Source organism: Temnothorax americanus, unplaced genomic scaffold (genome assembly GCF_048541705.1).
Source record: "Temnothorax americanus isolate GAGA-0224 unplaced genomic scaffold, ASM4854170v1 Scaffold143, whole genome shotgun sequence".
Lineage (NCBI taxonomy): Eukaryota > Metazoa > Arthropoda > Insecta > Hymenoptera > Formicidae > Temnothorax > Temnothorax americanus.
The window spans coordinates 96872-219965 of NW_027509279.1; the positions used below are offsets into that span (position 1 = coordinate 96872).

The 123094-nt window shown below is 40.0% G+C and overlaps 7 protein-coding genes, 2 long non-coding RNA genes, 1 other non-coding gene and 2 pseudogenes across 22 annotated transcripts; 5 read left to right on the forward strand and 7 right to left on the reverse strand.

Annotated features, from left to right (window-relative positions):
* Positions 1-27643: 27643 nt before the first annotated feature.
* LOC143894834 (uncharacterized) lies at positions 27644-28711 on the reverse strand. The gene has a single exon (XM_077401475.1). It carries the CDS (start codon positions 28709-28711, stop codon positions 27644-27646), a length of 1068 nt encoding a protein of 355 aa, XP_077257601.1.
* Positions 28712-39409: 10698 nt separating this feature from the next.
* LOC143894835 (uncharacterized) lies at positions 39410-40544 on the forward strand (annotated as a pseudogene).
* Positions 40545-47915: 7371 nt separating this feature from the next.
* Positions 47916-50773, forward strand: LOC143894836 (uncharacterized; annotated as a pseudogene).
* A 180-nt stretch (positions 50774-50953) lies between these two features.
* On the reverse strand, positions 50954-53423 carry LOC143894826 (uncharacterized). Its single transcript, XM_077401464.1, has 2 exons — positions 51465-53423; positions 50954-51097 (listed from the first exon to the last, which is right to left on the reverse strand). The coding sequence occupies exons 1-2, from the start codon at positions 53210-53212 to the stop codon at positions 51094-51096; spliced, it is 1752 nt and encodes a 583-aa protein (XP_077257590.1). The 5' UTR covers positions 53213-53423; the 3' UTR covers positions 50954-51093.
* Positions 53424-59808: 6385 nt separating this feature from the next.
* Positions 59809-111823, forward strand: LOC143894824 (uncharacterized). Of its 7 annotated transcripts, none has more exons than XR_013256175.1 (8): positions 108342-108659; positions 108829-108969; positions 109358-109956; positions 110033-110702; positions 110824-111049; positions 111160-111416; positions 111517-111727; positions 111808-111823. It is a non-coding gene; the product is annotated as an uncharacterized LOC143894824 (long non-coding RNA). The 7 variants fall into 7 exon arrangements; XR_013256176.1 differs by having other exon boundaries at positions 108342-108566; XR_013256177.1 differs by lacking the exons at positions 108342-108659; positions 108829-108969 and adding an exon at positions 59809-59933.
* Positions 62943-66357, reverse strand: LOC143894832 (uncharacterized). 3 transcript variants are annotated; one of them, XM_077401470.1, is made up of 2 exons: positions 65051-66357; positions 62943-64778 (listed from the first exon to the last, which is right to left on the reverse strand). In XM_077401470.1, exon 2 carries the CDS (start codon positions 64201-64203, stop codon positions 63079-63081), a length of 1125 nt encoding a protein of 374 aa, XP_077257596.1. In that variant the 5' UTR covers positions 64204-64778; positions 65051-66357; the 3' UTR covers positions 62943-63078. The 3 variants fall into 3 exon arrangements, with proteins under 3 accessions (XP_077257596.1, XP_077257598.1, XP_077257597.1); XM_077401472.1 differs by having other exon boundaries at positions 65051-66356; XM_077401471.1 differs by having other exon boundaries at positions 62943-63988; positions 64074-66355.
* Positions 66089-66162, reverse strand: Trnap-cgg (transfer RNA proline (anticodon CGG)). Its single transcript has one exon. It is a non-coding gene; the product is annotated as a tRNA-Pro (tRNA).
* Positions 78081-83011, forward strand: LOC143894830 (uncharacterized). Its single transcript, XM_077401468.1, has 2 exons — positions 78081-79301; positions 82714-83011. Exons 1-2 carry the CDS (start codon positions 78550-78552, stop codon positions 82715-82717), a joined length of 756 nt encoding a protein of 251 aa, XP_077257594.1. The 5' UTR covers positions 78081-78549; the 3' UTR covers positions 82718-83011.
* LOC143894819 (uncharacterized) lies at positions 86005-92498 on the reverse strand. Of its 2 annotated transcripts, none has more exons than XM_077401457.1 (4): positions 87248-92498; positions 86918-87123; positions 86552-86788; positions 86005-86032 (listed from the first exon to the last, which is right to left on the reverse strand). In XM_077401457.1, the coding sequence occupies exons 1-4, from the start codon at positions 87293-87295 to the stop codon at positions 86008-86010; spliced, it is 516 nt and encodes a 171-aa protein (XP_077257583.1). In that variant the 5' UTR covers positions 87296-92498; the 3' UTR covers positions 86005-86007. The 2 variants fall into 2 exon arrangements, with proteins under 2 accessions (XP_077257583.1, XP_077257582.1); XM_077401456.1 differs by having other exon boundaries at positions 86005-86472.
* Jarid2 (Jumonji, AT rich interactive domain 2) lies at positions 92697-107283 on the reverse strand. Of its 2 annotated transcripts, XM_077401454.1 has the most exons (13): positions 107172-107281; positions 106760-107074; positions 106420-106589; positions 102371-105884; positions 102046-102268; positions 101790-101942; positions 101496-101694; positions 101271-101419; positions 98856-99162; positions 97023-97429; positions 96203-96301; positions 95780-96082; positions 92697-93116 (listed from the first exon to the last, which is right to left on the reverse strand). In XM_077401454.1, the coding sequence occupies exons 2-13, from the start codon at positions 106843-106845 to the stop codon at positions 93021-93023; spliced, it is 5706 nt and encodes a 1901-aa protein (XP_077257580.1). In that variant the 5' UTR covers positions 106846-107074; positions 107172-107281; the 3' UTR covers positions 92697-93020. The 2 variants fall into 2 exon arrangements, with proteins under 2 accessions (XP_077257580.1, XP_077257581.1); XM_077401455.1 differs by having other exon boundaries at positions 97188-97429; positions 106760-107283.
* A 3738-nt stretch (positions 111824-115561) lies between the features above and the next one.
* LOC143894823 (uncharacterized) lies at positions 115562-117370 on the forward strand. Of its 3 annotated transcripts, none has more exons than XM_077401459.1 (5): positions 115562-115717; positions 115781-116108; positions 116218-116570; positions 116654-117084; positions 117172-117370. In XM_077401459.1, the coding sequence occupies exons 2-5, from the start codon at positions 115795-115797 to the stop codon at positions 117331-117333; spliced, it is 1260 nt and encodes a 419-aa protein (XP_077257585.1). In that variant the 5' UTR covers positions 115562-115717; positions 115781-115794; the 3' UTR covers positions 117334-117370. The 3 variants fall into 3 exon arrangements, with proteins under 3 accessions (XP_077257585.1, XP_077257588.1, XP_077257587.1); XM_077401462.1 differs by having other exon boundaries at positions 115564-115717; positions 115826-116108; XM_077401461.1 differs by lacking the exon at positions 115562-115717 and having other exon boundaries at positions 115753-116108.
* Positions 117371-119413: 2043 nt separating this feature from the next.
* Positions 119414-120997, reverse strand: LOC143894820 (uncharacterized). Its single transcript, XR_013256171.1, has 2 exons — positions 120944-120997; positions 119414-120699 (listed from the first exon to the last, which is right to left on the reverse strand). It is a non-coding gene; the product is annotated as an uncharacterized LOC143894820 (long non-coding RNA).
* Between the last annotated feature and the right edge of the window lie 2097 nt (positions 120998-123094).

Sequence of the window (123094 nt, forward strand, 5' to 3'; positions counted from 1 at the left end):
CAAAAACTAAACCCCAAACAATTTTTGCGTAATTTTAATCGATTTTAAGGGAATCCGACCCAAAAATTTGAAAAATTTTCATTGAAAATCAAAAAAAAACCAAAACCAAAAAATCAACGACAAACAAAATCATTAAAAAATCGATGGGGGAAAACGGTGGATCGGAACGTCACAAAAGGGCCAAAAAAATTAAAAAAAGAGTAAAGGGGGCTGGTCCGAATCAAAAATTTTAAAGACACTCTTTCATCCCCTCCCCCCTTTGCGATAATGTTGCAAAAATTTTTTGGGGTTCCGGATACCGAGGGCAAACGGTCTGCCTGATGTGATAGTTCAAAATTTTTTTTGATGCCCTCTATTCCCTTTTATTACATTCCCATTCTTGATTTCGAACTGTTAAAAGGAACCCCCTCTGGGGCCGGCGGAGAGTCCCTCGATCTCTCACAAAAAAACCCCCGCTTATTGTTTCCTTAACTTCTAGAGCTTTTTCCCCCGCGGGTCCCCGCAAAAGCGAGAAAAAAAGTTACTTAGACAGAAGCGGGTTGCGGGGGCATTCCCCTTATCAAAAATATCTGTAAATGATTCTTTAAAAGGGCCCCTCATATTTTTTTCCCCTGCAGCAAAGCGAAAAGGGGGTTTCAAAAAAAATTTTAAAAAATTCCCCGGGGAAAAAATTTTGGTCCGCTTTTTTTTTCAGGCTTTGAAAATGGCGATCCTTTAAAATCTTTATTTGACAAGTTTCGATCTCTTAAAAACTTTTTTACCAACGACCTAAATTTTTATCCCCACGTTAAAAGGGGGGGGTTTTAAAAACTTTATGTAGCGAATTTTTTTTTTTAATGCAAATTCCCTTTTTTTGGACCCATAAATTTTTATTCGTTTAAATTTTTAATCCGGGGTTTTCCATCACATTATTTCTGTATCAGAAAGGGGGCTAATTTTAAATTTATCCGATCAACTTGAAGCCCGGGATTTTTTTTTTTTTTTGGGGCATGACAGTTTTTGGTCTTTTTGGGAGGAGGGGGCATGCTATGCCCAAAATCACTTAAAAAAATCTTATCGCTAACCCCTCCCCCAATTACCTGTAACAATGCGGGGGAAAATTTCTTTTTTTTGGGTACTTTTCCCCGCATGAAAATCATTAAAAGCGCGTCTATTTATAAACCCCAAAAGGCCTGCTTTGGGGTTTTATTTGGGGTTGGGGTCCCTCTATCTTCCATCTTTATAAAAAAATTAATTAGGGGGTTTTTTAATTAAAATTTTTTGGTCGTAAAATTTGAATCGAATTATTTGCGTGAACTTATGTTAGCTTGTCGTTGCATATTGTGTTCAAAAACCTACTTAGCATACTGCGACTTCAGACTCAGGCTTGATTTTTTGGGTTTGGGGGATGATGCTGACAAATTTTTTATTTTTAAAACAAAACCCCTCAGACCCTTTTATTGCGGGCCATGACCTAATCGAATTGCCTTTTGTCACTGGGCTCGGGCCCCGATATCTAACCCTAAATAACTCACTAACTCCGGGGGCTTGATCATACGGAGTTCTTGGATTACCTCAGGTCCATTGCGGTTGGGGGGGCAGACTGCTATTGTGAGGTCTGGGGTTTTTAAGTCGAGGGGGTTCTGTGATTTTCCCCGCCCCGGAAAAGGTTCCCCTTGGGACTCGACAAATTTGCTCCAAATCGTTTTTTCCTTAAAAGGCCCCAGAAGGTTTTTTCTATTTAAAAAATTAAATCGTATCCATACTCGAATCAGCATTTAAAAAGGCAAAAAAAACAAATATTTTTTTCTAGGGGAAAATTTCAGCTTTTTCTATCAGCTGAACGTAAAAACAAAAACCAAAAAACAATTTCCCCTTTTTACATTCTTAAAACAAAAGCAGGGGCCCCCCAAACTTTGGGAGAAACTTGTTTTTTGGTCTTGTCAAATCTACTTTGGGTTTTTCCCCGTCCAAATTTTTTTCTCCGGGGCAATTAAAAAATTTTTTTAAAATATCATTTTCTGGGGAATCTCCACCCAGCTCATATGATACTTTTCTTTTTCATTTTAACGGTTTTTTCGTCCCCCAAATTTTTTCCCGGTTTGGGGTTCTCGCTATAACAAAACCGACATTGTCCTTCGGCTTATTTCTGGCACCTTTTTCATTCTTATTTTTTCAGGTTTTTAGGCATTTTCCCCTTTATATTCTTTTTATGGCTTGGCCATTTTTAAAAAATCGTGGCTACAGCTTTTTCAAAAGCTCATTTTAGACCCTTTCCCTTTTTTTTCCTCCCAGTGGAAGCGAGCCTTATCCGGGGCCCCTGGGGTAAGATCCCCATCCCCCCTTTTCCCCGTCTATACCAAAAACCATTCCAAAATCCAGAACTACTAAAAATTTTTTGAAAAAAATTTGCTTTTCCCCCATTTCAGAAATTTAAAAAAATTTAAAAAAAAAAAATAATCTTTGAAAACCAACAGTCTGCGTATCGCTCGGGGGCCCAAACCCCAGTCTGCCTTCTGCGTATTTGTGATGATATTAAAAGGCAACGACAATGGCCTTTTTTGTGATCATTAAAATTTCTTTGATTTTTGTAAGGGGTTTTTTTACGGGGCCCCCCCTTTCGACTTCTTATTAAACTCAAAAACTTTTGGTTCCCCCAAATCCGTTCTTTTTTGGTTATAATTCCAAAATTCAGGCCGTTTCTCAGTCTGTAATTTTGGAAAAATGCCCCGGGTGTCTTTCGGCTTGGTTGTTGAAAACTTTTTCGGGTGCCCCCGGGTTTTGGACTTGGTTTTCCCCATTGGTTTTTCCCCCTAAAATCAACGATATTGGGGAAAGGGTTTTTTAAAAATCGGGGCATTATCTTTGCTGATATCCAGATATTCGCCCCCTTTACTCTCCCCTCTCTTCACAATCTTAAGCTAAAACCCCTGAGCTAATCCTCTTTTTTAAATTTGCAAAGGAGAATGGTCTTAAAATTTTAAACCCGGAAGGTAAGGGGGGTTTATTTTGGGGGCAGGGGGCCAATTTTTTGGAATATGAACTCAAAATTCTTCCCCGATAAAATTTTAACAATACCCTTACCTATTGAGTGAGGTAAGGGGAATTTTTGGGGCTTTTTTTTTTTAAAATATCTTGGGAAAACATCTTTTTTGTCTCGCAGAAAAGGCCCTGGTGCTTTTTACAATTAAGATTTAACCCGAATTCCCCCCTCCACTGAGTTGAGGAAAAAAACTTGGTTTGAAAACTGGGGTTTTTTTCCCCCCTTTTTTACTATTGCTGTTTTTTCATGGCCTGATTGGGGTTTAATAGTAAATTGCAAGACTGGGGTTAAAAGGGGTTTTCCAAAATTATCTACAACTTGGCCGGGCGGGTGATGAGCATATAAAAAACCCGGGGTTGACTCGCCTCGGGGGGCTTTCAGTGGAGAACGAAGACTTATTTTATCGGGGGCCAAAAATATCGGGGTTGTTTACAAAAATTTTGCCTGTGTATTTTTTGAACTTTTTTTTCACCCCACTTGTCCACTCTAAAAATCTGACAACTGACCCCCTTTTTCTCAAAATTTTCCCCCATTCCCTACTAGAAACCCTACCTACATGAAATCACTTAAATGTAGAAAATGTAATGACTTAAAATAATTTATTTAATACAATACACATATTTACTTGGAATTAGATATTTTTATTTAAATAAAATGAATATTTACTTCAATCAAAAACAATAATTTTAAGTAAATGTATTTACTTCGTTTAAAAATTTTTTTTTCTCAGTGTGCTTGTTACTCAGCCCAGATAGCACAGAGATTCGAAAAAGAATTTTATATATATATATATATATATATATATTTTTTTTTTTTGTAACTTTGGGATAAACAAACTAATGTAAAACATTAAATTTTTTAAATATTCAACAGTCAGAATTAGTGAATTAGTCTTTTATATATATATATATATATATATATATATATAAAAAATTTAATGTTTTACATTAGTCTGTTTATCCCAAAGTTACCAAAAATTAAACTAATACGGAACTTTTAAAATTACAATTAATTCATAAAAATGACTTTCAATTTTGTAAGTGATAGAGAATGACATATTCAATATATATTATAGACTCAAATAACGATGAGATAAAACTAGGAATTTAACGTATTGTACTCGTTTTTCAATCTTAATTTGGAATAAAATGGAATTTGTTCTGTTGTAAATATCGCCGGAATTCAATGGAATTCGATATATACATATTGATTTCCAAATTTGGGATTCAATGGTATTTATTTTATTGTCGGAATAGTCGGAATTCAATGGAGTTCAACACGGACACTTTTCAATCCCTATCCTGGCATTCAATGGTATTAATTTTATTGTCAGAATAGACGGAATTCAATGGAATTCAATAAATTTTTAATTCCTAGTTTGGCATTCAATGGTATTCATTTCGTTAACAAAATCAATGGTATTCAATGGAATTCATCGCGAAACTTTTCAATCCCTAACCTGGCATTCAGAGGTATTCATTTCGTTAACGGAATCAATGGTATTCAATGGAATTCATGACGAAACTTTTCAATCCCTAACCTGGCATTCAATGGTATAATATTTTTGTGTCGGAATTGGATGGGATTAAGAAAAAAAAACAATTTTTTTTTCTAAAATAAGGAATTTCATGATATTGAAACTATTTCAATCCCTTTTTTAGACACATTGGAATTCGGAAAATCCTTAATTAAATTTCTGGCAATCCCGTTTTAATTCTTTTCAATCTTTTTTCGTTTGCTGGGATGGTTTTCTGCCTAACAAGCTTCCTCAGTTAGCCAGGTTCTGCACAGTCAGATAAAATTTAGATTGTCATCCTTTATTTTCGCCCAATAGTATCTCTCTCGCACACGATAGTAGGTCTTGGTCACGCCCTTATGACCTCCAACGGCCGAACTATGAGCCTCTGCGATGATGTCCTTCTGTAATTCCGCTGGTGGATTTAAATATAAGACCTAAGCTAAGCATATAGTTATTGTTACAGGTCGTTCTGCTAAAGTGTTTTGTAACGCTAGCCGAATTTATGTCAGGGGTGGTCGTCCAAGCTTTCCGTTTCCCGAATGCTAATGGTACGGAGTTGCAACTCGGTAACCACGTCGAGTAGCGAAGCAAGGCACTCGTCTAGGATCAAGCGATCCAGCTTTATACTCTCCCGTTCTTTCGCGGCAAGAACTATGATGTGTTTGTTGGGCGACTCGGCAGGGTATACGCGAGCTCGACCTAGTGTTAGTTCGTTTAGAGGGGGAAACTTCTGTTCCTGATAGAGTTCGTGCGCCCCGGCGTCGAATGGACGGCCGTGGGCCGTTACTATAATAACTGGATTGTCGTCCCGAGAGAGCAGGGGATCGCGCGCAAGATTCCTTTATTCGATACTCTATTCCGTGAGTGGTCGTGAGCTCTTCATCAACCTCGGGTAGGTAGCAATCGTCATTACTCGTGAATGACGCGTTGGATTCAGAGTCATTATTTTCGCCGTTGGTAATCGGTACGCCAGGTACGTAAGCGTAGTCCTCGTAGCTAATTTCTTCCTATCCTTTTTTTTCTTCCGTGGTATGACCCACTTCTACGCCCGTGTGATCAGCCATTGGCCCCGGTTCGTCGACAGAGGTTGCCGGTATCGGAGGAGTGATAATTACGGTAGGGGGTTCCGGAGGCAATAATTTCCTAGGCCTGCCCCGTCTCCGTTTGACGGGTTTATTGCCGGTGGAGACGATTACAAGAGGAGATTCGGGTGGTAATTTCCTAGGCCTGCCCCGTCTCCGTTTGACGGGTTCTGCTGGCGCTTCGGCCATAATTGCGGGTGGTTCTTCGGGGTTATTATCATTCCCGAGTTTCTCGTTGTCTCGTGTGCGGTTGGGGTGGCCTGCGGCGTTATCTGTTCCGATGTCGTTACTTTCGCGAGACTGTTCGTTTACTCCGTCTTCTCCTCTGTTGTCGCTTCCTTTGTCCTCTGGGTCGACGCGACTGGCTGCGTCCTGCTGGCTGTAGAATAGCGAGTGGGTTTCAGGTGAGTCGCGGAACCGCACTCTTCCCTCACGCGGTCTACATGTAAGAACTTCATCAGGCAGGGACATGATCGGGGGTGCCGATTGCGTTTGTCTTTGATCCTGTTCTAGAGCTTGCCCTTGATTGCTCTCGTCGATGCTTCTTTTACAGGGGAACTTGACAGGATGGGACTCGCAGGTACGGTCGCTCCAACTGCAGCTCCTGCAATTGTTATTGGTGTTGTCTGATCGGGAGTTTTTATAACCCCAACCGATCCACGGAGACTCGTTTCCGGAATCGAGACGCATTTTCTTCCTGACAAGACATTGATTTGATGGACGGAAGTAGGTCCATCACTTTTTCTTCTGTGACGTTGATAATTTCAGTAATAATTATTTCTCCTGCCGGCGTAGATTCCCGAGGCCGGTTTCTCGAGAGAGCGTCAGCGTTGTTATTCGCGCTGCCGCGTTTGTAGACTACTTCATAGTCATACTTTTCTAACTTCAGGCGCCAGCGCATGAGCCGAGACGTCGGGTTCTTTACCCTGTGCATCCAGGTAAGCGGCTGGTGGTCGGTGACGAGAGTGAATTTTTGCCCGTAGAGGTAGGGGCGGAAGTGGTTGGTGTAGTAGATGATGGCGAGGAGCTTCTTTTTTATGGTAGAGTAGTTTTTCTCAGCGGAGTTAAGAATCCGCGAGGCGTATGCGATAGGCAGGTCGTCTACCTTGTCGCCGCACTTTTGGCTCAATACACCGCCAACTGCGAAATTCGAGGCGTCAGTCGTGTGAATAAAAGGTAGGGAGAAGTTCGGATATTGCAGGATCGCCTCGTTACAGAGTGCTTTCTTTATAACGCATTGAAGGCGTCTTGCTGTTCCTTTTCCCATGTGAAGGGCGTTTCCTTCTTGGTGAGCTACGACAATGGTTTTGCCACCTGCAAGAACCGTAGTATAAAGCGGCGGTAATACCTTGCCAGGCCGAGAAATTGGCGCACGTTTTTTAGGCTTTTTGAAGGTGAAAAATCTTTGACTGCTAAAATCTTCTGTGGATCGGGCCTGACGCCGTCCTTGCTGATGACGTGTCCAAGGTAAACTACTTTGCGACACAAGAACTCGCACTTGTCGGGCTGCAGCTTGAGGTTGGCCTTCCGCAGCCGTTCCATCAGTTTCTCCATTCTAACGGCGTGTTCTCGCAAAGAGCTGGCATAGACCACGATGTCATCCATATATACAAAGACACCTTCGAGACCGGCCAGGACGTGGTCCATCAAGCGCTGGAAGGTCGCGGCCGGTGCGTTCTTTAGCCCGAACGGCATTCTTTCAAATTGGAAATGCCCTTGAAGTGTAGAGAAAGCAGTCTTATAAGGGCGTCGTTGGGATTCATTGGTATTTGATGGAACGAGCTTGCAAGGTCCAGAACCGAAAAATACTTAGCTCCGTCCAGTTGGTCGAAGATGTCACAAATGTTACGCATGGGATAAGCATCGCCCATCGTCTTCCCATTTAGGTCTCTATAATCGATTACCGTCCTCCAGCGCTTATTGCCGTGGGAATCTGCCGTTTTAGGCACGATCCAGACCGGTGAGTTGTATGGAGATGTGGAAGGCCTTACAATACCTTCCTTCACAAGCTTCACGACCTGCCAAATTATCTCTTGTATGTGAATTGGCGGAAACCGGTACTGCTTGGTGTGGATAGGCGTATCGTCGATCGTCACGATCCTGTGTGTTGTCACGTTTGTTTTTCCCAGATACTCCGTAGATAGGTGGAACCTGTCGTGATATCTCTTTATTAGACTTACGAAACTTCTCCTTTCTTCGTCGTTCAGGTGCTCTAAGCGTAACAGGTTTATGGCTTTCGTTATCCTAGAGCAGCCTTTGCGTTCACGTACTTGCGTCTCGCTATTCTTGTCCAACGCCGGCGCCCGTTCGGTGGATTTCCGCGGCTTCTCAGACTCATCGTTTTCTTTGATGGTAAGGTTATGATTGTCAGCCTCGCAGTTTTCGAGAAAAAGAGCTAGGTCCTCTAAATAATACTTCTCGGCATTTCGTCGTAGCAATTCTTCAGATGCGGACTCTTGGTCGACGCTACAGGAGTTGTAGGGATTTGCGTATGCACGGTCGCTCGCCGGTGTAGAGCTCGTGGCCTCGATTTTCGGGGGACTTTTGGAGATATTGGCGCTTGCCTCGACCTTGGTTCCTTCTTCCTTGACGTGCAGAATTGATGCTTTCACGGAGTCTTTTCGGGGGCTGGCTTCGGCGGTTGCAGACAATATTTCCTTATTATTGAACGATTCTTTAAGACAGTGGTCGAGCGTCGCTTCTAGGTTGCTCGCAGTAAAAACGAACGACGGTTCCTCAGGCTCGTCGGTGAGATTGCTCACCTCTTGGAGGTTTAGGGTAGATATTAGTATTTCCACCTCCTCGTCTAACGTATTTACGACTCAAATGTATGCTTTGTCGTTGATGCAGGTCACGAGAGAGTTTCCCATGAACACTCCGTCGCGAGTATAAAGTCGCGGTAGGTAACCTGTCCCGATCCCGGGATTGGATATTCGTATCATGAAACCCGTATTCGTACGCGGGGGTATAATCATACTTTCGCGTTTTTTGAAGGGGAACGAACTATTACGTCATGTTATGCATTTGATTTCATAATTAATTTGCGCGTTGTTTTTTATAAAGAACAAACTTCCTAGGATCCCTTGTGGTATTATTGGGAAGTTGTCCGGGACTACGTAGAAAGTGACGGGCACCCGGAGAATTCGTGCCCTGATCGAGCCGATAGTTTCGACCGCGTCCGTGGTTATTCCCGTGAGTTGTAGTTTTTCGGTATAATTTACCTTTAGTTTGGGGTTCACTGACCCGACTTTGATTATGTTAGGTTGTGTTCCCGTATCAAGCATAACCGTAGTCAATCTTACGAACGAGGGGAAAGTCTGTTTGACGGTGGAAACGTCCCCTGAGGCAGCTCTGAGAATGTGAATGGAGCAGGAACGGGGACGGCTTCCACGGCAAAAGCAGGGTAGGGCGTCCCAAGGCCCCGTTTCGCCCCCGACGGCGAGGCCTCGCTGGCGTTTCCCGACGGCGCGGACGCGGGCCCGTACCCGCCGCTAGCATTACTATTACCGCTATATCTTGCAGTAGCTGCAGATTTTGCGAGACATGTCATTGGAGACCGTTGGGGCAGGATTCTGGTTGAGATGTCGGCGTTAGGCTCTTTTTGGAGGAGGAAAACTGCTGGGAAAGCGGGGGGGACAAAGGTGCTTTTTTGTGGTTGAGCATTACGAGGCGCGCGAGCGCGAGATTTATCCCTCTCTAACCGCTTATTTATGGCAATTGCTTTAGCAAAGGCGTCCGTTAGGCAGGTATATCCTTCGGCTTTAAGCTCTGTCCTGAATTCTCTCAGAAGGCCTTCGTAAAACGATTCCAACACAAAAGAATTTATTAAGCCAGTTTCCTCGATTACTAATTGCCGTTTGAGCGCGTCTTGATCGCCCTCAATAATCGCGCTTCTTAAATCTTTTACTCTCCCGATGTAATCCAAAATATGCTCATTCGGCTTCTTATAGTTAATGTTTAATTGAGCGCGGTAATAGTTCGAATTTTTTCCGGTTCCGAAAGTTTTCTTAAGCGAATCTAGGAAGTTATCGACGGTATAATGAGTTTTGTCTTCCACGGTCAGATACGCGTGGCTTATTCCGGATCAAATTTACCAGGTGCGTTTTGTCGACGAATGGAATTGAATTGCGCGCACGCTTGCAAGCTCTTGAAAATTGCCAGACCGGTATGTCATGCCCATCATACCTTGGGACGAGCTCAAGGGCGTCGCGGATGTAAGATTTTGGATATACGGGGTACTGTTCTGCGGAAGAGAATAAGCAAAGGCGGTACTGCAATCCGGTGTAGAGAACGACGGCGGTACCGGGACGTGGCCCGGATCTTGTTTGGACGGAGCGGCGCATGTCGCAGGGACGCTCGGCAATGTAGAGCGCTGAGAAAGTTTGAACCATCTGTTCTAACAACTCTGTTTTTCGCGTCAACTTTTGTATTTTCTTTACGGTCGCGTTGTAATCGGTCGGGTTGTCCTTGGAGCGCGGGGCGGCGCGGCCATTGTCGCCGTCCGACACGTCCGCAAACTGTTCACTTGAAACGGCGTGCTGCATTTCCCCGCGCTTTCCCCGAAATATTTTGCTGAGGCTAATTTTGCTTCCTTTACTCGATATTGACGAAGGCAAACACCAGAGGTTCGCAACAACCGAGAGTCGTGCATTTAAACGAAATCGATATCTGAAGGGATCTTCAATAAGCGCGTATAGAAAATGATAGACAGAGAAATAATATAATCACGCCTCACTCACGCTTATAATCAGAACGTCGCGGTTGGTATGCTAATCGTTAATGAAGACGATCCCACCGCTGTCACCAATTTTTTTATCGTATGTTGTTACGTCCGACGAGGGGCGTATTTATATAAAACGTGAACAAGACGATATAGCTCCCAAGATACACAATCGGGTACACAAGGCGATTGAGAGCGAAAACCGGCGGTTTAGTGGTATAAAATTATATATTTAACACAATTTCAAAATTTTCATATGCAACGTTTCCTTAGCGTCGAAATTATTAGCACAGTAGATAAACGGTAAAGAAATTAAAACATAATTGTTGACTAGGCAAGAGTTACTTTCCGTTGTTACAATAAAATCGCAAAGAACAAACGGTGAAGAATTAAGACGGTTGTTACGTTCATGGCGGGCCGCGATTGCGGCGATATTTTGCGACGGTATAATGCCGTTACAAAAAGTTATTAGCTATTGTCCTTTCATATTTTAAGTTGTATCTACGCGGGTCGAGGGCTGCATCCAGCTCACATAACCGATCAGTGTAATTGTTTATTACAACTATCCCTGAGACGGTGCGATAATCGTGTGTGTGTTGTTGAGTGTATGTGGAGTGATCTATTATGCTGTCATACGTATAAAGAGCCATCATTAATGTTACACCGGTTACATCCCTTAAGTAAAATTTGCCAATCCATGCATATGCGATGCGTGTGCCGAAACTTAAACTGCGATAGCGTTGCATACGTGCTCCTTTACTTCATGGCTGTATTGTCGTGAGGTGACTGGCTCAGAGTTACGACCGTTAATCTACGCTAATAAGGATTAATCAATCTACAGCTACGTAGCAAAGGCAGAACATAAAATAGCGAACTGCGAGAGTACGCACGCGCGTGATTAAGCGCGCGGTGCAATAATAAGCAACAATACTAGTAAACGAACGCATTCGGTGGGCTCAAATGGTTTGTTGCTAACAATATTTAAATGTGTTTGAAATGGTATGGCTTTTCAGCCAACTGATGCTAGTTTGCGTAGAGTATCCGAATCCCGGCTTGAGTAATGTTTCGAAAGTGTGTGCAAAATAAAATGAAAAAGTAATTAGCTTCAGACGTAAAGTATTTATTGTACACTAAAGATATCGCCAAAAATCACGCAGCGCAGCAGGATGAAACGCCAGTCATCTCGGATTGTAGACAGGATCGAGTAAATTGTACTTAGATTAATGTTATTCGTTAATAAAAATAATAAACAAACCGCAAATTCAGTTGCACTGGGCGCAATGCATGTAAAGCGATTGTAATCGCTTGATACGTAAAACGATACAGATATAGTAGAGCAAAATATCAGAATGTTATATCACACACATAAATTCAGAATGTGAGATCGTAAATTAATAAACGCTATTATATCGCGTAATCGCAAAGTTGAAAACGCAACGAGATTCGACGGATTTAAGAACTGATTATTATCAACGCGGGATCGTAAATATTCTTGTAAGTGACACAAAACGAGAAGGTATCACGTGGCAAAATAAACGCAAAGTATCTAAACTATTAGTTATTTCACATATGTACCTTCGGTACGTCAAAAGTCCGAAGAAAAAATATTATCATCAAAAATATATAATGAACGCAAAAGGAATATCATAATATGAAAGAATACGTGCCGTTCACACGAACACATTGCGCGATCTATCAACGTAAATGCATGTCTTTAACACTGAAACACCGCGTGGGTTTTTACACGACCGAATAATATAATCCGCACTTATATTTCGGTTACGAAAATTGATTGAATGCAATTCGTATGGCAGCCGTAAGACCGACTTATCCGACGTACGTCGAAAAGGCATTAACGAGAGGCGTGAGACACGCTTATCCGAGTATTTGGACGGAAAGAAACAGAGATACTTAGCGTTGTTGAAAACAGCTAATTATTCCGATTATTCGCAGGGCAGACAATCTGGGATGTGGCCTCGCAATCCTCGCAGAGGCAAGCGTCGTCTCGTCATTTGCTGTGTATGCGTCGTATCGCTTCCTTTGGTAACTCTCCTCGGGAATGTAATTCGCCTTTTTGCCTTGCCGTCGAATAACGCACGCACGCACGGTGTAACGCTCGCGTACAACCGTTCCAGAATATATCTTTTACTCGCGGGGGATTCACGACGATGCGGACCGAGGAATTCAGCGATTCCCGAAACGATGCTTTCTCTACCGATTACCGTGAAGCTCTGACTCGCGCGCTTTCTTTGCTGCAAGCACGGACCGGAATCAACAAAACACGATCGGCCTAACTTTTCTCGCCGCGCTCCCCTCGCTTTCGTCGCTACCCGAGCGCTGTTGCTTACTCCTTGCGATCTGACTGGGTTAATTCGTTTTTGCGGAAAATATAAGGAATGAAGATATAGTGTACGCGCTGAGAGGATGGTGCTGAATAGGCAAGATAGCAGGCAGTCAGATAACGCTTGCCGCGCGGTAGAACCGGCGAACGCTACAGGAATGTTGTGCCCCTTTTTAGGTACACTAAGATTCGATCGTTCCAAGGAGGAGGCAGGATGGGTAACTGATAGAACACTCTTTGATAAACGGCACTTCGAATAAAGAATACTTTAATTGAATCTACTTTACAGTTATTTTCGTACAAGAGAATCCCATTACTGATCTGCTCCCTGACTCCGATTGCCCCTCTCGTCTCCTGTTGTCGCTTCCTTTTGAATCCTCGTCCTGTCCTTCGATATCGCTGAGTAGCTCGATCGTATGTGGGCCGATCGCGCAACTCATCTCTTGCTGATTCGGCGTTGCGTAATTCTTTCGGGCTTTCGCGGTCGCGCTCCCTATTATTATTCTCTTTGTCTTTCTTAGTTTATATTTTATTATTACGTTAATTGGGGCCGCAACATCCCTCCCCCTTTGAGAGAAAGAAACTACGGTCTGTAGTTTTCGCTACAATTTTTTGCTGCTTATCCTATTTCTATTTTTATTAAGGTGGTTTATTTTCTTTATTTGTTTCTGAAGTTACATTCTTCATATTTTCTAGTATAGTATCGCTGAGTCGCCCTGTACGTGCGGTCGGGCGCTTGCTCGTTTCTTATGTCTTTTTATTACATAGATGATTATTCCTACTATGCTTAATATAATTATTAATGTAAGTGTCGATCCTACGGGATATATGACATAGGGATTTTTTATTAGGGTGTCGGGATTTTTCCAATTCTTTATTTATGTCGTTTATTTCTAGACTTAATTCCATTAATTCGTTCGGATTCCTAATTACAGGTTCTAATCTAATTTCTTTTTTCGCTTGTTCGTTAATATTTTTATTTTTGTTTGTTAGCGTTAGGTTAAAATCTGCTAGGTGCATTTCTATTTGTCTCATAGTCGTTTGTCTTTTTGTTTTTATAATAATGTCGGGTGTGGTTAGTTTACAATTTTTAATTATACTTAGTTTCCCTGTTCTTTCTATTTCTATCTTTTGTTTTGCCTGTTCATTACATTGAATCGTCAGCTGTTGTTTTTTCGGCGTTGAGAATAGCCACGTTTGTGGTTCGCTTAATGTTATCCATAAGGTTACGTTTGACATTATTTGACGTTTCTCGCAGGTGTTTACATATCCTGGCGTTTTTACGTAAACTTGTACTTCGCATATGGTGCGTCGGATTTTACAAAATATATCGGGTAGTTTCGGTTACATACATACTTTATTCCGTTTCGTTTACAGTCGTTTAAATTGCGTTCCTCTAGCGTTATGTAATTATGATTCTCTTTATCTATTGCTAATATGTTGTGAGTAATTCTTAGGAATGTGAAAATATTCGCGTGGTTATAGACAGGTAATGGTGTCGTTCTTATTATTTCATACAGGGGGTATGCTACCACGGGAAATTTGATTATCGTGTAAATGTTCGGTTTATCATAATACGCGTTAATTTTTACATAGCTTTGTACCTCGTTCCAATTTTCTAGTCTCGCTTTAAATGAAAAGTGGGATTCACGCGTCAATTGTGACGTTGCCTCTTTTAGTTCGGTTATTATTTTTTCTATTGTAATAGGCGGGTGAGTATGACTCCTTCTCGCGAATATGTGAGGTAGTCTATCGTGTCTTTCACGTCTTCTATTAGATCCTCTGTAATTGTGGTTAGTATTATATATAATAACTGTTCATCTATTTCTTCTCTTCTGGCGTACAGTGCTGTCTCCAGCTGTATCCGTCTCGTGACGTTCGTCATCAGTTGTTCGTTATGGTATAACGATTTTTCTAAGGCCTCCATGTGGCCTATTGTGGCATTTATCACCTTTAATTGACTATTTGCGGTGTGCCGTAGAGTCTGTTGCTGATTTTGTATCAGTTCAAGCTGCTCTTGTATGTGTTTTGCGTCGTCGGCATCCATAGTGCCGAACAGTGTTTTGCTGATCGTGCTGATTGCGTCTATTAAACCTTGTTTATTATTATTTGTTTTATATATAGTCTGTAATTGCGTTAATAATTGCGTTAATTTTTTGTTATTTTTTTCTATCGTATGGAGAATGTTTTTGCACGTCTGCTGCGTGTCTTTTGCGATTATCGTTTTGCATACTTCTTCGGCTTGCTGTAGAAATTCCTGAAGTTGGTGATATATCGGTTTCCTAGGGCTGTTACGTCGATTTTAATCGCTAGTTTCCATGTAGCTTCTACCTGTTGCAATTGTCCGGTTCTCTCAAAGTATATTCCCGGTTCGCTGCTGAATTGTTGTATCTCGTACGATGGTGCTGTCTCGAGTTTTGCTTTTTTCGCAAAATGCTGGACGACGATCAGCGTCCTGCAAGATAAGGACTCATGTTACTTTTTTTCGAATTTTTACTTTGGCTTGATAATGCCTTCTCCTTAATTTTTTTCATCGCGCATTTAGTCGTTCTTGACGCTTAGAGCTGAGCAGTATTTGTTTGCGCTAAATTGTTCAATTGCGAAATGCGGTGCATACTGTGTGACCGTTATTTTGTTCCTTCTACGTGCGATGCGTGCTGGCGCACGTATTGGCTTCGTGCCGCTCGAGCGGGTGCCAGGGCTTGCCTAGTGTCGCGCCTCGTACGCGGGTGGCGGCGAATTTGGGTTCGGGGCCGATGTCGCCCCCTCTCTCCTACGCGGAAGTGCTGTTAACACCCCCGGGCACATGGGTGAACTTGCCTCTGGAGATCACGGTGGATGTGGCCACCGGTCGGCGTGTGGTGCGGATGGACCGCCGTGGTTGATGTTCGGTAAGTACTTATTATCTTATTTTTTTTATCGCCTACTTTCTATTGCCTACTTTCTATTGCCTACTTTTTATTGCTTGTTTTTGTTTTTTTGCGCTGCTTTTATTGCTCTATGAAGGGCTTTATCCTGTTTACGTGCACTCGCGTAGTTTTCCGTCCCTTTTTGATCGTATAATTTACGTCGGAGTGTTTTTCAATTACTTCATACGGTCCTATCAGTAGTTAAACTAGGCGGGTTCCAATCCGGGAGCTCCGAGGGGGGGTGAGGGAGGGGGGTATTGGATTACGCGGGGGTGAGGGGGTGAAGGAGGGGGGTATCGGGATTCCCCGGGGGGTGAGGGGGAGGGGGGGTATCGGATTACGTGGGGGGTGAGGGATGGGGGGGAGGGGGCAGGGTATCGGGTTACACAAGGATATCGGATTACGCGGGGGTGAGGGGTGGGGGGGAGGGGGCGGGGTATCGGGTTACACAAGGATATCGGATTTCGCGGGGGGTGAGGGGTGGGGAAAGGGGGCGGGGGTATCGGGTTACACACGGATATCGGGTTACACAAAAATATCGGATTTTTCGCGGGGTGGGGGGAAAGGGGGATTTGACCTTGACATACCACCGGGATGACTCACCGGGATGACTCATCGGGATGAGTCACCGGGATGACTCACCCGCGCCGCTGGTCCGCGCCGCTGGTCCGCGCCGCTGGTCCGCGCGGGGAGAGGGGGTCCGCGTTCGCGTTCGCGGTTGCGCCGCGGGTCCGCGTGGGGGTTCGCGGGGGTCCGCGGGGGCCGCGTGGAGGTCCGGGGTTGCGCCGCGGGGTCCGTCGGGTCGCGGGGGGGGGCCCTCGTTCGCAACGACACCGATAGGCGGATAACAATGGGTAAGACTAACTCGATAGCGCACTGCGTAAGAGCGTGTATTTTTGTCGATGACGCATCGAACCTGTCGGGACATGTTCGTCGTAAACAACATTTTTCTAGGAAAAAAGGGGGTGTTATCTCGTAGACTAAACAATTTTATCTGCGCAGTATGTAAAAGACAAAGGAAGAAATGATCTTTCAAGATTCAATTGGAGCGAGAGAGAGGGCAAAGGGTATATAACGAGGGATGAAGCGCGTCGAGCCGCATTAGTATGCGATTTGAGAGCGATACATCGGTCAAAGAGTATTTATTGTGTAGTTAAACACGTTATCACATGCAAGTGCTGTGAAGCGATATAATAAAAGAACTGGTGCGAAAGTGATCAAACATTAGCTTTTGCGATGTGAACATGTTTTATAACAGTGAGCAAGAAGAAATGGTATATAATCGCTCATGGTCACCGGACTATAAAATTGACATCGATGAAATCGAAGAAAGCAGTGACTTTATATACTTCGATCATTTATTTTATGATGAAGGTTTATTAGATGATATTGCCAGTGCTTTGCGTGAAGAAGAAGATCGAGGAGAAAAATCGACGGATGTGCAACGAAGTTCACTAGCGCAGTTTGTTCGCGATCGCGAACTCGGGATACGAGGAACCGATAAACACATCGTTCATAGACAAGGAGTTGTTATTAAGGATTTTGGATATAGTAATAACTGGTGGGGTAGCTCAAAATGGAGAATGTACATACAGGCGCGGAACGAGGATAAAGCTCATACAGCTTTATCTGTGACGAAGCCCTTTCCTTTAACAATAAACCTAACTTTAGGTTCGAGTATAAGGAGTGTCACTATTGGGAAGTGGCAATGGAAGTTACGTAAAAGTTATGGTTGGCATGATGGTGATGAACAATATGTGTCTGCAACGCTATTACCGTATGAACCATTGATATCTAATAAAGTATCGCTATTGGGCGACTACAGTTGTCGACTTCGTAGTGATGAACAACCTGAATCTGATGAACAACCTAAATCTGAATAGATAAAATATGGATCAATTTGAGCAAACCGAACGCGATCTATTGGAGCTATCCGACCAAGTAGCTACCGTGGGTTATAAAATATTTTATTTTTTGTAAAAAAATTTGTAATATGTGTGTTTTTTTTTTGTACATGTCTGCACTATGTCTACACGAGCATGAAATTGGAAGCCCCCACCGTGGACTGCCGTTCGTGTAGAATCATGTATACCGACACGGACAGTCTGATTTATCATATCAAGTGCGACGACGCGTATAAGAACATGAAACATGATATAGCCCCGGTTCGACACAAGTGACTATGCGGTAGATAACGCTTATGATATGCCTCTCGTCAATAAAAAAGTGCCAGGCCTGATGAAGGATGAAAACAACGGGGCCATTATGACCGGATTCGTTGGACTTAGGGCGAAAATGTACGCCTTGCGAGTCGATGGCAAAAAAAGACTGTAAAAAAGCAAAAGGTGTAAAAAGCAACGTCATCGCGCGCACCATCACATTCGACGACTACACGCGGTGTTTGAACGATGAGATTGAAATAACTCGACCGCAGTCGTGTATAAGATCGAAAATGCACGAAGTGTACACTATTAGCGAGACGAAAATCGCTCTGAGTCCATACGACGATAAGCGATATATCGTGCCGGATTCGACCGATACGTTGCCGTGGGGACATTATCGCATACCTTTATCATAGTAGTTATCATAATAAGAAACAGTGAAGATTCATATATGTAATATAATGTATGTATGCATGTATGCATGTATGTAATGTATGCAATACATGTAATAAAATGTATGTACATGAATGTATGTATATATAAATATATATGTATGTAATGTATGTATGTATGAATGTATGTATATATGTATGTATATGTATAATGGAAGGAATATTAATCAACCATATACTTTTATATTTTATATTATAAACATTTATTCAATAAAAAATTTTTATACAATATTTCCATTTATTATTTCCCTAAACATTTTGTTCCTAAAGTACGGCATGTCGTTCTGAGTAAACGTAATTTTTTTATTTGCACAGACATACTCGGCGAACATGCAAGAGAATACACCACAATTGCTGCCGTTCGTCTGTTGCGGAATGTTCATGGCGGAATAAAATTCCCAATCACTCATATCATAAGATTGTTTCTTTTTATCAAGACTCTCATCTTGTAAATATAGTTTTAGCGTAGCCAGACATTGCGAATTATCACCGCCCATACTGTCGTAATAAACAATCGTTTTATCGCGGAAATCTACTATTGACATACACCAGTGAACGTTCAGATGTATAGGGATAATAATAAGATCCTGCGCAAATATGTCCACCTTCCTGGTCCATCGCTTCAGAGATGAGTGACCGCTCGACAGAAGTTTCGGGTAAAAGAACGTGTTCATCGCGTGAACTTTCGGATACTTGTTCGAAGTTGTACCTCTGGCGATCAGCAAATTCATATAAAAATTAATAACTTCGTCGTTGAGCCAATTTAAACCGACCATCGTGTGAAGATCTTTTTGCGTGAGCTTCAGCCCGAAACCTTCCACAACCACTGCCATGCTGTGGAAACCCTTGGCAAAAAAAGTATGGTGTTATAAAATTATGGTGTCACAAAAAGTATGTCACATCACATTTCAATAATTTCAAATAATAATAATTTGCACATTTACCAGATGAATTGCTGCACAGATGTATCACCGAGGTGTTTAAGCTCTCAAATCATACTACTGTGGCTTGATGCATCCCTCATTATATACCCTTTGCTTTCTCTCTCGCTCCAATTGAATCTTGATCATTATTTTTTTATCTGTTTTGCATTTCTTCCTTTGTCTCACGTACTGCGTCGTAAAAAAAATAGTATGAAATAGATACGTCTACGCAATAACACCCCCCTTCTTCAAGAAAAAAATGTGTTTATGGCACCACGATGAACACGAAACTCACAATAGTAGATAACGTATTATATTAGAAAGGATATTAATAAAGATATCGTATATATTTTAAACATTTTATGTGTTGCATACGTCTTACATATTTTTATACATTGGATATTTTGTATTTAATATTTTTTTACATAGTTTATTTTTTTATATGTTTTAAAAATACAATCTGCACGAATTAAATAACATTGTTCTTGTGTATCCAAGAGTTGTGCGATCCATCGAATCCCAGCCATTTAACGTAAACCTCGTCGCCCCTCCTGCGCAGTACTTTCTCCACGAGATACACGTCTGGATAAGTCGCGCGATGCAACTCGTACTCGTAGAACGCTCCAGCGACGGATTTTCCACGATAGTCCTCGAGTAGATAGGTTACGGGATTGGTACGCTGCACTTTAACGATCTTAAACACCTCGGTGGTCCAATTCGGCGTGTAACCCTTCTCAAAAATTGTCTTGTATTTGCTGACGCGTACCGAGTCGCCCACTTTGAATTTTGCCGGGCCCGCGATCTTTATCGCGCTGTACACCGTAGCCAAGAGTCTTTCGGCGATCGCGGGGGTAACGTCGACGGGTCGCATGCCGATCGTTCGATGCTTGCGCGCGTTGTAACACGACACGAGTCGCGATAACGCGTCAAACCACTTGTAAGATCCATTGAGCGTAAACATTTTCCACATATTGTTTTTTAACGTGCGATTGAATCGCTTGACAACCGACGCCTTCATCACCGAGTACGTGGAATAATGATTTATGTCGTGTTTTCTCACGAGACGTTGCACGTCGGTGTTGTAAAATTCCTTCCCCATGTCGGTTTGTAGATTACTAGGGCACCTCTCGCTATCTCGAATTATCTCAGCGATAGCGTCAGCTGTCTCGCTGCCACCTTTACCCTTGAGCGGCACGGTCCACGCATACTTGCTCAACACATCGATGACGGTGAGTATGTAGTGGTAGCCTCCGTTGAAACGCGAGTACGGACGCATCTCGACGATGTCAGCCTGCCACAGGTCGTCGTACCCTCGCACTATGACGTGTCTGCGGGGAAAATTTCTTCTCGCCGGTGCGTACAATTCGTCCACCAACCGTAGCTTTTCGATATTTTTATCCACATCGGTCGATTTTAACGGTCTTATGTTTCGCTGTCACCGTTTCTGCTTCTAATGCATCGTTCGTAGCAGTTTCTGAACAGTTTGTAACCGCTTCTGAACCATTCGTGAATCGTTCGACAGTCGGTCGACAATCGTTCCTGAATCGTTCGTAGCTTTAATAAAAAACTATATCTTTGACAGTCTTTGCAGTCTTGAAATTTAGCAAAACATACATGAGAAAGCACCCAGATAGCCAAGCGTGTCTGAGTAAAATTGCGCAAACCTGTGATTGTTTATGATGCTGGCAACTTGCCGTATATTTACTTCAATTGGTTTCGAGTAATTTAATATTTGAAGCAACACGCAGCCAACAATATATGTATTGCCAGCAATTTATCGGCAAGAGAGCAGCATATCAAATTTACTTAATATAACAGCATTGTGTGATTCTATGAATTATTACAGCAACATGACAGCAACAGCTCGAATTTTGAATCAAACGTTTTTAGACTGCAGCATAAGTTACCGACAAGTTGCTGGCAAGTTGCTATACAAAATTGTTATATCGTGAAGGCATCAACTTGCCGACAAATGCGGACTCAGTTGCCACAATTCTGATAGCAACACATACTATGTTGCCGGGTATCATTTTTTATATTAAGAATAAAATACAGTTTGCACGAATTAAATAACATTGTTCTTGTGTATCCAAGAGTTGTGCGATCCATCGAAAAGACAAAGTCAGCTGAGCGGAAAAAATCAATATCAGATAGCTAGAAAATCAATAACAGCATGGTTGTCGAGTAATTAATTATTGAAGTTATATTCTTGTCTCTCTCTGTTATACACGGTGATGTGACATACTTTTTGTGACACCATAATTTTATAACACCATACTTTTTTTGCCAAGGGTTTCCACAGCATGGCAGTGGTTGTGGAAGGTTTCGGGCTGAAGCTCACGCAAAAAGATCTTCACACGATGGTCGGTTTAAATTGGCTCAACGACGAAGTAATTAATTTTTATATGAATTTGCTGATCGCCAGAGGTACATCTTCGAACAAGTATCCGAAAGTTCACGCGATGAACACGTTCTTTTTACCCGAAACTTCTGTCGAGCGGTCACTCGTCTCTGAAGCGATGGACCAGGAAGGTGGACATATTTGCGCAGGATCTTATTATTATCCCTATACATCTGAACGTTCACTGGTGTATGTCAATAGTAGATTTCCGCGATAAAACGATTGTTTATTACGACAGTATGGGCGGTGATAATTCGCAATGTCTGGCTACGCTAAAACTATATTTACAAGATGAGAGTCTTGATAAAAAGAAACAATCTTATGATATGAGTGATTGGGAATTTTATTCCGCCATGAACATTCCGCAACAGACGAACGGCAGCAATTGTGGTGTATTCTCTTGCATGTTCGCCGAGTATGTCTGTGCAAATAAAAAAATTACGTTTACTCAGAACGACATGCCGTACTTTAGGAACAAAATGTTTAGGGAAATAATAAATGGAAATATTGTATAAAAATTTTTTATTGAATAAATGTTTATAATATAAAATATAAAAGTATATGGTTGATTAATATTCCTTCCATTATACATATACATACATATATACATACATTCATACATACATACATTACATACATATATATTTATATATACATACATTCATATGTACATACGTACATACATTTTATTACATGTATTGCATACATTACATACATGCATACATGCATACATACATTATATTACATACATACATACATAAATCTTCACTGTTCCTTATTATGATAACTACTATGATAAAAGTATGCGATAATGTCCCCACGGCAACGTATCGGTCGAATCCGGCACGATATATCGCTTATCGTCGTACGGACTCAGAGCGATTTTCGTCTCGCTAATAGTGTACACTTCGTGCATTTTCGATCTTATACACGACTGCGGTCGAGTCATTTCAATCTCATCGTTCAAACACCGCGTGTAGTCGTCGAATGTGATGGTGCGCGCGATGACGTTGCTTTTTACACCTTTTGCTTTTTTACAGTCTTTTTTGCCATCGACTCGCAAGGCGTACATTTTCGCCCTAAGTCCAACGAATTCAGTCATAATAGCCCCGTTGTTTTTTTCGTCCTTCATTAGGCCCGGCACTTTTTTATTGACGAGAGGCATATCATAAGCGTTATCTACCGCGTAGTCACTTGTGTCGAACCGGGGCTATATCATGTTTCATGTTCTTATACGCGTCGTCGCACTTGATATGATAAATCAGACTGTCCGTGTCGGTATACATGATTCTACACGAACGGCAGTCCACGGTGGGGGCTTCCAATTTCATGCTCGTGTAGACATAGTGCAGACATCTACAAAAAAAAAACACACATATTATAAATTTTTTTACAAAAAATAAAATATTTTATAACCCACGGTAGCTACTTGGTCGGACAGCTCCAATAAATCGCGTTCGGTTTGCTCGAATTGATCCCGGTTTTATCTATTCAGATTTAGGTTGTTCATCAGATTCAGGTTGTTCATCACTACGAAGTCGACAACTGTAGTCGCCCAATAGCGATACTTTATTAGATATCAATGGTTCATACTGTAATAGCGTTGCAGACACATATTGTTCATCAACATCATGCCAACCAGAACTTTTACGTAACTTCCATTGCCACTTCCCAATAGTGACACTCCTTATACTCGAACCTAAAGTTAGGTTTATTGTTAAAGGAAAGGGCTTCGTCACAGATAAAGCTGTATGAGCTTTATCCTCGTTCCGCGCCTGTATGTACATTCTCCATTTTGAGCTACCCCACCAGTTATTACTATATCCAAAATCTTTGATAACAACTCCTTGTCTATGAACGATGTGTTTATCGGTTCCTCGTATCCCAAGTTCGCGATTGCGAACAAACTGCGCTAGTGAATTTCGTTGCACCTCCGTCGATTTTTCTCCTCGATCTTCTTCTTCTTCACGCAAAGCTCTGGCGATATCATTTAATAAACCTTCATCATAAAATAATTGATCGAAGTATATAAAGTCACTACTTTCTTCGATTTCATCGATGTCAATTTTATAGTCCGGTGTCCATGGGCGATTACATGTCATTTCTTCTTGCTCAATGTTATAAAAATGTTCACGTCGCAAAAGTTAATGTTTGATTACTTTCGCACCAGTTCTTTTATTATATCGCTTCACAGCACTTGCATGTGATAACGTGTTTAACCACACAGTAAATCTCGATACACTTTGACCGATGTATCGCTTTCAAATCGTATACTAATGCGGCTCGACGCGCTTAATCCCTCGCTATATACCCTTTGCCTTCCCTCTCGCTCCGATTGAATCCTGAAAGATCATTTCTTCCTTTGTCTTTTACATACTGCGCAGATAAATTGTTTAGTCTACGAGATAACACCCCCTTTTTTCCTAGAAAAATGTTATTTACGGCGAACATGTCCCGACAGTTTCGATGCGTCATCGACAAAACACGCTCCCTACGCAGTGCGCTATCAACTTAGTCTTACCCATTGTACGCCGCCTAGCGGCGTCGTTGCGAACGAGGCCCCCGCGACCCGACGGACCCCGCGGCGCAACCGTGAACCTCCACGCGGTCTCCGCGGACCCGCGGCGCAACCGCGAACGCGAACGCGGACCCCCTCCCCCCGCGCGGACCAGCGGTGCGGACCAGGTGAGTCATCCAGGTGAGTCATCCAGGTGAGTCATCCCGGTGAGTCATCCCGGTGGTATGTCAAGGTCAACTCTTCCCTTCCCCTCACCCCGCGAAAAATCCGATATTTTTGTGTAACCCGATAGCCTTGTGTATCCCGATACCCCGCCCCCTCTCCCCACCCCTCACCCCACGCGAAATCCGATATCCTTGTGTAACCCGATACCCCGCCCCCTCCCCCCACCCCTCACCCTCGCGTAATCCGATATCCTTGTGTAACCCGATACCCCGCCCCCTCCTCCCCTACTTCTCACCCCCCCGCGTAATCCGATACCCCCCCTCCCCTTCACCCCCCGGGGAATCCCGATACCCCCCTCCCTCACCCCCTCACCCCCCCCGCATAATCCAATACCCCCCCCCCTCCCTCACCCCCCCTCGGAGCTCCGGATTGGAACCCGCCTAGTTTAACTACTCCTATTCACGGGGATTCTAATTTTTTTGATTTCCCTCTACGCACCATTTCGTCGTGCAAGAGAATTTTGTCTCCTACTCGGAAATTGATTTCTTTTGTCTTCTTATCATACGTCGCCTTGGCTTTAGATCTTTCGTTTCGCAAATGTTCCTTTGGAATTCGTTGTGTCGCTCTTAATTTTTCTTTTAGCTCTTGCGCGTAATCGTCATAAGTATACGTTGGTTTCGGTGGTTGCGACAGTGCCGTCGGTAGTGTCGCTCGGTGCCCGTATACTAATTCAAAGGGTGTAAACCCGGTCGCCGTGTGTGGCGTCGTGTTATACGCGAACATTGCGTATGGCGTCCATTCGTCCCAGTCTGTCTGGTCCGCGTTAATATAATGTCGCAAGTATTCGACCAATGTTCTATGAGAACGTTCCAATGCTCCATTACTCTTGGGATGGTAGGCCGTTGTTTGAATTTTTTCTATCTTCAAAATAATTTACACGTGTTTTTAAATATCTCGCTAAAGAAATTCGTTCCTTTATCCGTCAGTATTTTGTCGGGGATACCGTATTCAAAGATAATCTTGGTGATAAATTCTTTTGCGATCGTATTCGCTTCTTGATTAGGTACGGGTATCGCCTTACTGAATTTTGATAAATTATCCTGAAACGTGAGGATATTTTTCATTCCGTTTTCGGTCACCGTCAGTGGTCCTACTATATCTAGAGCACATTTTTCGAACGGTTGTCCGCGGTGTCTGTGATTACTAAGGGTGCTTTATTTTTTCGAGATAACTTGTTCTTCTGACATAGTTCGCATTTATTAATGTAATCTTTGACGGCTCGAGTTAATCTTCTCCAATTATGCGTCAACCTTATTCGGTTTATGGTGCGTTCCACACCCTGATGTCCTCCTACAGGTGCATCATAGTATTCGTATAATATACGCGTTGCTTTTCTTCTTCTATGTATTTTCTTTCGGTCTCCTCTTCGTTATTCTCTTCCTTCTTTATCTTGTTGATATCTGTCGGCACATGTCGACTCAGCGCATCCGCGTTTCTATTCTCTTGACCGGCCTTGTGTACGATAGTGTAATCGTATTCTTCTAATTTCAATCTCCATCGGATAAGTCGTGATCCGGGGTCCTTTACGTTAAATAGCCAAACCAATGATTTATGGTTTGTCACTATGGTAAATTTTGTTCCATAAACGTATGGTCGGAAGTGTTTCACCGCCCATACTATCGCTAGTAGTTCTTTCTCGGTAGTATTATAATTTTGCTCGGCTTTAGATAGTACTCTGCTCGCATACGCCACGGGTTGATCTTGACCTATTTTTTCCTGTGACAATATGGCTCCTATTGCGTAATCTGACGCGTCGGTCGTTACTATAAATTCTTGGGAGAAGTCCGGGTATTTTAATACCGGTGCTGTGGTTAGTTTTTCTTTAAGTATTTTAAATGCGTTTTGTTGTTCTGCGTTCCACTCGAATTTTATATCTTTTCTGGTTATTTTTGTGAGTGGCTCGGCGATTGCTGAAAAATCTTTAATAAATCTTTGATAATATCCGGCTAATCCTACGAAAGCCTGGATGTCCTTTATTTTTGTTGGTTTCGGGAAGCTTTTTACTGCTTCTAATTTTAAAGGGTCTGGCGAGATTCCGTTTTCTGTTATTACATGTCCGAGATACGTCACTTCTTTCCGAAGACATTCGCATTTATCGGGCTGTAATTTCAAATTGTAGTTTCTCAGTCTTTTTAGCACTTTAATTAATCTCTTATTGTGCTCTTGTAAACTTGCTCCGTATACTATTATATCGTCTAGATAGACTAAACATTGTAATCTTACTAGTCTTGCTAAAACGGCTATTATTGCTCGTTGAAATGTCGCTGGGGCATTTTTCAGTCCAAAAGGCATTCGATTATATTCGTAATGTCCGTATTTTGTCGAGAACGCTGTTTTTTCTTTATCTTCTTCTTCTAAAATATTTTGCTTTTCCCAGTTGGTCTAGAATATTGGTTATGTTTGGCAATGGGAAAGAATCTCCCTCCGTTAGGTCGTTCACAAACCGAAAATCTATTACCACTCCCAGTTTTAATTTTCCTGATGCGTCTCTTTTCTTCGGTATACTACTAGCAACGGCGCATTCCAAGGGCTTGTGCTAGGTCTAATAATTCTGTTTTTCAACATCTCTTTCACTTGTCTATTCACTTCTTCCTTGTGCTTTTCTAGCAAACGGTACGGTCGGACGTTGACCGGTACGCTGCTCGCCTTCGTGGTAATCTTATGCACGACGATATCAGTGCATGTCAGTGGTTCTCCTTCCACATGCAATACATCGCTGTAATCTCTGCAAATTTCCATAATGGTTTTCTTTTCTTCTTCGTTTAAGTGTTGTGTGTGTATCAATTTTTCGACTTTCTCGCTACGCGGCAATTTTTCTTCTGCTTTGTTTACTTGGTTTATTTCTATCTTTTCTGCTACTTCTTGCTCTAACTTTTCTAATGTTACTTGCGGCATTAGCATTTCGACTGTCTTCTCAGTCGTATTTAATATGCTTGCCGGACATAGAAAGTTTTCTGGCATCACTAGGCAATTTCCTATAAACACTCCTGGCATTGTCTCTTCTGCCTGTATTATTCCTAGTGAATTTTTATCGGTCGCGACTTGTACTATTGTCTCGCTTCGCGGTTTCAAAACCATTTTCTTATACGGGTATAATTTTAATGTGCTATTCCCTATGCGTATTGAGCTCGACTCGTAACTATATGACGCTCGATGTTTTTTTATAAAATCTACGTCTAGTATTCCGTCGTATTCAATCGGAAAATCATCCTTGACGACATATATCGTGTGCTTGATCTTTCTATCTTTCAAGTCAATAGTTGCTGTAAATTTTCTAATCGTATGGGCTTTATGATCTGTTACTCCTGTAAGGGCCATTTTATCCTCTTCTATCATTGCTTCGCCTATCAAATGTATTACTTTTATTATTTATACGGCCGCTCTGGTATCGAACAGTAAATTTATTTTTTCGCGCTTCGCTTCTCGCATGGGCAGAGTGATTAAGTCCAGCCCTGCATGCTTTCGCGGCTTGTTCGTCATGTGTGACACCTGATACTCTAACGCCGGTCGGCGCTGCTTTGTGTCCTCTTTGTCTTCCTCATCGCTATTTGCAACAGAATTGCTGTCTTTTTTCCTCAGGCCATTCGTTTTTGGGTAAAAATTTTTATTTTGTCCTCGCGGATTATTAGGTTTGTTGTGATTCGTCTTTTCTTTATTTGGTCGACCATTTAACAGCCAACATTCTTCGCGCATGTGTCCTGCCTTCTTACAATAATTGCAGACTTTATCTATCGCGTTTACGCGGAGTGTCCTATCGGGTTTCGGTAATGAGAATCGGTTCGCATATTTGTTGGTACGACATTCTCTTCCGAAGTGCCCGTATTTTTTGCATTTTTGGCATTGTAATATCGATAGGTTATCGCGCGGTTGCGACGAGTACGTATAATTATTTTTGGGACGCGGCGGAATTCCACTCGGCCCATTTATTTTTTCTTCGGCGCTCGCTCCGGCAATCGCTTCTTGCAATGTTGCTAAATGCTGAGCTCGGACAAGTACCTTGATCTCGTCTCTCAATCCTAATTTGAAATTCTGTAATGCCTGTTGTTGAATCGTTTCTAATATAGTTCGCTTGCTTTCTATGGTGTGATTTCTTCCCTCTATCATGGAGTCGTATAGCTCCATCGCTAGCTTATCGGCTTTTAATCCGAATGCTCTTGCATTTTCTCCGGGTTTTTGCTTGAGTGTATTAAACTCTAGTTGTAAGTGTGTTGTGCTTTTGCGGCTCAAATAGCAAACTTCTAATTCCTTCTTTAGTTGTGCGAAATCTCTTATCTCTCGCGTTTGAAAGTCTATCATCGCTCTTCCTTTTAGCTTTGTGCATAGTACTGCTTCTAATAGCGTTACTTCTTCCATAGGATTTATATTTTTTATTGCGTATGACGCGGCGCTTAAGAATTCTTGTAATTTACTTGAGGCTCCGTCAAACTCGGGTATCATGTCTCGTCTCTTTTAAACGTAGATATCCGATTGCGCGCTCCGCTTAGTTCCGAATATCGTATGACGTTCTTCCGTACGTTACTTCGAACGGGAGGTTACTTGGTTCGCGTCTCGCGTGAAATTCGCGGCGTTCAGGATTTGCCGTTTCTAGTTGATTTACGCGATCTTGTAAGTTGCGGATTCCATTTAATATCTCGTCGAGAATGGAATCTCTATCGTCCCGCGGCAGTCCGGCCGTGCGGGTATCCGGTTACGGTGATTCGCCGGGGTGCCTCTTTGTGATAGCACTCGATTAAGACGGCTTATATCTTCGTCTATTTCCTCTGGGGTTATCGGCGCGTTGTCATTTGCGTTATTCGCGTCGTGGTTGCTATTTGTTGCTTCCGCCAACTCGATTACGTTCACGTGTTTCGGGGCAAAATAATACTCTTGCGGGTCAAATACGCTGCTATCATACGAGGTCAATGAGAACTCTCGTCTGTGTGTTCGCCTACTGGTCGTACTGTCCGCGTCTTCGGATTGTGCGTGCGCGTGTGAGGGGTGGAGTCTATTTTCGTCGGGGCAATTATTTTGTCCTATTACTCTCGCGTCTAGAATTATAACGGAATCGTCGAATAGGGATTCGCGTTTGATTACGCTGTTCGGGTGTAATTCGGGTTCTGATTCGCTTTCGCTTGAGTAGTACGCGTCTAAATTTCTACGCACGGTTTCGCGATTATCGCTTACGATTTTTTTGGTTGTTTGCACGGGGCTTAACGGTCTATTTCTACGCGCTCGTCGTGACGTCTCGCTATGGAGCCACGATTGGTTTAGTTCCGCAGGTGGATTTTCGTTTTCTGACATCTACGGTGATTGCGCTTTACATAATTTGCTTAGTCGACTTACATTACGGTCGCTAGTCGCATGTTGCTGGTCGGTGCTTGTACCGCCTTATCTGTCGGTGAACCTCCGTTGAGGTAGGTCGGTGCCTTCTCGGGTTACGCTGCTCGCTTACCCCTCGTCGGCCGCTACCGTGTTGTCCGCTGCTTTTGAATGTGGCTGCCGTGTCTCCGTTGAGGATGTTGCACTGCCTCACTGATTCACTTTTTTTTTGTTTCAGCTGCCGTTCCCGTCTTCCTGCCACTAGATCTCTCACGCTGCCACCATTTGGTGTGCCCCTTTTTGGATATACTAAGATTCGATCGTTCCAAGGAGGAGGCGGGATGGGTGACTGATAGAACACTCTTTGATAAACGGCACTTCGAATAAAGGATACTTTAATTGAATCTGCTTTACAGTTATTTCCGTACAAGAAAAACCCGTTACTGATCTGCTCCCTGACTCCGATTGCCCCTCTCGTCTCCTGTTGTCGTTTCCTTTTGAATCCTCGTCCTGTCCTTCGATATCGCTAAGTTGCTCAATCGTATGTGGGCCGATCGCGCAACTCATCTCTTGCTGATTCGGCGTTGCGTAACTCTTTTGGGCTTTCGCGGTCGCGCTCCCTATTATTATTCACTTTGTCTTTCTTAGTTTATATTTTATTATTACGTTAATTGGGGCCGCAACAGGAGTTATATCTGTTATTATTTTGTTCTAACAAATTAAAATATTGCCGACCAAAGTCACGTTCTCCCTATTACTGTTTAGCATCCCCGCGACATAGAACAAGCGGTTATTAATACTACTCTTAATAACTAAGGCGTATAATGAAGCAACTAACAATAAGACGCTACGAGAGAGAGAACTAACGCGCGGGCACCCCAAAAAAAAAGAGAAAGAAAAAGGAAATGTATCGGCGGACGTCACACTATCCTAATATTCTTAATTTTTGTTGAAGTATTGTGTATTTAGTTTTTGCGCTTCTTTCCATACTCCGAGCCATGTGTACGCCTATAGGTGCGACACGTGTGTCTCTAGTGTGTTGACTCGCGGGCGACCAACGCGCGGCGCTGGTCGCTCTCGGCCGCAGGGGGAAGTGATCCGCGCAATTCCTTGGCCCCACCAAACCTACGGCATTAACCCGAGTTCAAGACACCGCGGACATACATACACAACTACACTTACGCGCATACATATATACATTTCCGAGTGTTACAAAATTCCGCCCCTTAAGTTGTCCTACCACAAGATTTTGGCCGTATCGCCACAGACGAAAGTCATAGAAGGCGGGTGCCATTAAACAAAAGAAGAAGAAGAAGCTGGTCGCTCTCTCTCTCTCGATCTCCGGCAGTCATAGCGTGCGGACGTACTATTGTAACGGCCAAGCAATAAAGTGTAATAATCTAGCAAGTGACTTCGTAAAGTCTGTCTGCCCGAATCTTTTCCTGGCTGTGCTTCCCGGAACAATCCTGCCACAACAGGTTATGGGCCCAGGCGCTGGTCCCCTTCGCAAATCGTCTGGACGACAAGAGGATTTGGAAGGCTCTCGAATTATCGAGCGCGTGAGTCACATACTTATAAAACGACTCGGAAGGTTTGAACTATCGAGCGCGTGAGTTTAAGTGCATGTTAAGAAAGGACAGTAAGACTCTGTCGAACGCGTGTATCTCTATAGAAAGACTTTGTCAAACGCGTATACATAGTAAGACTCTGTTGAACGCGTGTATCTTCATAGTAAGACTGTCGAAAGCGAAAGTCCGCCATATCTGACTCCAGGTTTAGAAAGCTCTCGAACTGCCGAACGCGAGTTAATTGCCTGCTGCCACGTAGCGAAAGCGAAAGTCGATGGAGGACATTATAAGTAACAAAGCCAGAAAAGGAGCATTGAATGCTTTTACTGCCATAAGAGAGGCCACTATGAGCGTAACTGTCGCAAGAAAAAACACGACGAAGGCTCAGGACAAGGCAAAGGTGGCTCACAGAAATATCTATCTTGTCACAAACTCTGGTTCCAGAAATGATCCGGAGGGCGGCAGTCGGTGTGTCGAACCAACGATCAGGTAACGGCATTGTTGGAAAAAGACATATCAGAAGTCTGGCTCACAGTGGGGCCTCTAAGCACATGACATACCGACGCAATTGATTTAGCGATTTTAGATCGGTAAATGACGTTTTCGTGTCATTGGGTGACAATAAGGTGTGTCAAGTCCTAGGTTCGGGAACAATCTACATAGACAAGTTCATCAGCGGCAAATGGTGTGAAGGAAGCATTGACGATGTGCTCTACGTCCCTAAAATGCGAAAGAACCTTTTTTCTGTAAGGGTCTGTACGTCTAAAGGTTTCACTGTCAATTTTCAGAAGGGGCAACTCACGGTCCTGAGGAATGGGGAGATTGCAGCGCAGAGTGCAAAGCAAGAAAACGAAATTTATAGAATGTTCTTCAAGGTCAAGGTCCGAGGGGAAGCCAACGTATCCACGACCAGTCTCCAAGTGTGGCACAAACGACTTGGTCATATCAACAAGCGGACACTGCGAGAGATGGCACAGAAAGGTCTCGTCCGAGGAGTCAAACTTTCCGACTCAGACGACTTTTTCTGTGAAGCATGCCAGCTCGGAAAGGCGCATAGACTTCCGTTTGGTCAAAATAATCCAAGGGAGTCACCAAAGCCCGGAGAGTTCATACACACAGACCTGTGTGGCTCGATGTCGGTGGAGTCGCTCGGAGACGCCAGATACTTCGCAACGTTCAAGGACGACGCTTCAGGTTTTCGACATGTCTATTTCTTAAAGCATGTCCGACGTTTTTGACAGGTTTAAGGGGATCCTATAGTGAAGGCCGAACTTCCTCGATGTCGATAATGTCGAACATTTTTAATTCCGTTGTGACCGGACGGAGGGTTGTTACCGACACACTCAGTATCAGATTCGTTTATCATCGGTTGCCACTCGATTTTATTCACGAAAAATCGAGAAAAAGATAATTATCTTTCACTGACCCTTCGCTGGACCTCGCTACTTCCCTCTTTTCCTGCTTCAAGCCCGCCCGCCGGGACTGTGGATCATCGTTGGACCTCGCTTTGTGGACCGTCTCTGGGACTGCAGCAGTGCACCGCTGGATTCGTCGCCCCTCTGGACCTTCGCTGGACCGCCTCTGGATCGCCCGTCGCTGGGTCGAATACCACCGACAGGTAGGAATTACGGGAACAGGTAAATCTTTTGCGCGGGAAATCGTGTAAATAATTTTGATTGTAATTGATGGTATGTAATTGAACAATTTATTCTGCCCGGTTTTTTACAGGTGCTACGATTGGTTCCTCCCGCATTTGGAGTTTTGCCGCCCGCGTACAAACGTAAGTATAACTCATTCGCGTGTCGCGAATAGTGAATTGACTGTACAGCTATCTTCGTTGACCGTACTTTCTGATAACGTGAAACGGAGTCTCCATTTCTTCCGCCTTGCTGCCCTTTTATCCTCGAGCTTGTTCTCCACTTTTGCCCTGGCACGCCTAATTTACGCGCCCGCTGTATGGTGGGCCCTTTTGTTCGCTCGTCAATTCTGACGTTTGCTTTCGCTTTTGCTTGCGCGTTCCGTGATAATTGTTCACATGTGCTCGCTCGCAGACAATACATTCAATGGATAAATTCCTCAGTTTTTCGGCGTTTTCGTCATTTGCGAATTCGCATAGAAGCACGTACATACGTTTTCTCGAAATTCTCGTCTCGCCGCTTTCACAAATATTCCATTTGCTTCTACCCGAAGTTTTGTTTTCTCTTTAATTATGATGGTTATTTAAACATTCTTTCGCCGCTTTGCACATCGTTTTATCGTGGAAACGGAACTTCGCGTTTACATTACCGAAGCGTTTCGCTATCACCCGTGGTGATGTTTTGGTGACGCCATCCGCACACCTGGGTCGTCCAGGATTGTTTGCGACTTTCGGTTTGCGATTTGTCGTTCCGCTGATTGTACATTGACGGACCTTCACTACTGTCATTTTCCTGACCCATTGAGCCACTTTGCCTCGCGATACCTCGCAGAAAATGTCCGGTTCGCGATAACGCGACCCGGTGGTTGGATAACATTACGGGTGGTACCGCTGTACCTTTTGAGTCTCCCTGAACTCTAATCCATCGTCGCTTTTCGCCGCGGAGTTTGGGTTCGCGATTTTGCGATCCGGCAGCTCGATTGCTTTGGGGTTTGTTTTGTCGCTCTCACGGGACTTGTACGCGCGCCATTCTGTCGAAAAACTCGATCGATACATCTCGGGTTTGAATCATTAGTCCCCGCCAACTAATCGCGCAATTATGCAGGACATCACCCTTTTTCCGTCGCTCTCCGGATGATCCATCAAGTTTATTGCTTTCGCAACACCTTATATATCTTTTTCGTCTCATGTCGGGCGCCGCCGAATCGACAACTTTGCGCGCCGCGTAGAATTTATTCCGCCGCAACTCCTAATAATTAAACGCGTGTCTCCCTCGCAATAGAGGAAATGGTCGAAGAAAATTAACTAACATTTCTCCACTATTTAATCCTCCAGATTCTCCTGTCGCGAATCGGCCTTTAACTCGCGCGCGTGAATCTCCTCGAGCCCTCCCTTACGTTGCGCTTTGCGCTCGCGCTTCTCCTTGTAGCGCCGCTTCTTTGTATGGGCCGGCCTTTAACCCTTACTGGTTAGTAACCTAAAGTACGGTTGACATGACCGAGTTCGCCACTCATTCGCGACACTCGAGCCCGCGTAATCCGTATCGTTTTACCGAAGAAAATAAACCTTTGTATACCAAATAAATCGTTTTTGCCGCAAAATTAACAAAATAAATGCCTTTAATCGTATTAATGGTACTGCACTTGCTATCATTATTCGTACCGCACGCACAATGAATAAAAAAAGAAAAAGAAAAGTGTTCGAGATTCCGTTACCGTTGCGCCGCCCGATCAGATGGCAGCATTGATCGGATATCGACGCCGCATCACCGCGGCAGCTTGCGCAAGCACGGGCGCGCTCATCGCTAACGTTTTCGGTCTTCCTCGCGATTGAGGCAATTGTACAAATGGCCGCGCAGTGATCAGATGCACGATGTGTGCTCTGTGCATCTTGATTGTGACTATACACATTGAAGTGTCTACCGCAGTGATTACAGCTGCCGAGATACTGCATTAACATGTAAAGCGACCGCTCATCCAGCTCTACCCGGGTACATCAACACGACGACTCAGGCTCACATGTGCGCGAGTGCCGACCGCCACGTGTCTTACCGGCTCACGGGCTAATCATCACGAGGAGGGCAATTAATATAACTGCCTCGCCCACTCACGAACGATACACAAAGACTTCTTATACAAAGACTTCTTATGCTTAGTGAACTCCGAAAGACTGCCCACCACTCTCAGGTCAGACTGTATATATCTCTTCTCATATTAAAGACGGCTCAGCCTGTGTTCTGAGTTACATTTTATATTACAGAATAATTAATTAACACCTTCCACGCGCGTCCTTCTCATCCCGCTTTTATCGCCGCGGGATTAATCAGCGATTTCGCGAACAAAAAGACAAAAATTAAAATTATTTTACATCTGACGCGTTGTGTTTTCGCGTCGCTCGCGCTGTCAATTTTGACAATGGAAACTATTTCTAACGCTGAACTCAAATTCTTAACGCTAAATAAACCTTTTTGTTTCTAACTCGCGTAATATAAAATAATACATCATTGAGAATTACGAACCAAACATTAAGAAACTGGCGTTTCTGTGTACAAAACAAAATAGATAAAGCAAATTTGCAAAAAAAAATTGTTGTTACGAAACTCTGTCTCGATTCTAAGCTAATTCTTGTTTTTATTGTTTTTTTTACAGAGGTGCCTAACGCTTTATTTCTCGCGCGTCGTTGACCACTGCCCGCTTATAACGACTCTCACACCTCATTGGTCGCGATACGGAACGATGGAGAACCGCCTTAAGATTTTCCCACTCCAGCGCCGCAGACAGAAGCGTGCGCATCTATAACGGTCGAAACGGACACTCGTACCTCGTGTCTCGTCAGTAACGGACATTCGTATAATTTTCTACGATATTCGTTTAATACTTTGTTACGTGAGATCCGTGATCTAACTCAGACATCGAGTTCTCTACTCGACAGTGTAATAATTATCCTAAGTTGTACATAGTGTAAATACATAACTGTCTTACATACATATACGAGTCATAATAAAATACGCGGACCTTCCCGGCCATATAGGCTAATAGTAACCCCCTTCGGGGGGAAATGCTACAGTGGTGACTATCCGACGTGAGTTTTACTAAACGAAGTGATTTTCATCGCGCAACACGTTTTTCGCCGGGCGCAGCGTGACTACATCCAGAAGGATCGAGATCACCGGAACACACGCGGATCCCGCGCGAATCGCGTGATATAGACGCACAAACAATAACGCTACGTGTCGAGTGAGTGCGCGTATTTTCAAGACGAGTGATGCCCCTTACACGTTCACCACGAAAGACGACGCAAACGAACGACAACGTGCCACCACCGGGCGACCACGTGCCACCACCGGACGACCACGTGCCACAACCGGACGGCCACGTGCCACCACCAGGAGACCACGTGCACACACCAGCAGGCTCTACGACTTTCAGCATCTACAGCGACGCGACCGACAACATGGCTCACGGAAAAAACGGAAAGGAAGAACACGAGCTGAACGCGATAAAAGCGCTCAAATTGCCGCAACCTTTCTGGCGAGACAACCCTGCCAGATATTTTGCGGTCGCAGAAATGACGTTTGCATTACATAGAGTCACATCTGACGATTCTAAATACAGGTACGTCGTAATCCACTTGGACGCTGACCTCTTAGGACTCGTAGGCGACATTATAGACTCACCACCCGCGCACGGCAAATACGAGGCGCTTAAACAGCGTATCATAGACAGTCTTTCAGAATCGCAGGAAACTAAGTTGAGACGCCTTCTGCGAGGACAAGTAATGGGCGACGAGAAACCGTCAGTATTCCTACAGCGACTCCGGAATCTGGCCGGGGGACAATGCAACGACAGCGTACTGCGCAGCTTTTTCATGGAACAAATGCCAGAACACATGCGAGGGATACTAGCAATTAGCCAGCTGGACGACTAGCCACAATAGCCGCACAGGCTGACCGAGGTAACTCGCCCACAAATAAATAACATAAATCAGGCATCCATAAATGCAGTCGCATTGCCGCAAGACATATCCGCACCGGGAAAAACCGGCCCATCAAGCGACATCGAGGAACTGCGTCACGCAGTCGAGGCACTCACGCGGAAATTCGAACGCACGGTGCAAGGACGTAGCCGAAGCAGAGGCCGAAGAGGCAATCACAGCCGTTTAACCACATCACACCAAAAAGACGCCCAAAAATACTGTTATTATCACAGTAAATTCGGCGCGGACGCAATAAATTGTCGACCACCTTGTTCCTGGATCACAAAAAAACAGATCCAACAGGAAAACTAGCTGCGCCGGCGAGCGTCGCGGCCGCCGCCGGCAAATCGATTCCCGCAAGACGACTTCTCGTAACCGACAAAAAAACAGGAACACGTTTTCTAGTAGACACGGGAGCAGACGTATCAGTACTTCCACAGGAATGGATCAAACGTGCTCTCCCGACCGATCGATTTTTATACGCGGCAAATCACACAATAATACCCACATACGGAGAAAAGAAACTTACCTCAGATCTTGGACTACGCCGCGAATTCAAGTGGACTTTTATTGTGGCCAACGTAACGATACCTATTCTAGGGAATGATTTCCTACACGAGTACAATCTCCTTCCAGATCTCAGAGGACGACGATTATTGGACGGCACAACCAGCCTAACCGCAAGAGGAACATGGACGAGGAAAGGCATACCAGCACTTACAACCATTGATTCTGACAACGAGTACCACGAAATACTTCGCAAATTCATCGAGGTCACGAGACCGAGCAAATTCAAGGAACCACGACATCCCGTACGACACCACATCATAACAAAAGGACCACCTTGCACGGACCGTGCACGACGACTTTCACCGGAAAAGCTACGATTCGCAAAAAAAGAAATCGAAGCTTGGATAGCAGACGGCATCCTCAGACCATCCAGCAGTCCTTACTCAAGCGCATTTCTGTTACAAAGGAAGAAGGACGGGACATAGAGAATATGCGGAGACTACCGCGGATTGAACCGGATAACACGACCAGACAGATATCCTGTACCGAATCTTAGAGATTTCGCACACCGACTCCATGGATGTACAATATTCACAACCCTTGATCTTGACCGCGCGTATTTCAATATCCCAATGGCACCCGAGGACCGAGAGAAGACAGCAATAATTACCCCATTCGGACTCTTTGAATTTAATGTAATGCCTTTCGGTTTGAAGAACGCAGCACAGTCATTCCAACGCTTTATGGACAACATACTACGCGGACTGGATTTTTGCTGTTGTTATCTGGACGACATAATAATCACATCACGCACACCCGAAGAGCACAAGAAACATCTTGAAACAATTCTAACAAGACTACAAGAACACGACCTTACACTCAAACCGGAGAAGTGTGTTTTCGGGAAACCAGAAGTCGAATACTTGGGATACCTAGTCACATCCACGGGAACGAAGCCACTGGAACACAGGGTTTGAGCAATTATTGAATACCCGAAACCAACAAATATTTCTGAACTCCGTAGATTTCTCGGAATACTCAACTTTTACAGATCATCCATTCCCAAGGCAGCTGACGCGCAGGCACCACTCCATGCGCTCACCGCCGGAGCCAAGAAACGAGACAAAAGGAAAATAGAGTGGACACCGGAAACAGACAACGCTTTCGACAAATGCAAAGAGCAACTCACACAAGCTACTATGCTAGCGCACCCAGCCGAACGAGCACAACTCATGCTAGTGACCGATGCTTCTGACACAGCCATGGGAGCCGCACTAGAACAAGTCATCGATGGGAAACGACAACCATTAGGTTTTTTCTCAAGAAAGCTGACACCAACACAGGCGAGATATAGTACATACGACCGAGAGCTACTAGCAATTTACACGGCAATTCACTACTTCCGATACATGATCGAAGGCAGGGACACGGTGATTTACACAGATCACAAACCGTTAACCTACGCTTTTGACCAACGACCAACTAAAGCTTCACCAAGACAACAGCGACACTTGGACTTCATAAGCCAATTTACCACGGATATACGCCACGTGACGGGACTCGAGAACAACGTAGCCGACGCTTTTTCGAGAATCAACGACATAACATTGCCAATTATTGTTTCGACAGAGGATATTGCGACAGCTTCACAAACAGATGACGAATTACGAAATCTTTTGTTAGTTCCAGGGACGCTCAAATTAAAACAGCTACGCTTGGACGGTACCGAGACAACAGTCTACTGTGACGTATCCACGGACAACATCAGACCATACATTCCAAGGCCCCTAAGAAAAAGGATATTCGACGTAGTACATAACACAGCACACACCAGCGGAAGGACAACACGCAAACAAATCGCGACCTAGTTTGTTTGGCCGTCCATGAATAAGGACATCACAAACTGGGCTCGCACATGCTTACCATGCCAACGCGCTAAAATTAGTAGACACGTCAGAAGACGACCCGAGCACATACATGTTCCTGATGAACGATTCGCACACATACACCTGGACATAGTTGGACCTCTTCCACCATCACGAGGCTATCGATACTGCATAACAATGATAGACCGTTTCACACGATGGCCGGAGGCAACTCCAATCAGAGATATCACAGCCGACACTATCACGACGCCTTTTTCGAAACATGGGTAGCACGTTTCGGAACACCTATACTATCATTACAACCGACCGAGGATCACAATTCGACTCTGAACTGTTCAACGCTTTAACCAAAATGATAGGAAGCAGGACGCATCGCACCACGGCGTATCACCCGCAATCAAACGGCGCAATCGAGTGATGGCACCGCTTATTTAAAGCAGCAATCAAATGCCATGACTGGGTCAAAGTTTTACCCGTGGTCATGCTCGGACTACGCAATGCCTTAAAGAAAGACATCGGAACATCCGCCGCCGAGCTTGTATACGGAACACAACTCAGGTTACCAGGAAAATACTTCGTAGAGGAGGAACCTTCTCAGGACCAACTCCCATTCCTTGAGCATCTCAGGCAATCTATGCGGAACATTAGGCCTAGGCAAACTGCACACCAAAACAAGCCACAAACATTCATACACAAAGCACTCCATACATGCACCCACGTGTTTGTAAGAGTCGATAGCGTGAGAAGACCACTTGACCAACCATATCAAGGACCTTATGCTGTACTCGAAAGAGTCAGCGATTTTTGTTTCAGAGTCGACATCAAAGGACAACCAACCGATGTTTCAATCGACCGCTTGAAACCGGCTTTCCTAGAGATCAACCCCGACGAACCTCCGCCACAGGAACGTACCTACAGCAGGAAAGAACAGCCACATCCCACCCCAACCGGCAGCAGGACCGGCCCGGGAACCTCCCAAAGCACGGAGACGAGGCAGCTGAGAAAAGTTCATTTCGCTCCCTAGCCAGGTCACTCGGGGGGGGAGTACTATAGCGACTCTCACACCTCATTGGCCGGAATACGGAGCGATGGAGAGCCGCCTTAAGACTTACACACCAGCGCCGCAATCGCAAGCGTGCGCACCTACAACGGCCGAAACGACACTCGTACCTCGTGTCTCGATAATAACGGACGGATCACTCTTACGTCCTTATAGTCAGGCATAACGTACTTTCGCATAGTGTTCACGACAACCCGCATAACACATATTGTACGCGAGGTCCGTGACCTATCTCGTTATCGAGCTAATTACTCACCAGTGTAAATACTTACCGTTAAAACTGTACATACTTTGTGATTTGTGATACTACGTTCTTGTAAATATATGATTGTCTAATAACCCGAGTCATTGCTTGAGCACGCACTCCTGACCGGCCATCGCGGCCAATAGTAGAATTCGTACACGCGAATCTCCACAAGCGGGCAGCGGCCGAAGACGCGCGAAAAGCGAAGCGACAGGCAACCCCGTAAATTTCCCTTTTCAAAATAAAAACATTTAGTAAAATTAAATTTCGTTTGCAAATTAGCATTAAATTCGACATATAATGGTTAGTTCGCAATTAATAATCCTGATAAAAATGTTCATTGACATATGTTCGATGATTTGATTTCCGTTAAAGAACAAATTATAACATTTATTTTCTTTGTAGTACAAGTCATTTACTTTTCTGTATAATGCAAATTATAGAACTTATAACGTATGTTAATTAATGTTCTTTAACATGTGATTATTTTGTATTGAGTCAGTGAAAATTTTTCAATTTAGGATTATAAGATGCTTAGATTCTTAGAAACTATTTGTTTATTAGTTTATCAATTAGCCATATTACGCGAGTCAATGTTCATTTTCCGATATAGAAATCAAGTTTAAGTTTCATTTCTTTTCCTTTCCGTTTCTTCGTGCGTGCGGTACGTTTACGCATAATGGTAGCAAGTGCGGTACCATATTAATACAAATTAAAATGAAACGCATGTAATTTGGTAATTCCGCGGCAAAAACTGTTTATTCGGTGTACAAAGGGTCATTCTCTCCGAATATAAAACGAGACGGATTACGCGGACTCAAGTATCGCGAGTGAGTGGCGAACTCAGTTAGGTCAACCGTACATCAGCTTACGAGTCAATTAGGCTTAAGGGCCGGCCCACACGAAAAGCGGCGAAACAAACCCTACGCGGCGCGCGAAGTCGCGGACAATATAGGGTGTCTCAGAAACAATAAACTCGACTGATCACCCGGATAGCGAAAATACAAATGGCCGGTACGGACGGACCGAGACGCATCCCATGGCGCGAAGGGCGACAAAGAAAGGGTGATGTCCTGCGCAGGGGCGCGATCAGTTGGCGGGTACCGGCAATTGAACCCGAGATGTATCGGTCGAGTTTTTCGGTAGAACGGCGCGCGTACGGGTCCCGTGAGAGCGACAAAACGAACTCCAGAGCAGTTGAGCGACGGGATTGCAAAATCGCGAACCCAAACCCCGCCGCAAGAAGCGACGATGGATTAGGGTTCAGGGGGACCTAAAAGGTACGACGGTACCACCCGCGACGTTATCCGAACACCGGGTCGCGGGATCTCAAACCGGACGCGTCCCGCGGGATATCGCAAGATCAAGTGGCCCAATGGGTCAAAGAAAGGACAACAGTGACGGGCCGTCGACATGCGATGAGCAGAACGGCAAAACGCGAACCGTAAGCCGCAAGCGATCATGGGCGACCCAGGTGTGCGGAGGGCGTCACCAAAACATCACTACGGGTGATAGCGAAACGCTCCAAAATTGTAAACGCAAAGTTCCGTTTCCATAATAAAACAATATTCGGAACGACGAAAGAATGTCCGAAATAAAATCGCAATAGGGGAGGAAACGAAACTTCGGGTAGAACCAAATGGAGCATTCGTGAAAACGACGAGACGAGAAACTTCGAGAAAACGTACGTGCTTCTATGCGAATTCGCGAAAGGCGAAAACACCAAAAACTAAGGAATGTACACCGAATCTATGGTACGCAGGGGAGCAGGTGCGAGCGATTTCAATAGGCAAACGTCGAAAACACCGAAAAACCGAGGAATGTACACCAAATCTATTGTACATGGGGGAACAGGTGCGAGCAATGACAATCGGAACGCGGAAACGAGCTCGACTATAAAAGGGCGGAAAAGCCAGAGGACGGGGACTCCGTTTCGCGATATCAGGGAACACGGGCGTGAAAGAGAATTGTACAGTCTGATAGGGACACGAATTATACTCACGTTTGTACGCGGGCGGCAAAAGTCCAAGCCCGGGGGGGAACCGATACCTGTAAAGAAACGGGAAGAATAAATTGTTGAATTATCTCTTATAACTTACAATCATAATCATTTGCCTGACTCACCACGCGAAAGGCTTACCCGTTCCCGTAATTCCTACCTGTCGAAGCTACCCGACCCGGCGAAAGACGGTCCAGACGCGGTCCAGCGAAGGTTCAGAGGGGCAACGAATCCGGTGGTACGCTACTGCAGTCCCAGAGACGGTCCACAAAGCAAGGTCCAGCGAGGGCCCACAGTCCCAGCAGGCGGGCTTGAAGCAGGAAAGGTGGGACATAGAGAGGTCCATCGAAGGGTCAGTGCACAATAAGAAAAAATCTTTCTCGATTTCTCGTGAACAAAATCGAGTGGCGACCGATGATAACGAATCTCACACAGAGTGTGTCGGTAAAACCCCTCCGTCCGGTCACAGTGTAAATAGTCAATTGTCGCGGGACATTCGTTGCTACGACGACCCGAAAGAATCTGCGATCTCCGAAGCCAAATTAGTTAAAGTCCAGCAACCCCAAATGGCGACCGTGACAGGACCAAAAGCCGAATCGTAGTAGCGAGTGCAAAACGATTAATATCGAAGAAAAGTGCGAAAACGCAAAAACAAAGCATAGCGACCGTAAACGAAAAGTCATAGATTATGCGCGTCTCAGGAACGTACAACAACATGCAGTTATAGGGCGCGAAATCGTAGGCTAGAGAATTAGTATTGCGATTAAAACAATCGGGTCAAACACTGTATGACGGTCCACGCGAATCTGATAAGCGAAAAGATAAAAGCTATTAAGTAAAACATAAGGACGTAGTCCGAATACCCCAAAAAAGGGTCAGAAACATATAAGCGAAAGCGAATAGGATAGAACGCACAAAGAAAACGCTAAAACAACGTGCAACGTAAGGACGCGAAATCGTAGCGAAAGCAAACGATAAAAACTAAATCGCGTAAATCGATGTACGAGCGTTTTGCGCGAACCGAAGCATCGCGATAGTATAAAATAAATGAAACAAACGAAACAAAATACCACTCGATTTCGAACGACACGCGGATAGAATCGGTAAGATTCTCGCGAAAAGCGCATAGAGGCACAAATAGAATTTCGATACTCTTACAAGAAATGGAGATCAAAGAATCGCGGACAAAATTCCGTTAAAAAGACTTAGGAAATTCGATAGAAAATTTCAAATTTAGCTGGCATAGGAAATAACAGTAACGATAGGGCCTAAAAGGAGAAATAGTAGTAGAGTAGCGAAAATAAAATCAAAAGTGCGAGGAAAAAAAATGCCGAAAGTGCAGCACTCTCCATTGAACAAAACGCAAACTAGATCGAAAAGAATAGCACTGTCGGAACAAGAAATACGCCAAAAAATCGCCAACGCCAATCTACAGGAACGCGATAAAAACGAAACGAACGACGGTATGGCAAACCAGCAACAAAATATCGACGTTCAAAAACAACAGCAAACAATGCAAACGTTAACGGTGAACGAGCCGTTGCTCGAAAAGGAAAATGACGCGACGCGAGCACTAAACCTAAGTAGAGAACGTAACAGAACAGACGCAATCAAAAATGAAATAATAAAACAAAATCAATTTCTAGCGCAAGTACAAATATTAACAGAACAACTGGAACAAATAAACGCGAGGTCCCGCGCAAGCCAGAGGTCCGTCGATAACAACCGGAGCGAAGCGGCGAACGAAGAAGTGGCCGGACACAAATATGACTCTCGGGTATTCGACGACGAGAAAAATCGACGGGATATAGCGTTACAAATGATGCCAATGCAAGCACGTTTGCCACGCGGTGGCTGGATTAAAAACCCATTTAATGAAATAAGTTACCGCGGAAAAACGGATAAACAAAATCCTATTAGATTTTTAGAAAAATTCGATAGACTAGCGCGATACGAAGGAGTACCAGAAGAAGAGCAACTGCATTACTTTGGAAGTTGCATGAAAGGCGCAGCAAGCCAATGGTACGAGTTACAAGACGCAAACGACATTTACGAAATTAAACGCATGTTTACCCAACAATTTTGGGGCTGCCAGGCGCAAATGAGATTCCGGCAACAGATATATTTCGGAAAATACAAGCCAAACCTAGACGGTACAATGACCGAATATGCGTTAAACGTAGCCAGACAGGCAAAAACGTTACTACCACCGATGAGCGACGAGGAGATAGTACAGACAATACGCGAACATTTTGACACCGATATCGCACGCGAACTAAGACCGTCGGTGGTTAGGAACGTTAACGAAATGATTTCAATGTTAGACACACTCGAGAATGAACGCGAAACACGAAGACTACGCGGAGAAGCGCGACGCGCGAATGAAAAGCCTGCAAATACGAATCAAAGACAACGCGATAACGCGAACGATGGCAAAAAGACAACGACACAAAGCCGTAACGATAACGAACAGCGACGGGCGAACGGACGATACAATTCCAACAGGCGGGACACGGCAAACCGAAATAACGGAACATCATCGTATAACAAATCGCCAGCCTGGCGGAAAACCGAATCACCCACGGCAAAACGTAAAGACGGTGGGGTAGACATCGTCAAATTACCAGATAGTGATGATGGCGCGGCAAAGCCAAGAGTCACACGCTACACGCGTGAACGCGAGGAACGCGAAGACAGAACGAAAAGATTCGCGAAAAAAGCGTACGATGGAAAGTACGATGGAAAGGCGAGAGACCGCGGACGAAAGTTAGCGGCAATCACAGCCACGAATCATGAGACCGAGTACGCAAACGACGACGCATCGACAAGCGAAGAGTCGACGGAAGACGAGTCGGACGAGAAAAAGTGTTGCGCGATAACGCGCGAAGAACATAAAGGCGACGACACAAAAGCGGCAATCAACGGCAAAGAAAACCCCATCAACATCATACGAACAAGGAAAATCATCGATGACCTAGACCAAGATATCGAAGATGCGCAAAAGGAGAACGTGACACAACCGGACGTACCAATGATTCGTATGAAATTCGGTAGCTGTACGACTAAGGCACTAATCGATACGGGAGCACAGGTAACCGCAATGACCAGAGCCTTTTATAAACAACTACGTGACGCGAATGAGCAAATGGAGATATTGCCGATAAAAAAATTCACCCTGAAAGGAGCATTCTCCGAACGAGGATCGGTGATATCGAACAAAGTCAGAGTCAACTTTGAATATCGCGACGAAAAATTTACACACGAATTCTTCATTGTAGAAAACCTGGCCTACGAATTGGTATTGGGCATTGACTTCCTAGTCAAATACAAATTGGTACTAGCATGTGACGACTCAATAGATGTAAAATTCCGTAAAACAATAACCCCGACGGTACGGGTAAACGCGATGAGGCGTGATGAAGCAGAGGAAAGTTTACAGAAAATTCTCGACAAGCACGCTGAATTATTCAATGGCGAGATAGGACGAGTAAACCACTACCAGCACAAAATAGAAATGAAAAGAACTCGACCATATAAACGGAAAACATACCCGATACCAGAGATACACATGAGCCGAGTCAAAGAATACATTAAAGATCTAGAACGCAAAGGCATAATTAAAAAACAAGCAACGCAATACGTAAACCCACTTGTCGTAGTAATTAAGAAAAACGGCGACATAAGGTTATGCCTCGACGCGCGCGAAACAAATCGACACATGTCAAATGATCACGCGCAACCGCCAACGATAGAAGAGGTCTTTAGAAGAATTGGAAAGAAAAAATACTTTACAACCCTCGACGTAAGTAATGCCTTCTGGCAGATACCGCTAGAGGAGGAATCCCAGCAGTACACCGGATTCTTCTTCGATGGTCAAACCTACGTGTTCCAACGCATGCCATTCGGCTTAAAAACCGCCGGAGCATCATTCACCCGTGCAATGGACAACGCGCTGGGAGATCAACAGTTTCTGTTAGTCTATTTAGACGACGTACTCATAGCATCGGACACGTTGGAGGAACACCTCTTCCATATCAACTGGGTGCTCACGCAGTTAGAAAAATACGGATTCAAACTAAACCGAGAAAAATCTTTACCTAGAAAGAAAAAGATCTTTACCTATTCCAGCCAGACGCGAGATACGGAATATTCGTAGACGCGGCTAGATCGGGATTAGGAGCGCGCCTATACCAATACCAACCGAACAACGAAGAAATTAAATAAACAATAGGGTATGCGAGCCGTAGTTTAAAAGGCGCAGAAAACAACTACACAATAACAGAGTTAGAATGTTTAGCGATAGTGTAGGCATTACGAAAATGGCACACGTTATTATTAGGACGTCACGTAAAAATTCATACCGACCACCAGGCACTCAAATTTCTGAGTACATGCGTCCAAAACAACGCTCGCATAGCGCGATAGTTCGCTTTCTTGCAAAAATTCGATCTAGAAATCATTCATTTGCCAGGCAAAGAAAATTCGATTGCAGACACATTGTCGAGATGCAATGGCAAACCATGGCAACATGACGAGCGACATAAAACGAATGGCCGTAATCAGAGATGTAACGCAGGGCACAAATACCACATGGTGGATCGAAATAATTAGAGAAGCGCAAGCTAACGAGGAATCGCTGAGAGAACGAGCACAGACGGAGCCCAATAATGTCTACGAACGCGATGGCATTATACGCGTGAAATGTCCAGGAGGCGATCGAATAGCCTTACCCCGGAGAATCGCGTGGAGAATCACACGCGAAGCCCATAAATTATTGATTCACTTTGGAACCGATAAAGTGCACGACTTTCTCAAGCGATACTTCGACGGGGCAAATTTCGCACGAATAGCGCGAGACGTAGTGGCGTCGTGCGAGATTTGCCAAGCTACAAAGTTCTACACGCGAGCGACAGTAGGAAGCGAATACTACCGATTACCGGAAGCACCGGGCGATACACTGTCAATGGACATTTTCGGGCCGCTACCAGTCACGAACCAAGGTCACAGATACGTCTTAGTTGTAATGGACCAATTTTCAAAATATATAAAACTGTACCCGATGCGCGACCAACGTCTCGACATTATTATCGAGATGCTGGAAAATAAGTTTTTCACGGAAATAGGAATTCCCGAAACTATATTGACCGACAATGGCAGTCAATTTCTCACTGAGCGATGGCGTAAATACGCGAGCGACAAAGGATTTATCGCGCGGAGAACCTCACCCTACAATCCCTAATCTAATCCTGTGGAGAGGGTGATGCGCGAAATAGGGCGAATAATTAGAACATACGCGAGCCACAGGTAACACGCGTGGAGCCGGATAATCGAGCGGGCGGAGATGGTTGTTAATTACACAACACACTCATCACACGGATACACCGTGCGAATTGAACGACGGGGATGAGACGGGGCACTTGGCGACAATAGATCCCGCGCTACTTCCTCTCGTGGACGAAGAACATATGCAAGAATGGGCGGAAAAGGTACAAGAGGCGCGGGAACGCCTGGCCAAAGCAGCGAGGAAGAGGAAAATCCAGGCCGATAAGCACGGTACGGCGGAATATAGCGCCGGTCAAGAGGTCTGGATCAAATTGCATCGACGCTCGGACGCGAGTCGCAAAGTAACTCGAAAAATACACTTAGTATTTGAAGGACCGTATCGAATACAACAAATAATACGCCCAAACGCATACCTCATACAGGATCTAGACGGCCAGTATACGTCCGCTTAGGGTTCCTATAAGGGAGTTGGGCAGATACCGTTGCCCGATTGTGATTGGCTCCGCCATTTTCTAGGCAACTTCCGGTAGTTCCGGCAACACCGGCACATGGCAATCTTGGCATAGCTATCATCGATGATCGATGCAATAACGTGATATATATATATATATATATATATATATATATATATATAAGTGCTGTGTTATTCACATACGAAGAAAACTGTTTATATTGAAGGTAAATATTGTGTAATTGTGTAATATATAATTAAAGTGAAAGTGATGGAATGCCCTGTATATAAAATATCTTGTGATTAATGTGGAAAATAGAAAATGCCGCATTATTGTGTAGCTTCTGGATGCTACAATTCATCCAAAAAGGCGCAGTAATGCATATCTTTCCACGAGATTTGCAACGTAAAGAAAAATGGATAGAAAATGCTGGTGGATCTTCAGGATTCAAATACTGCAGAATTCCAAACGAAAATTCATTTTTATGTGAGGTACGTTTTCTATTTATGAGGAGTTGATTTATTAGCGATTTATTATTGTCCATAAGCATGAGGATTCTGACGACGTACAACGTAATATATTTTATTTTTAATATACTGTTTCATTTTTTATAATTTCATTTCACGGTTGACATGTATGAGAAGGAACGTGTTGATGGCCGGAAAAAATTGAAATCATCTGCTGTTCCAACGATTTTTGGAAAATTGTCATTCAACAAAATAAAAAAAATGTTGCAGGTAAATAATATATCAATAATATTTGTTTTTAATTAATTTGTCACATTTAATAATATTAATAATTCATGGCTCATTTTTTTTTTACATCAGTATATCATATACGACAGAAATTTGTAAGTCATATTTGCATAGTTTACGTTGTTTGTTTTGCTAAATATTGGTATTTATATTTTAGCGTTTATACTTGATACTACATCAGCTACAGAAATCGTAGTAGGTTCTGAATTGACAGCTCAGGGGGATGAAGGATATGTTCCCAATATCGAAGCTGCTGCAGAAATTGAGATATTTAATCTGGTTCAGAGAAAGAAAGAATTTCTCTCCGATACTAAACTCACTAAAGAAATTGAGATATTTAATCCGGTTGAGAGAGAGGAAGAATTTCTCTCCGATACTAAACCCACTAAAGAAATTGAGATATCTAATCCGGTTCAGAGAGAGGAAGAATTTCTCTCCGATATTGAACCTACTAAAGAAATTGTGGTATCTCATCCAGTTCAAGTTCAAGGAGACGAAGATTTTGTATCGGAATCTGTTTCAGACAAACAACAAGCTCATAGATTTGGACAACTGTTTGAAAGAAGTGAACGAAGGAGAAGAATTATGAAGAAAAAGCATAAGCAAGCACAAATTATATTTAAGAAGAAACTAAAGAAACTAGAAGAGGAAGTACGTATTAATAATCTATACCCTAAAATACTTCAAAATTTGTTAAATAGCGATCAAATTAATTTACTATGCCGCAAATATAAGAAAATACCGAAATGGAGCGATAAGACGTTAGTGAAGGCATATCAATTAAAATTTGCTTGCGGTTATTCTGGCTACCGGGAGTTATTAAAGCACGGTTTTCCATTTTCATCGGTCAGGACATTACGGAAAAAGTTAGAAAATTGGAAGTTTCAGAGTGGAAAATCTGATGAAATCTTCGAATTTTTAAATATAAAAATTTTACAATTCCATAATGATATAGATAGAGATTGTTTAATCGTACTCGATAAAGTCAGCATAACTCCAAGTAAAATTTACGATCCTTCAACTAATACATATGTAGGTTATGTTACTTTACCAAATCATGACAGTACAGAAATTGCTACACATGGTTTAGTATTCATGCTCGTTGGCATTGCTAAACGATGGAAACAAGTCATCACGTATTTCTATACCGGAAAAGGTTCTGATGGAACAATATGTAAAGAGATAATTGTTGAAATAACTGAAAATACAAGTGCGATAGGATTGTATGTACATACAAGGCGTTGTTTCCGATATGGGCTCTTTAAATCAAGCCATGTGGCGAGCCTTTGGTATAAACGTTTCTAAACATTCTACAGTACAAAATAAGTGCGCGCATCCGGTTGATCCTAATAGACATCTTTTTTCTTTCATGACGTTTGTCATGCTTTAAAAAATTTTAAAGAAGGCATGTTAAATCATGTTACCATCACAATTCCTTTAAAATTCGTTGAAAAATATAATTTGCCCACGAACATTGCAAGTTTAAGACATTTTGAAGAAATACTACATGCACAATGTAATTTTGACTTGAAGCTTGCACCGAAGTTACGCAAAGAATATTTAGAAACTTCGAACCATTTCTTAAAAATGAGGGTACCAAATGCATACGGCGTTTTCAATCTAGACACAAGTTCTGCTCTAAAATGTTTAGTTCCTATATTTAAAAAACCTGAACTAAAAAAACAACAGCTTACTTAGTCGAGCAAGTTGCTAAATGGTTTCAAAAAGTAAGTTGTAGAAGCCTTGCCTAAGCAATCAATACACATAATGAAGAAAAATATATTGAAACAATTAATTTCCTATACGAGTTTTGTGAATTAATATCTTCATTGCAGTTGGGTAAAAAAGATGACTGAAAACTTTTTCAAAAAGGTATTATTGCATCAACTATATCTTATATTGATAGAGCAACTTATTTAAGGGGGCATATACCTTTCTCAGCCCAAAAAATAGGCATATTTCGTGATTTTTTTTTAACAATAAAAAGAAATGTTTGAAGGTAAGGGTTTTTTGTACAACAAAGTACATCTATTGTAGTTATAAAAAAAATTTTTATTTATTATTTTTAATAAACCATCCCCCCTCTTTCGCCTCTTGAAGTAAGTCCCGCACAAAATGTTTGAAATTGCGGTACCATGGATATCTCCGCAGGATCATCTGAAACAAAAAAAAGAGTTACAAAATATTAAAGTTTGATAATTTTTCTAGTCCTTGACCCATCCTTTTTTGAAAATTCAAATTTTCAATAAAATGGCAGACTGTCAAAATTTAGGTATCGTATTTCGACAAAAATTTCAATCTTTTTTGTTTAAAAAAATATATATAAAATCAAAAATTTTCAAAAAGCATGGGTCAAGGACTGGTAAATTTTATGAACTTTTATTTAAAAAAAAAATTAAATAGATCGGTTGATCCATTACCGAGATATTTATGGTACCGACTTGAAAAACATGGTTTCGAGAAAAACGCGTTTAAAGTTTCAGAACAAGTTTACACCATGATAAAACTGTTTCTCACGACTTACATGTAATCATCTATTCCGGGGCCATACAGGGAATCCTCCAGGGCAAGGTGCTCATCATTTTGATGGTTTTTTTCAAGGCGGCGCTTTACTCGGGCCTCCCGTGTTGCATGCTGCTCTCGGACGTCTGCTTGATCGCAGCGGCGAGTGTCACTCAACGCAGCAAATTGTACTGCGTTTCGTCCAACTGCTATTCCCATTGTACTCATTACTTTCAAAAGAGCTAAGGTTCCTTCATTAAATAAACAAACAGCGAGAAAAGTCGCAATTTCGACAACTCGAGCGCTACTGTTTGTATTTTTCGGAGCTATCCTCCAGATCAAGTTATTATAACTTTCGTTCGTGTTTTGAGTATATCCGCCAAGGCAACGTTTCAATAACGACTCATTTGAAAGATCTTCGTATATAGGGCGAATTGCATTTAAAACGTCGTCAGGTAAGGTATTGTAGCTTTGCTCGTACTTGTCCAAAGATCCGTTCGCTTTTGCTAGTTGCCACTCACACCATGAATCCGAGCCTTCAGGACAAAGATGATGTTGCGGTTTTATTGTCGTCGAACTATAATGATAAAAAGTAGCCCACACAGCATTCCGCATTCCTTCTACCGAGTCGAAATTGCGCCGAATAGCAAGACCATAATACACGGAGAGTTTGTCTATCATCTTCGCAGTTAATTTATTCTTTCCGCCAATACCTTTGTGATCTTTCTTACATTTCCGGAGTCGAGCGCCCATGCGTTTCTGTACGTGTCCGATGCACTCTTTTTTTTGTATTTCTTTATCTCCGTATGGTTTAGATTCAACGATACCCTTATACGTTTTTGAATCGCCATCTCCAATGTACCGCGTATACTTTACTCCGTACTGTTCTTCTGATCTATGGAACATTTCTTTGATGGAATCTACTTCCATTTTTCCGGCGGAGCCTTCAAGATTCGCTTGGCAATTGCTTTCATGCTCGATTTTCCACTCATTATACTCTTCGGTGTTTTTCTTTTTTTCCCAAACTTCGCATTGTTTACAGTAAGAAGATTTTACATTGACATCGACAACTTTCTTCGAATGTGCACCGATGAGACTGCATACGCCATACAAAGAAGAAAATCCGCGTTTTTGCCAAGTCCCGTCTCCAGAAACACATAAATCCGTAACATTTTCGACTTCTTGCTCCAAACTCATCCTCAGCTGCTCTTCTTGTACCGCGTCCTTCATGCTCATTTCCGCAACGGCCTTGGATGCAATATGAATGTTTTTTTGGATTTCATCGTGCGATTTTTGAGCAACAGGAGGAGGTAAATCCATCAATCCACAAAATTTTTTCTCACCTGATGCTCCATGTCCTAAACAACGTATAGCAAAACTAAATCGACGGTTTATTTCGTACGATAAACCGATTTTTGGACAAGAAGAAATGTCAGTTGGCCTGCACTCGTCACAAAGTATCAAAATTTTAAAACCAAGGCCTCGAGAACTTTCTGTTTGAAATTTCACGTCGCCTCCGCACGTTTTACATTTCACAACCTGTGAAATTTCGTTGAAAACTGATTTGAAATTTAAAATTCTGTAATTCAAACTGTCATTCTCCGGCACGAGCATACTATTCTCCGATTTCAATTTGTTCGCAGCTGTAGTGGTCGTCTCGATTTCACTTTCTAATGCCCATCTATTGGGCGGCTTCGGACGTTTTGGTATCGCATCCTTGCGAAATTTATTGCTTCGGTGCAATTCCCGAGAACTTTTTGATCTCTTCATTGTAACATGTGCGTACAACAGAACTGACACCAAGCAACTGAATACGTGGACTAAAGATTATTCTAGAAAAAATTTAAAGTGCCATCTATTAAAAGACTTATGTACCTACTACCCAGAAACGAACTTCTATTTAAATTACAATGGAGGGTCAGCTACCAGCGGGGGGTACAAGAGTCGAACGCTGTTACCTGCGCGTTGCTCCGAAACGGCCTAACAGACGCTCGGACGGCGCTCAGTACAAAGTGCTGTAACTTCTTCAATTTTTCGAATTTCTTTAAATGGCTTTGGATTTACATTCCTGAAATGTTGTTCTTTCGAAATATGGAATAAAAAAAAATCGATTTTTTGAAGCCGAGAAAGGTATATGCCCCCTTAATTAATGAACGAGAATATAAATTTGTTTTTGGTGGTAGATTCACCCAAGATTGTATCGAAAACTTGTTTTCGACACTTCGAATAAAACATTCGACTTTAAATGCTCTCCAATTTAAAAACGATTTAAAATTAGTAACAACATCACAATACATGGCTAAGATAACGAGCAGTAATTACGATGAAGATGATCGTGAGTTCTTGCCAGATTTCTTTGACGTTATTCAAAATCCGCACAAAATTACTTTTTTTAAAAAAAGGTAAAAAAAGGCGCCAAGTACACGTATAGTAGTGTATATGTTGTTACCTAAAAAAAAAAGAAAGTGGTAGTATTATACCTCGAAAAAACCTAAGTAACAAGTTTTAGATCTTTATATCTCGAAAAATCTCGAAAAAATCTAAGCAGTAGTATCTTTATTTCCGAAAAATTATAACCCAAGTGATACACGTCACAAAATTATGTTACCTTATCAAAAAGAAGAGTCGCGCTTTAAGTGATCTATTACAATTACAAAAAAGAAATGATATCTCTTTAAATTAGAGCGCCAATTACAGAGAGAACATGTATATTGCCTCAAAAAATAATTGTTGCACTACTTTGAAAAATCTTTACATTGTGTCAATTAGAAAAGAATGTATAATAACAATTTTATAAGATTAAAAAATTTTATTTAAATTTTTAACAAGGGAATACAAGATATTTAAATACACTAGACACTACAGACGCGCGCGCTTCGCGCGCGCTATTTAGCTTTAACGTTATGCTATTACTATTACACTATTAATCCGCCTTGATACACACAACTGTCAAAATATACAATGACAGCTGCAAATGAAGTAAGCGCAGCAAGAGAATCAATCGGCATCGCGGAAAAGTGACAACAATACCTACGACATGTCCTTTTTAGAAGAGGAAGAGTCACTATAATTACCTATCTCCGATCCGCTGATATTTCGCGTGGCGTTCGATCCTTGCGTGACGCGACCGAAATTCAGAATTAAGCGATTTCATATTTATAATAATAATGAGAGATCACATTAATAATAATATTAACCTCGCGACACGACGCGGGACGATTAACCTCGCGACACGACGCGAGCTGTCACATCACGACACACACGACGCACTACACGCACGAAACTCGCCACACTACTCCGCGATGACAGTCCCTCACGGGATGAAGCAAGCTCGCGGCGCGGCAATCAATCGAGATAGCCAATCGGCATCGCGGAAAAGAGGCTTCAATTTTGCGATACAAACGAAATTCACTCAGGTAACACGCCTTTTTTAAAAGCGGAAAGTTATTTACATGTGTATTTTTTAATGGCCACAAAGAATTACAGAGGTAACAGTACAAAATAAAAATATTTTATTAAAATACATAAATTTTTCTTGTAAAAAAACTTGGCGCTGCTAGACCTCAAAATTTTAAATAAATAAATAAACTTATTCTATACTAAATATAAGCCGCATTATCCGCCGTCCGCGTAGTCACGCACACCCATATCACTCACTCCCACATCCACGCTGATAATCATTTAATATTACTCCCATTGCATTCTTCTCTGAATTATTTTTATTTATTGTTGTCCTTATTTATTTAAAAGGTCTAGCAGCGCCAAGTTTTTTTACAAGAAAAATTTATGTATTTTAATAAAATATTTTTATTTTGTACTGTTACCTCTGTAATTCTTTGTGGCCATTAAAAAATACACATGTAAATAACTTTGTATTTAAATATCTTGTATTCCCTTGTTAAATTTAAATAAAATTTTTTAATCTTATAAAATTGTTATTATACATTCTTTTCTAATTGACACAATGTAAAGATTTTTCAAAGTAGTGCAACAATTATTTTTTGAGGCAATATACATGTTCTCTCTGTAATTGGCGCTCTAATTTAAAGAGATATCATTTCTTTTTTGTAATTGTAATAGATCACTTGAAGCGCGACTCTTCTTTTTGATAAGGTAACATAATTTTGTAACGTGTATCACTTGGGTTATAATTTTTCGGAAATAAAGATACTACTGCTTAGATTTTTTCGAGATTTTTCGAGATATAAAGATCTAAAACTTGTTACTTAGGTTTTTTTGAGGTATAATACTACCACTTTCTTTTTTTTTTTAGGTAACAACATATACACTACTATACGTGTACTTGGCGCCTTTTTTTTACCTTTTTTTAAAAAAGGTAATTTTGTGCGGATATCACGCCTTTTTGTAGTATATTACGCATTGTATAAACAGTATGTACAGGATAAAGCTATTTGGAGGTATAATACTACCACTTTGTTTTTTTCGAGGTAACAACATAACAGGGTAACAACATAATACATATACACTATTATGCGTGTACTTGGCGCTCTTTTTTACCTTTTTTTTAAAAGGTAATTTTGTACGGATCAACAGCTACGTCTAAAAATAAAATAATGTATCAATATGATATTATGGCTACGATCAACGTGACACTACAATCGCCTTTAAGCATTCCTCTTCTCTTTTCTTTCAATAAAGAAAGAAGGAGAAGAAGAACGCTCCAGAGCATTTGTATCACGTTGACCGTAGCCTATATATCAAGATATATATAAAATATCAACAACCTGTTCACCGTTCTCTGGATAGAATTGTAACACTGCTCTTGCGCTTCTTGACAGACATGCATACAACGTTGATAAGAAACGATATAAACGTTTTGTAGGATTGTGCAAAGTTTTGCTTGCATAGCACAACCACAAGCGCAGAAATACTGACAGCCCCATCAAACGTACCAGCTTTAAATGGCAATACTTGACCTATATCTAAAAATAAAATAATGTATTAATATGATATTATGGCTACGGTCAACGTGACACTACAAATGCTTCGAAGCATTCCTCTTCTCTTTTCTTTCAATGAAGAAAGAAGGAGAAGAAGAACGCTCCAGAGCATTTGTATCACGTTGACCGTAGCCTATATATCAAGATATATATATATATCTTTCAGCAACGTGCACAACTTCATTTGAGGTTATAATTGGGTACAACATTCATCGCACGATACTTTTATAATTGCAAATCGGAAACGTACCTCGAGTTCAGCTCTTCTGCGATCAACGAAGTCGAGATCGAACGTGTCAGTCGTCACTTTCTGCCAAGCGTAGAGAACCTTCTTTTCCGGCAGCGATAGTAACACGATGGGTGCGTTCAGCCGATACTCCGCTAGCCTAGCAATCGTGAGCAGTCGCTCGTTTCCTCTCCTTTTAATCCATTGGGTCAAAGGAGAGGAAACGAGCGAAAACGAGCGACTGCTCACGATTGCTAGGCTAGCGGAGTATCGGCTAAACGCACCCAATGTAGGGATATGAAATCTTTAGATAAGCACGAAGCAATTCAATTCAGTATATCGCCGGCACGATTACGGTGTTACTGCTGTTTCGCGTACGCGCGTATGCGCGCGTTGTCGCACCTTACCTCGCGACACGTAATAAAGAGTCACACGGTCGGTCTCGCTCCGCGCGTACTACCGTGTCTCTCGATCGATCGAGATAGGTTAACTGATCAGATGATGAACTGACTGACAGGATAGCGCTCTAAACGAACGCACTGTCTGAACTGCACTGCACTGCGATACTAACGCCGCTAGCCGCCAGTGTCGAAAAAGTGAAAGTGACGTTCTCTGTTTGTTACATGTATGTTATAAAGAAGAGCGGTCGACGTAGACGACGTATCTTAAAAATAAATTTTCGCATTTGGACTTTGCGTCGTAATATCTCCGCTCGTAGGGCACGTAGCGGAATATTATGAGAGAAACCCCCTTCCCTAATTGGACCCCAAGCTATCGATCAAGCCTACTTAGAACCTGATCCGTTCACTCGTTATCGAGATCTCAACATCTCGGGTACTCGCAACCCGTCGCGTCGCGTAAAAGAGTCACGGTCGGTCTCGCTCCGCGTGTACTTGGCGCGAGACACTACCGTGTCTCTTGATTTGCCAAAAAAGAACACTGAAAAAATAGTTGAAAATAATTGGCCTGTTCCTAATTCAATACAGGATATACAATTGAGTCGAGTCGATTTAAATATACTACATAATATTGCCGGATATATCATTACAAGTATTGCAAAGTGTCAACAGTTGTGTGAACTATGTTTGGAAAGTACGGGTAACTTTCAAATAAAACCAACTTATTACAACCACTTAACGTCTTTAAAAGCCTTTAAACAAGATACATTGTTCTTTGTAAACAAAAGAACGTTTTATTTCTTTGTTGATATGGAAAAAATATTTAGATCATACGGATACGATAAGTCAGTTTTTGGAAGTTATACTAACTTGCGACCATTTTTTACTAACAAATTTAAGGAAATACCATACACAATACCCGAATGTCATGATTTACAGAATAAAATTATAGTTCGATATGCAACGTTTAGATTAAAGATACATTCTAAAAACTTTCGCATGAATAAAAAGTCGGAATTCGCGAGTAAAACAATGGCAATGCACTATCGCGTTAAGTAACAATAATATTTATATGTAATGTATTTTTTTCTTTGGTTTTTAATTCTTTATTTCATGTTTCTGTTTTTCAAAAGTATTATGTACGCATGCGTATCTGTTTTTAAAAAAGTATTATGTACAATTAGTTGTACAATATATTATTTAACTCGTTTAAGATGTAAAATATAAATAGATAAATATATTACTGTTGAAAAATGTATCAATCTATACTTCGTAACTTTATTTATTTCTTCCTTTATATTTATTATAACTTTTACTAAACATTTACTTTCATTACAGATAACGCAATCACGTATGAAAGTGCCTCCTGTGGTTTGAGGTTTCCTTTCAAACGTTGAATTGGATAATGGATATGTGTGGATATATATAATGTACATACATACAATGGCTATATATATTATGTATATAAATTTATTGCACTTAAGTATATGATGAATATATGTGTATATTACCACTAAATAAGTATATCATTACAATGCAAGGTGAGTAATTCATAAATACATATATGTAAATATCGAATTTGTTACATAAACTCGTAAAATATTATATAATTGTATATTAAAATTATATAAGTAACTACCCCGATAGGAAAAGATTTTATATGACGAAATCTGGATAAAATTGGGAATGATGCAATTGGCAACAATAGTAGTAGAAATTTAGACCGTTGTGCAAATATTAATAAATATTTACACAATTTATTTCTAAATAGTATTTCAGCAAAAAAGCAGCGTTATGAGTAATCATCTTAGCGCAATAATTGTAAAATTCCTCTCGATTAAATGATGCAATTATTGTACAATATTTGCGTAACTTTCCTATCGGAGTATAAATTGATTTTCATACAACATAATTATACGTATACTTCAGAAAGAAAGTTTCTTGTATTAAAATAAAATACATATTTATCTCAAGTTTACTATAAAAATTTTTATTTTCCTTCTTCCCTCGTTGTTAAAAGTATAATTTTGGTTTGCTAATAACTTTTATTTTTGCTGTTAACTGTAATAAATATGTTAAATTTATGATAGCTTCAATATTTTTACTGTCATTTTAGGTTAAGAGTTTATAACTTCATCAATTTTTCATTTATTCTTCCATTTTTATCTTCTATTTCATATATATATTCTTCTATATATTAATATACATATTACGTTTGCTACAATAAAGTTATAATAGCCTTTTTATACGTTGCATTTCATATAGTAGTTACGATACAGAATTTAAAATTTGCCGTTCTTTATACGCTGAGGATCAGAAAATGGCGAATTCCGCTACATTTGCCCAACTCCCTTATAGGAACCCTACGTCCGCTGGAACGGAATGATCCCGGTGGCCGCTCTCAGGTTTCTCTCTGGCTTTAGCATCCTCTTAAGGAGGCTCTTACCCGACTGCTCTAATCAATGTAGCAACCGAAAAATTATCATTAATAATTGGTTATAAAATTATCGGAAAATTAAATAAAAAAATAAATAATAATTTTTACATAGTGTAAAAGTAAGTTATATGTTCTATTAATGTAAATATTAAAATTTATACGATAAGTCAGATGACTACGTCAGTGCGCTAAAGAGCAGAATAATAACAACGTCGTCTGCTGCAGCAGTCTGCAGCTAAGTGAGGTGTAGCCGTGTAGCGTTGTAGCGATTGACGCGACGAAGAAATGGAGCTAAAAGAAAGATATAACGTGAGAATGCTGAGAGGGAAAATAAAAGGAAAATTCTCGAAAATAAAGGTTGTCAGAATAATTATGCCGCTACCATACAGCGCAGAGAAAAGACATGTGCAAGTGAGGTTAGAAACTTCGCGCGATTTTGACACTCGGAAGATCATTCGCCTAACCTGTCGTACGTCATATTAAAACTACAATATCTTTTATAACTCATCGTCAACACCAAGTTTTCTTCTTATCATTAGAAAGATTATTATTTTAACTACCAATTCCTTAGTTTTTTGTTTACCTGGCTCGCAAACTTGCCAAGAAAACACATCACTTCCGGTAAAAATTTTAGTGTTTACCATATGCCCTGTGTTAAAAATGCGAATTTCAATACTGATATTTTTAAAATTTTTATCGTCAACCTATGCTAAAGTTTTGGGCATCGGTTCGTTGTGGTTCACTTTACAACATAATTTAATTTCATAAAGATCTGTCGTTTTATGATCGAGGTAAGAGCCTCCTTAAGCAGGAGTGGATCTCGTTTTGCTTGGAAAGTACAATGCTATCCAGAACTATCCACGCGAAGCAAAGTCCACTCCACCTTACCCTATTCCTGCTTACAAGGCGAAACCACAGATTAATAGACAGATAGCCAATGGCCCCTCAAAAATCGAGACCAGCACTTCCGTGCCTTGATTACCAACACACTTTGCCCCTTACCGACAGACTTTGCCCCTAGGTTTGAGTCCGGGCTAAATCACATTACAGACTTTGCCCCTGGTGCAAATCCGGACTAAATTTGCAGTGATGCCAGATTTCAGCGCAGTGATGTCAGATGCTCGATGCTCGATGCTCATCGATCAGCCGCGAGCCGGCGAGAATCGTGCTAGGCTTCTTTGCTCGGCGCTCGCGCTCGCGCGCGCGCATATATATATGTATATGAAACCGAGACCGAGGATTAATGAACAATACTATTGTTATTATATAATAATAAAAAAACTTATTTTGTAATTTGAAAATAATTTCTTATTTTTTTATGAGCAAATCATTAACTTAATTTCCTAAAGTTCTTAGAAAATATGCAAATAATTTTCCTAGTTTATATGCATTACATAACAACTTATTTGCCTAAAAAAATAAAAATGCAAAAAGAGTTAGAAAAAACCAGGACTCGAACTTGAGACCTTCAGCATTCTAGCCGATCGTCTTACTCGCTCGTTCACGTTTACTATTAGAAAATAAACTTACGATAATTTACTCCGCGTAAACGAGTGATATATCGTAAAAGTTACTGCAGAAGTAACGCTCGCGTAAACGTAGTAAATGTTTTGTAAAATACATATAGTAAAATTAAAGGACAATTTTTTGCAATCACAGTTCTATGTATTTCACTTTTACGAATAGATTACGTACATATTGTTGCTCAACGGAAACCGCGAGAAGGTGGTGGTTTCTTTCGTCATGAGATAATGTAAAAAATTTGTTTTTTTAATATTGCAATAACTTTAATATGTATAAATTAAAAAATATATAAGTAAATAAAGCTCGTATGTCTTAGATAAAACAAAAGCCAATAACCGAACAACAGGATTCTAAATATTATAGTTTAATATTCCGTCAAAATAACTGGGACGTTTCGTGCTTTACAGAGACTTTTTCAAGCAATCAAATAAATCCCTCTAATTAACTGTAATCTATCTAGTCTATCTATCTATCTATCTATATATATAAAATAGAATGTCTGTATGTATGTATGTATGTATGTTCTTTATACACTCTTAAACTATTTGACCAAATTTTTACCAAAATTATATAAAATAGGAGTAGAATTTTCCGGAGAGTGTCATGGAGTGTATAGTTTTTCGTTACCGATCTTTTTGAGAACCGGTATCCGAAATTTTTCCAATTTTTTGGAAAATTATTGACCGAATTTTAAAGAATTGTATATGAATCAGGGGTAGAATTTCCCGGGGGGTGTCGTAATCTATATCTATATCTATATCTATTGGTCGTGCCATAGTTTCCGTCAAAAATTTTTCATCGGAAGATGTCTTGTATAACGGAATTCTAATCAACTCCGCGTTGATTGGCGCGAAGTTAATTACCGTGATTACCGTCATCGTCACAAAGAGCCAATACATGATGTTCCCTGAATTTCTTGGCGACTGAAGCTACACAAGTCAAAATTGTTTTAGGACCGTTATAGAACTGCGAGTCAATCCACAACCGATACGTACAGACAAAGAACAGCCAAGAATCGAGCTTGGCGGTAACCGTTGCGTCCGGGCCGGACGAGGACTCGCCCCTCGGCGGTGGGCGTGATAGATAGAATGTATGTATGTATATGTATGTATGTATGTATGTATATGTATGTATGTATGTATGTATATGTATGTATGTGTGTGTATGTATGTATATGTATGTATGTGTGTGTATGTATGTATATGTATGTATGTGTGTGTATGTATGTATATGTATGTATGTGTGTGTATGTATGTATATGTATGTATGTGTGTGTATGTATGTATATGTATGTATGTGTGTGTATGTATAGGTTGTATGTTTGGTATGTATGTATATGTATGTATGTGTGTGTTATGTATGTAATGTATGGTAGTGTTTGTGTTGTATGATATGATTAGTTGTGTGTAGTATGTATATGTATGTATGTGGTGTATTATGTATATGTATTTATGTGTGTGTATGTATGGATATGGATGTATGGTGTGTAGTATGTATATGTATGTTAGTGTGTGTATGTATGTTATGTTGTATGTGTGTTTATGATGTATTATGTATGTATGTTGTGTTTTGTAGTATGTATATGTATGATGTGTGTGTATGTAGGTATATGTATGTATGTGTGTGTGTATTGTATGTATATGTATGTATGTGTGTATGTATTATATGATGGTATGGTGTTGTATGTATGTATATGTATGTAGGTGAGGTATGTATGTATGTATGTCTGTCTGTGTTGTGTAATGTTATTTATGTGTGTCTGTGTTGTGGTCTGTCTGTCTGTCTGTCTGTGTGTTGTCTGTCTGTCTGTCTGTCTGTGTGTGTCGTTGTCTGTGTGTCTGTGTGTCTGTGTGTCTGTGTGTCTGTGTGTCTGTGTGTCTGTGTGTCTGTGTCTGTTGTCTGTCTGTCGTCTGTCTGTGTCTGTCTGTCTGTCTGTCTTGTTGTCTTCTGTCTGTCTCTGTCTGTATGTATGTATGTATATGTATGTATGTATGTATGTATGTATGTATGTATGTATGTATGAAAAACGACACGACAGTGTCGATAGACCACAAATTCCGTGTCTTCAAGCCGTCTCTTCCACAAAAATTTCATAACGTCTCGATCTTGTTCGAGACGCTAATCTGGAGGAATGCCTTTCGTATATCTGCTATCACTCCAAGATTCTGCAGCCTGAATCGTAGCAGTAACTCGGGTATCAATTCGATGAAATTTGGTCCCGTCTCTAAGCACTGATTCAACGAGGGACCTCCTCTTTCTCTTGACGATGCATCGAAAACCGAGCGAATCCGAGTCGTGCTATTTTCCTTAACTACGTGTCTGTGTGGCAGGTAATGTCCATAATCCTTTGCTTCATTGCTAGAAAGTTCTTCTATTATACCATTGTTTAACCAATCCTGAAAGACGTCGTCGTAGGCTTGGTAGAGACCATCTTGTTTTAGCTTCTTGCTTGTACTTTCTAACCTCCGCTCAGCCGTCGCACGATTCATCGGTAGAGTTGGGTGGTTCTCCTTCCAGGGCAAACATACCTCATAACGTCCTTGCTCGTTTATGATTGTAGAGTGTCGAAAGCCTTTTAGGACGTTTTCTTGATGCTGTTCCTTCGTAGATTTTTGGATGGGATCTTGTATTCCCAAAACGCCCAAATTCCACAGGTCTTCGATCATCGCCTCGTCCACAAACATAGAAAAAGCGATCGCCACACTGTCGTTGTGCTGACAAACGTGCGATGGATTTTTGCCCATTATTGTCCATCCAAACTTGGTATCAACAGCCGTTACTCCATTATCAAGTTGAACTATTCGACCGGTTAGAAGTTTGCCAGCAACATCGGCTCCTATCAAGAGGGAAATCAATACTTCATCGTGGTTAGCATCTGTGAGATTAATGGATTTTCTACTTAGTTTCTTGATCCAAGAACCTCCGGTCACCCTGGGAATATTGACACATATTTTATTCTGCTCGAATGCGTTGAAATTGCACGCATAGCCACCGTCAAGACTACGTAAACAAACGAAGTAGCGTTTGTGATCCAGAGGTTGAGTACTCACGCCTCCAAACAGCGAATGAATCGTCGTGCGATTACCTGTTTCCTTAAATTGCATCTTGGCAGCCACATCAGCTGAGATATACGAATGATGTGACCCAGAGTCAACGACCGCTCGAATTAACTGTTCCTGATTGTCGTTGTATACTTTAACCATAAGTGTCTGCATAAAAACTTCCGGGCCCGATGACAGATTGGACAGATTCTCCACGACGTCCTTTTGTTGAGTGTCTGTCTTGGCTTTACTTCCGGAGCTCGACGTATTAGAGGCCACACTACGACACAACAGAATATGCCTGTGACCACACCACGCACACTTACCCTTATAACGACAACTCTTGAGGTTATGTCAAATTTTGGCACAACAAAAACAGGCTCTCTTTTCTTTAACAATCTCCTGCCTCTCTGCCAGAGATAGTTTCTTAGCCTTTTCACAATTCACACAGTTGTGCCGTTCGTCACAAAAAACGCATTTAGAGTTGATCGTTTCATTTACTGTTAAAAGTCCTGCCGCCGTTGGTGTTTCCGACGCTTCCTGTTTCGTCCTCTTATTCCTATCCTTCACCTTTGCCTCTGAGGTGATGCCGAAACCACTAACAACCATTTCAATTCTTTGTTCTGCCTGAACCTCTTTCGCCAAAAACGACATGAGGTTAGTGAGCCTGTCCTTTGCGACGGTAGTGCCAGACGACGCCGGTGATCGTTGCCAAACTCTCAATGTCTCCTCCGGCAGCAAAGATTCCACTAAAGGATACAACATGGCCGCACACATTTCAGTAGTGACACCAAGCGACTCGAGCGCTCTCAACTGCGTTTCAAGCTTATCGAACAGGTTACCGACGGATGGCTTCTTTCCCGACTTAGTGGTGTTGTTCAACACCAACTTGAGCAGCTCGCGCACGTATAGCTCAATTAACAAATCGCTTTTACCAAATCTTGATTTTAAACTGTCTATGACTTTGTCATAATTTTCCGCGATCGGTGGATAACTATTCACTAGCTCTAGAATCCTTTACCATAGCCTGAACTAAATATTGGAATTTATCTTCCTTGGTAATCTGTTGATCTTCGTGAATATTCTTAAAAAGACTCCAAAATTGCAGCCACTCGCGTAACTCTCCGCTGAATTTCTGTAACTCGATCTTCGGTAGCTTGAATCGTTTATCTTGGATGGCTTGTTCGTTGTCACGTCTGTTCCTTGGTTGAACAGCCTCGCTGTCATTTGCAATTGGGGGCATCGGTTGCATCAGATTCGTAACTTGTGTCTTGATGCGATAATACTTGAGACGATATTCATCGCATGTCGCGGATTCTTCTTCGAGGTCCTGATCCGTCATTTCTTCTTGATTGAGTAGTAACTGTTGCAACTTATCGTTGAGATTCTCGATTTCACTGGCTTTATCTTTTAACAACGCAAACTGTGCTTGTATATCCTCGATTGCTGCGTCTCTACTTATATTCGTTGAGAGCCAGTTGTATGTCCTTGTGAATGCCGCACGCGCGGTTTTCCTTAACTTCTTGCAGTTATCCATGATCACACGAGATTATTTACGCCAGAGTCCTGTCACGGTCGCCAGATGTTCAAACTTGAACTGAATGAGATGCGTAAATAAGGCACGGATATGTAAGGAATGATATCTTTATTCGGGATTTCTCAAGAACGCACGTGTCGCTAGCACATCTCAACGAACTCTGCTCGCACACACTCATACCACACAGGAGACAAGCCTGCCAACCACTCGAAAAATAAGAATTTTCTCTCACAAGCCACACAAGCGCTCTCTAACAAAGTTTTCTCTCTACAGATATACAATCAATTAGAATCAAAAGCCATGCGATCCAAGATTAGGTCTTTGACAGCCTTATATTAGTTTCTGTATACATATATGTCTATATATATATATACATATAATTTTTCCAACAAACTGCGCGCCGATTATTTATCGGACTTAAAACACAGTAATTGTTAGAATTAAAAACCCTTCCCTCCCCGGAATTAAATCGACTCGATTTAATTATCTAAAAACTGTAAAGAAATTTATTGCAAAAAATATTACCTCAGCCAGGGTTCGAACCTGGAACCTCCCCCATTCCGTGTAGGGCGTCGTACCAATTCGACCACCGAGGCATGTGGTAATATTTATCGCAATAACCGGTTAATAATAGTTTGAAACGTCTTTCTCAGGCGACGTAAATAATAATAAGAGAAATAGGATCGTAACGATATACAATCAATTAGAATCAAAAGCCATGCGATCCAAGATTAGGTCTTTGACAGCCTTATATTAGTTTCTGTATCAGTGATCGGCAAAAAAAATTTTCATTATTTATTTTTTAATGTCAAAGCAATCATTAATAAGCCAAAATACAGTATTAAGTGCCAAAAAAATTAAAAATTTTTTTCAACTTATTTTTATTTACCTAACAATTTTTGTAAATAATTTCAAAAAAAGATTATTGCTACAAAAATTATTAATGTGTAACATTATTTTTTAATTAGAAAATTTAATAATAAATCGAAAATTATAACTAATTTTTCAAAAATAAATAATTAAATAAAAATAATTTTTAATTTTCTAAAAAATAATGAAAAAAAAATTTTTTTAATTTTCAAAAAAATTAGTAATTAAATAAAAAATATTTTCTAATTTTTCAGAAAATTAACAATTAAATAAAAATAATTTTTTATCCTTGACTCTGAAACAAGGTGTCTTGCAAAAACAAGCATGAACATGAGGTAACTGACAATATTACAATCAGAGATACTAGGCAAGACAAAGGGAACATCATAAAGTTCTTGATTACACTTATTTTACACATTAATGATAAAGCGAAAAATTGTTTTAAGAATGCCAACATTCTTTGAACAACTAAAAAAATAATTGTGAAGATTTGTGAGAAAATATATCTATTAATTAACCTAGTCAATATTTATTAGATTATATTAATAAGTATAAGCTGTTGTTCTTAAATTTTCCTTCCCTTTGAGTGTGCATATAACATACAATTTTTGTAAATATATGAATGTATTCGAAGTTTCCATTTTATATTCAGAAGTACTAAATAAAGCAAAGTCAATGATTAAAAAATTATATTTGTTATCACACAGTTATTATTAAATCAGTCAACACGGTAATAAATGTGTACATATTTGACTTACAAGAATAATTTATTAATTATTACTTACATATTAATATATTGTATAAACGTATCAGCAGATACAGCGTATTTATTCTTCAAGTTTTCAATCAAGATTATTTATCATCTCTCATTGATGTAATGCTCTTTAAGGCTCCTGGTCCCTGACCCGAGAACTCCGCGTTGACGGTGACGACGTACCGTCGCGGTAGAAATAAGAACTCTCTCCAATGGAGAATAAGCGAGAAATGTTGAGAATTGACACGTTGAGAATTCTTACGTAGTATTTCCAAATAAAAAGATATTTGCTTAAAATAACACTACAGATCACTTCAGCACACTTTAAAAATACGCCGAGTTGAAGTTAAGTCTACCCCTTTCCCTTGACAATTAATAAACAGCCGTAAAATGAATATAATACGAAATCTAGTCATGCGCCTGCGCACAAGCCTGCATCGTATCACATTCGTTTTACGGCTGTTTATTACTATCAAGGAAAAGGGGTAGACTTAACCTCAACTCGGCGTATTTTTAAAGTGTGCTGAAGTAATCTGTAGTGTTATTTTAAGCAAATATCTTTTTATTTGGAAATACTACGCGAGAATTTTTAACGTGTCATTTCTAATTTTTTCTCACATTCCAACATGGCCGCGACGAGTACCCAGGAGCCTTAAATATGCCCAAATTATTTAAGAAAATCACGTATTTTCTAAGTAAATAATACTATTTTTTTTAGCGACACTCGAATTACACTTTATAATTACTCTTAATTCAAAATTCTCATCAGTTAATTTATTAAATTTAGGTAAATTAAACATTGTAGCGTAACTAAAAAGTCTTTCTACTGGTGCAGAAGATGGTAAAAGTGTATTAAATTTGAGAAAAACTTTCTTAACAATAGGATATAAATTAAGTAATTCGAGATCATTCCTACTTTCAGTACTAAATTTCTGAAATATTGCTTCTACATCAGAGGCCCCAAAAGTTTCGACTACATCAGGTGTATCATGATCACATGTAAAGTCAAAAAAATCATTTTCAGCTACACTATCATCTTTTTTCTTATCTTCAACTCTACTCGACACAGAAGCAAGTGCTTCTTTTATTGCTACTATAACATTTGCTTGCACTGAGCGACTTAAACAATTGAGCCAGTTCAATTTAAATTTAGGATGTGAAGCTGCTGCTACAGCGCTAATCCGTCCTTCATTTTAAATATCAAAAATTGGCTTAAAGCGCAACTGCAAACTTTTCAATAATCCAAACACTAACTTTTTACAAAGATGTAACTTTATTTTTTGACAAGCCAGTAATTTATTCTTGACGGATATGAGTGTAGGAAGCAGGTATAGCGTAGCATAAGACCGCTAAACCAATGAGCATCCAGTATAAAGTCGCCATATTAATTTACATAAGATTGGTCCAGTCGGTCCAGCGGTCTTATGCTATGCTTATGCAGCCTATGCAATTTTGTGCACGATGGCCTTAAGAGAGAGCAAGAGACCATCGTCAAATTATAGTTTATCTAGTAATTGCAAATTTTCCCAAAAGACACGAATTTTCAGTAGGAAAAAATTATTTAGTATATAGTTAACGTCATCGTTTCTTTTCTACTGCAACTAATGTACTTTTAAAAACAAATACTTTACAAATTAATAAATGCTAATTTTCTAAAAAATTAGTAATATATTTTCTAATAATTATCTACTAATTTTGTTCAAATAATTTACTTTTTAAAAATTACTAATTTTTTAAAAAATTAAAAATATTTTTTACTAAATGTAATTTTTTTTAAAACTGACAATTTATTTTGTATAATTGCCAATTTTTAAATTATGAGCAATATATTTCTGATTATTTATTAATTTTTTAAACAGAGTATTACATTTTCAATTAATTAATAATTATTTTAAATTTAAAGCTTAGTATTTTATTAATTACCAATTTTTTGTAAATTAAAATTAAAAACATTTAAATTTTTTATTTTTGATTATTAAAAATAATTGCCGATATCATTACTAAAAACAGAATTTTTGCCGATCACTGTTCTGTATACATATATGTCTATATATATACATATAATTTTTTCAACAAACTGCGCGCCGATTATTTGTCGGACTTAAAACACAGTAATTGTTAAAATTAAAAACCCTTCCCTCCCCGGAATTAAATCGACTCGATTTAATTATCTAAAAACTGTAAAGAAATTTATTGCGAAAAATATTACCTCAGCCAGGGTTCGAACCTGGAACCTCCCTCATTCCGTGTAGGGCGTCGTACCAATTCGACCACCGAGGCATGTGGTAATATTTATCGCAATAACCGGTTAATAATAGTTTGAAACGTCTTTCTCAGGCGACGTAAATAATAATAAGAGAAATAGGATGGTAACGATATACAATCAATTAGAATCAAAAGCCATGCGATCCAAGATTAGGTCTTTGACAGCCTCATTATAGTTTCTGTACACATATATGTCTATATATTGTGACAACGACGACGATGTCCTCACGGTCTCGCCGGCCGTGGAGGAGCGCGCCGTCGCTTTCTTCACTAGAGATCTCCTTATAATTTGCGATATTCCTCTCCGAAATCCTGGTGGTAGCTCGACTGAGTATTTTTAGGATGTAATGTTGGGCGCCAGGTGCGATTTCTCGCACCACGATACACAAGATCGCAGTATTCTCAGGCGTGGGCTTCTTTGATTAACCGCGGTTGGAATAGTCCGCGGCTCCACCTGAGTCACGTCCTCCCCATGGTCACGCAACAAGTTCGGCGGCACTAACTCGCGTCCCAAATTCACGAACGCCGGTGACGCTCCCAACGACGAATGCGACGCAGTATTATAAGCGAAACAAAACTGTGGGAGGTATTTATCCCACTCCCGATGATCTCTCTCAATAAACGACACGATCATAGTTTTTAGGGTCCGATTGACCCTCTCACGGGGTTGGCCTGCGGATGGTACGGCGGCATCGTGGCATGCGTGATGCCATGCTCCTCAGCAAAACCCTTCATCACGCGATTCACAAACTCAGTTCCGTTGTCTGTGAGGAGGATCTTTGGCGTACCCCACCGCGACACGATAAGATCTTCCAACGCCTCTTTAATTTTTGGGCCGATCCATCTTGTGAATAAATCTTGGATCACCAGAAGGTACTGGTAGCCGGCCTTGCTGCGAGGCAAGGGCCTCACTATGTCCGCGGCGATCGAAGTCCACGGCCCTTCTATAACGCGGCGGCCCATCCACTCCGCGGGACTAGCTTGCTCGACCTTCGTCCTTTGACATGTGTCGCACGTCCGAATGTACCGAGTGACCTCGCGAAACATATTTGGCCAATAGTACAACACGGCGAGACGCTAATACGTCTTTTCGACTCCTAAATGCCCGGCCTGCGGCGCATCGTGGGATTTGCGAAGGGCCTCGGCGCGTAATTCTCTCGGCAATACCAGCTTCCACCGGTCCAAATCCTCGACTATGTCCGAAATAACCGATCGCGGTCGCAAAAAGTATAGCTGCCGATCAACTATTTTCCATTGAGCAAACCGCTTCGGGTCAGTCGCTACCTCCCTATACCGCCTGCGATACCACTCGTCACTCGTACCCTCACACTCCTCGATTTCGATCGCGGCGTTATTCTTCCGCCTTCCGCGCCTTCGTACATCCGCGACAAGGCATCGGGCACGTTGTGTAGGGCTCCCTTGCGGTACTCCACGGTGTAATCATACTCTAATAATTCTAACGCCCATCGGGCCAAACGACCCGTGGGATTTTTCAAGTTGTGGAGCCACCGCAAGCTACTATGATCCGTAACTACGGTGAACTTGTAACCTTCTAAATACGGCCTAAACTTCTGAATGGCCCACACCACGGCCAGGCACTCTTGTTCAGTCACCGAGTACCGTTTTTCAGGGTCCGACAATACGCGACTGGCATAGGCTATCACGCGTTCTTCCCCTTCTAAGTTCTGAGTCAAGACCGCCCCCAACCCAATTGAGCTCGCGTCGGTTTGTAACACGAAAGGCTCTTTAAAATCCGGGCATGCCAGGACGGGGGCCGCCATTAAACTATTCCTAAGGCTATTGAATGCATGAACTTGTTCATCCCCCCCACTCCCAGCGCCTGCCTTTCCTCAAAAGGCGGGTCAAGAGCTCACTTAGCGTCGCGAAATCCGGTATAAATTTCCGATACCACGATGACATCCCGAGAAACCTACGCAATTGTCTCAGTGTTCGGGGCGCCGGGTACTCCAGCACGGGGCGCGTCTTTTCTGGGTCCACTGATACGTCTCCCGCCTCCACCACGAAGCTTAAATACTTAACCTGAGATCTACAGAACTCGCATTTATCCATATTAATCGTTAATCCCGCAGCTGCAATCTTATCTAGCACTCGTTTCAACCATTCGAGGTGTTCCTCGAAAGTTTCCGTCGCGATAATTATGTCGTCTAAGTACGCGAAAATGAAAGGCTCCATTTCCGGGCCTATTAAACTATCTAATAGTCGTTGGAACGTCGCGGGGGCACCCGTTAATCCGTATGGCATTCGGACAAAATGATACAAGCCTTTTCCCGGGACGCTAAACGCGGTAATCTCTTGGTTATCTTTATTTAACGGAATCTGAAAATAAGCCTAACTCAGATCGATTGTAGAGATATATTTTGCCGAACGTAATTTATTGAGTATTTCGTCCATTGGTGGTATCGGGTACACGTCCTTTTTAGATATCTTATTGACTCCGCGGAAATTCAGGCAAAACCGGTACTTGCCATTCGATTTCTTTACCATCACAATTGGGTTCGACCATTGACTTGCGAACGGTTCAATTATTCTGGCTGCTAACATTTTATCTACCTCCGCGCGAATTGCTTCTTGCACCTTTGGCGAGACTAAATAGCAACGTTGCTTTAGCGGCGGATGGTTTCCTACTTCTATTTTATGTTCGGTTAGATCGGTCAGACCGGGGTCTCCCGATGGTGCTACTATTTTCCGTAAAAAATTTTTCAGATGTTTTTTCTAATCTTTGGTTAGCTCCGCGAGCCCACAAACGCGGGGGTTTGTTTCTTTCAACTGAAACTGGTAGCGGGCGCGAGGCCTGTCCGCGAAATGCCATTCCCCCTTTCCGAAGTCTAGCGTGATACCGAACTTCGTCAGGAAGTCCATCCCCACGATACACGGCACGGCCAAATCCGGCAATATCCCTACCGAGATTTTTCGACTCCGGTCCTTTAGATGGATGGAGAGCGAGGCTTCTCTATGAATCGGGGCTATTTCTCCGTTTGCCATTCGGATTGTTGCGCCCCCCTCCCGCGTGGTTGGAACGCCTAGACTTTTTACTATACGCATCCCTTCGCGACCGAGGAGCGTCATGTTCGACCCCGAGTCCACCAACGCTAACAGGGACCGGCCGCCTATCCGGATTGTAAGATACTTTAGCGGAGGAAATTCGTCGGGATCGAGCGTCACGTACGAGAGTTTTTCTTCAGGGGTATTCGCGGTTCGGGCCTCGTTCTCGATAGTTGGGGGCGTAGGGACCCGTCTTACTGACCCCCTTCCGCGTTTCCCGAACACCTAGGACATGTCCGCGTCGTAAACCCCGGATTCCCGCACCGGTAGCAATGCTGCCGTCGAGCCGCCCTGCAGGTCCTAGCCCGGTGGCCCGTCTGATCGCAGTTCCAACATTTTAAATTGGAATCATCGGGAACCGGTCTCGGCGCGGCGGCGTCGGTAGCCACTGCGGCGCTCCAAGCTTCTCTCCCGCTCGGGTCTCCCTGAGCCACGGCCTTCCCCGCGGCAACGGTACTCGGGGATCGCGGTTTCCCCTTCGGCGCGTGGTACGCTAAGTCCGGAAAAAGTGACTGTTCCGGTAACAAGAGGGGTCTATACATCTTGTCCGAGGGGAGGGTTCGTTCCGTCCGCGTAGCCAAATCCTCCAACGTGTGAAAATCGCTAAACTCCCACCGACGGATCGCGAGCTGTAGCCGCGGTAGTAAGTTACGGTGGGCTAATGTGAGCTGTTCCGGGAGTGACCACGAAGGGCTCATTCGCGTGAACAGGGACCGTAAGCAGGTTAAATATTCGGCCACCGGCTCGTGTTCTCTCTGCGTTCTTCGCTGTATTTCTTTCCGAAGGGTCGTCAAATAGTCCGGATCGCCGAATCGACTTCGCCACGCGTGCTCGAAATTTCGCCAATCCCGCCAATTTTCGCTTTCTAATCTTACCCAATATAACGCGGTACCCGAGAGGAATAATGGTAAGCACTTAAATAGTTCGGCGTCATCTACATGCACAATAGAGCGGGCCTCCTTAATCCGTAACAAAAATGCTTCCGCGTTGCTACCGCGTTGTCCGGAGAAGTAGAGGTTCCACTTTCTCATGATATTATATGCCTCGGCTGCGGATCCGCGCGTATTTCCTCTATCGGTATGGCGCGGCGGGTACTCCATTCGCGGCGGGGGTGCCCGCTGATAAGTGTCCCCCCATGTTTTGTGGGGGTCAGGCGGAAAATTGTACGCCCCCAGATTCACGAGGGTGTCCCCCTTTCCCGTCGCCTTGTCCTTCGAAGTCGCCCCCTGGGCCCCCTGGGGACTAGCGGTCTGTATTTCGATGGCAGGCGGGGGTGGGGGTAGAGGCGGTTGGTCGTTCATCTTTTCCCGAATCGACTTTTCCTCAAATCTAGCTAAACGCACGCGTAAAGTTGGCAGAATTCCGGCCGTGTTCAACCCCCGATCTTCTAAATGTTGAACCGCTTGTTCTTTCGTTAGGCGGTTGATCCACCGAAGAGGCGATTTAAGCAAGTCGTCCTCCCGCATAGGAGCCCTATTTGCCTCCCCTTATGACGCCCACCGAACGCGAAACCGAAGACAAAAGCAAAGTCTTTTTCCCTTTCCCAATACTCGGAATTACCAAGTACGCTATTACTCTCCAAAGCTTGTTATTCGGACGAAGAGATATGCCAGTCGCAATATTATCGAACGGTATTTACTTTCGCGAAACTCAACCGAAATCGAATTAACACAGCCCCCGAAACCGTAAACAGGCAGGAATTCGGCACAAGAAACTACGGAAAAACTCAAGTTCCCAAATACCGGCCGCACGCGAACCAAAACAAAGTCGAGCGAAGCGGCCTTTACTCGGCACTACGTACCGCAATCATGGCACCAAAATTCCAGGGCCACGAAATAATAATTCGAAAATCCGTTCAAACATATAATCGACACAAGAGCACATAGAAAATCATAGGGAAACACATAAACATAATGATAGCACAAAATAAATTCACTTGCGCACGCTCTCTCTCCCGAGTTTCGTTGATTGGTATTAAATTTTCAGGCGAGAGGCCCCACGTTGGGCGCCAAAATTTTGTGACGACGACGACGATGTCCTCACGGTCTCGCCGGCCGTGGAGAAGCGCGCCGTCACTTTCTTCACTAGAGATCTTCTTATAATTCGCGATATTCCTCTCCGAAACCCTGGTGGTAACTCGACTGAGTATTTTTAGGATGTAATGTTGGGCGCCAGGTGCGATTCCTCGCACCACGATACATGAGATCGCAGTATTCTCAGACGTGGGCTTCTTTGATTAACCGCAGTTGGAATAGGAGAGGGAGCGTAGCGCAATCATCACACTCGAATAACCAAGAACATAAAATTATATTTCAGTTTAAGGCAAATAACAAGTGGAGGATAGCGTGTTCCACGGCGAACAAGCAGAATTCGAGTACGCGCCACGTGTCACCCCACGAACGCGATACTCATTCCGTCGCTAAACTGCACGGCAATCCCGATCGAATTCGTACAAGACTATTCCCCGACATAAATTGCATCGAATCCTACCCGGACGGTCAAACGCGAAATACTCGAAACGTCTACTTCTCACAATTAGCGCAATTTCCTTATATACGGTCCACCGCGACGACGCTGGGGATCTTCACTCTCCCCGAGACGCACGAATGGCCTCACCTGTAAACGCGACACAACCGTGGGCCATTAATCCCGATGAACCGCACGGATCTCCAATTACAAATGGCACGAACTTAACCGGCGACGATAACTACGAGACTCTCATACGTGCGAGAGCTACCTCACAAAACTACGGCACGGTTAAGCCAACAACGTTTACGAAATTACACGCGACGAAATTGCCCGCAACGAAATTACACGCAACGAAATTACCCACAACGAAATTACACGCAACGAAAGTACACGAAACGAAATCACACGCAACAAAATTACAATCACGCTGACTGTCGGCGGCCGGACGTTCGCATCCCCGAGACGGGCACTCGCGATCACTTTGTCGCATGGGCCCTCCCGCGGTATGGCACTCGGTATTATTCAATTACGGCTGATTCCAGGTATTCCCGCGGCACAACGCGACTCCCGGGAGGGCCTTGGTATTACCGTGATCTTACTTCGGGGAGGCTGAGCAGTGGCCTTACAGTGGCTTCCGGCAGTTCGTCGTTCGGCTCGCAGGGCTGGATGTTGCCGGGATAGCGGCTCGCACGACAGTCCCGTTCCTTCGGCCCGGCCGGACCACGCTGAGCCCCCGCGCGCGCGGGCGCCGGTGTCCCTAGCCCCGTCAGGTGCTGCGCCCTGGCACGCTACCGATCCTCCTACTAAATTTCTTTACAGTTTTTAGATAATTAAATCGAGTCGATTTAATTCCGGGGAGGGAAGGGTCTTTAATTCTAACAATTACTGTGTTTTAAGTCCGACAAATAATCGGCGCGCAGTTTGTTGGAAAAATTATATGTATATATATAGACATATATGTATACAGAAACTAATATAAGGCTGTCAAAGACCTAATCTTGGATTGCATGGCTTTTGATTCTAATTGATTGTATATCGTTACGATCCTATTTCTCTTATTATTATTTACGTCGCCTGAGAAAGACGTTTCAAACTATTATTAACCGGTTATTGCGATAAATATTACCACATGCCTCGGTGGTCGAATTGGTACGACGCCCTACACGGAATGAGGGAGGTTTCAGGTTCGAACCCTGGCTGAGGTAATATTTTTCGCAATAAATTTCTTTACAGTTTTTAGATAATTAAATCGAGTCGATTTAATTCCGGGGAGGGAAGGGTTTTTAATTCTAACAATTACTGTGTTTTAAGTCCGACAAATAATCGGCGCGCAGTTTGTTGGAAAAATTATATGTATATATATAGACATATATGTATACAGAAACTAATATAAGGCTGTCAAAGACCTAATCTTGGATCGCATGGCTTTTGATTCTAATTGGTTTAATAATTTTTGTGAGTACAGAAGAGTCGGGAAGACCAGAGATTGGGAACGTGAGGGAAAGCACGCAAGCGAGCAACGCACGTAATATTTTGAAATAGATAAGTAAAACGTTGTTTTCCGTAAATAACACATACTTACAATATTTTTTGTAATGCCTGTTGCGAAAGTTTGATTAAACATGAGGGAAAGTACGCGAGCGAGCAACGCAATATTTTGAAATAGATTATAAGTAAAACGTTTTTCGCCGGTGCAAGTCCGGCATAACCTTAGGGACCGGCTCTAGGGTATGCATTAGGCATTTTCCTCCTCCAACGAGAAACAAAAAAAAAGGCCGAATATCTTAAAATTGACGTAAATTAAACAACATACAATGTTGGAAACTGGTTTTAAAATTAAACAAATTTTTCGAGAAATATTAAGTATTAATGAACAACATTTCTTTAATGATAATACTCATCTTTTAATAATTTTCTGAATAAATGAAGTAGTTTGAAGAAAAACGACTCCCGGGCGAAGCCCGGGTAACTATCTAGTACATCATAATAATCCCGTTACATAAAAAATCCGTCGAGAAATGAAATAAATTAAAAAGAAGTTTAACATCATAAGATTAACATTAATTAATAATTATAGCATTTTTATTATGGAATTTATCCTCTCTATTGATTTAAATCATAGCGGTCGTTTTTACTTTCTTAATATTAATAATTATAGTATACAAATTACATGGAGTTATTAAAAAGCCACATCAAGTTGAAAGCCCAAAAAACCGATTAACAAATAGTCGAAATGTATGCGTAATTAAACTATAAATTAAATTAGATAGTTGTTAACAATTAAAACTTAAAAAAATAATTATTCTTTTATTGACGAGAAAAATTGTGTTAGAAGGCTGTGAAGCAAACGGCCTTAATCATTGCGTGTCAAAAAATTTTCCGAAGTCAACCTATGTCAACGGCTGGTCTAAGCTAATTATCGTAATTGTTTTACTGTTAGCAATAAACTCAGATTTGGGAATATTTTGATAATATATGTTTTCGATCATTTTAGCAACAAATATATTTATGCAGCAAATTTTTGTAGTGTTTGTGTCGACCGCGACGGTATACTGTGTTCAATATATAGTGGTATATTTAACTAAATTTTATAATCTGTCAATATTTTATCGTTATTTTAGAGCACTAGCACTTAATTAGCACTAAATTATAGTGTACTTGTTTCCTATGTAGGACCATTTTCTGATATGGGGGGGGGGTTCAGCTTAATGGCAAGCTGGACCCCCCATTTTTTACGCGATTTCCTGCTAAACGGTTCGAGCACCAAAATTCGGACTAGGACACTTAATTAGCACCTAAATAGCACTAAATTTTTTACCTAGTGCGAACTTGATTTGCGCTGGTGGAAGGTTCAGCTTAATAGAGGTCCATTTCTGCGCTCGCCGCAGTGACTAATTCTTAAAATGCATTCTGCACTCGCCGCAGTGACTACTGTCAAAATGCATTCTGCGCTTAGCGCTGTTTATAATGTGCAAATAAAATATACGCTCGCTCATCTATCTGAATTAGTGTCATCTTGTGTACTGTGTTCATACAAGAATTCATACAAGAAAGTAGATATATGATTGCAACCCGTCTGTAATCCAGGTTTATAATCCAGTAAGTAAATTAATAGCAAATTGTTGCCAATTTGGCATTAAACTCACTCACTTACAAAGAACTTTGCCTATTTTTATAAAGGTTTTAGGCCCCGAGCGTTTAGTAACGAGACTTAAAATGAAAGGTTATTGTTAGAGGATCAAAATATTTCTGTATAAACATAATCCTTTATTGTAAGTTAATACCGTTCAGAGATACACTCTTTAAAAAATTAGAAAAATGTACGAAATGGCTTTAGGTAAATAAACAGAATACGCAAAGTAAAGTAGAAAACGGTATACAAACGGTTAAAGAATCAGAAGTAGAGCCTAAAAAGAAAAAGTTAGATGAAACAGTCTGTTCAGTCGAGAAAAATAGAAGTTTAAAGACAATTAAGAGTGCTTTAGAGGTAAAATTAAACAGTCAAAGGTTGCATATTAGAAGAGAATATAAGCTAACGCAAAAATCCAACTTTGATCTTTGGATGGATTATTTAAAATCCGAATTAATGAATAACGATTTATTAGATGTAATAGATTCAAACTTTGATAGTCCAGAAAATCTTTCCGAATTAAAAGTTGCTAAGAGAAAAAGTCTAGTTAGAGATATAATAATCAATCATTTAGATGAAAATTATCATAAAAGGATTTTACATGAGAAAGATCCAAAAGAAATTTTGAAGAAATTAAGAGGTTATAAAAAGAGTGAAGTAAACGTTACTCATACATCGGTACGAACTAAACTCTATCAAATTAAAATGAGAAAAGACGAAAAAGTAAGTGATTTTTGCGAACGCTTTGATTCAATAATTAGAGAATATGAATCATGCGAAGATGCGGTACCTCTCACAGAACAAGAAATGAGATCTGCATTGTATCAAGCTGTGTCAATTAATGTGTCGGAACTGAGAAATGTAGATTTAATTAGAAGACAAACTAATCTTAAAGAAATGAATGTAGATGAAATAAAATCTTTCATGATGCAGTTAGAGGCAGAGACTAAGAGTGAAGTTAGAGAGAAGCTAGAGAAACCAGAAGTTAGAGTGCAGAGGGCTACCGCAGAAGAGCACAAAGAAATAAAGTGCTACCGATGCAACAAATTGGGTCACATGGCGAAGGACTGCTCACTAGCGGGATCAGAGGCCTGGTTCTGTTACTACTGCCAGGAGATTAGAGGACACAAGGGTGATAGCTGTCCTAATGCCGGAGCCCAGACGAACAGATTTAGAGGAAAAAGGTATACAAATAAAACCGTTAATAAAAATATAAAGAAAAAGGGTAGATTTGCGCAAAGAGGAACAAAAAGAGTAGATATTAAAGGGAAAGAAACCAAATTGGATTATGCAATTTGAGGTTAAAAACAATAATATAGAGGACAATGAAAGTATAGAATGTGCTGTGTATAGATGTAGAGCAGAAATTGTTCCACATTGTGAGTTTTCTGAACAATTGCAAGCAAACATTCAGACCAGTGAATTATCAATTTCGGAGGGAGAATTAGACGAAAGAGACAATGTTGGCTCTGCGATTGGGAGGGAGAATGAAGGAGAGCTCACAAATGTGAACGATAATATAGAACACAATAATGCTGAACTCGATCAAGTCATTAAGTTAGAAGATATACAAACATTAGAGAATATAGAAGAAATGTGTGAAAGCTCAGTAATTGAAAAAGTAAAGAAATTAGAGAAAATAAATGAGGCGATGTTATGGCATGTTAGATTAGGTCATGCGTCGTTAAACTATTTAAGACAGCTACAAAAAGTAGAAAAGAGATTAGAGACAGTTAAGTTTGATAACTCCATATTAGAGTGTGAAGTCTGTATAATGGCAAAGATGGCAAAATTGCCGTTTAAAGAAAACAGAAATAGAGCACAGAGACCACTACAAGTGATACATACGGATATCATGGGTCCAATAAAACCTACATCTTATCCAGGACGAAAGAGGTTTATAATAACCTTTATAGACGATTATTCTAGATTAGCGAAAGCTTACTCCTTGAAAACGAAAGATGAATCGGGAGAAGCTCTAGAGAAATACCTAATATCCGCCAGAAATCTACTAGGAAAAGAAGAAAAGCTATGCTATGTGAAGTCAGATCAAGGCAAGGAATTTACGGGAGGTGCTTTTAAAGAAGTGTTAAAAAGAAAAAATATAGAAGCCATATATGCACCACCGTACACTCCGGAACATAATGGAGTTGCAGAAAGGTTCAACAGAACAATGCAAGAGAAAATAAGAACATATATGTTCGACTCGGGATTACCAAAGAGTATATGTGGGAGTTGGCAGTTGACGCTGCTGTGCATGCGTACAACAGATCTCCACATAAGACTATAGAGTATGAGATCCCTTTGAAGAAGTTCTCATCAGAAACAAGTTGTCATTTCGAGCAAATAAAGAGATTTGGATGCATTGGATATGCAAGAGTACCAAAGCCTACGTCGAAATTTGACAAGAGAGCTATTAAAGGTGTGTTGGTAGGATATACTGACACTGGATATATACTCTGGCATCCAAGCACAAGAAAATTTATAGAGTCCCGACACATTAGATTTAATGAAAAGATAACATATAAAAATGTATATCAAAACAGTCAAATAGAAGAAGAAAAAGACTTAGATAAAAATTGGATGAAAGAATTTGTAGAGGATGAGGAAAAGGGAGAACAAAAACTAGAGATTCCTGAGAAAAGGAAAAGAGGTAGACCGAGAAAACAAACAACACAACTAGACGAACAGAAGCAGAAGGACGCACGAAAAGAAAGTGAAGCTTCAATGACTAGAAGTAAAACTAAAAGAAAACTAGAAGATAATGGAGACACTGATGTGCGGGGAAAAATAGAAGATGTTAGCTTTGCTAATTATATTAATGTGAAAAATATTCAACGGAATATAGAGAATGAAGATGAACTACATCAATGCCTTATGGCATCGTTAAATAGAGAGCCTGTTACTTATGAAGAAGCTATATCAAGTAACGAAAGAGAGAATTGGAAAATTGCAGTCAAAGAGGAACTTGAATCTATGTATGCTAATCAAGTGTGGGAACTTGTCAATAGACCATTAAAGAAAGATGGAAGACGACCTAATATAATAGATTCAAGATGGGTATTTAAGAGGAAATTAGAAGCAGATAGATCAACCAGATATAAAGCGAGACTGGTGATAAGAGGATGTAAAGACAAAAATGTGTATGATCTAAAAGAGACATATGCACCGGTTTCAAGATTGTCACTGGTTAGATCTATATTAGCAATAATAAATAAATATAACTTATACGCTAGTCAGCTAGATGTTAAGACTGCGTTTTTAAATGGAATTCTAGAAGAAAAAGATGAAATCTATATGGAAATTCCAGAGGGAGTAATACTGGATGAAAACACCAAAAAGACTAAGGTGTGTAGATTGAATAGAGCTTTATACGGATTGAAGATAAGTCCGAAAAGATGGAATAAGAGATTTTCAGAAGAGGCTAAGAAACTTGGATTAGAGAACGACCTACATGAGCCATGCCTGTTCACGTGGAGGAAAGAAGGCAAAATAGTGATCGTATTACTTTATGTAGATGATATGTTGGTTGCAAGTAATGATCAAAAGAAATTAGAAGAAATCAAAAAGAAGTTAAGTGAAACATTTGAGACGAAGGATCTTGGGGAACCAAAGAACTTTCTGGGAATAACAATAGAGCGAAACAAAGAAGAAAATTGTATGTATATTTATCAGAAGCGATATACTGAGAGCATATTAGAAAAATTTCATATGAATGAATGCAAGCCTCAGAACACTCTTATGGTCACCAGAAAAGTGAGCAATAAAAACAGAAAATTAGAAGAAAAGAGTATTAGAGAGTAACTAAAAGAGTATCTTATAGAGAAGCTATAGGAAGCTTAATGTATCTCTGGCAAATGCTACACGACCTGATATAGCCTTTGCAGTAAACTATTTAGCAAGAAGACAATTAGAGCCCACGGAAGAAGACTGGCAAGATGTAAAAAGAGTCTTCAGATATCTTAGAGAAACTGCAAATAGAGGATTGATGTTTAAAGGTAAAACAGATGAGTTAGAGTCGCTGACAGACGCTAGTTTCAGAGATTGCATTGATTCTACATCCACTGGAGGATATATAATCAAAATATTTGGAGATGTGATAGCATGGAGAAGTCATAAACAGACATATGTCACACTCTCTACCTGTCAAGCAGAGTATCTAGCAATGAGTGAGGCCTGTCAAGAAGTAATCTCATTAGACAAGTCGCTCAGATATGTTGTTGGAAAAACATTCTTGCCTGCAACAATCTGGTGTGATAACAGAGCAGCAGGAAACTGCACTAAGAAAGATGGAAGTCACAAACTTAAAATGTTTGATGATAACTTAGAAGAAATAAAGAAAAACTTAGAAGAAAGAGAAGAAACTGGAAACAGAAAACATATGGCTGACACTCATGGAGACTTTATCAAGCAGTGTGTTGATCAAGGGAAGGTGAAAGTCGAATGGATTGAGACCAAAGAGAACTTGGCAGACATTATGACAAAACCTTTACCTTTAGAAGCATTTGCATATCTAAGAGACAATATAATGAATGTAGAGTTTGAACAGAATTAGAGATCAATTTTACTCGATAACTGATTTTTGATATGTTACAGATAAAGAAGAAAATTAGACGAACACGGATCGCTCGCACAAAGGGAGGGAGTATGAGAAGCTGGGCTTTGAACGAGCGACGTGCTCCCGCCCTTCTAGAGGGCAGCTCCCGAGTGGCGCGAGCCTCGGGGCGCCACGCTTACGTGCGGTGTTGTGTGACAACAGAAGAGCTCGTGGTGTCAGCATTCAGACGTGTCATAGCATTCAGACGTGTACAAAGCCTAGAGCAAATATATTATATAGATAGAGCATTATAGAAATACTTGTGTTTTCCTGTCCACCTCGCCACGCATACAGTCGACGTTATCGAATAGCCTACATAAACTAAAATTAAAAATATTAAATATTAATTAAAATTTAAATAAAAATAAAAATTATAATCAATAATTTTATAAACTACTAGCTGGGGAGTCGTTTTTCTTTAAACGACGTTTCAATATCCTTAATCGAAAAAAATTCCTTTATCAGTTCGGATACCGATTCCCAAAAAGATCGGTAACGAAAAACTATACACTTTATAGCACTCCTCGGAAAATTCAACCCCTATTTTATATACTTTTGGTAAAAATTTGGTCGAGTAGTTTAAAGGTGCGAATTCATGGGACGCTTGTTTCAGCGTATCGCGTGATCACGTGATTTCGATTTGACGCTAGCGTCAAGCAAAGAAAGCTGGATTTTCTCAGCTTTAGCATCAAACCGTGGCTGTGGCCGTATGTGCTGGTATATACGTATTGCATCGTACCTGATCGTGCCTGATTCAAAATGGAACAAGACGTAAGTAATATATTATATTAGTTATTTATTTAATTTAAATTTTTATTTTTTATAAATGAATTTTTTTATTATTAAAGGCAAAATATAAAACGAGAATGCAGAGAAATATATACATCTCCTCCTTGATTTGGATAAAATTTCATATTATTGCATATTGTGATGTGTAGAATATGAAAATAATAATAAATATGTTATCCAATAAAGTAAGTATGTATATATATATATATGTATATATGTATATACAGGGTGTTCGAAATAAAAGTAACCACCCGAATAAGGGGGGTAGATTGGGTCAAACTGAAAAGAAAAGTCTCGTACCATTTTGCAAAATTCGCAATAGTTAACGAGTTATTAAATGAAACGTCTGAGCAAATGAGCGCACAAGGAGCGATAGAGGCGGGCCTCGGCGGCTGGCTGGGCTGGCACGGTGCCCGGCGCGCGGCGTGCGGTGGGGGTCGAGAGACGAGCGGCGAGCGGGCGCGGTGCGGCGCGGCGAACGTCGAGCGACAGATGTTATCACTGCGGCAAAAAAGTATTAGAGCCAGCCCATACTAAACTTACGATAATTCCTTCGCCTAAACGGGATTTTGTAGTAACTTACAATAATTTACTACGCGTAAACGAGTGAATTATCGTAAGTTACTACAGAAGTAACGCGCTCGCGTAAACGTAGTAACAGTAGGTAGCACACGTATTGCATATAAGCATTGCCGTAGCGTCTTACGCCTTAGATAATATTAATTAGTTTAGCTTGAATTATGTGTAATAGAAACATTTAATTTTAGTAAATTTAATTATTTTGCATGTCAAAGTTTACGAGGTTTACCACAAGCTTTACTTTAACTTTTGTTTATGTTAGAATAACTTTAATGGTGCGTGCACCTGCGAGTAAAACTCGAGAGTAGCTCTCGAGATTGATTCTCGCAAATAGTCATATTCCTGGAGAGTACCTAACGGAGAATGAATCGCAGCTTTCAGCGAGCGAACTTGTCAAGACCTACTTGCAAATCGACACGACGTTATTTTACTCTCGGAGATCAGCTCGCCAAGCTCGGACGCTGTTCGTATTTTGAGAGCTACATGTTGAGAGTAAAAATTGAGATGGCAAAAGTTTGTTCCTTTGATGACACAAAGGAATTTATTAAACAATGCGGAAATCATGAACTATTGTGGAAAACGATACTTTATAACTACTGTGCAGAAATAAAAAAAATTTAAAATTTTTATGTTCTGCGAATAAAGTGCGAAAAAAATTCATAATTTAAAGAATTAGGTAGGAATATTTTTAATACATTTTTGAATTACTTGGTCAATAATTAGTTACACTTTAGTTTTACATAGTTTGCACGTTTTAGTTACAGTGTTTTAGTTACCTTTGAGCACGGTTTCAGAAAGGTTTCAAGTGCAAGAATCGCGGACATTTTACTATTCCAAAGATGTCTCAAACCTGTTGCAGAAACATTTTGAAATATTTATGAGATGTTTCAACCTATCGAATGAAACATTTCTTAGATATTTCTGAAAGGTTCTTGTGCTGTATAGGTACCGCTCCACCACCAGAACCTGACGAAATAGATTCTTTTTTGTTTAGTAGGATTTAGATTACAGAAAATGCTACCAAGACTAGATTAGAAATAATGCAAAACATATTACAATTAACGTATGAAAGAATTATCCAAGAAAACGTTTATGAATAATATTTTATATAAAAAGCAACATACAATAAGGTTTTTTTTCCGAAAAGCAATTCAAATCTATATAACGTGCATTACTCGAATATAAGAATATTTTATTTTTTGTTTTATGGTCAATGTTTATTATTAAATAATATATTTACATTTAGTATATATTTACATATAATATATTATTTAATATATTATTTAATAATAATATATTTATGAAAACATTTATGTATAACATTTTATATAAAAAGCAACATAAAATAAGATTTTTTTTTTGAAAAGCAATTATAACGTGCATTACTTCAAATAAAAATATTTTGTTTTTTATTTTATGGTCAATGTTTATTATTAAATAATATAGTTACATTTAGCAATCTTTAAAATGTTTGAATAACTATTTAAATGTTTCTAAATAAACTAAGTTGAATAACTGGTTATCAGAGGTTTTATTTCATTCCAACTCAATGTTTACATTTTTTAAAATATTTATCACAATTATTAATTTTTACATTTTTATTTAAAAAATAGTGTTATAATAAAAAAAATAAATCATAGAAAATGTTATTATAAATCTAATATTTAGAACGTTATAATAATCATGGATTTTTTAACGCAATGTATCCTGTATAAAATATTTATAATTAAACATTATTAAATTGCCATGGTATAACTCCTTCAGTATTGAAATAATTGCAAAAGTTCTCACGAATTTCGATTGCGTTTCATGTATTATTATTATTACCACATGTAGTAATATCTCTTAACGCGCTAATTTCGATGTCTTCTCTCCAAGAACCAGCAACAAACCCATCAGGTCTATCTTGATCAACAAGTGTGTCATCAACATATTGGTTTACTCCGATATCTTGAATACAAAGAAAGTTGTGCAGACATACAATAGCTTGTACAATTTTCATGGATTTTTCAACCGTACAAATAATTGGTTGTTTTAAAATTCTCCAACGGCTGACCAAAATACCAAAAGTATTTTCAATCGTTTTTCTGGCTCGACTAAGACATGGCCGAAGTAAGTATTCTGTTAACTGAAATGCTTCGTCTCCTACAAGCACGTAAGGTAAAGGTGGCCCATTTATTGTAAGAGATGCTGGTTTTGGCAAATTCATTTCACGATTGTTGAATTTTGTGACCTATTATAGAATCTCTAAAGATTCCACCGTCACTGCGTCGGCCATAACCTCCGATGTCAACAAAGGTGAAAATATAATCTGCATTGCAAATTTTAAGTAATACGATGCTATGGCTATGTTTGTAATTAAAATATGCAGAACCTGCATTATCTGGGCACTAAAAATAATTTTCAAGAATTTATATAATTTATCCTTACTTTATACATATATTATTTTTACATATGTATATAATATACCTGAAGAAGAACATGTTTCCCATTGATTGCTCCAATACAAGGTTAAAATTCCATTTTGTCTTGAAGTCACCAGCAATGTTTAGCCAATTAACTGCATTCAAACAAGAGGGAAGTACTTCCTTCTGCAGACAATTCCAAATAGCATCACATGTCTCTTCAATGATGTTACTCGCAGTTGTTAATCCAATAAGGTATTGATATGACATAGATATCATCGAATCACCAGAAGCTAGAAACCTAATCAATATAAAAAATTTCAATTTAATATTTATAGAAAAAAAATTTATGTACAGATAAGATAAATGAAAAGTATATAATAAAATCAATTCTATATAATAAAATCAATTCTATAACCTTATTACTAACCTTAATGTCAAACATAGTCGTTCTGCTGCAGATATAGGCTCACGAATCACTCTTTGCTTCATAATAAATGGTGCTATTAAAATTAGTAACTCTTTAAATTGTGTAGGAGTCATCCGAAAATAATTCCTGAATCGTGCTTCTTCCAAAATAATAACAGGAAAGATTGCGTGGTAAAATCCATTATATAGCTGGCATATGGTTTGACGCTGTAAAACCAAATATGAATATTTTTCTTCAGCCATTCATTGATGAACTTATTGACTTACATAATAATGGTTTTATTACAACAACATTCATGCATAAGGAAGTAATATGTATTAAGGTTCATACACTTGTAGCTCCTGTTGATTCAATAGCGAGGTCGATGATACAAAACATGAAACAGTTCAACGGCAAATACGGATGTTCGTATTGCTATAATAAAGGAAAGGTAGTTAAGACAAGAAGCGGGGGTTTCAAACGCGTTTATTGTGGAGATCTTTATGCTTTGCGTCAAAAACATCAACACAACAAACATGTTAAAAAAAGTATCTCGAAAAATCATTCAGTAAAAGGAGTCAAGGGTCCTTCGATGACACAACTTATACCTCTTTTTAACATAATTAAGTCTTGCCCGCCAGATTATATGCACAGTGTTGCGGAAGGCGTGATTAAACAATTTGTTATGGCGTGGTTTGATTCCAGCAATCATGATAAAGAGTGGTATTTAGGGAAGTATCAACAAGTTTTTGATAATAAATTGACAAGTATACTACCTCCATCAGAAATAACACGAATACCACGATCGATAGTTCAAAGAAAATTGTTTAAGGCATCAGAGTGGAAAAATGTTTTACTGTACTATTCGTTGCCTTGTTTAACTGGATTAATGCCACAGAAATTCATTAAACATTGGCTACTTTTTGTATTTAGTATAAATATTTTTCTACAAACACACATTTCTGATAACAAATTTATCGCTGCTGAACAAGCATTACGAACATTTGTATTGCAAATAGAAGAATTGTATGGAGATGATTTCATGAATTACAATATTCATTTGTTATTGCACATACCTGAATCAGTGAAAAATTACGGTGCTCTCTGGGCTTGGTCAACTTTTCATTTTGAAGGCTTCAATCGAACATTAAAAACTTTATTCAATGGTTCACAATGCATAGCGCAACAAATATCTAAAGTTTATTCTAAATTAAGGTTTATTAACAATAACAGGTCGACTTTTACTGGCGAAAATTGTAGCTCGAGAGGCAAAGCTATTTTTGATTCGTTAATGAAAGTGTGTCATATTAAAAGATGCACAGAATATGAAAATTCTTTAAAAGCATTTGGAATTAAAAAAGAAATAGTGTTAACTGCCATACAAAAACTTGTTGTAGAAGAATTAATAGGGGAACCTGTCGAAAGCACGGCTTTCACTTTTGATCGATTTATTTTTAGAAATATTCTTTACCATACTTCAAATTATCCTAGATTATTAAAAAGATATAATAGTACAATATTAACAGAGAACGGATTAATATTGGATATATTACATTTATGTATTGTGACAAAAGCAAATGGTGGAACTGAAACTAATTTATTATTATGCAAAGAATATTGTATTTTACCGGAAGAAGTATGCAGAAATAATCGGATATCTTCCATGAATTTTAGTTTTATTACAAAAAAAACTGATAACATTAGAGGTTGCCTATTGGATATGATTAAAAGTAAATGCGTTGTTATACCATATTCCAATGGGCATAAGCAATTTATCATGCCTGTCGTTAATACAATTGAAACCGATTGATTTTTAGAGACATAGCGAGCAAGAGATACGGGTGAACAATGCGTAGACTTTTTGGATGAATGTATGTACAATATTATATTATTATTAAGTCAGTTTATATAGTTATAATGTAAATTAATGTATTTTGTAGTAAATAAAATAATATATATTAAGCAGATATGTCAGATTCTTACGTATTTATATTGCCCAATATATATATTATTGTAATTATTTTTTGATCATGTAAAAATGATGTATAATAATAATTACACTATGCTTGCATATCTGTATATATTACTTAATTTTAGAAATATTTTACTGTTTTATGATGTCAAAATGGCGAATACCCTGCAATGTATACACACTGACACTTTATATTTTTTAATATTTATTTACTTATATAAAATATGAAATTAAAAAAATAATAAAATGTGGTTAAAAAGTGATACATTAAATCTAATAAATTTCAAACAATATTTATAGAAATAATTTATATACAGCTGCGCATTGAAGGAAAAGTATATTATATATATGATAAGACTCGCTATTTCAAATTTCATGGATTACTGGTAGCATTACGTTTAATACACGCGTGTAGTAGTGTATTACACATTTTGTAGATTACATGTGTAGTCTACTACACAAGTCACTTACCACACGTGTAGTATATTACACATATAGTGGATTACACGTGTAGTGGATTACACGTGTAGTGGATTTCACACTTCAAGATTAGACGTGTATTCCATATTACAGGGATTTCACGCACTAAAGTAATTATAGCGTGTAATAACTACAGATTATTGTGTTCCTTTCTGTGATAACTACACGGGGTCTTGTAGTAACTACACAAGTGTAATATTTACTGACTGTAGTTTCTTTCCGTAAGGGAGTATTTGAATATTGGTTATAAACTATAATGAGGTTTATTATAAGGAACGTTACATAGAGAGTGGACACGTGTGTAACCGACAATGGTAAAGAGCGGACTGAGGAAGTAGAGGAAGTGGGGGTATACATCCCAGCAAACGAAAAAGGATTAAAAGATATTAAAATTTTTTAATACCTTTGAATCCCTTTTTTGGCGGAATTAGATGAAATTAAATGGGATTCGAAATGAGATAGTCCAATCCCATGGAATCCAAAAAAGAAATTTTTAATTCCATTCAATCTTATGGAATCCGTAAAGGTTATGGAATTGCATGGCATTAGATGGTTTAGGAAATTGTTTTAAATTTCTCCTGAAATGACCACACACACACACAATTTTATGAAAATAGGAAAGGATCAATGCTTTTAGATAAACGTTTATTTTTGTAGTCGGACGACTGGCGCCGTGTGGGCTTAGAGCTTGGGAACTCTATGTATCGTTCTATGATTATTGGGATTTACCCAATAACGTTTCCTACGATAATTTCTTCTTTTCTGTTTGTGTAATTCGTTTATCAGAACTGTTGCTAAAAGCTGTTTCTTGCGTTGATTTTGTTCTGATATTTTTTTTGCACACTCGTGTAACCACTTATCATATTTCTTTCTAAATGACATGATTAATTCATACGGTGATTACGGTGGTTTTGAAACATTTCTGAGAAAGTGTTGAAAGGTTTCCGAAATATATTGCCGTATTTTTTTTATTCGGGCGGTCACCCATCCAAGTAATAACCGCACTCAAAGTTGCTTGACTTCCATGATCGAACGGGCTAGTGACGATCCTCTGGTTCTGATGCTTAATTCCTTCTAGCTTATGTTCATATCGTATATAAGCATCTTTAGTGTTCAAAAATTTGAAATTATTTATTAACTGACAAATATTAAAAACAACGCAACAACAATTGATATATTATAAATATTAACCCGTTATGGTCACATGGGGTCCAGTGGACCCCAGGCTTTTTTTTCCTTAAAAGTATACTATTTTGAGAGTAAAACGCAGAAAGTTTTTTTGCTTTATTTCAAAAAATTTTGATAAATATTTTTGTAAAAAAAGTCAAATTTCTCGAAAAAAAAATTTTTTCGCATTTTTTCAACATAAAAAATTTTTTTAAGTTATTGGATTATAAAGAAAAAATCAAACTAAATTCCAAAATTTGTTTATATTTACTTCTCCTAGATGTGTATAAAGTTTCATCGAAAACTCAACTAAAAGGTTTGCAAAATTATATTTTATAAAATGTTTCCAAAATAACTTAATTAAAATTTTTCATTGCGTGAGAAAGGTTTTAAAAACAGCTCAAGTGAAAGGTTTACAAAATAATTTCATATAAAACGATTCAGAACTAACTTAATTGAAAGTTTTCAAATTTATTGCGTGAGAAAGGTTTCAGAAACAGCTCAACTAAAAAATATACAAAATCATTTCATATGAAACAATTCAGAAATAAATCAACTGAACGTTTTCAAATTTATTGCGTGAGAAAGGTTTTAGAAACAGCTCAACTGAAAGATTTATAAAATTATTTCATGTGAAACGATTCTGAGATAACTCAACTAAAAGTTTTGAAAAATTATCTTCATGTGAAAGGTTTAAGAAAACATTTCTATTGCAACATTTTATATGACATATTGCAGAATTCTTTCAGAGATGTTGCACATGAAATGTGAAAGGTTGAAATGTTTTTGAAACCTTTCTGGAAGCTTTTTGCAAGAATCTGTGCTGTATGGGAGACTCTATATGTTAATCATCAATATCTTTTTAACTACAATTGACATAACAAATTTCTTTTAAGGGCTGAAAGTCCTAACAAAATTTTGATTACAATAATATAACTTCTCTAACACGTCATGCGGAGTTCTCGGCTTAGAGATCTGATTGTATAACTATTAACAACAATTCGTTATCATTATATATATTGTCGTTGCGCAACTTTTTTATCATATATTATATCTGCACAACGATATAATATATATAACGATGATAACGACACTGTATAGTTATAAGAGTTACAGAAAATAGCGACGCGACTTATCGACTATTAGCGACTTCGTCCGAAAATGATCCGCTTTATTTTAAGAACGTAGTTACTGCATTGGCCGCTACACGGTATGGCGCTGAAACCAGTGAGAAATGCTGGTCTCGTCTCAACCCGGACTTTTGGCTATCTGTCTATTAATCTGTGGCGAAACGTCTATCTTTATTAGACGCGTTCAGCAGACCAAGCCGCTCAGTAGCAGTCGAACATGATTGGCTCTTACTTTTAGAACCAACCAATCAACGTAGAGTGTTGATAAGACAAACTCAACAGTTGTGTCTGCTGAACGCGGCCATTGTATGGTTCGGTTTTCAACTTTCTAACCGAGGTCCACCCCTACTACCCCTGCTTACAGAGGAGGGGCGGTAATCCCCCCCCCGCCTACATGTGTACTGTCTATGCACACGCCACACGTATCAACCAATTACCCCCCTTAGGACTGACACAAACTTGTTTTCTCAAGCTTTTTTATTATATAGCTTTTAAATAAGCAATGAGCGACTGCTAAATCTTTCTGAAGGTCACTCAGGAAGGTGACCTCTGTAATAAGTATATGTCAAGGGGCGAGTCATCAGAGATGGCTAACTTAATGTGTATTTTCACCTAAATATATTTTTATATATCAGTATATTAATATTGTGTTATATTTGCTAATAATAAAATCGGACACAGATCTATTAATAGATAATTTATTATGTTCTGGAATATATCCTAAATTTTTCTATTGTCAAAGTTTTATTTCAAACATATACGTCTTTAATAAATTATATAATATATAAGTTATATAATATATAATTATAAAAGAATCATATATTATATATATGTTAGTTTCAAGCAATTACTAATATTCTGCAATTCTAAATTACTAGACAAGATAAGTAGATAAGATCACATCGTGATAAAGAAGAATTATAAGTTGTTACGTATACAGTGAGTCTCCTTGTTTCTTTAGGAATTTGCGCAAATATTGAATAACATCCCCCTTGTCTTAATACATTTCTTAAAAGTAAATTACAACAAATGTAGATATTTCCGCCAACAATGGAATATATGAATATTTTTATTTTTTAACTCTTTAAAGACGAGTATCATGAAATCACATAATTTCACATATTTTATACATCACAACCGTCTCGAAAGAGTTGGGCAAATCATATACTATAAAACTTCTATTTCTTATAATGTCGTTCATTATCATCATTTATCCTATTAGGCGCTAGATAAACAAAAAATTTTTATAAACTAGTTTCTATTATAATGAGCGAGACACATCAGTACAATCATGTTTGCTAGTTATGCAACGTTTATTCTAACATAGATTAATAAATAATAATCACTTTTATCTTTTATAAATAAAATAACAGACTTATCTTTCTTGCTTATTTTGTTTTATTTGATTAGTTTTTTTAGATTTGGCTTCGATCCTGTTTTCCAGTTTGTGAATCAATTCGTCTAATTCGTCCTGATAAACATAAATTAGGACATAATTACTCTCAATTATTTATACACTGCTAAAAAAAATTAAGGTATCACTTTTTTATCAGTAAATTTTTGCCTATTTTTAAACTGTAATTTGTAAGAGACGAAAAAATTTAATGGAACCGACCGGAACTCGAACTCGGAATCCTTCGTTCACACGCCTAGCACTTAGGCTGCTACCCCACGACTGCTCCACTACAACGCTAATTTCCCCGATCTCCTATCAATACCGGCCCTACGGCCTTAAAGGACCACGCACTAATTATCTGAAAAAAAGTGGCCACCGTTAAAATTGACGAAAACTACGAAAAACTGTAGTTTGTGTGATGCCGATGAAAAGTTCAAATCCGCACAACCCTCAAAATATGCTAGTTTTTAAGCTACGAGCCTATAAAGGTTAATATTGGTGGTATAAAACGTACACATGTTATACATATTATACCCACTCTTAGCGTTACCCAAGATCAACCAGCGTGGAGGTGGTGAGTGTCTGATCTCCTTTTTTGTTCTTGTTTTTGTTTTTGTTTTTTAATATTTTTTTTTTATATTTTTTATCTTATAGTATTTTTCTATTGTCTTAAACTCCTTGATTTGCCAATTGTCAAAATATGCTATAATTGATAGTTTTTTATACCACGAATATTACCTTTATAGGCTCGTAGCTTAAGGGCCCTGGATACCCTGGACAATTGGCAAATCAAGGAGTTTGAGACAACAAAAAAACACTAAGATAAAAAAAAATAATAAAAAATATTATATATAAAAAATAAAAAATATTAAAAAAATAAAAATGAACGAAACAGGAGATCAGACACTCACCACCTCCACGCTGGTTGATCTTGGGTAACGCTAAGAGCGGGTATACTATGTATAATATGTGTACGTTTTATACCACCAATATTACCTTTATAGGCTCGTAGCTTAAAAACTAGCATATTTTAAGGGTTTTGCGGATTTAAACTTTTTATCGGCATCACACAAACTACAGTTTTCCGTAGTTTTCGTCAATTTTACGGGGGCCACTTTTTTCATATAATTAGTGCGTGGTCCTTTCCTACAAATTAGAGCCTCCGCACAAAACTTTCATATGGTAATGTAACGTAGATCAACGCACAAAAAACATTGACGTATAATGCCGTAACCGATACGTTTCTTGTGCGTTGACTCACGTTTCGTTACACTTCGTTATCATACGAGAGTCTTGTGTACGGAGGCTCTTACTCAGTCAGTAAATAATTAACGTAAAAAAAATTTTTAAAAAAGGTTTTAGGGCAAACTCTCTACTATGGGCCGATATCACAGTCTCCGATTAACGTGATCCTCCGATTAAACTCACTCTGCATCTCTTTTTAACTGTCCCCTTAGAAAGAGACGAAGAGTGAGTTTAATCGGAGGATCACGTTAATCGGAGACTGTGATATCGGCCCTATAAGATGCTTTTGTTTAATTTTCACTCAGATTAATACTCAAAGGCATGGTCACCTTTGAATAAGGACGTATTTGAGATATCCAAAATCTTAAAATTTGCAGTCTTCCACCGCCTAACAAAAAAATTAACAAACATAATCATTAATACCGTTTCAAAATACGGACTTTGCCCTTTTAAATAAAAATTTTAAAAAAAGAAAAACCAAAACAAAACAACTTTGTCCTACGTTGATTATTTAGCGAGATATTGTAATTTAAAGTAACCTCTGTTTTTTTATGATTTCAGCACGATACCACCAGCATTTGCGTAAGCTGATGTGCACCATGGGGAGGTTGCTGGGTCGGATGTTGCACATCATATATGTATGTGTATGTGTACATGTAGAGGTTTTTTTTTAGTAAGAAGTGTTGTCATTTCTTCGCCGTATTACCTCACGCAATCTTAATCTCATATTAATGCATTTTTTTACATCAGATTGAGAAATTTTATTCCAAATTTGACGCAGTGTCTCTTCAATCTAATGCAAAAGAATCCATCAATATGAGATCAAGATTGCGGGATACGCGTGGTACGGGGAAAAAGTGGCACAATACTTCTTACTAAAAAAAACCTCTACATGTACACACATACGCATGTATGTACACTCCATATATACATACATACATACATACATACATACATACATGATGTGCAAAATCCGACCAAGCAACTTCCCCGTGGTGCACATCAGGTTATGCAAATGCCAGCAGTCGTTCTGAAATCATAAAAAAAAAAAAAAAAAAAAACAGGGGTTACTTTAAATTGCGATATCTCGTTAAATAATCGGCGTAGGGCAAAGTTTTTTTTTAAGGGCAAAGTCCGTACTTTGAAATGGTGTGAATTATGTTCGCCAATTTTTTTGTTAGGTGGTGGAAAACTGCAAATTTCAAGATTTTGGATATCTCAAATACGTCCTTATTCAAAGCTAACCACGCCTTTGAATATTAATCTGAGTAAAAATTGAACAAAAGCACCTTATAGTAGAGTTTGTCTCGTCAAACCTTTTTTTAAACTTTTTTTACGTTAATTATTCGCTGAGTGATCACAGTTTAAAAATGGGCAAAAATTTATTACTTAGAAAAAGTGAGATTCCCTAATTTTTTTAGCAGTGTACTTATACATATAACTTTACACAGAACATACTGATTAATTGGTATATAATAAGTTGTTATACTTACTTCGTCATATGTGTACATCAGAGTACAATATTTCAGAACTTGCTTCTTACAACTGATTAAATGCAATGCATGCGGCAAACAATAAACGCTGTCATCTTGTGGATTGTTTACCAAAGAGACAAACAAATTTGCTCTACACGTCTCACATTCAAAGTCACCAACATCTTCTTTCACCTTTTTCCCTTTCTTTCCTTTTCCACTATCTGGCAAAGGCAATCTTTCTCTATTGATAAGACCCACACATTCCAGTTGTTTACGATAATCTAATTCCTTTTCGCGAATTTTTATCACACTCGGCAATATCTGAAGACATAATATCTTAATGTAATACTAAGAGTTCAAAGGTTTATTATGATAATATATGATTATCTATTTTCATTTTTAATTAATTCTCTAATAATTAGAACTTAAATCTATTCCTACCTGTTTTAATATATCTATGTGAGATCTTGTGTCATTAATAATATTAAATAACAATCTTTCAAATGAAAAGATAGAAGGTTCGCAACTGTCTTGTATGTCCTGAAAACATATTATGTTTCATCATCAAGGCTGCATTCGAGGAGCGCGCTATTAGCGCTATTGCATCATTCTGTCTTTATCGCTCAGCAGGTGTAAAACAAGGATAGAACAAGCAAATAGAGCTAATAGCGCGCTCTCCGAATCCAGACCAAATAATAATGAAATCGTTAAGAGACTAAAAACCTCCATATATGAACCATATATGAAGCGGCTCCGGCGTCGCGAATTATGATTAGTGATCCCCCCCACCTAATTGAAGCAGCCATATTGAGACCGCAGTGGAGAATAAAGTTAATGTTTTGATATTTACAGCTAGTATTTAGGCTGCGTTCAGTGCGTTCCGATATTTATTATGAGTACTGAAAAATATGTGACGTAAACTATAGATTTTCAGTACTGGCAGCGAATATCGGAACGTTGTCTTACTGGTTAGGTTAGGTTAGGTAGTGAAGTTTGATTTGTCTGACAGAACTGGAGCGTACCCAATATGGCGGTGTTGGAGGTGATGGTGGGGGGTCCGAAGTCGCTTCTCTCCTTATATAGGACTCTACCATGGCTGCGTTCCTTTTGGGCGCTCACGCGCTGTAAGCTGCTGTAAGCATCATTCTATCTTCGTTGCACATCGAATATCAAACGAAGATAGAGCGATGCTTACAGCGCGTGAGCGCCCAAAAGGAACGCACCCCATATATGAAAGATTTTACACGTTTTATGCACATACCTTAAATACTTGTTCCGCGGTTTCTAACCAAGATGGTTGTGCGAAATATACGCTTTCGGATACTACATAACCGGTACAAATGCTAGATGTGAACGCTTTTGGAAATACTATTATAAATTGTCCCGGTTCTTGTACTATCTGACATAACGGTACACCGTTGCTTACTAATAATTCTGGTGGAACCATGGCAGTGTCAGAAGGTAACCATATAGTCTTGTTTTTGCAATATCGCGGTACCATTTTCGAAAGTGCTTTTCGAAAATTGTTATTATGCTCATCGGGTATCCCATACCAAATCTTTTTGGCACCTGTATGTAGATACTCTATCCATGGTAAACCATGTGGATCGCGATACCAGCAACAAGCGCTAAATAACATACCCACATGCAATGTTGGTACGGTCACACCTAGAAATACAAAAGTTACATTGCTCATATGCTATAAATGCACCTTTATTGAAGAAACATGATCAAAAAATGAGGATCCTTAAATTGTGTTTATTATTTATTCCCTGGGAGAACAGCAGGGTATGTGATAAGAGTGGAGTTACAAAGAAACTAAGAGAAAGGGCGGGATTGAGGGCGTGGGGATGGGAGAAGAGACTGGAAGAGGAAGCGAGATTGCAAGAAGATGCCTAGAGAAAATTAAAAAAAGAGCAGTAAAGGGAGTGAGTTTGTCGAGATGGGAGGAGGATAGATTAGAGTTTTTTAGGAAGAGAGGGTTGGATATGGAAGAAGTAAGGAGAATGGCGAAGGGGGAAGAGCTAGTGGAAGAATTAGTAAAGAAGGGAAAAGAAAGGGAAAAGGATGAAAGATGGAAAAGGAGAAGGAAATCGAAATATAACAAAATGTACAAGTATATTAAAGGGGAGGGAATACTGGGATATCTGAAAAAGGGATGGGGAGGAAGTAGATGTAAAAGGTTGGCCAGATGTAGACTGGGAAATGAAATGAGAGAAGGGAGACGGAAGAGGAAATGGTATGCAGATTGTATGGAAGCAAGAAGGAAATATGGGAACACGTGTGGGAGGAAGGGAGGAGAAAGAAATTGACAGGAAATATTGAGGGAAGAAGAAGAAGGTGAAGACTGGTTGAGAGAATTGGAGAAGAAGAGTGAGGAGAGAAATAGAAGGGAAGAGGGCGAGTGAACGAGAGGGAGGGAGGGAGGGAGGGAGGGAGGGAGGGAGGGAGAGAGGAAGGGAGGGAGGGAGGGAGAGAGAGAGAGAGAGAGAGAGAGAGAGAGAGAGAGAGAGAGAGAGAGAAAGAGAGAATAAATGAAAAAGCGGGAGAATTGCGGGGAGGGTAAGATGTTTATTTTTATTTTTATTTTTTTTATCGGAATAATGTTACTTTGCGGAAACGGAAGTTCCATTAGAAAAATGTGTGAGTGTGGGAATAAGGGGGGGCGTGTGCAAACGTTATGCAAGTGCACAGCCTCTCCATCCAGGCGTAGTATAAGGGCCATTCTACAATACGTCGCAAACGATGGCAACTGTTAGTTGAAAAGTGTTATTTCCGGTTGCGCTTGTCAGTTGCGGTTGTCAAAAGAAAGTTGGCCAACTTTTAACTTTTTTGACGACAGGAACTGGCAATCGGCAATCAGAAATAACACTTTTCAACTAGCAGTTGCCATTGTTCGCAACGTATTGTAGAATGGCTCTAAGGCAGCGAATAGTGTACATAAGATAGTATATTTTAAATGAAATTTTAGTATGTGTAATATTGTAACCCTGAGAGGAATAAAGTTTAGTTATCTAACTGTCTATCTAATACTCATTTCCTTGATCCATACAAATAATTGTAATATCCTGCCTATCATAAAGAAGCTGCATACCCATTAGTGGACCCAAAGCTCTCAATACTGATCCAGCATTGTTAGTGAGAACTTTAAGATTCCAAGAATGTCTAGCGAATGGACTGTTTTTTGCAACGGAAAAGCCAAATCCACGACCACTGGAATCAATGCTTGCCGCATGTACACAAACATGACGTTTTCTCTCGGCAACGTGTTTCCAAAATGCACTCTCCACCTCATTGGCGGAAGCACCCTCGGTTTCGTTTCCTCGTTGATTTTCACCAAACCACATACGTTGCGTATTACGGGCAATTCGGTAAAAAGCGTTCAACGGCATGTTTCTTCCCTTTAATGTTACAAATGTATGTATATATGTATAAGTGTATATATATCCGCCATTTCAAGTAATAAGAAAAAACATGTACAAAAGTTGTTGTACGATTTCGAGAGACATATCATGGTGGCAATAGTTTTTTTTTACAGCTAGTAGCGTATTTATAGGATAGCAATCGTAGCATAGAGTTGTCTCTGTACCGAAGGACCAGATTCGGAAAGACCCAGGTCAAATCTGGCTAGAAACATCGAATTTTATTCGATCACCACTTCTCGGAAGGCAATGGCAAACCATCGAAAGTATCTTGTCAAGAGAACCTCTTTAACAGGCTGTTCGAAACTAGCGTTAAATTGTAGGTTCCACATACATATCTATGTAAACTATAGGCGCACACTATAAATGTATGCAGCTTATTGATCCTCAGAAAGATTGAACAGTGGGCTAGTAACATTATTCTCGTAAAAAATTAAAATGTTACAAAACCCTCAAGAAAATGAAGAAGATCAAGGCCTGACTTGAGGACTGTTCCCTTCTCCTTGAGGCAATCAGATGGAAGTTACATTTATCCTAAAACTCACGCTTTTTAAGATATTTGGCTTTGTCTAACTTAACCTTATATTATGAAACATATTTCGAAACTATACTTATTTTATCTTATTGTTAGTTGTAAACAAACAAAAGATAGTAGATTTTGTGAAATGACAATGTTGAGCTTTCCTACATGCTTATTTTTACGAATAGCAAGACTTCCGGTTTTTCTCAATTTTTTACTTAATCTTTGAAACGGTGTGAAGGACATGTGCGCTTTGGATATCCGATATCACTCAATATATAAACTTGTGTGATAACTGAATTTTGCTGAGTTTCTTCACACATAAGAAGTAGGTATATCTACTTGTTATTCAAATAAAAATTTCATGTTGATAACTTTCTGATCACAAAATGAAAAACTTATCAACAAATATAGAAAATTGTTTTAAATTGTCATTTCACATGAATTTGCTATCTACCACTTTATATCTAATTGTAAGATAATAATAAGCATAGCTTCAAACATGTTTTATAGGCTGTGATCCACTTGACGCTACAAATGCTTTGAAGCGTTCTCTTCTTCTCCTTTCTTTATTGAAAGAAAGGAGAAGAGGAATGCTTCGAAGCATTTGTAGCATCAAGTGGACCGCAGCTATAATATAAATAAAAATGGACGAAGCCAAATATCTCAGAAAACCATTTTTAGAGTTTTAGGATAAATCTACCTACCCCTTAATGTTTTTATTCTCAAAATTCGCCTCTATCGAATTCGATCATAAAAAACTAACACTCCCTTTAAAAAAAAGTTAACATTCAAATCTCTCCTACACTTGTAAAGAAACTATAGATTAGTATTACTACAATATAATGTCCCTCTTAAAACCATGCAACTTTTGTTAATATAATGTTTTTTCTTATTAACTAAAATAGTAGAATTGAATTTTGAGTTAATGGAATTTGTTATACATAATATATTATATTATGTAATATATTATATTCAGTGTCCCATTTTAAAAGTGACAATCAAATATGTATCTCGCAAATCGACGATTTTATTAAAAAATATTTCAGACAAAAGTTGCATTATAGTTTGGAAGGGGACACATATGATGAAAATATAGACTTTACCTAACTTTGAAAAGGTCACTCAAGGTCAAGTCTATATTTTCATCATGTGTCCCCCTCCAAACTACGCAACTTTTGTCTGAAATATTTTTTAATAAAATCGATTTGCGAGATACATAACATATACATATATATATATATATATATATATATATATATATATATATATATACTACATATATATTATATATATGCTGCCCTAGTTCAGAGTTCATTTTTTCCCTTATATAAGGGAAAAAATGAACTAGTGCAGCCAGTTTAGCAACAGAAAACAAACCCTATATCTTAATGCTAATTTTTAACGAAGTATTTGAAATTTGATTCAGATGAATTTCGGATTTACTTCAAATCAAAGATTAAAAAATTTTTGTAAATCAAATTTCAAAAGCACAGATAAAAATATGTTTTACATCTTATGATAAAAATAAGAATAATAACAAATAATTAGTATATTTTTGTCATACTTTTACGATGCATTCTTCAATTTCATCAGAACTGTCCTCATCCTCTTCCTCATCGTTATCATTGGACGACACTTCTTGCCTTTGCAAGGCTTTGCTTTCTTTTCTCATCCATTCAGTTTCAACTTCGTCGAACAATTTCTCACGTTCCTCTAAACAAATTATTTACAATTTGTAACATAAATTTTTCAACATCTTTGTAACATTTATTTATTATATAAAATATACCTGGCGATAGTGTATCATATGGTAGTAAATATTTACAATAAATATCGTCTAATTTAGTAACACGATCCTGTGCCGATTTTGGTATCTTCATGCCATCTGCTACTTTCTGCCATTTCTTTTTTTCAATAACTTCTTTCAATCCACCTAAGCTTTGAACTGTTTGATATAAGTGAGGTAAATCTACTTCCATCCCACCAATCTGAAACAATTAATTATTAATAAGCACCGATTCTCTTAAATTTTCTCAAGTTGTACTATCTATTTAAAAAATAAGTAATAAATATAAAGTTTTACCCATGGAGGTTGAGTCAAAGTAATACTCTGAGTAGCTAAATATTTCTTGATAGCCATCATTTCTTTCACATTAGGACCCCATCTGTGGAGCATGCGATGTACATATTGATTATAAGCGGTAAATCTCATATCGTCGGACACCTTGCATTCCGGCTAAAAAATAAACAAAAAGAGAATTATATAATATGTAACACATATTCATTATTTAATAATGTATATTACCTATCTAATACGATTATTTCTTTACGATATTTACCTTGAAATTTGGTGGAGGCACCACTCTACATATTCCAAATTTCTCAGCGATTGGCCTTATCTTGTCTATATACTCCAATGGATCCTGGAAATCTTTCTCCGTCGGATAAAACGTTGGTGCCTCGACTACACGAGCTTCATCGTTCGCGATCTTCGTGCCTGGAAATGTACTGTTGCTTGAAGAGCATAACTCCGATCCTTTTTGTTTGCATTTCATTTGTGTCCTAAAAGATTTTCATCATAAACAATAAAAATGCATACCAAGAATTTTGCGTTTGTATTACTTGTGTTATTTCGAAAATGTAAAATGTAACATTAAACATTACCTCTTCCCGCTTTTTGCCGAATCTATAGAAGCTTTTCTTTCCCTAGATGACTTTGGTGACTTTATAAGTTTCTCCAAACTGCTATTTGTGCTCGTACTGGCATTTGGACGATTCGGACTTAGTATCGAGACTTCATTTTTCGTTATTGATATCGGTTGCGTCTTCGCACTCATACTTGCTATCGTGGTCGACACAGTCTCAGTCGTTGACGTCGATGGTATGTGCTGTTCCACCGTAATCGTCGTAGGATTGGACGGGGTACGTGTTGTCGGTTGTACCGTTCCTATCGGTGGACAACGGGCCACGGATAACGGTGGTTTAGTGACCAGCTTAGCCCGAAGGAGCACTCTTTGATTAGGACCGGTCGGTCCTTCCGTGCCAAGTTTAACAGCGACGCCTTGTATTAGCTGTTGACCTTGTACCAGATTCGGGCCGCCCCTCGTAACAGCCTGCAACGGAATGTAAAACAGCTGCCCGTCGTTGTCATCGTCATTCTCGTTACTCATTTCGGTCTGAGTGGATATCTCGGTACTTTTTTGTTGACTCGCATCGCTTTCTTGCTCCTGCGTGGTTTCGTCGAGATTCACCTGCACTGCTATGGAAGCGCTGCAATTTACGTTGCTCCAACTCGTCGTGAGTTTGTCGAGTGGTAGCACTTGGACACTGGTCAAGCTCGCGAAATTCTTGGGCAGCTCAAACTTGCTCACGCTTGGACCCGTATTTACCACGTTTATCGGTTCTTGTGTCTCCTTTCCATCTTCTTTCCTTATAAGCATCGCGGAATCGTTCAACGATTTTTCTTTACTATCTGACGATTCAGAATCCTCCTTCAAACTCGATTTCTTGGCTTCGGCAACCACTTTGGTCTCGGATACTATAACCGCTGTGGACTGCATTACTGCAGTCGAACGTTTTGCATCATCTCTGACCTTTCTTCGGAAGGGTGTGCTAACAGGAACCTCAGTATCGCTTTCAAACGCATAAACGCTGCTCTCGTTCTCTGGCGAAAAGGCGTTCGCATTCGGTGTTACAGTCTTACGTTCCTTGACCTTAGGCAAAAAGGGCTTCCGCAGTTGAAATATTTTCTTCTCCGTCGGTGATTTCTTCTCTATAGAACCATCCACCGAGTTTTGATCCGATTTGGACACAGTATCGCTAGTATCTTCAGCAAAAAAAGTATCTTTGTTCGTCTTCTCAGTTTTATTCTTGGCAATCTCTCTCGTTTCGGTAATAATCTTACTCTTGTCGACAATCGCATTTTGTTGCTTCACTCCAGTATTATGCATATCAGATGATGCTGATATCATATTTCTGCCGTATATCCCCGCACGGTCCTTCAAATTCGTTTTATCTGATAATTTCGAAAGAGTGACGTTAACCGGGCGTACTAAATGTTGAATTTTCGTCGAGATAGACAGATGCGAGACGTCCGTCTTAAACTTTTCTTTCGCAGAATTGCACCTAAAGCTGGAGACATTTTCCATCTCCAATTTGCTCTCTTCTTTGGCAAGCGAGCTTTCGTTTAGCCACTTTTCTATCTGTTCAGTCGACATATTCACTCGTTCCTTTCTCGTATGCAGAGTAGATAGGGGCATAAGATTGGAAGAAACCTCGTTTTCGTGGTTACATTTCGTCTGTTCCATGGATGGCAACAACGAGCTTTGTGTCTTTACAGACAAATCCAATACCGATTTTTGATCCTGCACAGATACGTTGCACTCGCCGTTCAGTGAATTTGCGACCAGAGAACCAGCTTTGACTGATGATGTTTCTACTTTACTTTCCCATAAAGTATCGCTTTTATCCATTGTTTGCGATACGTCCAAAGTTTTAGGCAAATTCAGCTTTTCATCGGACTCTCTGACTAGTAGATTAACATTGGCATGCGTTTGACATGAATTCAAGACTTTCGATATCGCCTTCTTAGTAAACCCACGAAAAGATTCCTCGTCGTCCGATACTTTCGACAGATCTGCTTTCACATTTTGCCTGTTTCCGCGAGCTGCCTTTCCATCTTTCGTATTATCAACATTGTCAGGGATCTGTCCTTCTTCCTCGTCATTTTCTTTCTTCTTCTTTATTTTATTGAGCAGCATTCCCAACGTTTCCTCTTCGGATTCCGCTTTCTCGTTTTGATTACTTTTAAGGCTTTTTTGCTTAATCTTATCCGACGATGTTTTAGATACATTTTGCTCGCGTTTACGTTTTATCACGAATTTTTCTCTAGCTGATTTCATACAACTTTGAACCTGGGTCTTCGGTTTGGTATTTGTGTTACTTTGTATTTCTGTTTGTATAGTTGTGTTTTTAGAGGATGATCTAAGACTCCTGCTAATCGGTTTATCAATCTTTCCAAGACTTTGTCTGGTAATGGGTCTTGTATTGTTCATTTCTATTGAACTCTCAGATTCTTCGTCACTATCCTCTTCGCAATATTTCTGTACCCTCATCAGACGTTTGCTCTTTAAAATCAACTTGTTGTTTTTGCTCTTATCCAATCGCTTATTAGTGTTACTATTGAGAGAGCTAACTTTAGAATCTTTAGTTTTAGCGATAGTCTTGGTACTATTCTGTTTTACTTTGGCTTTAAGCTCGTTCTCCGTTTGCGCTATTCTACGAGCATTTGGCAGTTCGGGAAAGCTCTCAACTGAAACGTTATCGTCATTTTCTAAATCCGGGCTCACTAATTTCCTTCCAAGAATTTCCATATATACAGCAGCTGCTTCCTTCGTTTTTCTGGTAGGCCTTCTGGAGAGATTCTGTGAGGAGACCGTGCTACTGGATGATCTTGTAACTCTCCTCATCTCTGACTTACTTCTGGTGCAGATTTTTTTTTTTATTCCTTTTTGAACATTGCGCTTTATCTGCAATGTCGATTTCTCTACATGTAATTCTTTCTCTTCATCGTCCTCGACATCGTTCTCTTCTTCGGATGACACATCTGTATTCGATGTATCGCTATTTTTCGGTTTAACATCGACTTTCTTCTTTGGTCTAAGTAACGCAACTTTCGTTTTTGACAGAGGTTTGTTGATTTTATTTAGCAGTACAACACCACTTCTTAGGCCATGTCTCTTCGCCTTGATTCTAGGTAAGAATTTTCGCGGCGCCAACTGAAGACCAGCCTTCAACATAGATCTTTCTGTACACGATCTTGTCCTCATAACGCAAGTAGTTTTGAATTTATTTTTTATTCTTTGTTTAGCAAGACGTTGTTCCTGATATTTTTTTTTAAGCGCTTGGACAGTAGACGTAGCTGTCTTAAGCTTGGTAATGCTTTTTTGTAATGTACTAGCCACCGTTTTCTTATTTGAAACAATAGGCTTTACTTTTTTCTGGCATGTATTTTCTTTTATCACATTTTTCTGGCATGTACTTTCTTGCTTCTGAATATATGTAAAAGTACTAGTAGAAGAAGCCTTCTCTATAGAAGTTCGAGCTGGCTTGGGCTCCTGTTTCTCTTTTTTGTTGCCGATATTGAAGAAATTTAAACTGGGTGGCAAAATAGATGTTCCTAAATTTAGAAAAGTTTGTTTATCGAAAGAATACATTTAGATCAAGATCAAGATAGACTACAATTTAAGTGTAAATAAATGATAAGTTTTGTTAGTAACTGATGCTAAATAAAAATTCTTAGAATATATATCTTACACGTTTCTGAATAACATGTTCCATCTTAATTTTATTAATAGAAAATTATATATAGACAAAAACTCTTCTCTTTACTTCCCTAACAATTTAGCACATTGTACTATCTGTTAAAAGGAATCATCTATTTAGGCCAGGCCTGTAATCAGTTTGCACTTTTTGGCCAATAATAGCAATTTTATAAACAATAAACAGTGCGCAGGGCAATATGCACCAAAGCCTCATATGATTTATAGTAAATATTCTGTTTCTAAGCCAAAAGGCCTAGATGCTACGAAACGAGAGTAGGGATGGCAATAGGCAAAATTGAACGAAAAGTGCAAATTGACCGCAGGCCTGTTTTAGGCTAAGAATTATTGATACTGAAGAAAATTGATATTGTCCTTAAATAAACAATTAACCTCTAAAGCATAAAAATGTTAAAAAATCCTCCGTATTTGGACGTTTGTGAGTTATTAATTCTGTGATTGTGGTAGGTTTAGCTTTTTCCTTGTCCTTAACAGATGTAGGCGAAGTATTGAACACTGTGGTTGCACCTTGTGCAAATTTTCTTTGTGCATGAACTTTGGTCCTGGAACCAATAATTACGAAATTAATATCATGGGAAGTTCTATAAAAGCTATAAATGCAGCATGACTTACTATATATATTACTACAGGCATCCCTAAATATACTTTATTCTTAATTTGAGAGGCAATCATTGTTACAAGTGTAATGCATACAAATGTGAAGATGAGTTACCTTTTCGAAGATTCTGAAAGTGGCTCCATGAGGTCCACCAAGTCTCCCTCCTTCCTCTTTCTCTTGTCGTTGCGACTCAAAACCATTCTGAGACGACGTAAAACAGGGCTTGAAACATCGGCGAGCGCGCAATTGTCCTTCCAATTATTTCAGAGTATTTAGAGTATGTCGCACGCTAAATGCATCCCTTGCAAGAGCTGGGTCCCGTTTAGTTCTCGGTAAGATTTACACAAACCAATACTCCGGACGGTCGATGGAAATCATCGCCGTTGCACTAATGGTCGTGAAGAAAATTTCCGTCGAGTTCTATTCAAGCTAAGTTGTTCGTGATGAGTTAATGCCGTTCGCGCTCCGATTGAGATCGTCGGAAAAAAATCGGTAGAAATTATATATTTTGCTTCAGAAATCGCACCTCTTTATCTCATTTTCTTTCCGAAGCTGTCGACACAGTTGTTTATTCGAGGTAAAATTAAATGCCCACGATCCTTCAATCTTCAATCTGCAACGCGGGTATATATAGACACGTAGCGCATGGAAGAAGAAATATCGATTTCTTAAAGGCCATTCTTATGGAGCGTATAAAATTATTTATAAATTATCCATATACTACGTTTACGCGGCGAGGCTATGCGTTTACGCGATAGTCACAATGAGAAAAATATAGAATAAGATAAAGGAATAAGGAATAAGGCATGTTGTATCTCACTTTAATGTACGTGTACTGAAGTGAGATGCGACATTCCTTTATTCCTTATTTTTTTCATTGTGATGAGGGCCAATTTCACCAACCACAGTTAGCTTAACCGATGGTTAAAGTTAGCAGAATTGACCAATAGAAATGAATCCACCCTGCTTTCTATTGGTCAATCCTGCTAACTTTAACCGTCGGTTAAGCTAACTATGGTTGGTGAAATTGGCTCTGAGCCTGAAGATATTACTTGAAAATAATTAATATTTTACGTATTTCGAAGTCTAGTTTGATTTAAGATTGTACAATACATACTTTAAAGGCTGATTTATAAAGGCCGTAACTGTTGATTTAAGCCGTAATTTTTAAGAAATTGACCAATCACAGTCGATTGTTCTTCTCACATTCGACTGTGATTGGTCAATTTCTTAAAGATTACGGCTTAAATCAACGGTTACGGCCTCTATAAATCAGCCTTAATGCTAAAACTCCATAGACGCGGAAACGCCGTGCGGTAAAGTGCGTTGACCAATCAGAAGGCTGCCGCAAGTTGCTTGCGGCAAAATCAAAATTTGTGATTGGTCAACGCACTTTGCCGCATGGCGTTTCCGCGTCTATGGAGTCTTAGCATAATATGCTTGCCATTGCTTGCTAATGCTAGGTCTACAATGCGAGTCGTAAAGTCGTGTGTTGTAAGAATTGACCAATCACAGTCGATTATTCTCCTCGAATTTGTTTGTGATTGGTCAATTCTTATGACTCACGACTTTACGACTCGCATTGCAGACCTAGGCTATTCTACAATTGCGTAAGTGTGGTCGTAAGTGGTTGTAAGAGTGTTGTACGGCGTGGTTGTAGAGCGGTACTGTGGTTGTAAAGCGTTTTGTGGAAGATGGTTGAACTTCATCTTCCACGACTACGCCAGATGTGAACGTAAGAGCCAACCAATCAGAGTGCTGTTACGCGTCATCACGCCGCGCGCTGCCATAATTGTTTTTGTCGAAACAGTAAATACACGTGATCCCGAACCGAAGACCGCTATAAAGATCTCAAGAGTCAAGTTATAACATTCTTTCTCGGCATCCGAAAGTATTCTTTTTTTCTATTGTAATGTTTTTGGTACGTGTTCATCACGGAATACGAGGAAAGTGCTCAGTACGAGGAAGATGAAACTTTTTTAAACTTATTATCAGTAGAGAATTGATTGGGCTGGTGAGAAGCAACGAATTATTATGGAAAAAACGATGCATTTCACACAAAGATCAACAAATGAAAAGTTTGTGCTGGACGAGTATCGGAAGTGCCTTGACCTCTGTACTTTCCGCTGCACTCTGATTGGTTGCTGTAATTAAGTTTACAACGTATCGTTACTTTATTGTAGACTGAACCGTTGAACAACATTCACGACTACTACTACTCCTACATTCGTATGTATTTGATTGGAAATGAATGTCCGGGAAAGAATCTACCATATGAAATCGTTTGTATTTCGTATGAAGACTTTTGAAGTGCAATTGAAAAGGTTTGTGAGTCATTCGTTTAATTGTAATTAATTAATTATTTTTACACCATGCATTTAGCCGAAATAGATAAATTAATAAAAGTTTTTATACGGAATCGTTTGTATTTTGTATGAAGAGTTATGAAGTGTGATTAAAAAGGTTGTGAGTCACCCAGATAATTTTAATTAAATATTTATAAACTCGGTAATTAGCCGAAATATAGATTTTTAGTTATTTATGTTAAAAGAAGAAGGCGCTAGTGTTCCCGAAGGTCCGTCTGCAATAAGAATTAATATAAACGTTTTAAAAATTATTTTATAGTGAAATAAATAAATATACAGACTAATAAGCCTGAAATTATAAGCAATAGTTGCTAATTAAGTTTGTGACTAATATTCTGTCTTGCAGAGGACCTCCGTAACGAGATCAAAGATGTACCAGCTGTGCAGGGTAAAGAGGTTATCTCAAACGCCCTGCCACAGCCCAATTGAGCGACTCAAATGTCATTACCGCTGAGAAGTACTTCTTGCCATTTGAATCAGCATGTCAGAGCTAGTCACTACGGATTGTGGTGACACAGCACTGGACTGCCTGCAGAAGTTAATCGCATATAGCCATCTCACTGGCAATGTGCCTGATTCAACGGAGCCTAACAAGCTGCTGATTGTGCGCATTGTCGAGACAATCTGTGGTTGCTTCACCGGTCCACAGACCGATGAGGGTGTGCAGCTGCAGATTATTAAAGCTCTGCTGACTGCAATGACAAGCCAGCGGAGGTGTGGAGGTACACGAGAGTACGGTACTGTTAAACAATTCGTACTGTTTACAACGTTTACTTGGCGTCGCGCAACCTGGTGAATCAAACAACAGCCTGTGCGACTCTCACGCAGATGATCAACGTGATCTTCGCGCGAATGGAGACTCAGGCGGAGGAAGAGATTGTGAGGCTTGATGGGGAACATCAGCAGGAGGGTTCTGTCATAGCAAACGGCGAAACTGAAGCCAAGGTTAGTCCAGAGAATGCTCCTAGTAATGATAACATTGATTCTCAAACAATTGTTAAGAGTATTCTTGATGATGTAGTAAAATTCGTGGTGCCATTGGAAGAGGAAGTCAGTTTGGAGAACGGTAGTCCGGAGAACAACGGTGACGAGGCAGCCGCTGAGAATGACAACATGGTAACTGCAAAATTCACCCATGTGCTGCAAAATGATGCAGTCCTGGTGTTTTGCGCTCTCTGCAAGCTCTCTATGAAACAGCTGCCGGACGGCACTCCCGATCCAATATCGCACGAGCTCCGTTCCAAGATCTTGTCGCTTTAGTTACTTCTGGGAATCTTGCAGAATGCCGGTCCAATATTGCGCTCTAACGAGACGTTTGTTATCGCCATTAAACAGTACTTGTGTGTCGTGCTGTCGAAGAATTCTTTGGTGCCGGAAGTGTTCGAGCTGTCGTTAGCGCTGTTCCTGGCGCTGCTCGCCCGTTTCAAGATGCACCTCAAGATGCAGATTGAGGTGTTCTTTAAGGAGATCTTTATGAACATCCTCGAGACCTGTAGCAGCTCTTTTGAGCACAAGTGGATGTTCATACATGCGCTTTACGAGGATCTGTGCGGATGCCCAGAGCGTCGTCGACATCTACGTTAACTACGATTGCGATCTCAGCAGCGAATCTCTTCGAGAAGCTCGTCAATGATCTCTCTAAGATTGCTCAAGATTGTCAAGCTCTAGAGCTAGGTGCATCGCCAAATCAGGTGCGTTATAAGAAAAAGGATGACAGGATAGGTGTATTATTTGGAACAGAGAATGTTCTTCGAAATGTTCTTTTTTTGCAAGTTTTAAACAGTAATAAATTGTCATTTTGATTAATTTCAGATACTACCGATGATATATTAGCAAAATACAGAAGAAAGCGAAGCGCAGCTAGGCGATACAGCTTCGGTCGAAAGCAATCAGTCCCGTACAAAAGAGGTGGAAGACGAAAGACTTTCAATCAATTCGAATAATGTAGAACTCTTATGCTTTTGCGGATGCTAAAAGAAAATTACTTATGGTACTTAGCACTGCTGACCTTCAACACATTCCATGGAATACTTCAGAGGTATTTATTGTATTATTTTTCAATCATGGCGTACAAAACAAAGTGTGATTTTTTTATGGATTACTTAATTACTTAATGTTCAAATATTCGCATATAACATTTTATTTCAGAGACATTGTTAGTCGCAGAAAAAAAACGAACTGATTGCATTTTTACAACTACAATTGGCAGAAGCTATAAACCTGCAGAATAGAGCATTACTAGCTCATCTTCATGAAACTTTACGTTGCGTGCGTCTATTTAATGACGATGGATGTAGAAAGCTCTTCAAATTACTTTGAGAGGATTATCAAAAGCGATCTCCTTATATCGCATATTTAATCAGATGTCGTCAGGGATTGCTGTCGACATTAGCTCACTGAGATAGGTACTGTATATATATAAATATCATCTTTGTATGTAACGTATAAGTAAATGTAAGATGTTTAAATGTAAGATGTTAACCGTTTAATAATAATATTTTTCAGATTATGCGTGCGAGTTAAGTGCGATCGGGATGCTATCAATAATCATCTTGTATCCGTTTGTGTGAGGATATTTTTGGAAAAAAGAAGGCTTTTCTCCTGCGTTTCTGCGAAGAGTTTAAAAAACTTACGTTAGCAGACGAGAAACAGGATCTCGTGGATAATTTTCTAGGGAAGGTCCACGTGGAAATGGATAACGATCCGATCTGGCAATGTACATGAATATAATTATTTATCTCGCAATTGATCTTAACGGAGTGCTCAGAGACGTCTGAACTTATTTCTTACTTTCAGCGGTGAGCGTCAACCCCACCGTGATTTGGCGGTCGTGGTGGAAAAACTTTTTTTTTTTTTTTTTCGTCCATGTGGCACGGGTATACCACAATGCGCCTACTAAATGAAGATGGAGATGTATATAGCGCCCAGCTTTTCCCGGTACATCAAAAACGTTGGCAAAGTGTAACTCATCCCAATCAAAAGCGACCTACACATTTTAAAAGTTCATCATTACGAGCCACTGTCTGGCGCACGGTGAATTGGCTGTGATATCGGGTATAAGAATCATAGCGGATAAGTTGAAGTGTGTATTTCGGCGCGGTGGAATGGAGGATATACGTCTTAATAAGGAAAAAAACATCTTACCTTAATCCCCTCTCCTAAAATTCAGAGCGCTAATTGGGCGTTCCAGAAACATTAATCCCCCCCCCTCCTTCTTCATAGTTTTGTAAGTTGCCGCGTATATTCAATTAATTTTTTATACGACTAGTCTCGTATCGACTGCTTGTGCGAACGGTGTTCACTTCTCATAACCGAGAGAAAGAATGTATTCCGCTGAAGGAAGCAACGGCGGTAACAGCAGTGGCAGTAGACGTATGAATTATTACGTGCCGATTCCCGATGTTGAAACTCCAACGTGTGAAAACAAGTAAGTTTTGTATAATTTATAGAGTTTTATATTTTTTTATATCTTTTTTGCGATTTGTATTATTTTGAAAGTAATCTCATTATTTTTTTCTATAGCATTTCGTTGGAGCGTCGCGCGGTTCGTATACTAGGCAGACGATACGCATTGACAGCAACAGCTTATAAATATTTGGATATTGGGATCAACGTGGGACCTATGTCCTCTGTGGATATACATATTGGCGATAACCGAGGCAATCGAATAATTCTGCCTCATGCAACGTGGGTGACGTTCATCGAAAGACGTGCGGATATTTAGCAACTCGTGCAGTCACCATCGCATGCAGGACCATCATCGCTAGCGTTTTGAGATCTCAAACTCGTTAAAATACGCGACGCAGATATTGTAAAATTGGTCTCGTGCGACACCAGCTTGTACATGAAACCGTCAACCGTACTCTTCTTGTTCGAACTAGAACATTGCGTCGAGAATGTGTATTTTCAATTGTGCCAAAATGTTCATGGCGTAATTAAAAAATTTAAACAATTTGTAATCATTTTACGTCAAATTGTATCACCGATAAATGTAACGCAGTTAGAATCTTGCGTGAATTTTATGATAAGAATTCAATTATTGATTGTGAACTGTTGGCGTATGCTGCAGATAATATTGTACATGATGCATTACATGAGAAATAAATGTATATATATATATTAAAATGCATATCACTGTATCTAAAATTATCTTTCCTTCTCTCAATTATTTATTATAATGAAAAGAAACGCGCGAACGGGGGCCGAGAGCGAGAGAAAACGCGCGCGAGAGAGAACGCAAACGGGGGACGGGAGCAAGAGAGAACGCGCGCGAGAGAGAACGCAAACGGGGGACGGGAGCGAGAGAGAACGCGCGCGAGAGAGAACGCAAACGGGGGACGGGAGCGAGAGAGAAACTGCGCGCGAGAGAGAACGCAAACGGGGGACGAGAGCGAGCGCGCGAGGGAGAGAGAACGCGAACGGGAGCGAGAGAGAACGCGCGCGAGAAGACGGTCCTTTTCGAGAGGAAGACGAAGAAAAGAAGGAAAAAAAGAAATAACGCGCAACGTCATAATCGAATGGCGCCGCAAAAAAACGTGATTCAGTGAACCTGTGACCCACATGTTCACCAAAAAACCTCAATAAATTGCCCTAAAAGACATGTCTGAAGAGGACATTGCGGCGGTATACGTGCACAGCGGGGGTCTCTGAGAGACTCCCAGGCCAACTTTTTTTTTCCGGCGTTTTTCATTGTTTCTCTTTATTTTTTAGTGCGCTACCGTAGTACGTAAAAACAAAAAATATGTAAAAGAAGAAGAATAAAAAAAATGTATTTTTTAAAATATAAATCATGATTTAATTTCTTCACACGCATTTTCATTCGAGCAGTATATGCGACGTTCGACTCGAAACACTCGAGCCGCTTGGATATATCGTAAACTATGAAGCCATGCTCCGGCGACGCTCGCTTTTGTAGTGTGAAATGACATCTGTTTATAATACTATCCCCCCTGAGATCCTCGCCTAGAACTCTTATTGACATCACTACTCACGACGGAAAAAAGTGGCATTCTGATTGCAGTCGCAGAGCAGTGCACGCGTTAGACGAGTCCGCATTTTTTGTGATTTTTAAAATTATTTTTGTGATGCCTCCGTACGATCTTCCTCCGTATAACGCGAAATACGTAAAAATCAGTGAAATTTTAAACAATCCTAATTTTAACGATTTTGATTTCGAGGACTTTGCTGGTGCTGGTGATCAGGAGGAGAGGCCCGCTGCTCTCCCGCGTCTCCCGCGTTTTCCGCGTATCCCGCGGACGCTCGGTGTTGGACGCGGCCGGCTTTTCCCCCGCGGGCGGTTTGTGCTAAACGTTAGTATCGGGGAATTTTTTAATTCCGATTTTGATATTGACAATTTAGAGGACAGTAGTGATAGTGATAGTGAAATTGAAGAAGAGAGGTCCGTTGGTCCCCCGCGTCAGCCACCCGCGCCCCGGCTCCCAACAGCTCAGGTGGGCACGCCACCCGGGATTTTACGCGGGCGAGCGCTGAGGAACGCTCTCGGCCTCCCGGCTCTCGGACGCGGGCGGGCACAAATAAGTGACATTTGAGAGGAGAGGTCCGCTGCTCCCCCGCGTCAGCCACCCGCGCCCCTGCTCCCAACAGCTCAGGTGGGCACGCTACCCGGGATTTCACGCGGGCGAGCGCTGAGGAACGCTCTCGGCCTCCCGGCTCTCGGACGCGGGCGGGCGCAATCTTACGCCGATTCCCTCGCGCAGGGTCTCGCGTATTGTCCAACGCCAGAGGACGAGAGATTGGCGGACGAACTGGTGTTCGGCGTGACTGAAATTGTGCACATCGCGGGTTCTCCTCCTCCTCCTCCCGTCAACCGCCCTGGCCGCCAAAATCCACGGGAGGCACTAGCGGCAGCATTGAGACTGATGTCGGTTGGCCGCGGCCATAGAGCCCCCCCCCTCGTCGAAATTAAGGTATTTTTTTTCTCTTTTTTACTTAAAAATTGAAGAGCGAGAGAGAGACCGCGCGCGAGGAAGAGATAACGCGAACGGGGACCGGGAGCGAGCGCGCGAGGGAGAGATAACGCGAACGGGAGCAAGAGAGAACGCGCGCGAGAGAGAACGCGAACGAGAGGACGGCGCTTTTGTAATACCCCCGCGCCGATAAAGTGACGACCCTCCCCTTCCGGCGGTACCTCTTGTCAATGCGATATGTTTATTAATATTTAATAAACATGTCCCGACACGCTCGCCGACCCCCCCCCCTCGCTCCCCCTCACCAACCAGTCGTCCTCCCCCCCCGTTCCCCCTCACCAACGAGTCGTTCTTCCCCCCCGCTCCCCCTCACCAACGAGTCGCCCCCCCCGCTCTCCCTCACCAACGAGTCGCCCCCTTCTCCCCTCCTCTCCCTCGCCAACGAGTCGTCCCCCCCTTCCCCCGCTCCCCCTCGCCAACGAGTGCCCCCCCACCCCACTCCTCCTCGCCCTCGAGCCCTCCCTCCCCGCCCCGCTACCCCTCGGAGCTCCCGGGGTAGATCTCTTATTGATATATCTACTGTAGAAGTATGTACTATGTCAGTGTAGCTATGTACTCACCGTAGCCCAGGTAGTCAGTCGTCTTGGGGATATCAATAATAAATATTCTCTTGTTTCGTATTAGATAAACTTCAGGACTACGGTGATAACAACTTCCGGGACAACAAAAGAAAATATTTATTATTGATATCCCCGGGACGACTGGCTACCTGGGCTACGGTGAGTACATATATTCTGATAATTTCTATAAATAAATTAAGTGATATCTTTTTGTGCTTCTAGAAGTGAAAAACAAGATGAAAAATAAAAACTATTTCTTATTATTAGTACTTAATTGGATGTGTACATATAATTTGTTCATGCGTAAAAAGAAACAAAAAAGATGGCTGCATGGGCGATGGCATACTAGACCTATAAATCAAATTAGAGCACGACATGGGGATTATGAAAATTTATTTCAAGAATTAAAAAATGATAGTAAAATGTTTTACCGCTATATCAAAATGACACTTGAACACTTTATGAAGCTTCTGGAATTAATAGCACCACATTTAAGGAAAACCAGTAAACGTGCTCTTGTTTCAGAACATAGACTCATAATAGCTCTCAGGTAATAATTTCAATGTATACGATCTTAAAATAATATTTGATATTGCACTTTTGTCTTAAAAGAGAATAATTTGTTATGTACACAATATAAATTTAATGTATTATTGTAGGTATCTTGCTACAGGTGATTTGCCATTATCGATAGCGATGGCATTTCGAGTCGGTGAATCCACTGTTAGAAATATAATAAAGGAAGTTGGTCTAGTATTGATTAAAGTATTACAACTGATATATCTTGCTTCTCCTGTTGAGGAAGACTGGAAAAAATGTGCAGACGGTTATTGGAATAGGTGGAATCTTCCTAATTGCGTTGGCTCGGTAGATGAAAAACACATAAGGCTAAAGTGTCTTCCAAATTCTGGGACTTTATTTTACAATTATAAAAAATATTATAGTATCGTTTTAATGGCAGTGGCAGATCATTTATACATATTTACCTTAGTTGATATAGAGGCTTATGGAGGTAAGCCTTACAAAAATATAATTATTTATACTTTATTATAACTAAATACGTTAAAAATAAAATATGTATCTTATTTATTGTAGGAAACAGCGATGGGGGAATTTTTAGTGACTCTCAGATAGGATTAAATTTAAATAATGAGCAGTTAAATCTACCAAAAGGAACTATTAATCTTCCCGGTAGTACTTTGAAGACATTTGGGTTTTTCATTGCTGATGACGCTTTTAAACTCTCAAATAGAATCATGAAACCCTATTCTGGTAAAAATTTGAGTGATAAACAGAAAATTTGTAACTGCAGATTTTCTAGAGCACGCAGAACTGTTGAAAGTGCCTTCGGAATTCTTGCCAATAAATGGAGGATACTTCATACAGCTATTTGTATGCTACCAGAAACGGCTAATATAATTACTACAGCTTCGGTTTGTTTACATAATTATGTGCTAAGGGAAGAACAACGAAGTGGCTATAAATTTTACAGTAAAAAAATAACTCCAGAAAATAATATAAATCAGGTAAAAAATTATAATTGAGTAATTGGTGAATTATATAATTATTAAGTGGATATTTTATTTTTAAATATTTGTGAATAAACATTGTAGAATCCAACGTGGTTTCCATTATCAAATGTTGAAGAATGCAGTGGTAACGTCAGAGATGCTCAAGATCAACGAAACACATTATGCGAATACTTTGTTTCTCCAACTGGAGAATTGGCGTGGCAGTACGACTTTATCCGTAGAGGTGTACATGCAGATAATTAAACTTAAGTGTAAACGTAAATAACTTATCTATGTTCAATTCAATCTGTAAAAAACAAGATTATTGTTGTAATACGCATCGTAAAAATAAAATTATTTCTTACTAACATAAACTTTGCCATAAAAAAATAATCATACATCCTTAGAATGTAATTATTTTATCACAGAATAGAACATTAAACTATACAGACATTACGTTGAGTAAACAATAAAGTAATAATTACGTTTCTGGCAATGGTGTTATTAGAAAATCCATCATCATTTTCCTTCTGATATGCTTTTCATGTTCTGGCATACCGTTGAACTGTACTTTTATAAATTCCATAAATGCATCATCTGCTGTAGATGCTTTTGTCGATTCCATATAATTCACAATTCTGTTGCCCACATTAAAAAAATTGTGTTCTAACTCCTTAGTTTCATCCAGTTTTCTTTTTCTTGGCCTTGGAGAACATATTACACCTTTGCCATAAGTATGTTCAGCATCAACAGTTTCCTTGAGCTTTGTGTTTTGACTTTCTTTATTACACGAAGAAAAAGCGTTAACGTCGTCTGGAACATGTGATTTGCTTCCTGATGGACCTTGGTTAACAAAAGTTGCATCTGGTTGACATTTGGTTACATTACTATAAGTTCTGAAACAAACAACAATTATATTTAAAAAATGTTATGTCATAAAAAAAAGGGATTACACTAATTACATATTTACAGGAATAAAATTACTTTCGTTTTTTGATGACTTGGTCCAAGAATTTTAATTGAGCATATAATGGAAATTGACGAGAAGTTAAATTTGGAGCACCACTTCCACTTCTACACTGATTTTCTAGTCTTTTCTTTTCACGATTATATTGCTCTCTCAATGAAGTGCACCTTCTTTGGCAATACCCACGCAACACGCCGACGTCTTTTAGACGTCTAAACGACGTCCCGTCCGTACGTCATATGACGTACTGAAGATGTACCGAAGACGTCCAGTAGACGTCTTTTTGTACGAAAAATGTGGCGCCCAAAGACGTCCAATAGACATCGTTAGTACGTACAACGGTACGTACATGGTACGTACCAAAGGCGTCCAATAGATGTCATTGTACGTACTAACGATGTCTATTGGACGTCTTTGGGCGGTACATCGTATCACCCAAAGACGTCCAGTAAATATTGTTATATCCTTCCAGGGGGCCTAGATTACGTATCTTTTCATAAAGTAAAAATGCGAAAAGTGAGCAGATTTAGATTTCAACCAATAAAATTATAGTATACTCTAGTGAATTCTTTTACTTTTCGCATTTTTACCTCGTGAAAAGATACGTAATAGGCCCTCAGGATGTAAAATGGATGTAGTGTAGACGTTTTTAATGGATATTTCTGAAAATAGCATTTATAGAGATTATTAAATTCGCGAAATGGTCGAGAAAGTAAAATCAGATTAATATTTATTTTATTATAAAAAAACACAGCTTATAAATGCTTATATATAGTACAGCTAAAATGTATATATAGTTATGCAAACAATTATTACAAGAACTATTGACTATGTTCTGCATATAGAACCATATAGGTAAAAGAAGCATAAAAAAAGAAAGTTCCTCATTTTTAAGACTCATGGGTAGTCATCACGGCCATATTAAATTCTTGCTATCAAAGGCAAGAAATTAAACCCTATTTTATTGTGCGTTCCATTTTCAAATAAAAACATTTTGATAAAAAATAACTAGATGTGTCCAAACACTTTTAAAATTGATTGAAAACTCGGAGCGTAGCTTGTAGCGTGCTTGAAATCTGTGCAAACGTGAAATGGCATAATTTCTTTTTTTTCATCCTTTTTTCCATAGAACAACGCTGGCCAAACTTGGAAGCATCATCCTCGTCGGCGTTATATTACGTGTGTAAAATGTTGAACAAATGTCTATCTTCTCGCGCGCGCGTATTCATAAATCACTGAATAAACCTTTGAACGTGTGCAGTTGCACGGATCTTCGAATTCACGTACAATACCGTAAGGATTTATTTTTCGACTTCAAATATTTTTCAGACTTTCTTTGTTGTGACACTAGGTCAAGCAGAAAGTGTGCAACGAGGGAAAAATTACAAATACCGATGCGTGTCGAAGTTCAATTGGCTTCTTAAGATATGGAGGTGTTCTTTTATTTCTATAAAAATGATGTAAAATATCATAAAGCGCATCTTTTATATTAATTCATGTCAAATGTCGGCTCGATTCTATTCCTCATTGCACATCTATCTGCGTTTACACAAATACTTTCAATAATGGATTAAAAATAATAAAATACACACAATTTTTGTATATATAGCAGTACCGGTTGAGTGCGGTATAACTTAAACTTGGATTAATTTCTAGAAAACTAGATTCATATTTGTTTAAAAATAAGTTGAGAATACTGAATATATTATAAAGTAGAACATGTAACTTCGAAATCCTTATTCCTCTCTAATGAAAATAATAGGTTTTTTTCTTTTCTATACGGTCTTATTGCTATCTCTCAGTTTTAGGCTAAAAATAATATCCGGAATTCATTCGACTTGCCTGAGAGTTTCGATTTTTTACGAACTCACACATATACCTAATATGTATAATAAAACGCACTTACAAATCGAACTGAAAAATTCAAGGTTGACTATTCATTAATTCAGCGCAAAATCTTAAAAAAAAAGAGCACGCAAACGCATGTTAATCAAACATCACGTTGGACTAAATATTACTTTAGTACTAAAGAAAAGAAGAGACGAAAAGAAAGACGGAGAAGAAAAAGGGGGAGGAAAGGGAGAGAGGTAGAAGAGTTAAAGAATAGGCGACGGCGATGACGCATGCAAGTACAAATTACACATTGCACATGTCAGAGTTGCCAACAAGTTTTGTCCACTTCATTGGAAGAATTAATTGCTAAACCATATCCAATAACCCCATTATCACGTCAACGTTATTTCATAAGCATTTAAAGTCTCGATCGCGAACGGTCGCGACTTCTAATCTCGGCTACCGTCACTTTTGAACAAAATTTCTCTGCACACTGCATGTGTATGTGACAAAGTCACATCACACAATGGAATCTATCTATATAACAAACTAAAATATGTTTGGACATCGCAACCAGTCACCTCTGCTCTTATGATCCCAATATTCGCCATTATAAACGAAACAACGGCTGTCCGTGTACGGATCTTGCTTCTTCTTAAACCACAGCAGTTCGTACGAGATAAAAAATTGTAGATAGATTAACTTCGATAGAAGTTATTTCGTCTTATCGCAAATCTTCGGAATCCTATCCGATGCTCGCCGGAACCAATCAATTATTGTACTTTCAATGACACGATCATCAATATTTTTGTACCGCTTTTTCACAGCATCTGTAAGTGACAAATTAAAACATTTTATTGTTTCATATAATATTGAACACAGGCTACGGTCAACGTAACGCTACAAATGCTTTGGAGCGTTCTTCTCTTTTTTTCTTCATTGAAAGAAAAGAGAAGAGGAATGCTTCAAAGCATTTGTAGCGTCACGTTGACCATAGCCTGAGAAGTATTTCTGGCAGCAATTATTAAGAATCATGCTCTTATGCAGGAAGTGTCACATATAAAAATATCATACCTGTTAGTACCAAGCACGTAGCTATGAATTTGTTCGTAGTTCTACACGTAGTTATTAGACAACACGTCTAAAAATTGTTACTTCTTCCTTGACAAAATTCTTTATAAATTTCACGGTCCTGACAACGGTCATCAACGGTCATCAACTGTCTAGTTATAGCTCTGGCCAAAGTGATACCTGTGTACAAATAAATATATTTTTAATCAAACTATTAAACTATTACAACATATAACCTAACTTGTCAGCTTTCTCGACATGTGAATAAAAATGTGTTTATAGATGTATTGGCATAGATATACGATTTACGACGGCTTTATTGCTTACGACCACGATCAAATAAGCGTTACGATGTTATAGATGTAGTTCTAGCTTTACATGCCCCACGAGCGGAGATATATTGCAACGCAAACCTGAAAAGGGAAAACCCCCAAAAAGGGCCCCGGGGGGGCGGGAAAAAAAAAAAAAAAGGGGGAAAAAAAAATTTTCCCCCCCAAAAAAAAACCCCGGGGGGGGCCGGGCCCAAAAAAAAAAGGGGGAAAAAACCCCCCCCAAAAAAAAAGGGGGGGGTTTTTAAAAAAAAAAAAAAAAAAAAAAAAAAAACCAAAAATTTTTTCCCCCCCCAAAAGGAAAAAAGGGGAAAAACCCCCCAAAAAATTTTAAAAAAAAAAACCCCCAAATTTTTTAAAAGGGGGGTTTAAAAAAAACCCCCAAAAAAAAAAATTTTTTTTTCCCCTTTTAATTTTTTGGGTTTTTTTTATTAATTTTAAAAAAAAAAAAAAAAAAATAAAAAATTTTTTTTTTTTTTTCCTTTTCCCCCTTTTTTTTTTTTTCCAAAAACCCCAAAAAATAAAATTTTTTAAAATTTTTAAAAAAAATTTTTTCCTTTTTGGGGAAAAATAAAAATTTTTTTTTTTAAACCTTAAAAAAAAGCCCTTTAAAATTTAAGGAAAAAAAAAAAGGGGGGTTTGGGTTTAAGGTTTAAAATTTTTTTTTTAAAAAAAAATTTTTTTCCAAAAAAAAATTTTTTTTTTAAAAATACCAAAAAAGGGGCCCCCCAAAAAAAAAATTTTTTTTTTTTCCCCCCTTTTTTTTCCCCCCCCCCCCCCTTTTTTTTCCCCCCGGAAAAATTTTGGAGGGGGCCCCCCCCCGGGGGGGGGGCCCCCCAAAAATTTTTTGTTAGGGGGGAAAAAAAAAAATTTTTTTTGGGGGAAAAAAAAAAAAAAACCCCCCCGGGGCCCCCGGAAAACCCCCCCCCCCCCCAATTGGGGGGGCCCCCCCCGGGAAAAATTTTCCCCCCCTTTTGGGAAAAAAGGGGGGAAAAAAAAAAAATTTTTAAAAAAAAAAAAAGCTTTTTAAAAAAATTTTAAAAAAAAAAAATTTGGGGGGGGGCCCGGGGGAAAAAACCCCCCCCCCCCCCGGGGGGAAAGGGGGGGAATTTTTGGGGGGGGGGGGGAAAGGGGGGGAAAAAGGGGGGGGGGTGGGGGGGGGGGGGGGGGTTGGGGGGGTTTTTCCCCCCCCGGGTTTTTTCCCCTTTTTTAAAGGGGGGTGGGGGGGGAGGGGGGGTTCCCCAAAAAAGGGCCCCCCCCCAAAAAAAGGGGGGGGGGGGGGGTTTTTTTTTTAAAAAAATTTTTTGGGGGGGGGGGGGGGAAGGGGCAAAAAGGGGGGGGGGGGGGAAGGGGGGGCCCCCCCGCCCCGGGGGGGGGGCGGGGGGGAAAAAGGGGGGTTTTTTCCCCCCCCCGGGGCCCCCCCGGGGGTTTTGGGGGGCCAAAAGGGTTTTTTTGGGGGGCCCGGGGGCCCCCGGGGGCCCCCCCCCCCCCCCCCCAAAAGGGTTCCCCCCCTGGGCCCCCCCCAAAAATTTTTTTTCCCCCCCCCCCCGGGGGGTTTTTAAAAAAAAAAAAATTTTTTTTTTCCCCCCCTTTTTTTCCCCCCCCCCGCCCGGGGTTTCCCCCCCCCCCGCCCCGGGGCCCCAAACCCCCCCCCCATCGCCCCGGGGCCCCCCCCCCCCCCCCTTGGGGGGGGGGGTTTTTTTTAAAAAAAAAAATTTTTTTTTTTTAAATAAAAAAAAAGGGGGGTTTTTTAAAAAAAAAAGGGGGGGAAATATAAAAAGGGGGGGGGGGCAAAGAAAAGGAAATTGGTTGGAAATTTTTTTTG

Coding starts and splice junctions, on each gene's coding strand:
- LOC143894834 (XM_077401475.1), bottom strand. CDS start 28,711: ATGATACCCGAGTTTGACGGAGCCTCAAGTAAATTACAAGAATTCTTA.
- LOC143894826 (XM_077401464.1), bottom strand. CDS start 53,212: ATGAAGAGATCAAAAAGTTCTCGGGAATTGCACCGAAGCAATAAATTT.
- LOC143894832 (XM_077401470.1), bottom strand. CDS start 64,203: ATGCAGACACTTATGGTTAAAGTATACAACGACAATCAGGAACAGTTA.
- LOC143894830 (XM_077401468.1), top strand. CDS start 78,550: ATGGATTATTTAAAATCCGAATTAATGAATAACGATTTATTAGATGTA.
- LOC143894819 (XM_077401456.1), bottom strand. CDS start 87,295: ATGTTTTGTATCATCGACCTCGCTATTGAATCAACAGGAGCTACAAGT. Junction 86,789..86,917: donor CGACTATGTTTGACATTAAG/GTTAGTAATAAG, acceptor TATATTGATTAG/GTTTCTAGCTTCTGGTGATT. Junction 86,473..86,551: donor GGAAACATGTTCTTCTTCAG/GTATATTATATA, acceptor AATTATTTTTAG/TGCCCAGATAATGCAGGTTC.
- Jarid2 (XM_077401454.1), bottom strand. CDS start 106,845: ATGGTTTTGAGTCGCAACGACAAGAGAAAGAGGAAGGAGGGAGACTTG. Junction 101,420..101,495: donor ATATGATACACTATCGCCAG/GTATATTTTATA, acceptor TAATTTGTTTAG/AGGAACGTGAGAAATTGTTC. Junction 99,163..101,270: donor TTGAAGAATGCATCGTAAAA/GTATGACAAAAA, acceptor GTAACATTAAAG/GGAAGAAACATGCCGTTGAA.
- LOC143894823 (XM_077401459.1), top strand. CDS start 115,795: ATGAAAAATAAAAACTATTTCTTATTATTAGTACTTAATTGGATGTGT. Junction 116,109..116,217: donor AGACTCATAATAGCTCTCAG/GTAATAATTTCA, acceptor GTATTATTGTAG/GTATCTTGCTACAGGTGATT. Junction 116,571..116,653: donor TGATATAGAGGCTTATGGAG/GTAAGCCTTACA, acceptor TATTTATTGTAG/GAAACAGCGATGGGGGAATT.